The sequence below is a fragment of the Oncorhynchus gorbuscha genome, linkage group LG03 (genome assembly GCF_021184085.1).
Source record: "Oncorhynchus gorbuscha isolate QuinsamMale2020 ecotype Even-year linkage group LG03, OgorEven_v1.0, whole genome shotgun sequence".
NCBI lineage: Eukaryota > Metazoa > Chordata > Actinopteri > Salmoniformes > Salmonidae > Oncorhynchus > Oncorhynchus gorbuscha.
The window spans coordinates 46,763,235-46,872,689 of record NC_060175.1 but is presented as its reverse complement, the minus strand read 5'-3'; the positions used below and the strand labels follow the sequence as shown (position 1 = coordinate 46,872,689).

General features: G+C 43.6%; 4 protein-coding genes and 3 non-coding genes across 12 annotated transcripts; 2 read left to right on the top strand and 5 right to left on the bottom strand.

The window, feature by feature from the left end:
• Window positions 1–45,443: 45,443 nt before the first annotated feature.
• LOC124031439 (inter-alpha-trypsin inhibitor heavy chain H3-like) lies at window positions 45,444–55,263 on the bottom strand. The gene is made up of 22 exons (XM_046342671.1): window positions 55,032–55,263; window positions 53,068–53,097; window positions 52,700–52,723; window positions 52,161–52,315; window positions 51,856–51,960; window positions 51,510–51,672; window positions 51,301–51,411; window positions 51,054–51,182; window positions 50,838–50,954; window positions 50,518–50,686; window positions 50,173–50,298; window positions 49,848–50,029; window positions 49,451–49,636; window positions 49,111–49,250; window positions 48,670–48,830; window positions 48,481–48,507; window positions 48,241–48,306; window positions 47,891–48,004; window positions 47,534–47,735; window positions 47,179–47,351; window positions 46,035–46,146; window positions 45,444–45,946 (listed from the first exon to the last, which is right to left on the bottom strand). The coding sequence occupies exons 1-22, from the start codon at window positions 55,131–55,133 to the stop codon at window positions 45,808–45,810; spliced, it is 2,733 nt and encodes a 910-aa protein (XP_046198627.1). The 5' UTR covers window positions 55,134–55,263; the 3' UTR covers window positions 45,444–45,807.
• A 3,854-nt stretch (window positions 55,264–59,117) lies between these two features.
• Window positions 59,118–61,346, bottom strand: mustn1b (musculoskeletal, embryonic nuclear protein 1b). The gene is made up of 3 exons (XM_046342670.1): window positions 61,199–61,346; window positions 60,847–60,970; window positions 59,118–60,274 (listed from the first exon to the last, which is right to left on the bottom strand). Exons 1-3 carry the CDS (start codon window positions 61,205–61,207, stop codon window positions 60,168–60,170), a joined length of 240 nt encoding a protein of 79 aa, XP_046198626.1. The 5' UTR covers window positions 61,208–61,346; the 3' UTR covers window positions 59,118–60,167.
• Window positions 61,347–61,507: 161 nt separating this feature from the next.
• On the bottom strand, window positions 61,508–86,566 carry LOC124031436 (store-operated calcium entry regulator STIMATE-like). 4 transcript variants are annotated; one of them, XR_006838127.1, is made up of 10 exons: window positions 85,460–86,566; window positions 83,623–83,671; window positions 83,312–83,407; window positions 80,669–80,790; window positions 79,960–80,072; window positions 79,676–79,753; window positions 79,298–79,447; window positions 69,331–69,424; window positions 67,749–69,226; window positions 61,508–62,965 (listed from the first exon to the last, which is right to left on the bottom strand). XR_006838127.1 is itself a non-coding variant. In XM_046342668.1 (10 exons), the coding sequence occupies exons 1-9, from the start codon at window positions 85,659–85,661 to the stop codon at window positions 69,183–69,185; spliced, it is 948 nt and encodes a 315-aa protein (XP_046198624.1). In that variant the 5' UTR covers window positions 85,662–86,566; the 3' UTR covers window positions 67,413–67,879; window positions 69,148–69,182. The 4 variants fall into 4 exon arrangements, 3 of the variants coding, with proteins under 3 accessions (XP_046198624.1, XP_046198623.1, XP_046198625.1); XM_046342668.1 differs by lacking the exon at window positions 61,508–62,965 and having other exon boundaries at window positions 67,413–67,879; window positions 69,148–69,226; XM_046342667.1 differs by lacking the exon at window positions 61,508–62,965 and having other exon boundaries at window positions 67,413–69,226.
• On the top strand, window positions 62,549–62,620 carry trnae-cuc. Its single transcript has one exon. It is a non-coding gene; the product is annotated as a tRNA-Glu (tRNA).
• On the top strand, window positions 69,761–69,832 carry trnae-cuc. The gene has a single exon. It is a non-coding gene; the product is annotated as a tRNA-Glu (tRNA).
• On the bottom strand, window positions 70,496–70,567 carry trnae-cuc. Its single transcript has one exon. It is a non-coding gene; the product is annotated as a tRNA-Glu (tRNA).
• A 134-nt stretch (window positions 86,567–86,700) lies between the features above and the next one.
• On the bottom strand, window positions 86,701–108,579 carry LOC124031435 (scm-like with four MBT domains protein 1). 3 transcript variants are annotated; one of them, XM_046342665.1, is made up of 22 exons: window positions 108,478–108,560; window positions 108,071–108,135; window positions 105,847–105,904; window positions 105,657–105,751; window positions 105,313–105,556; window positions 105,071–105,159; window positions 104,681–104,927; window positions 93,340–93,437; window positions 93,143–93,244; window positions 92,586–92,748; window positions 92,394–92,476; window positions 92,149–92,293; window positions 91,879–91,992; window positions 91,677–91,719; window positions 91,492–91,559; window positions 91,247–91,386; window positions 90,932–91,041; window positions 90,605–90,780; window positions 90,043–90,221; window positions 89,737–89,958; window positions 87,836–87,964; window positions 86,701–87,714 (listed from the first exon to the last, which is right to left on the bottom strand). In XM_046342665.1, exons 3-22 carry the CDS (start codon window positions 105,869–105,871, stop codon window positions 87,574–87,576), a joined length of 2,613 nt encoding a protein of 870 aa, XP_046198621.1. In that variant the 5' UTR covers window positions 105,872–105,904; window positions 108,071–108,135; window positions 108,478–108,560; the 3' UTR covers window positions 86,701–87,573. The 3 variants fall into 3 exon arrangements, with proteins under 3 accessions (XP_046198621.1, XP_046198620.1, XP_046198622.1); XM_046342664.1 differs by lacking the exon at window positions 108,071–108,135 and having other exon boundaries at window positions 108,478–108,579; XM_046342666.1 differs by lacking the exon at window positions 108,071–108,135 and having other exon boundaries at window positions 92,149–92,275; window positions 108,478–108,579.
• Between the last annotated feature and the right edge of the window lie 876 nt (window positions 108,580–109,455).

The window sequence follows — 109,455 nt, the reverse complement described above, 5'->3', positions numbered from 1 at the left end:
GTTGTGTTCCTGTGTGTGTTATGTGTTGTGTTCCTGTGTGTTATGTGTTATGTTCTTGTGTGTGTTATGTGCCTGTGTGTGTTATGTGCCTGTGTGTGTTATGTGCCTGTGTTCCTGTGTGTGTTATGTGTTGTGTTCCTGTGTGTTATGTGTTGTGTTCCTGTGTGTGTTATGTGTTGTGTTCCTGTGTTTTATGTGTTATGTTCTTGTGTGTGTTATGTGCCTGTGTGTGTTATGTGCCTGTGTGTGTTATGTGCCTGTGTTCCTGTGTGTTATGTGTTGTGTTCCTGTGTGTGTTATGTGTTGTGTTCCTGTGTGTGTTATGTGTTGTGTTCCTGTGTGTTATGTGTTGTGTTCCTGTGTGTGTCATGTGCCTGTGTGTGTTATGTATTATGTGCCTGTGTGTGTTATGTGTTATGTGCCTGTGTGTGTTATGTGCCTGTGTTCCTGTGTGTGTTATGTGTTGTGTTCCTGTGTGTTATGTGTTGTGTTCCTGTGTGTGTCATGTGCCTGTGTGTGTTATGTATTATGTGCCTGTGTGTGTTATGTGTTATGTGCCTGTGTGTGTTATGTGTTATGTTCTTGTGTGTGTTATGTGTCATGTTCTTGTGTGTGTTATGTGCCTGTGTGTGTTATGTGTTATGTGCCTGTGTGTGTTATGTGCCTGTGTGTGTTATGTGCCTGTGTGTGTTATGTGCCTGTGCTCCTGTGTGTGTTATGTGTTATGTGCCTGTGTGTGTTATGTGCCTGTGTGTGTTATGTGCCTGTGTGTGTTATGTGTTCTGTTCCTGTGTGTGTTATGTGTTCTGTTCCTGTGTGTGTTATGTGTTATGTGTTGTGTTCCTGTGTGTGTTATGTGTTCTGTTCCTGTGTGTGTTATGTGTTGTGTTCCTGTGTGTGTTATGTGTTGTGTTCCTGTGTGTTATGTGTTGTGTTCCTGTGTGTGTTATGTGTTGTGTTCCTGTGTGTGTTATGTGTTATGTGCCTGTGTTATGTGCCTGTGTGTGTTATGTGCCTGTGTGTGTTATGTGCCTGTGTGTGTTATGTGTTGTGTTCCTGTGTGTGTTATGTGTTATGTGCCTGTGTGTGTTATGTGTTATGTCAAATTTCAAATCAAATGTATTTATATAGCCCTTCGTACATCCGCTGATATCTCAAAGTGCTGTACAGAAACCCAGCCTAAAACCCCAAATAGTAAGCAATGCAGAAGTAGAAGTACGGTGGCTAGGAAAAACTCCCTAGAAAGGCCAAAACCTAGGAAGAAACCTAGAGAGGAACCAGGCTATGAGGGTAGCCTGTGTGTGTTATGTGTTATGTGCCTGTTTGTGTTATGTGTCTCTGTGTGTTATGTGCTATGTGCCTGTGTGTGTTATGTGTTATGTGCCTGTGTGTGTTATGTGTTATGTGCCTGTGTGTGTTATGTGTCTCTGTGTGTTATGTGTTATGTGCCTGTGTGTGTTATGTGTCTCTGTGTCGTTATGTGCTATGTGCCTGTGTGTGTTATGTGCCTGTTTGTGTTATGTGCCTGTGTGTGTTATGTGCTATGTGCCTGTGTGTATTATGTGTCTGTGTGTGTTATGTGTTATGTGCCTGTGTGTGTTATGTGCCTGTGTGTGTTATGTGCATGTGTGTGTTATGTGTTATGTGCCTGTGTGTGTTATGTGTCTGTGTGTGTTATGTGTTATGTGCCTGTGTGTGTTATGTGCCTGTGTGTGTTATGTGCTATGTGCCTGTGTGTGTTATGTGTCTGTGTGTGTTATGTGTTATGTGCCTGTGTGTGTTATGTGTCTGTGTGTGTTATGTGCATGTGTGTGTTATGTGCTATGTGCCTGTGTGTGTTATGTGTCTGTGTGTGTTATGTGCTATGTGCTTGTGTGTGTTATGTGCTATGTGCTTGTGTGTGTTATGTGTTATGTGCCTGTGTGTGTTATGTGCCTGTGTGTGTTATGTGTCTGTGTGTGTTATATGCTATGTGTCTGTGTGTGTTATGTGTTATGTGTCTGTGTGTGTTATGTGTTTTGCGTATTATATAACCTTTACTAATCCCCTACTGACCTCACCTCTGTATCCTGGCGACCCATGAAAACCCCATTGTAACTGTAACATCCACATTGATGATTTACAGTAGCGTCAGAGGCAGCTGAACAAGGCTCTGTAAACTCTGACTGATTGGTGTGGAAGGTTTCCATGTGTGTTTCAGTGAGATGACAAGGATTCAACCGTCTTTGTTCTCTATATACGTTCTGCCACAGGAAGTGACTACTATTGCCACCATACAAGTGTCATAACAAATGTCATCTATTGAACTTCAAGTGCGAACCTTGGCGGAGGAGTGTATCTGATAAGACACATAATAGGGGGTACAATATAAAAAATACAAATAAACTAATTGCAAGTTGCATAACTAACGCAAACATTATTTTCACGGCTCTGATTTCTGTCTCTGCCAGACAGAGAAACAGAGAGAGAGAAACTGAGGCAGAAAGAGAGAGAGAGAGAGAGAGAGAGAGAGAGAGAGAAGGGAGAGAGAGAGCGAAAGAGTGAGGTGGGCGAGAGAACGAATGAGAGAGACAGGTCGAGATAGAGAAGCGACAGTGAATCGGCTGAATGGCGACAGGGACAGAGCAGAGCAGAAAATTGAAGTACATGTAACATGACACAAATGGACAAAAGTATTTAGCTAATGATTTATTATTAAACAGCTCCCCCTGTCCGGCCAAGCCCAGGCCCTATTGTAGACAGATGGAGGAGAAGATTAGGAGCACTCTAATGGTTTTCAGATGGCAGGTGGGCTGGTGGGAGGCCTAAGCCCAGGGTTAATCACTGTTAAGTGATGTGGACAGAAAAGGAGGAGAGGACACCGCCTGTCCAGGACACTGTATCCTGGGGCTTTGGAGGGGCAAGCCCAGGTAAGGCAAGGTAAGGCAGGCCAGGTAGGTAACTCACCTGAGGAAGCAGCTGCCTACCTGCATAGGCTCTGAGGTGAACTCTGTACCCTCTGCAGATATAAGCATTATATCAACCCCCCCCCTCTCTCTACCCTCTATTGTGTCCTCCCCATTCTGCTTTCCAGTTATTTCCCCAGGCAGTTTTGAGTAACATTAGTGATTGGAGGGAGCGAAGGAAGGATTGTGTAAGAGCGCTAGTGAGACAGAAAGGAGATTTATGTAAACCTCTCAGTGAACATACGCAGCACAGTACAATACTGTCATTTATGGTGGATGCAGATTAGAATGCAGTCTAAAGATGAGAGACAGAACAGTTTGTTCTAATGCGGGATTGGGAGACGTAATACAATACTCATATTGATGAAGCAAAGAAAATGACAGAAAGCAGATGTTATTATGTGGTTTATGCTAAGAAAAGAGAAGAGCATAAAATCTGCCATTATTCCCCCCAGAAGCCAGTTCAGTCTGAGGGGATGAGACGTCTGCCTCCTATTGGATGGTATTCCAGCTTCTCTGTCATACATTAGGCTGCTTCCAGAGGAAATCAGACTACATGAAGAAACAGCAACACGGCTCTCATACCATACCATTACGCAGGCCCATGTACGCTTAAACGGCAGTCGGACGACAAACCTGTATTGAAGGCGGTAATTGGAACAGCATTTCCCCGTCTCCCTCCGACATCCCTGCCCCCGTTAGGATGGCCTGTCTCCAAAATCATTCCCAAACATCCCACTATTGAAAATGAAACATGGAAAACGGCAAAACTTTACACAGCACTGACTTCTGATGGGCCATTTCTGCCAGGCCAGCCAACTCCTGGAGACTTCTCCTGGAGACTTCTCCTGGAGACTTCTCCTGGAGTCTTCTCCTGGAGACTTCTCCTGGAGTCTGCATCGTGGTGGGCCATAGTCCCCCTGCAGCATGGAGGATGATACTGTACTGCAGGCTAACAGTCGTTCTAACCCTGTACAGTTGAACAGGGTGCACTCAGGGGCTGAATTCCCTTCTCATCTAGTGGTTGTTGTGTTTCAGAGTGAATTCATAGAAAGAGTCTGGACCACAACATGCAGGGATTTATACTACTGTTGATGGTATACTGTGGTTAACATGAGAGAGACACACAAACACACACAGACACACAGACACACACACACGCAAACCCCATCAAGCCCCTATCTGGCTCATCCCTCTGTCTGCTCCCATAAAATGAAGTCGTAAACAACAGATGAAGTCATCGCAGCAAAGAGGAAGAAAAAGAGAAGAGAGGTCAAGTTGAACTGAAACCCTTAAGTAAATCATCTGCTTGTAGTAAACAGCCGAGGGGTAAATCTATCAGCCAGGCACGTGCGGCTGACAGTATAATAATAAGGTGGAGAAAGCAGGAGCGTGTGGTGAAAACAGATGAAGAGCTCTCCCCTGATAGAGGGAGCCGAGAGAGAGAGAGAGAGAGAGAGAGAGAGAGAGAGAGAGAGAGAGAGAGAGAGAGAGAGAGAGACAGGGAGAGAGACAGGGAGAGAGACAGAGAGTGTGAGAGAGTGAGAGAGACAGACAGAGAGAGAGAGACAGAGTGAGAGAGAGAGAGAGAGAGACAGAGACAGAGACAGAGAGAGACAAGGAGAGAGACAGAGAGTGTGAGAGAGAGCGAGAGAGAGCGAGAGAGAGAGAGAGACAGAGAGAGACAGAGTGAGAGAGAGAGAGAGAGAGACAGAGAGAGACAGAGAGAGACAGGGAGAGAGACAGAGAGTGTGAGAGAGAGAGAGAGAGAGAGAGAGAGAGAGAGAGAGAGAGAGAGAGAGAGAGAGAGAGAGAGAGAGAGAGAGAGAGAGAGAGAGAGAGAGAGACAGACAGACAGAGTGAGAGAGAGAGAGAGAGAGAGAGAGAGAGAGAGAGAGAGAGAGAGAGAGAGAGAGAGAGAGAGAGAGAGAGAGAGAGAGAGAGAGAGAGAGAGAGGAAAAAAAGGGGGAACAGACTGAGTGAGGGATAGAGCATTACAATCACTAACTCTCATATAAGTGGAGTAGATTGTCTCGGTCGGACTAAAGACAGGTGTATTGTAGAGATTGTTCATGATCACTTGGTTGTTGTTCTTTGTCGAACCAGGTTCAGTCCATGACTGACAAGGCAGTCAGGCTGGCCAGCCCTCTCTGTTGTATAATCACCTCATGATGACAAAATGAGGCCAACAACTTTGATGTACAGTTTATGCCTTGATGACCTTTGTGCTCGTGCCTGTGTGTGTGTGTGTGTATGTGCGCGTGCATGTGTGTGCGTTATACACAGTTCCTTTCCCACATGTATAAGCAAGTTCTCAGCCAGCCAGCCAGTCAGTCAGCCAGCCAGCCAGCAGGCTTGATGTCAATCAAGTGGGCTTCTAATTAAAAGCAGCAGGAAGAAGCTGCTAGGGACAGCAATCGTTATCAGCCTCCCATTTTCATATGAATGGCCTTTTTTAATTAAACTGAGCAGCTAATACGTCTCTGTATCCCAACCATGTCGCAGTTTAACAGACAAAGAGCTTCAGAGAAACAACGCAGGCGAGTGGCGGAGGAGAAGACAGAGGGATGAGAGGTAAAGACAGAGGGATGAATAATGAGGAGTAAAAAGCAGGGTGATGAGAGGTAAAGACAGAGGGATGAATAATGAGGAGTAAAAAGCAGGGTGATGAGAGGTAAAGACAGAGGGATGAATAATGAGGAGTAAAAAGCAGGGTGATGAGAGGTAAAGACAGAGGGATGAATAATGAGGAGTAAAAAGCAGGGTGATGAGAGGTAAAGACAGAGGGATGAATAATGAGGAGTAAAAAGCAGGGTGATGAGAGGTAAAGACAGAGGGATGAATAATGAGGAGTAAAAAGCAGGGTGATGAGAGGTAAAGACAGAGGGATGAATAATGAGGAGTAAAAAGCAGGGTGATGAGAGGTAAAGACAGAGGGATGAATAATGAGGAGTAAAAAGCAGGGTGATGAGAGGTAAAGACAGAGGGATGAATAAAGACAGAGGGATGAATAATGAGTAAAAAGCAGGGTAAAAAGCAGGGTGATGAGAGGTAAAGACAGAGGGATGAATAATGAGGAGTAAAAAGCAGGGTGATGAGAGGTAAAGACAGAGGGATGAATAATGAGGAGTAAAAAGCAGGGTGATGAGAGGTAAAGACAGAGGGATGAATAATGAGGAGTAAAAAGCAGGGTGATGAGAGGTAAAGACAGAGGGATGAATAATGAGGAGTAAAAAGCAGGGTGATGAGAGGTAAAGACAGAGGGATGAATAATGAGGAGTAAAAAGCAGGGTGATGAGAGGTAAAGACAGAGGGATGAATAATGAGGAGTAAAAAGCAGGGTGATGAGAGGTAAAGACAGAGGGATGAATAATGAGGAGTAAAAAGCAGGGTGATGCATCGCCTTTGAGCCTGTTGTCTTCCCTTTTGTTCATGTGGGCGCTTCACCAGAAGCTATTATCGTCAACAGCGTTTCATGTCTTCCATAAACCACGAGAGGAATAACATGAAAAGCGAGAAGAGAGGTGGGTTATGAAGCACAGCACATCTCTGCCTCAGATGAAAAGGAAAGGTCCAAAAAGCGTTGGGGCTGGTGTGTTTGTATGTTTGTGTGTGTGTGTGTTTTGTTATGGGGTAATAAAGAAGAACGGCCAGCACAGAGCAACTGGATCGAAACAAAGGTCAAAAACAAAGCCAGGCTGAATGCATTTTCTCTAACCAATGAAGTGAAACAATAACAGACAATAATGAAAAACGTTCATATTCTAGATGACATTTGGAAATATGATGTATGTACAGTACCAGAGGAGTAAAACCATTGTTTATACATTAGAATTTATTGAACAGTTATCGCAGAAATACCATTTGTTATATTTGGGTAACTGAATCATATTAAAGCCCCCATGCAGTCTTTGTAATTGTATTTTTAAATCATCACTGTATGTGTTTTTTTGAATGAAAATAACTCCAACATATATGTTGTCTTTTATTCCCCTGAGCCTCCTTTGACCTTTGAAATGCTCAGTCTGATCATGTGGGTGTTACGCAACAAATTTGAAGACATTTACATACACAGTCCTGATTGGCTGATAGGGTGGTCTATAGTCCAGCCGCTCACCCAGATGAACAGTCAATGGTCTATTATAATCAGATCACATTGTGATGTCATGATGTGGGCCAGTTCCTTTCCCACCTGAACAGGCTAAAATTCCAGGATTTCTATTTCAAACAGCTCTTACACAAAAAGGGCATTATAATAATGTTCACACTTTCGGGGTGTTATTTCGACTTCATAGTGTGGAAATAGCATGAAAAAAAAAAACCCTGAAAAATTACATTTTTAACTGCACTGCCCTTTTCTTACTTCTTCATAAACTTTTGACATCGTGACCCGGAGAAACATTTGCAAACTATAACAATAAATGAACTTGTAATGAGCTAAATAATCGCACATCAAAACGTCGTGCGCTGGTGGAGCACGAACTCTGATGAAAGGGCCCAATGTAGAGATTACATGGCTCATGACTGCCCAAGTTCAAAACACAGAGAAATTGGTTGTGAAGTGAGAAAAAAAGGGACCTTCCAAACGTCTCCCCAGCATTCTTTAAACTTGTGTAATGGATACGCTGCGGGCAACGGGTTGAATTTACCATGCAAAGAATCTCCATTCTGCACGCACCACTTCAAAGGCAGAGGAACGGAGTTTCAGGCAGCCAGTGGGCAGAGGGAGAGGGGGGAACCATCTCGGTGATGCACATTTGTCACCCGGAGTGACAGAAATGGGGGGGGGGGGGGGGGGGTGTTCAAAATGAGAGATGTAGCTGATCTAGGGCAGAGCAGTAGTCGAGTCAACACCGTGGTGTTCCCTCAATCTTCAAAAACAGAGAGAAATCATAATATAGAGAAGAAATGCTGAGAAGTTAAAAAGGAACGAGCTGGTAGGAAGCACATGAAACTCAGAGGAACAGTAGATGTATTTCTCGCTTTCCCTGAGAGAGATGGGAGAGCGGGACATTGTGGTGTGTTCTGTGTTGTAATTCTCTATCGGTCCCAGCTCTTTCAGTGTTGTGTGCATAGATGGTTGCAGGGGCGGACGAGATTACATTAGCAATGACAAAGTGACCCAGACTACACTGTGGCTGGCTATCTAATACATAACACAAAAACAGCAGACCTAAACCACCCAATACAGAGGACAATACGTGGCATCCAACACTTCAAATCGGAACAAATAAAAGGCCAGCTTCTCCCACGAAAAAACACGGTTAGGAAGGGAAGGTGTTCAGTTTGAAATGTACCAACTGTGGAGCCAGCTTGTAATTCAACAAATGGTACTTTTAATTTATTGACCTATCAGTTTCGTTTTTAGCTGAAACACCTATCGCAAGGGCCCTCAAATACAATTACATTCAGCTGTGGGCCAGTTTGTTCTTGAGTGGATAGTCGGGGGGCCGGAACATAATTAGAAATAATTTAGTACACTGCAAATGCAGTTCTATGTCCAATAACAAAAATTACGATTTCATTTATTTTCATTTTATTTGTAAATAAAGAACACTTGGGTGGGGGGACCGCGGGCAGCCTATTGGGGAACCCTGACCTGAGGTATGAAGGGTACAAATTGCAGAGTTAGGTAAAATATAGTATAAACAAAGACTACTGTCCAACATTTTTTATATAAATGTGTTAGTATTTATTTGATAAAAAAATGCCCAATGTAATAAGTTGATTTGTGGTTTTATTTATGGCTAGTTTCTTACATTACCCTCCCCCTTCTTTGCTTCCCCTCACCCCTTCTTTCTCTGGCCTTCTTCCCCTCTCTCCTCCTCTAACCCCCCCCCCATTTTCTCCTCACGAGGCAGTCTCACTCCCATTCTGTTGCCTTATCTGATGGGAGCCCTGCCACTGTTTTCATAAAACACTGTTTTTAAGGGGTTGCATATGTACATTCAAACTAACCTTGCCCAACACACACACACACACACACACACACACACACACACACACACACACACACACACACACACACACACACACACACACACACACACACACACACACACACACACACACACACACACACACACACACACACACACACACGCACACGCACACGCACACGCACGCACACACGCGCACACACACACACACACACACACACACACACACACACACACACACACACACACACACACACACACACACACACACACACACACACACACACACACACACACACACACACACACACACACACACACATGCGCACAAAATCTGTGTTGATATGAACCCGCTAAAAAGCCTGGCGACGGACACGCTGCGGGTTTGTTTAAACAAGGCCTCTCCCTTTTTATAGACCATTTATAAACACAGTCACATACACACAGAGAGACACAGACACACATACTCTCACACAGCGTCACAGATTGTAGTCCAGGGTGTACTTGGTAGTATAAATGAAAGTAAGTCAAATCAACTGTGCAAATAAATCCTACTGATACGGTTCATAATTCTCTTGCCTCGATCCTTAACTGCAATACTCTGGTTGTCTGATTTTGACAATATGCTGAACATTTTCAAATAATTATCCAGCTCAACTTCAACTTCAAAGGATATTTGGAAAGGCAGTTATTTCCAAGCAAACAAATGAAAAAAGACGTATAGCTCAGCCCCCTTCCCTGTCTGTTTTAACCTCTATCTATCCCACCAATTCACTCCATCCTCCTATGCTCTCTCTCCTGTCCCCTTTTATTTCGACCTCTCTGTCACTCCATCCTCCTATGATCTCTCTCCTGTCCCCTTTTATTTCGACCTCTCTGTCACTCCATCCTCCTATGCTCTCTCTCCTGTCCCCTTTTATTTCGACCTCTCTGTCACTCCATCCTCCTATGCTCTCTCTCCTGTCCCCTTTTATTTCGACCTCTCTGTCACTCCATCCTCCTATGATCTCTCTCCTGTCCCCTTTTATTTCGACCTCTCTGTCACTCCATCCTCCTATGCTCTCTCTCCTGTCCCCTTTTATTTCGACCTCTCTGTCACTCCATCCTCCTATGATCTCTCTCCTGTCCCCTTTTATTTCTGTCACTCCACCTCTCTGTCCCTCCATCCTCCTATGCTCTCTCTCCTGTCCCCTTTTATTTCGACCTCTCTGTCACTCCATCCTCCTATGATCTCTCTCCTCCTGTCCCCTGTTTTATTTCGACCTCTCTGTCATCCTCCATCCTCCTATGATCTCTCTCCTGTCCCCTTTTATTTCTGACCTCTCTGTCACTCCATCCTCCTATGATCTCTCTCCTGTCCCCTCCATTTATTTCCCCGACCTCTCTGTCACTCCATCCTCCATCCTCCTATGATCTCTCTCCTGTCCCCTTTTATTTCGATCTCTCTGTCACTCCATCCTCCTATGATCTCTCTCCTGTCCCCTTTTATTTCGACCTCTCTGTCACTCCATTCTCCCCTCTTGCCTCTCGTCCTCTCTTCCGTCTTCCTAGACATAGAGGAGTGATAATAGCTGTGGCAGCGGCCTACACAAACCATTAGTCTTTCCATCGGTCTCGCCTCATTTCCCTCAGTCCCACCACAGACTAGTGTGCCCAATTACAATTCCGGCATTTGTTTTCTCTCAAAATTAGGTTACTTCTGCAAATTTACACTAATTTACTTAACTTACTCAAAACCTCTGGTGCTCGTCATTCAAAAGGCACGTCTGTTTGTTTAACATGGAACCCGAACTCTGCGACTTAAAGCCCCCCCCCCCAACACTGATCACTTGCAGTTCATGTGGGGGACACCAAGCCTGGTTAGGCAAAGGTTTAAGATCATAAACGACTGGGATTGATATGGGAGATATGGGGAGAAGTGGTTTTGATTTATCAAACACAGCAAAAAGCTAAACATGGGGATGTTTTTCCTCCACTTAACACTCACTGTTCTAGACAATGTCAAAATGTATACATGCCATTGCCTGTGTACCCTTAATGAGCGTGGGGGTAGATTCCCAGTGGAGTGCGGCAGTATATTGTATACAGCTATGGGAGGAAGTTGTCAACAGAGACAACCCTTTCACTCTGACCCTTGACATCAGCACTTCCGCGCCACACAGTAGTAGACATTAGTTAGGTTATTCGGCATGCCAGGGGTGTTTCATATGACCCCAGACACATCCCGTTCCAGAAATCGCTATCCCAACCCCCTGTTCACTGTCTCACACTCCTTATTCATATGTAAGTCTCACATACCCGAGCTACCCCCAAACACACCCCATCCCAACCTCAGTGATGTCACATCCTGTCATGTCAGCTTAATGACACACATTGGGCCCATCACGTCATGGCGTGGCTGTTTGATCTCAGTCAGAGCGTTAGAGAGAGCGGTGTCACTAGCTGAGTGGGGTCAGTGATGATTACAGGAGGTGCAGGAGTTTGGAAAACAGCACATCCCTTCTTAGGCCACGCATGACTAACACTCATCAGCAATACAACTAGCTGGGGGAAAATCACCAACACTTCAAAAACGACCCGGTTAGCAGTTCACTGTGGTTTCAAGACAGAAGCCATTTGTCATGCTGTACCCTTGGGGAAAGGATTATTTTCATTGATCACTGGCGCTAGTACAATGTCTTATACCAAAGCATTTACAAACTATGTCATTACAAACCAATTGCTATATAACATGTAAAAGCACATTATTATAATTATAATTTGTATGTACTTTTACCCCCTTTTCTCCCCAATTTCATGACATCCAATTGGTAGTTACAGTCTTGTCTCATCGCTGCAACTCCAGTACGGACTCGGGAGAGGCGAAAGTCAAGAGCCATGCGTCCTCCGAAACACAACCTAAACAATCAACACTACTTCTTGACACAATGTCCACTTAACCAGGAAGCCAGCTGCTCCAATTTGTCGGAGGAAACACCGTGCACCTGGCAACCGTGTCAGCGTGCACTGCCGCCCGGCCCACACAGGAGTCACTAGTGTGCGATGAGACAAGGACATCCCTGCCGGCCAAATCCTCCCCTAACCCGGACGACGCTGGGCCAATTGTGCGTCGCCCCTTTGGTCTCCTGCTCCCGGTCGCGGCCGGCTGCGACAAAGCTTGGACTCGAACCCAGCTAGCCCTGCGATGCAGTCCCTTAGACCACAGCACCAGTCGGGAGGACCTGTAGTTACAGTCTCATCCCATCGCTGCAACTCCCCTACGGATTCAGGAGAGGCAAAGGTCGAGAGCCATGCGTCCCCCGAACACAAGCCAAGCCACACTGCTGACTGACACAAGCGACCGAAGTCAACTTGCAAGCGCCCGGCCCGCCACAAGGAGCCAGTAGAGTGCGAAGGGACAAGGAAATCCCGTCCGGCCAAACCCTCCCCTGACCCGGGGGACGCTGGGCCAATTGTGCGCCGCCTCATGGGTCTCCCAATCACGGACGGCTGTGACACAGGCTGGGACCGAAACCAGTCTGTGGTGACTCCTCAAGCACTGCGATTCAGTGCCTTAGACCGCTGCTCCACTCTGGAGGCCCAACCACACGTTAGTACAGTGAAATCTGTTACAAAGTTGTTATAGTGTAATTACAAGAGTAAAAGCAGATGAAAGCACATGTAAAGGCATGTATCATGCTGAATTGACCAGCAGCTGGTGAACACACAGAGACACAGTGTTGTGTCTGGACCCATTAGGCCCAACTCAGTGGTGAAAAGGTCACCAGAGAGTTCCCACAGTTGGAGTATCTCACTGACATCACTTCTCAAACTACCACAGAACAGGAGGGAGAGTTTAGGGACTTTAGACTAATGGACAATCATTACATAGTACTCTTCTGGTCTCCTCACTCTCATTTGTAGGAGTGTGAGAACGTATACCCTGTGGCCCCCCTCACTGAGAGACGCTTTGATGTCACTGCTCAGCTCATTACCCTGCTACAGCGATATCCTTTTCCCATTTCTCTCCCTTTATTCTCTTTAATTCATCCTCTATTTCAGCCCCCTGCTCTCCCTCTGCTCTGTATCTCTCAATCCGTCTCTCATGGTTGGTGGAGCTCCTCTCCATTAGAAAGAATATGACAGTTTACAGTGTTTCATTTGCATCACCCTGCCACACCTCTCACTGATCCATCCTTCGTTCCCCTGCCGCTATGCAGATAGGGTATACCCGCACTCCAAAGTCCTGTATCGCAGCAAAACCGGTCGACATTCCATCAGTACACCAGTGAAGAAGAGGCCCTGATTCCAAATCAGTGCAGGGGAGCACAAACACACGTCAAGCCTCACTCAACACATCAACACTCTTCTCCTCTACTGTCAGAGCTGTGATTGGAGGCCCACTGAAACCTCCATAACCTCTGCCTGACAGAATATGGGGATGCTCCATTCCATACGGAGAGAGGAATAAAATAAAGGCGTGTGCACGTACAAGCACGTGCGGCAAGTTTGGAGTGGAGAAGACAGTTTGAATGAAGCACATGAGAGTATGTGTCCCTCTTTCCATACATATGTGTGCATTTTCCTTTCTCCCCGTTCCTACTCTCAAATGCCAAGTAAGGTATAATATCGTCAACCATAGCGGCTGTCGATTACTCTGGAGCTTTCACCATTTCTCCGCAGTCTTCCTGTCTCCATGGCTATCCAGTCGGACTCAGGTGCGACAGACTTAGCATGAGAGGTGTGATGGGGTTGAGACCATTGTGAGAATGTGTGTGAGAGAGACAGACAGGACCAAGAAGCTGGGCCAAAGAGAGTGAGTGTCTCTGTACATATTCAAGGGGCAGGGAGGATGGAGGTGTCAACATTGGGTGCCATTCTTCATTTGCATAATTTAATTCCCCATGAGAAACAAAGAGAAGTGAGGAAGGGGAGAGATACGCAAACAAAACCACAAGTGACGAGGGAACAATGATGGTCCTGAAGGGTCATTTGAGGAGCTACATTTCCCCGGATCACTGTTTAATATGGGGCAGGCCAAGTTCCAGAAATAATTTGGCACAGCTCTTGAGTGGTAAACCCCTTCGATAACTGCTTTGACAAGCCAACTATACTTTGGTTAGCAGGTTTCAGAAGAAAGAATACCAGGGCCGGCTCTAGCCTTCTGGGGGCCCCCCTCTTGAAGGTGCAGAAAACATACTTTTTAAAGTGAATTCCCTGCAATTCTACACATTTTGCCTTGACTTGCCATGTTAATTATATCTGACTGAGAGTGACAAACAAAATCAATGGGGTCCCCTGGGAACGTGACCAGTCAGTATCCAGCCATGATTACTACAAGTTTAGATAGCTGGCTAGACTCATTTACCAATCTAAAAATTGTTAGTTGAGATGGCTAATTGAGTGACTGTCAGTGACTGACATAAGAGAAAAATTACTGATGCCAAACCAAATTTCAAACTTACACCTTGTGTATTCTACTATTCTCTCAACAGTAAGTTGAGACCCCGACTGAGTTTTTTTTATTTTGGGGGGGGCTCCTTAGCGGCCTGGGGTCCTAAGCGACTGCTTATGTCGCTTATGCCCGGAGCCGGCCCTGAACAATACCTCTCTTTGTTGTGTGTCCAAATGCCAGAGGTAAGGATAAGACAAGGGCACAGAGAATGATTTAACACCACATGGCCAGGCTCATGGGAAGACAGTTGTGTGGGTGGAGATGGGAAAGGTGGATACCTAGTCAGTTGTACAAGGGAATGCCTTCAACTGAAATGTGTCTTGAGCATTTAACCCAACCCTTCTGAATCAGAGAGGTGCGGGGGGCTGCCATAATCAACATCCACGTCTTCGGCACACGGGGAACAGTGGGTTAACTGCCTTGCTCAGGGGCAGAACAGCAGATGTTTTACCTTGTCGGCTCGGGGATTCAATCTAGCAACCTTTTGGTTACTGGCCCAACGCTCTAACCACTAGGCCACCTGTCACCCCTACATGGGTGTAGGTGTAGGGAGAGAGTAGGGTCTGATGGGGCAGTGGGTGTTTAGATGGGCAGGTGGAGGGAGTGGATGAGGAGCCGGAGAGCCGGGGGTGCCTGTATGCAGGCGGAGATGGATGATGGATGGTGTTGATACAGGAGCGGGCGCCCTGCTTTATCTGGGCAGCAGAAGGCAGGCCTGTCTGTGTGATGGGTGAGCTGTCAGCTCTTTGTTTATGGGGCACGGCCGTATGACTGCTCCTGGATCTCTTAAATATGGCGACATACTAACCTCTCTGCCTCTTTAACACTCATTCATTTAGTAGGTTTTTTTCTCTCAAAACCACACTTCTAATAAATGATATTTGATATGTGTTCTCACGGTGGTCCTCGAGTCGGTGGGACAGCACAAGCATCAGCACTTAACGCTTCTAATAATGTGCAGGTGTGTAGGCCTTTTTTCTGTATTTAAATGGAATCAGGATCTTAAAGACATTTCAGTCCACAGATGGAAGAAGAGCGAGAGATAGAGAGAGTGGAAAATGGAAAGGAGAGAGGAAGATGGAAAGGAGGGAGGAAGATGGAAAGGAGAGAGGAAGATGGAAAGGAGGGAGGAAGATGGAAAGGAGAGAGGAATATGGAAAGGAAGGAGGAAGATGGAAAGAAGAGAGGAAGACAGAAAGAAGAGAGGAAGATGGAAAGAAGAGAGGAAGACATAAAGAAGAGAGGAAGTAGGAAAGGAGGGAGGAAGATGGAAAGGAGAGAGGAAGATGGAAAGGAGAGAGGAAGATGGAAAGAAGAGAGGAAGACGGAAAGAAGAGAGGAAGATTGAAAGAAGAGAGGAAGATGGAAAGAAGAGAGGAAGACAGAAAGAAGAGAGGAAGATTGAAAGAAGAGAGGAAGATGGAAAGAAGAGAGGAAGACAGAAAGAAGAGAGGAAGATTGAAAGAAGAGAGGAAGATGGAAAGAAGAGAGGAAGATTGAAAGAAGAGAGGAAGATGGAAAGAAGAGAGGAAGACGGAAAGAAGAGAGGAAGATTGAAAGAAGAAAGGAAGATGGAAAGATGAGAGGAAGACGGAAAGAAGAGAGGAAGATGGAAAGAAGAGAGGAAGATGGAAAGGAGAGAGGAAGACGGAAAGAAGAGAGGAAGATGGAAAGAAGAGAGGAAGATGGAAAGAAGAGAGGAAGATGGAAAGGAGAGAGGAAGATGGAAAGAAGAGAGGAAGATGGAACGGAGGGAGGAAGACGGAAAGAAGAGAGGAAGATTGAAAGAAGAAAGGAAGACAGAAAGAAGAGAGGAAGATGGAAAGAAGAGAGGAAGACGGAAAGAAGAGAGGAAGATTGAAAGAAGAGAGGAAGATGGAAAGAAGAGAGGAAGATTGAAAGAAGAGAGGAAGATGGAAAGAAGAGAGGAAGACGGAAAGAAGAGAGGAAGATTGAAAGAAGAGAGGAAGATGGAAAGAAGAGAGGAAGACGGAAAGAAGAGAGGAAGATTGAAAGAAGAGAGGAAGATGGAAAGAAGAGAGGAAGACAGAAAGAAGAGAGGAAGATGGAAAGAAGAGAAGAAGACGGAAAGAAGAGAGGAAGATTGAAAGAAGAAAGGAAGATGGAAAGATGAGAGGAAGACGGAAAGAAGAGAGGAAGATGGAAAGAAGAGAGGAAGATGGAAAGGAGAGAGGAAGACAGAAAGAAGAGAGGAAGATGGAAAGAAGAGAGGAAGATGGAAAGGAGAGAGGAAGATGGAAAGAAGAGAGGAAGATGGAACGGAGGGAGGAAGATGGAAAGAAGAGAGGAAGATGGAAAGAAGAGAGGAAGATGGAAAGGAGAGAGGAAGATGGACAGGAGAGAGGAATTTGGGAGCACAACCCAACCGTATCCCAATGTGCTGTACACTTCTAATGAATGAGCCGTTCGTTTATCAGCTGGTGATGCCTCTTTTGAATAATTTCTCTGCTGTTTCCTCTTCTCCTCTATCAGTTCTTCCCGCTCTTATCCTCTAACCACCCTCCTCCCATCCCTCACTCTTTCCAACCACTCAGTTTTACATTTGCTTTATTTCATCATGTTCTGGTTGTAGTGTGATGTTCTCAGTCTGTACCGTGGTATTCAGTCTGTACTGTGGTATTCAGTCTGTACTGTGGTATTCAGTCTGTACCGTGGTATTCAGTCTGTACTGTGGTATTCAGTCTGTACTGTGGTATTCAGTCTGTACCGTGGTATTCAGTCTGTACTGTGGTATTCAGTCTGTACTGTGGTATTCAGTCTGTACCGTGGTATTCAGTCTGTACTGTGGTATTCAGTCTGTACCGTGATATTCAGTCTGTACCGTGGTATTCAGTCTGTACTGTGGTATTCAGTCTGTACCGTGATATTCAGTCTGTACCGTGGTATTCAGTCTGTACTGTGGTATTCAGTCTGTACTGTGGTATTCAGTCTGTACTGTGGTATTCAGTCTGTACCGTGGTATTCAGTCTGTACTGTGGTATTCAGTCTGTACCGTGATATTCAGTCTGTACCGTGGTATTCAGTCTGTACTGTGGTATTCAGTCTGTACTGTGGTATTCAGTCTGTACCGTGGTATTCAGTCTGTACTGTGGTATTCAGTCTGTACTGTGGTATTCAGTCTGTACTGTGGTATTCAGTCTGTACCGTGGTATTCAGTCTGTACTGTGGTATTCAGTCTGTACTGTGGTATTCAGTCTGTACCGTGGTATTCAGTCTGTACTGTGGTATTCAGTCTGTACCGTGGTATTCAGTCTGTACTGTGTGTGTAAAGCCACTAGCATGTCTGATCTTTATCCCTGGTCTGGGTCAGTGCAGTGAGTTTATGTGATCTATGGTCATGAATGTAGTCCTACAACAATACTTATAATATACTTCACCCCGCTCCTCCGTTCCCTCCACTGGCTTCCAGTTGAAGCTCGCATCCGCTACAAGACCATGGTGCTTGCCTACGGAGCTGTGAGGGGAACGGCACCTCAGTACCTCCAGGCTCTGATCAGGCCCTACACCCAAACAAGGGCACTGCGTTCATCCACCTTCATCCACCTCTGGCCTGCTCGCCTCCCTACCACTGAGGAAGTACAGCTCCCGCTCAGCCCAGTCAAAACTGTTCGCTGCTCTGGCCCCCCAATGGTGGAACAAACTCCCTCACGACGCCAGGACAGCGGAGTCAATCACCACCTTCCAGAGACACCTGAAACCCCACCTCTTTAAGGAATACCTAGGATAGGATAAGTATTCCCTCTCACCCCCCCCCCTTTAAGATTTAGATGCACTATTGTAAAGTGACTGTTCCACTGGATGTCATAAGGTGAATGCACCAATTTGTAAGTCGCTCTGGATAAGAGCGTCTGCTAAATGACTTAAATGTAAATGTAATGTAAATGATATCTGAACTGTTTACACTGCACGTACAACAACTCTGTGACAATGCCAGTAAAGATTTGTTTAAGCAACAGCAATACCTGTTCACGAATGGTTTCGTGAAAAACTATTCCATGGGCCTAAAGGACACTGTAATTGTGATCATTAACTTGGTTGGTTGATCCTTATACACTACATTGTACTATATCACAAATCAAATAAAGTAAGTTCTCTCATTGATGCAGGACAACAGAGGTTGCACAAATACAGGCATTTCCTCCTGACTCATCCAAAAACAGATCTAGCCCCAGACTCCTCTCCCTTTGTTAGCGTGATTGATTTGGACCCCTGAAATGTGCCTGTCACATTGATCGATCTGCCCACCTGATTGGGGGTTTATCCCCGCGCCCGCTGCCACCGTGATGAATGTGGGGTAACGGGCACTGACAGAGCTGCAGTTATGGCTTCTTTAATTTACCCTGCGCACCGCGCTGACAGAGACTCATAACAAGGTGGCACGTCACTGTAACGGTCACGTTCAGTCACCCCGTGTCGGAGGGCTGGGGGGTGAGGCAGGATGGAGAAAGAGGATGTTTCCTCTCCTCCCTATGTTATTGAGAGGCTGGGTGTTATCTCTGTCCTCCTGGGCCTAGTGGGGGAGTGTTAAGGCGTCTCCTAGGTTCGGTTTGCTCCTAGCAGAACTCGGCTAGGCGAAGTGAACGTCTGTGCCTTGCATACTCCCTTAAAAGACCTTTGCTTGAATAGTACTGTTTGTCCCTCGAGACACCGTAGCCATGTCCTCATGAATCTGTAACAATAATTCATTTTTTGTACTTTAACTCCCTTTTCTCCCCAATTGGCAGTTACAGTCTTGTCCCATCGCTGCAACTCCCCTACAGCTTCGGGAGAGGTGAAGGTCCTCTGAAACATGACCCTGACAAGCCGCACTGCGTCTTGACACACTGCCTGCCCATCGCTAGAGCGCGAAGGGACAAGGAAATCGCAGTCGGCCAAACCCTCCCCTAACGACCAATTGTATGGGTCTCCCGGTCGGTGGTGACACAGCCTGGGATGAAACCCGGACCTATAGCGACTCCTTGAGCACTGCGATGCAGTGCCTTAGACCACTGCGATGCAGTGCCTTAGACCACTGCAATGCAGTGCCTTAGACCACTGCGCCACTCGGGAGGCCCTACCTGAATCTAATTTTGACATTTGTTTTTCTTCTAGGAGGTCTTAGCAATTTTACATCTAAGATATTTGGTGCAGTATTTCTCAAGCGGAAAAAATGTGTCTGAAAACGAGTTGTCTCTCCTGTTCCTCTACTCGCTCTGTCTCAGGGAAGACATGTCTTTGTGCCCGGGTGTGTGTGAGTTAGAGCTGAATAAATAGGGGTGTCTGGTAATTCTCTGGGAATGTTTGTGTGTGTTGGTGTATGTGGATTATATGCGAGTAGGAATGAATCCTTATATGTGCTGGTATGTGTAGGGGTGTGTGTGTGAGAGTGTATTTACGTGTGTGTGCATCGTGTGTGTGTTGTATGCACACTGCAGTATGTGTGACTTTGTGATAGTCTGCATGTCCATTTATGGAGGTGTCATCTTCTAAGGTGTTATTGTCTAGAGTTTTTTGATCACACGAAGGGCATCGTTCCAGCTGCAAAGTCTCCATACCAGCTGCCCCCACCTCTACGCCCCCTCCGCTCAGTCCGCACCCTGTACACCGCCTCTCTCTGTCATCTCAGCCTATCAATCAAAAATGTATTAAGTCCAGAGTCGGGGCCGATCAAAGGCAGAATTCCTAGGAGGAGGGCAGATAAGGCCTATCTCATTAATAAGTGCTTTACCATCGGAGAGGCCCGCACAGCTCACCACACCCTGCCTGCCTCCCTTTCATATCTAATTATTGGAGTGTCATACCATACACAAAAACACACATGGCCGGCTGCATGTCGTTGGCACGGGGGTACACTAACACATCACTGTGACATGCAGAACATCCACATGTGCAGAGACTGGCACATACAAACAAATGAAATTGGAGGTTCTGGTAAAAGGAAGCATTACACCCCTCCTAAATACGCTGTAGACTGGGAGGAAACGATATTGGAACAGTTTGGATGTTGTGCTGTCAATTGCATCCTACCAAGCTTTAGAATCAAAGAGCTTACAGGCTGGACTGCAGAGCAGATGTCACTATTGTAAGGCAACTTGTGTTGATATACTGTAGATACTACTGGGCATACAGTGTACAAGACATTAGAACATTAATGTGAGATATTGAGAGGAGGAACAACAGGAGGAGTTTAACAGTTAAGAGGGTTTAGCGAGTCGCACGCACGCTCTTAGAAAAAAGGGTTCCAAAAGGGGTTCTTCGGCTGTCCCCATAGGAGAACTCTTTTGGGTTCCATGTACAGTAGAACCCTCTGTGGAAAGGGTTCTGTATGGCACCCAAAAGGGTTCTACCTGGAACAAAAAGGGTTCTACCTGGAACAAAAAGGGTTCTACCTGGAACGAAAAAGGGTTCTTCAAAGAGTTCTCCTATGGGGACAGCTGAAGAACCCTTATTGGTTCTAGAAAGCACCATTTTATGTCCTAAGAGTGTAGAAAGTGATGGACAGAAGACAGAGAATAAATTAATTAGGGGGACCGACCTGGAGAGAGGAGAAATTTAAGAAAAGGGGAAATAGGAGGGAGAGAAAGAGTGATGCATTATTTTTCCTTCTCTGCTCGGTTTTCTGTAATAGTATCTCAGCCAGAAAAGGATGAAAAGGCCATCAACCTTTTTCTCTCTCCCTCTTTCTCTCTCTCCCTCACACTCACTCACTGCGATTTCCATTAATCCCCCCTCCAGAGTCCATCAATTTGACTTTATTGTGAGTGAACCAACATACAGCAATCCCACCGGTACACACTGTAATAACACATTCATGTACTTGATTGATATTCAGGAGGAACACACTAACCTTCTCCACAGAGCTGAAATAACATATTCACATGATGGTTCAACCTCTATTCCTTAATCGTTAAAAGCAGAGCCTTAAGACAAACACAAGCCAGGCAGGATTTAGAAGAACAAAACAGACTAAATAACACAATCCCACACAAAGACACCAAAGCCTGCTTCCCCAACTCATGTCCTCTTTAAAAGAGGCCTTCATCTCTCTGAGCTCCTGTCAGGAAGAGACTTCCTGTAAACGGAGGAAAGGGGGAGCGTCAAAGACTCGGGTCACCATGTTTACAAAGACCACTTTTAATCCAATCTCTGCTTTTAATTCTCTTTTCATGTGCTTAAATGAAATGTAATAAAAACAAATTAATTCATCCTTAAATATTGTTCTACATTTTAATGCGAAGGGATTGGTTAAAAGAAAGAACACATATGCAAATCAATTGTTTTAAGTAACTTTAGAACAGAGCATTACTTTCTGTGGACTTTACAAAACATGTATTTTATTTCATTACAGTTTTTTATGCAAATCCACCAAACAAAACAAAAACATTATAACAAGCATCCAAGCTCAATATTGCAATGTGGCTCCAAAACCAATTACAAACACTCTACCTATCCCAAGAAGACACAGGGGCCCGAAATGATTGACACCCTTGATAAAGATGAGTAATAATATAATTGATTTTGTTAAACAAGTCATTCTTTTTTTTCACAAAAAGGTAGGGGTTAAAATTATTGACACCCCTAAAGATTCTTAGAAATGAAGTAGTCAAAGATTTAGTACTTGGTCAGAAGGTCAAAGACATTCTAACCTACCCTGTTATTGGTAATAGTGAGAGGTTAGCATGTCTTGGGGGTATGACCTTTGGCCCTGTGTAACTTTCTCACTAATCATTATTCACAATTAATTCATGATTATTGTAGTCATTGCATACTAGGAATATAATTTTGACCCCTACCTTTTTAGAGAAAAAGAAACATTACAAAATCTCTTTATCGGAGCAATTGTATTTGCATAAAATAATAATTTCCCATTTTTTGGGCGCATACAATATAGCTCAATATTTGAATGATTTATTCTATACAATCATTATTGCTCATCTTTATCAAGGGAGTCAATAATTGTGGACCCCACTGTAGCGTGCTTCTGAACTTGTTAGTGAATTGAGACACTGCTACTTGTATGATGTACTGTACATCCTGCAATGAGTGACTGACTTTAACAAATAACAATAGCATCTGCTGACAAATCTCCATGCACTTCAAACTCAGAAAATGGACACAGATACCCTCTACTTCTCTCTCTTTCCTTCTCGCTCTCTCTCTGACCTGTAGTTTGTTAGGGTGCATGAGGGTTTGAATAACTGGCTGGTGCCAGGCTGCTCAGCCACAGGGGCTGCGGGAGACGAAGCAGAGGTCGGTGGCGGAGGCGGGGGCAGGGGAAGGAGGGCGATGGAAGGATGGAAGGATGGAGGGATGACAAGACAGAGGGGTAGAAAGCATTGGGCACAGTGGGTCAACCAGACCTCCACCTGACCTTGATCATGGCGTCAGCATTTTCTCCACGAAAAAAAAACAAAGAGCAAAATAATTAAAAATAACTAACAGACATAACACCAAAATAAAAGGAATAGGCTAGATAGCATGGATAACAAACTCATTTCATATAAATCAAATGAATTGCCTTGATAGCATCAAATACAAAAGTTATATTTTTGAGCCTCTGTGATGTAAAACAAAACAAGATATCACTTAGATAAACTGAAATCTCATACAGTGGCTTCGGAAAGTGTTCACACCCATTGCCATTTTCCACATTTTCTCGTGTTACAGCCTGCATTTAAAATGAATTAAATTGAGATGCCTACACACAATACCCCGTAATGTCAAAGTGGAATTACGTTTTTAGACATTTTTACAAATGAATAAAACATGTATAGCTGAAATGTCAATAAGTGTTCAACCCTTTTGTTATGGAAAGCCTCAATAGGAGGAAACATTTGCTTAACAAGTCACATAATAAGCTGCATGGATTCTGTGTGCAATAATAGCAATAATAGCGTTTAACAATGGCGTACCTCATCTCTGTACCCCGCACATACAATTATCTGTAAGGAGCCTCAATCGAGCAGTGAATTCAAAACACAGACTTGCAAAGAAGGGCACCTATTGGTAGATGGGTAAAAAAATTAAAAGCACACATTGAATATCCCTTTGAGCATGGTGACGTTAGTAATTGGGGCGGCAGGGTAGCCTAGTGGTTAGAGAGTTGGACTAGTAACCGGAAGGTTGCAAGTTCAAACCCCGAGCTGACAAGGTACAAATCTGTCGTTCTGCCCCTGAACAGGCAGTTAACCCACTGTTCCCAGGCCGTCATTGAAAATAAGAATTTGTTCTTAAATGACTTGCCTAGTTAAATAAAGGTAAAATAAAAATAAAATTACATTTGAATGGTATATCAATACACTCAGTCACTACAAAGATACAGCTGTCCTTCTTAATTCAGTTGCTGGAGAGGAAGGAAACCGCTCAAGGATTGCACTATGAGGCCAATGGTGAATTGAATTCAAACTGAGTTGAATGGCTGTGAAAAGACAACACTGAGGATGGATCAACAACATAGTTACTCCACAATACTAACCTAAATGACAGAATGAAAAGAATGAAGCCTGTACAGAAGAAAACTATTCCTAAACAGCAAAAACTATGTGGCAAAGAAATGTACTTTATGGCCTGATTACAAAGCGTTATGTTTTGGACAAATCAAACAAATCACTGAGTACCACTCTTCATATTTTTAACCATAGTTGTGGCTGCTTCATGTTATGGTTATGCTTGTCATCGGCAAGGACTAGGGAGTTAAAAAAAGAAAAAAAAGAAACAGAATAGAGCTAAGCACAGTCAAAATCCTAAAGGAAAACCTGGTTCAGTTCGCTTTCCAAGATACACTGGGAGACAAATTCACCTTTCAGCAGGACAATAACCTAAAACACATGGCCAAATATAGAGTATACAAAACATTGACATAGACTAACCAGATAAAATCCAGGTGAAGGCTATTATCCCTTATTGATGTCACTTGTTAAATCCACTTCAATCAGTGTAGATGAAGGGGAGGAGACCAATTAAAGAAGGATTTTTAAGCCTTGAGACAATTGAGACATGGATTGTGTATGTGTGCCATTCAGAGGGTGAATAGGCAAGACAAAATATTTAAGTGCCTTCGAATGGGGCATGGTAGTAGGTGCAGACACACCGGTTTGAGTGTCAAGAACTGCAACGCTGCTTGGTTTTTCACACTCAACAGTTTCCTGTGTTAATCAAGAATGGTCCACCACCAAAAAGACATCCAGCCAACTTTACACAACTGTGGGAAGCATTAGAGTCAACATGGGCCAGCATCAGAGGAGGCTGGTGGGAGGAGGTATAGGAGGATGGGCTCATTGGAATGGCTGGAATGGAATAAATGGAATGGTATCAAACACATGGAAACCACACGCATGACTCCATTCCATTTATTCCATTCTAGCCATTACAATGAGCCCGTCCTCCCATAGCTCCTCCCACTGGCCTCCACTGGCCAGCATCCCTGTGGAACACTTTTGTCACCTTGAAGAGTCCATGCTCCGACGAATTGAGGCTGTTCAGAGGGCAAAAGGGGTGGGTGCAACTCAACATTAGAGTTAATATTAATGTATTGAACACTCAGCGTAGATTTGCCATTTCCTCAGATCTTATGGGACAGTGCCTCTGTATCACAGACCACAGAAATATGTACAGTTAAAAAAGGCTTCTAAAGTTTGTAATTTCCACTTTAAAATGTCAACCCCTATAAACAAATGTCCTCTGGCTGGAGGGGGGCAACTCAATAGTAGGAAGGTGTTCCTAGTGTTTGGTATACTCAGTTGCTCACCAAGACGACGTTGAATGTTCCTGAGTGGCCTAGTTACAGTTTTGACTTAAATCGGCTTGAAAATCTCTGGCAAGACTTGAAAGTGCCTGGGTAGCAACGATCAACAACCAACTTGATAGAGCTTGAAGAATTTGATAAAGATTCATGTGTAAAGATTGTACACTCCAGGTATGCAAAGCTCTTAGAGACTTACCCAGAAAGACTCACAGGTGTGTAAAGCTCTTAGAGACTTACCCAGAAAGACTCACAGGTGTGTAAAGCTCTTAGAGACTTACCCAGAAAGACTCACAGGTGTGTAAAGCTCTTAGAGACTTACCCAGAAAGACTCACAGGTGTGTAAAGCTCTTAGAGACTTACCCAGAAAGACTCACAGGTGTGTAAAGCTCTTAGAGACTTACCCAGAAAGACTCACAGGTGTGTAAAGCTCTTAGAGACTTACCCAGAAAGACTCACAGGTGTGTAAAGCTCTTAGAGACTTACCCAGAAAGACTCACAGGTATGTAAAGCTCTTAGAGACTTACCCAGAAAGACTCACAGGTGTGTAAAGCTCTTAGAGACTTACCCAGAAAGACTCACAGGTATGCAAAGCTCTTAGAGACTTACCCAGAAAGACTCACAGGTGTGTAAAGCTCTTAGAGACTTACCCAGAAAGACTCACAGGTATGTAAAGCTCTTAGAGACTTACCCAGAAAGACTCACAGGTATGTAAAGCTCTTAGAGACTTACCCAGAAAGACTCACAGGTATGTAAAGCTCTTAGAGACTTACCCAGAAAGACTCACAGGTATGTAAAGCTCTTAGAGACTTACCCAGAAAGACTCACAGGTATGTAAAGCTCTTAGAGACTTACCCAGAAAGACTCACAGGTGTGTAAAGCTCTTAGAGACTTACCCAGAAAGACTCACAGGTATGTAAAGCTCTTAGATACTTACCCAGAAAGACTCACAGGTATGCAAAGCTCTTAGATACTTACCCAGAAAGACTCACAGGTGTGTAAAGCTCTTAGAGACTTACCCAGAAAGACTCACAGGTATGCAAAGCTCTTAGATACTTACCCAGAAAGACTCACAGGTGTGTAAAGCTCTTAGAGACTTACCCAGAAAGACTCACAGGTGTGTAAAAGAGACTTCTCACAGGTGTGTAAAGCTCTTAGAGACTTAGAGACTTACCCAGAAAGACTCACAGGTGTGTAAAGCTCTTAGAGACTTACCCAGAAAGACTCACAGGTGTGTAAAGCTCTTAGAGACTTACCCAGAAAGACTCACAGGTGTGTAAAGCTCTTAGAGACTTACCCAGAAAGACTCACAGGTGTGTAAAGCTCTTAGAGACTTACCCAGAAAGACTCACAGGTGTGTAAAGCTCTTAGAGACTTACCCAGAAAGACTCACAGGTGTGTAAAGCTCTTAGAGACTTACCCAGAAAGACTCACAGGTGTGTAAATGCTGCCAAAGAAGATTGTATTGACTTAGGGGTGTGAAAACATATGTAAATGACATATTTCTGTATTTAATTTTCAATACATTTGCAAAAATGTCTAAAAACAAGTTTTCACTAATGGGGTATTGTGTGTAGATGGGTGAGAGAGAAAAAATATTTAATCCATTTTGAACTCAGGCTGTAACACAAAATGTGAAATAAGTCAAATTGTGTGAACACTTTCTGAGCCATGAGCCATGTTCACTGTCTAGTTGTGAGACCTTGCGCTTGTTTAAGCCAGTGTAGTTGTTGAGACCAAGCAGATGAAAGGGAAGTCCCCCCACTGGGATGAGCTCCTTATGGGGCTGAGAGGGCTGGAGGCTGCCTCTCTGGGTGGTTCTTCCTGGACCAAGGGTCTGGTTGTGATTTTATGTTGTGGACTGTAAGCCATGGCAGTCTCCTCTTTTTTTCCCAGGATGCCTTGGGTAATGTGGCCAGGGTGAGGAAGGGGTCATGGGGGCTCCAGTCGGCAGAATGTCCTGAGGGTGAATCCTGCTGCTGGATGGGGGTGGAGGGTTGAGGGGATCCCTCAAGACCTTAACCCCTCCCAAATCAAAACAAACAAACACAGCAGTCCTCTGATGTATTTTAGCCAGGAAAAACTCTATTCACGACACTCATCATCAGGGACACTAAAACATCCCAACCAAAAAGAGTCCAGACCATTTGATCTCACAGTATTTTATTGTCATATACAGTGGGGCAAAAAAGTATTTAGTCAACCACCAATTGTGCAAGTTCTCCCACTTAAAAAGATGAGAAAGGCCTGTAATTTTCATCATAGGTACACTTCAACTATGACAGACAAAATGTGAAAAACAATCCAGAAAATCACTTTGTAGGATTTTTAATGAATTTATTTGCAAATTATGGTGGAAAATAAGTATTTGGTCAATAACAAAAGTTTATCTCAATACTTTGTTATATACCCTTTGTTGGGAATGACAGAGGTCAAACGTTTTCTGTAAGTCTTCACAAAGTTTTCACACACTGTTGCTGGTATTTTGGCCCACTCCTCCATGCAGATCTCCTCTAGAGCAGTGATGTTTTGGGGCTGTTGCTGTGCAACACAGACTTTCAACTCCCTCCAAAGATTTTCTATGTGGTTGAGATCTGGAGACTGACTAGGCCACTCCATGACCTTGAAATGCTTCTTACGAAGCCACTCCTTCGTTGCCCGGGCGGTGTGTTTGGGATCATTGTCATGCTGAAAGACCCAGCCACGTTTCATCTTCAATGCCCTTGCTGATGGAAGGAGGTTTTCACTCAAAATCTCACGATACATGGCCCCATTCATTCTTTCCTTTACACGAATCAGTCGTCCTGGTCCCTTTGCAGAAAAACAGCCCCAAAGCATGATGTTTCCACCCCCATGCTTCACAGTAGGTATGGTGTTCTTTGGATGCAACTCAGCATTCTTTGTCCTCCAAACATGATGAGTTGAGTTTTTACCAAAAAGTTCTATTTTGATTTCATCTGACCATATGACATTCTCCCAATCTTCTTCTGGATCATCCAAATGCACTCTAGCAAACTTCAGACGGGCCTGGACATGTACTGGCTTAAGCAGGGGGACACGTCTGGCACTGCAGGATTTGAGTCCCTGGCGGCGTAGTGTGTTACTGATGGTAGGCTTTGTTACTTTGGTCCCAGCTCTCTGCAGGTCATTCACTAGTTCCCCCGTCTGGTTCTGGGATTTTTGCTCACCGTTCTTGTGATCATTTTGACCCCACGGGGTGAGATCTTGCATGGAGCCCTAGAGATTATCAGTGGTCTTGTATGTCTTCAATTTCCTAATAATTGCTCCCACAGTTGATTTCTTCAAACCAAGCTGCTTACCTATTGCAGATTCAGTCTTCCCAGCCTGGTGCAGGTCTACAATTTTGTTTCTGGTGTCCTTTGACAGCTCTTTGGTCTTGGCCATAGTGGAGTTTGAAGTGTGACTGTTTGAGGTTGTGGACAGGTGTCTTTTATACTGATAACAAGTTCAAACAAGTGCCACTAATACATGTAACGAGTGGAGGACAGAGGAGCCTCTTAAAGAAGAAGTTACACGTCTGTGAGAGCCAGAAATCTTGCTTGTTTGTAGGTGACCAAATACTTATTTTCCACCATAATTTCCAAATAAATTCATTAAAAATCCTAAAATGTGATTTTCTGGATTTTTTTTCTCATTTTGTCAGTCATAGTTGAAGTGTACCTATGATGAAAATTCCAGGCCTCTCTCATCTTTTTAAGTGGGAGAACTTGCACAATTGGTGGCTGACTAAATACTTTTTTGCCCCACTGTAAGCCCTTGGGTTAATTTCGAAAAAGTTAAAAAAAAGTTGAATAACTATACACCTTTATAGGGTTAAGGTTACCAAACAGCAATAAGTTACAGCTCTTGTTTACGGAAGGCAGAGGTCACCACCTGTTGATGTTGCTGTCGGTCTCTTGAACTCTGTGAAGTATTTATTCGTGCTGCAATCTGAGGTGCAGTTAACTCTAATGAACTTATCCTCTGCAGCAGAGGTAACTCTGGGTCTTCCTTTCCTGTGGCGGTACTCATGAGAGGCAGTTTCATCATAGCGCTTGATGGTTTTTGCAACTGAACTTGAAGAAACTTTAAAAGTTGTGATTTTCCGAACTGACTGACCTTCATGTCTTAAAGTAATGATGAATTGTCGTTTCTCTTTGCTTATTTGAGCTGTTCTTGCCATAATATGGACTTAGAATAGGGCTATCTTCTGTATACCACCCCTACTTATTATTATTATTATTATTATTATTACCTTGTCACAGTACAATAGATTGGCTCAAACGCATTAAGAAGGGAAGAAATTCCACAACTTAACTTTTAACAAGGCACACCTGTTAATTGAAATGTATTCCAGGTGACTACCTCATGAAGCTGGTTGAGAGAATACCAAGAGTGTGCAAAACTAGCATCAAAGGAATGTGTGGCTGCTTTGAAGAATCTCAAATATAAAATACATTTAGAATTGTTTAAAATTGTTTGGTTACTACATGATTCCACATGTGTTATTTCATAGTTTTGATGTCTTCATTATTATTCTACAACGTAGAAAATAGTAAAAACAATGAAATACCCTGTAATTAGTGAGTGTGTCCAAACTTTTGACTGGTAAATATATATATATATGTATATATATCTATATTTACATTTACATTTAAGTCATTTAGCAGACGCTCTTATCCAGAGCGACTTACAAATTGTATGTACATGTATATATCTTTCATCACATTCCCAGTGGGTCAGAAGTTTACATACACTCAATTAATATTTGGTAGCATTGCCTTTAATTTGTTTAACTTGGCTCAAACGTAATAAGTTGGGTGAATTTTGGCCCATTCCTCCTGATAGAGCTGGTATAACTAAGTCAGGTTTGTAGGCCTCCTTGCTCGCACATGCTTTTCAGTTCTGCCCACAAATGTTCTATAGGATTGAGGTTAAAGCTTTGTGATGGCAACTCCAATACCTTGACTTTGTTGTCCTTAAGCCGTTTTGCCACAACTTTGGAAATATGCTTGGGGTCATTGTCCATTTGGAAGACCCATTTGCGACCAAGCTTTAACTTCCTGACTGATGTCTTGAGATGTTGCTTCAATATATCCACATAATTTTCCTGTCTCATGATGCCATATATTTTGTGAAGTGCACCAGTCCCTCCTGCAGCAAAACACCCCCACAACATGATGCTGCCACCCCTGTGCTTCATCGTTGGGATAGTGTTCTTCAGCTTGCAAGCCTCTCCCTTTTTCCTCCAAACATAACGATGGTCATTATGGCCAAACAGTTCTATTTTTGTTTCATCAGACCAGAGGACATTTCTCCAAAAAGTACAATCTTCGTCCCCATGTGCAGTTGCAAACCATAGTCTGGCTTTTTTATGGCGGTTTTGGAGCAGTGGCTTCTTCCTTGCTGAGCGGCCTTTCAGGTTATGTTGATATAGGACTCGTTTTTACTGTGGATATAAACACTTTTGTACCTGTTTCCTCCAGCATCTTCACAAGATTGATTTGCACTTTTCGCACCAAAGTACGTTCATCTCTAGGAGACAGAACGCGTCTCCTTCCTGAGCGGTATGCCGACTGTGTGGTCCCATGGTGTTTATACTTGTGTACTATTGTTTGTTCAGATGACTGTGGAAATTTGGAAATTGCCCCCAAGGATGAACCAGAATTGTGGGGGTATACAATTTCTTTCTGAGGTCTTGGCTGATTTCTTTTGATTTTCCCATGATGTCAAGCAAAGAGGCACTGAGTTTGAAGGTAGGCCTTGAAATACATCCACAGGTACACCTCCAATTGACTCAAATGATGTCAATTAGCCTATCAGAAGCTTCTAAAGCCGTGACATCATTTTCTGGAATTTACCAAGCTGTTTAAAGGCACAGTCAACTTAGTGTATGTACACTTCTGACCAACTGGAATTGTGATACAGTGAATTCTAAGTGAAATATTCTGTCTGTAAACAATTGTTGGAAAAATTACTTGTGTCATGCACAAAGAAGATGCCCTTCCCAAAAATATAGTTAGTTAACAAGAAATTTGTGGAGTGGTTGAAAAACGAGTTTTAATGACTCCAACCTAAGTGTATGTAAACTTCCGACTTCAACTGTATATATGACTGAGATAAACAAATAAATAACCAATGTGGCATGAACAGATACCTTCATAAGTCAGAAGAAGTGACCTGTTCTCTGCTGATAACTCCAGTGGGTACATAGAAGCAGCTCACTGATTCTCTAGCCCCTAACACCACACACTCAAGTCGTCCGTCTGTCTGCCTACCCCCAACATCATGTATTTACCCACATTGTCCGTCAACCTGCACTATCTTTTACATTCAATCTATTTTTTCATTTTGTTTGCTTGTTTTCTGCCTTATCACTCCATCTGGAATTCAACTCCCTGATTCTGATAAACATGAGGCCCCACTCTGTCTCTCTTTCTCTCTCCCTCTGTCTGTTTGTCTCTTTCTCTGTCTCTCTGTCTGTTCGTCTCTCTCTCTGTCTATTTGTCTCTCTCTCTGTCTCTCTCTCTCTGTCTATTTGTCTCTCTCTCTCTGTCTCTCTTTCTCTGTGTCTGTTTGTCTCTCTCTCTCTCTTTCTCTGTGTCTATTTGTCTATCTCTCTCTCTCTGTGTCTGTTTGTCTCTCTCTCTCTCTGTGTCTGTTTCTCTCTCTCTCTGTCTGTCCCTCTCTATCCTTCTCTCTCTTGGTCTGTCTATCTCTGTCTATTTGTCTCTCTCTGTCTGTTTGTCTCTCTCTCTGTCTGTTTGTCTCTCTCTGTCTGTTTGTCTCTCTCTCTGTCTGTTTGTCTCTATCTGTTTGTCTCTCTCTCTGTCTGTTTGTCTCTCTCTCTCTGTCTATTTGTCTCTCTCTGTCTGTTTGTCTCTCTCTCTGTCTGTTTGTCTCTCTCTCTGTCTGTTTGTCTCTCTCTCTGTCTGTTTGTCTCTCTTTGTCTGTTTGTCTCTCTCTGTCTGTTTGTCTCTCTCTATCTGTTTGTCTCTCTCTGACTGTTTGTCTCTCTCTCTCTCTGTGTCTGTTTGTCTCTCTCTCTCTCTCTGTCTGTTTGTCTCTCTCTCCCTCCCTCCCTCTCCCTCTCTGTCTGTTTGTCTCTCTCTCTCTCTGTCTCTCTCTATCTGTTTGTCTCTCTCTCTGTCAATTCAATTCAATTCAATTCAAGGGCTTTATTGGCATGGAAAACATGTGTTAACATTGCCAAAGCAAGTGAGGTAGATAATATATAAAGTGAATATATAAAGTGAAATAAACAATAAAAATTAACAGTAAACATTACACATACAGAAGTTTCAAAACAATAAAGACATTACAAATGTCATATTATATATATACAGTGTTTTAACAATGTACAAATGGTTAAAGGACACAAGATAAAATAAATAAGCATAAATATGGGTCTGTCTCTCTCTCTGTCTATTTGTCTCTCTCTCACTCTCTCTCTCTCTCTCTCTCCCTCGGTCTCTGTCTCTCTGTCTCTCTCTCTGTATCTATTTGTCTCTCTTTCTCTCTCTCTGTCTATTTGTCTCTCTCTCATCTCTGTCTCTCTGTCTGTCTCTCTGTCTATTTTTCTCTCTCTCTGTCTGTTTGTCTCTCTCTCTGTCTCTCTCTCTCTCTCTCTCTGTCTATTTGTCTCTCTGTCTGTCTTTCTCTCTGTCTGTTTGTCTCTCCACCCAACTGGGCACAGATGTCATTTCATGTCATCTAGTTTTGATTTACTTTTGGTTGAGCTGTCAACTAACGTGAATTCAATCCATGTCATTGGATTTATGTTAAAAGTTGAGTAGAAAAAAAACAGAATTACCTGACATCGATGACGTTTTGTAAATCCAATCAGTTTTCCACATTGATTCAAAGTCATTACTTTGCACATATATTATTTTTAAATGACGTGGAAACAACGTTGATTCAACCAGTTTCTTCCCCAATGGGTTCTGTTATTTCCTTCCCTTTTTTATTTTGATTTATTTCACCTTTATTTAACCAGGTAGGCCAGTTGAGAACAGGTTCTCATTTACAACTGTGACCTGGCCAAGATAAAGCAAAGCAGTGTGACACAAACAACAGCACAGAGTTACACATGGAATAAACAAACATACAGTCAATAACACAATAGAAAAAAAGAAAGTCTATATACAGTGTGTGCAAATGGTGTGAGGAGGTAAGGCAATAAATAGGCCATAGTAGCGAAGTAATTACAATTTAGCAGATTAACACTGGAGTAATAGATGTGCAGATGATGATGTGCAGATGATCATGTGCAGATGATGATGAGCAGATGATGATGAGCAGATGATGATGTGCAGATGATGATGAGCAGATGAGGATGAGCAGATGAGGATGAGCAGATGAGGATGAGCAGATGATGATGTGCAGATGATGATGTGCAGATGAGGATGAGCAGATGATGATGTGCAGATGATGATGTGCAGATGAGGATGAGCAGATGATGATGTGCAGATGATGATGTGCAGATGAGGATGAGCAGATGAGGATGAGCAGATGATGATGTGCAGATGATGATGTGCAGATGAGGATGAGCAGATGATGATGTGCAGATGATGATGTGCAGATGAGGATGAGCAGATGATGATGTGCAGATGAGGATGAGCAGATGATGATGTGCAGATGAGGATGAGCAGATGATGATGTGCAGATGATGATGAGCAGATGATGATGTGCAGATGATGATGTGCAGATGAGGATGAGCAGATGATGATGTGCAGATGAGGATGAGCAGATGATGATGTGCAGATGAGGATGAGCAGATGATGATGTGCAGATGATGATGAGCAGATGATGATGAGCAGATGATGATGAGCAGATGATGATGAGCAGATGATGATGTGCAGATGAGGATGAGCAGATGATGATGTGCAGATGAGGATGAGCAGATGATGATGTGCAGATGATGATGAGCAGATGATGATGTGCAGATGATGATGAGCAGATGATGATGTGCAGATGATGATGAGCAGATGATGATGTGCAGATGATGATGAGCAGATGATGATGAGCAGATGATGATGTGCAGATGATGATGAGCAGATGATGATGAGCAGATGATGTTGAGCAGATGATGATGAGCAGATGATGATGTGCAAGTAGTGAAACTGGTGTGCAAAAGAGCAGAAAAGTAAATAAAAACAAAATGGGGATGAGATAGGTCGATTGGGAGGGCAATATACAGATGGACTATGTACAGCTGCAACGATCGGTTAGCTGCTCAGAAAGCTTATGGTTAAATGTAGTGAGGGAAACGTACGTAGCCAGATGAGATGGAATTGTGATTTAACACAGGCGTGATAGTAAGGACAGAAGACTTTCGTCATGAGGGGGAAAAAAGAACAAATAAGATAACAGAGAGGTGGAAATATGTACAGCATGTTATCAGAGATGCTAATTGTTTCCACATGAGGATAAGTTAGACTTGAGAATATCCTCCATGATCCCTTGGCTTGTTCCCTGGCCTGTTCATGACTCCAGAGTTAAGCCTCTCTCTGAGGTCAAAAGCAGGTTAAACTTTTCACCTCCTCAGCCTGAACGGAGACACTAAATACCCAGCCCTCTCCACCACATAACATAGAGTACATTACAATACTATGCTAGTCTACACAGCTAAACATACAGTACAATACCACACTAGTCTACACAGCACCACATACAGTACAATACCACACTAGTCTACACAGCACCACATACAGTACATTACAATACTATGCTAGTCTACACAGCTAAACATACAGTACAATACCACACTAGTCTACACAGCACCACATACAGTACATTACAATACCACACTAGTCTACACAGCACCACATACAGTACATTACAATACCACACTAGTCTACACAGCTAAACATACAGTACAATACCACACTAGTCTACACAGCACCACATACAGTACATTACAATACCACACTAGTCTACACAGCACCACATACAGTACATTACAATAACACACTGGTCTACACAGCACCACATACAGTACATTACAATACCACACTAGTCTACACAGCACCACATACAGTACATTACAATACCACACTAGTCTACACAGCATCACATACAGTACATTACAATACCACACTAGTCTACACAGCACCACATACAGTACATTACAATACCACACTAGTCTACACAGCACCACATACAGTACATTACAATACCACACTAGTCTACACAGCATCACATACAGTACAGTACAATACCACACTAGTCTACACAGCATCACATACAGTACATTACAATACCACACTAGTCTACACAGCACCACATACAGTACAATACCACACTAGTCTACACAGCATCACATACAGCACATTACAATACCACACTAGTCTACACAGCACCACATACATTACATTACAATACCACACTAGTCTACACAGCATCACATACAGCACATTACAATACCACACTAGTCTACACAGCATCACATACAGTACAATACCACACTAGTCCACACAGCATCACATACAGTACATTACAATACCACACTGGTCTACACAGCACCACATACAGTACAATACCACACTAGTCCACACAGCATCACATACAGTACAGTACAATACCACACTAGTCTACACAGCACCACATACAGTACATTACAATACCACACTGGTCTAAACAGCACCGCATACAGTACATTACAATACCACACTAGTCTACACAGCACCACATACAGTACAATACCACACTAGTCTACACAGCATCACATACAGCACATTACAATACCACACTAGTCTACACAGCACCACATACAGTACATTACAATACCACACTAGTCCACACAGCATCACATACAGTACATTACAATAACACACTAGTCTACACAGCATCACATACAGTACAATACCACACTAGTCCACACAGCACCACATACAGTACATTTCAATACCACACTAGTCTACACAGCATCACATACAGTACAATACCACACTAGTCCACACAGCATCACATACAGTACATTACAATACCACACTGGTCTACACAGCATCACATACAGTACAATACCACACTAGTCCACACAGCATCACATACAGTACATTACAATACCACACTGGTCTACACAGCACCACATACAGTACAATACCACACTAGTCCACACAGCATCACATACAGTACATTACAATACCACACTAGTCTACACAGCACCACATACAGTACAATACCACACTAGTCTACACAGCATGACATACAGCACATTACAATACCACACTAGTCTACACAGCACCACATACATTACATTACCACACTAGTCTACACAGCATCACATACAGCACATTACAATAGCACACTAGTATACACAGCACCACATACAGTACATTACAATACCACACTGGTCTACACAGCATCACATACAGTACATTACAATACCACACTAGTCCAAACAGCATCACATATAGTACATTACAATACCACACTGGTCTACACAGCACCACATACAGTACAATACCACACTAGTCCACACAGCATCACATACAGTACAGTACAATACCACACTAGTCTACACAGCATCACATACAGTACATTACAATACCACACTAGTCTACACAGCACCCCATACAGTACAGTACAATACCACACTAGTCTACACAGCATCACATTAGAATACCACACTAGTCTACACAGCATCACATTACAATACCACACTAGTCTACACAGCATCACATACAGCACATTACAATACCACACTAGTCCACACAGCATCACATACAGTACAGTACAATACCACACTAGTCTACACAGCACCACATACAGTACATTACAATACCACACTGGTCTACACAGCACCACATACAGTACATTACAATACCACACTAGTCTACACAGCACCACATACAGTACAATACCACACTAGTCTACACAGCATCACATACAGCACATTACAATACCACACTAGTCTACACAGCACCACATACAGTACATTACAATACCACACTAGTCTACACAGCATCACATACAGTACAATACCACACTAGTCCACACAGCATCACATACAGTACAGTACAATACCACACTAGTCTACACAGCACCACATACAGTACAATACCACACTAGTCTACACAGCATCACATACAGCACATTACAATACCACACTAGTCTACACAGCACCACATACATTACATTACAATACCACACTAGTCTACACAGCATCACATACAGTACATTACAATACCACACTAGTCTACACAGCACCACATACAGTACAATACCACACTAGTCTACACAGCATGACATACAGCACATTACAATACCACACTAGTCTACACAGCATCACATACAGCACATTACAATACCACACTAGTCTACACAGCATCACACATACAGTACATTACAATACCACACTAGTCTACACAGCATCACATACAGCACATTACAATACCACACTAGTATACACAGCACCACATACAGTACATTACAATACCACACTGGTCTACACAGCACCACATACAGTACAATACCACACTAGTCTACACAGCATCACATACAGCACATTACAATACCACACTAGTCTACACAGCACCACATACATTACATTACAATACCACACTAGTCTACACAGCATCACATACAGTACATTACAATACCACACTAGTCTACACAGCACCACATACAGTACAATACCACACTAGTCTACACAGCATGACATACAGCACATTACAATACCACACTAGTCTACACAGCATCACATACAGCACATTACAATACCACACTAGTCTACACAGCATCACACATACAGTACATTACAATACCACACTAGTCTACACAGCATCACATACAGCACATTACAATACCACACTAGTATACACAGCACCACATACAGTACATTACAATACCACACTGGTCTACACAGCACCACATACAGTACAATACCACACTAGTCCACACAGCATCACATACAGTACAGTACAATACCACACTAGTCTACACAGCATCACATACAGTACATTACAATACCACACTAGTCTACACAGCACCACATACAGTACAGTACAATACCACACTAGTCTACACAGCATCACATTAGAATACCACACTAGTCTACACAGCATCACATTACAATACCACACTAGTCTACACAGCATCACATACATTACAATACCACACTAGTCTACACAGCATCACATTACAATACCACACTAGTCTACACAGCATCACATACAGCACATTACAATACCACACTAGTCTACACAGCACCACATACAGTACATTACAATACCACACTAGTCTACACAGCACCACATACAGTACAATACCACACTAGTCTACACAGCATCACATACAGCACATTACAATACCACACTAGTCTACACAGCACCACATACATTACATTACAATACCACACTAGTCTACACAGCATCACATACAGCACATTACAATACCACACTAGTCTACACAGCATCACATACAGTACATTACAATACCACACTAGTCTACACAGCATCACATACAGTACAATACCACACTAGTCCACACAGCATCACATACAGTACATTACAATACCACACTGGTCTACACAGCATCACATACAGTACAATACCACACTAGTCCACACAGCATCACATACAGTACATTACAATACCACACTGGTCTACACAGCACCACATACAGTACAATACCACACTAGTCCACACAGCATCACATACAGTACATTACAATACCACACTAGTCTACACAGCACCACATACAGTACAATACCACACTAGTCTACACAGCATGACATACAGCACATTACAATACCACACTAGTCTACACAGCACCACATACATTACATTACCACACTAGTCTACACAGCATCACATACAGCACATTACAATAGCACACTAGTATACACAGCACCACATACAGTACATTACAATACCACACTGGTCTACACAGCATCACATACAGTACATTACAATACCACACTAGTCCAAACAGCATCACATACAGTACATTACAATACCACACTGGTCTACACAGCACCACATACAGTACAATACCACACTAGTCCACACAGCATCACATACAGTACAGTACAATACCACACTAGTCTACACAGCATCACATACAGTACATTACAATACCACACTAGTCTACACAGCACCACATACAGTACAGTACAATACCACACTAGTCTACACAGCATCACATTAGAATACCACACTAGTCTACACAGCATCACATTACAATACCACACTAGTCTACACAGCATCACATACATTACAATACCACACTAGTCTACACAGCATCACATTACAATACCACACTAGTCTACACAGCATCACATTACAATACCACACTAGTCTACACAGCATCACATACAGCACATTACAATACCACACTAGTCCACACAGCATCACATACAGTACAGTACAATACCACACTAGTCTACACAGCACCACATACAGTACATTACAATACCACACTGGTCTACACAGCACCACATACAGTACATTACAATACCACACTAGTCTACACAGCACCACATACAGTACAATACCACACTAGTCTACACAGCATCACATACAGCACATTACAATACCACACTAGTCTACACAGCACCACATACAGTACATTACAATACCACACTAGTCTACACAGCATCACATACAGTACAATACCACACTAGTCCACACAGCATCACATACAGTACAGTACAATACCACACTAGTCTACACAGCACCACATACAGCACAATACCACACTAGTCTACACAGCATCACATACAGCACATTACAATACCACACTAGTCTACACAGCACCACATACATTACATTACAATACCACACTAGTCTACACAGCATCACATACAGTACATTACAATACCACACTAGTCTACACAGCACCACATACAGTACAATACCACACTAGTCTACACAGCATGACATACAGCACATTACAATACCACACTAGTCTACACAGCATCACATACAGCACATTACAATACCACACTAGTCTACACAGCATCACACATACAGTACATTACAATACCACACTAGTCTACACAGCATCACATACAGCACATTACAATACCACACTAGTATACACAGCACCACATACAGTACATTACAATACCACACTGGTCTACACAGCACCACATACAGTACAATACCACACTAGTCCACACAGCATCACATACAGTACAGTACAATACCACACTAGTCTACACAGCATCACATACAGTACATTACAATACCACACTAGTCTACACAGCACCACATACAGTACAGTACAATACCACACTAGTCTACACAGCATCACATTAGAATACCACACTAGTCTACACAGCATCACATTACAATACCACACTAGTCTACACAGCATCACATACATTACAATACCACACTAGTCTACACAGCATCACATTACAATACCACACTAGTCTACACAGCATCACATACAGCACATTACAATACCACACTAGTCTACACAGCACCACATACAGTACATTACAATACCACACTAGTCTACACAGCACCACATACAGTACAATACCACACTAGTCTACACAGCATCACATACAGCACATTACAATACCACACTAGTCTACACAGCACCACATACATTACATTACAATACCACACTAGTCTACACAGCATCACATACAGCACATTACAATACCACACTAGTCTACACAGCATCACATACAGTACATTACAATACCACACTAGTCTACACAGCATCACATACAGCACATTACAATACCACACTAGTCTACACAGCACCACATACAGTACATTACAATACCACACTAGTCTACACAGCACCACATAGAGTACATTACAATACCACACTAGTCTACACTGCATCACACACAGTACATTGCAATACCACACTAGTCTACACAGCATCACATATAGTACATTACAATACCACACTAGTCTACACAGCATCACATACAGTACAATACCACACTAGTCCACACAGCATCACATACAGTACATTACAATACCACACTAGTCTACACAGCATCACGTACAGTACAATACCACACTAGTCCACACAGCATCACATACAGTACATTACAATACCACACTAGTCTACACAGCACCACATACAGTACATTACAGTACCACACTAGTCTAAAGAGCACCACATACAGTACAATACCACACTAGTCTACACAGCATCACATACAGTACATTACAATACCACACTAGTCCTCACAGCATCACATACAGTACATTACAATACCACACTAGTCTAAAGAGCACCACATACAGTACATTGCAATACCACACTAGTCTAAAGTGCACCACATACAGTACAATACCACGCTAGTCTACACAGCATCACATACAGTACATTACAATACCACACTAGTCTAAAGAGCACCACAATGCACTGCGCAGCTCTTCGATATGCTTTTCTGGTTAAATCATTAAATGTCTCCCCTGACACCAAACAACACTGATCTACTCTGGATCATCTAACACTTGACAACACCAAACTACACTGCAATGTCACAATGCTTCAGCCCCATTGTGCTGGGGTCTGTGTGGAGACCCACTGAGGAGGCTGGAGTTTTTGTCTCCTGTAGGGTGATAAGCATTGGGCACCAGGCCCTTGTGGGGGTGTTGTCAGCACCGGTCAGGTGTGTCCAAACACTGCCACCGTCAGACAGACAGGCGGGAAGGCGACAGCAGCCATACACGTGTCATGGCACACTACATACCAAGGGCCTGCATACCGCAGTTCCCACATGCGTATGCACAAAGAGTGCTCAGTCCCGGCATCACGCACCAGCGGCAACAGCAATGTGAAAAATTCTAACGAGGACAAAGGTCGCCATGGGGGAGGGAGGTGGGAGATGAGTCCTGAGAGGTGAGGAAGGGGGTGAGGCAGAGCCGGGAGGTGGGTGGGAGATGAGTCCTGAGAGGTGAGGAAGGGGGTGAGGGAGAGCCGGGAGGTGGGTGGGAGATGAGTCCTGAGAGGTGAGGAAGGGGGTGAGGCAGAGCCGGGAGGCGGGTGGGAGATGAGTCCTGAAGGTGAGGAAGGGGGTGAGGCAGACAGTCAGGGCTCTAAGTTAATATTTTTTGTCCCAATCAGACTGCTTCAATGAGACAGTCAGGGCTCTAAGTTAATATTTTTTGTCCCAATCAGACTGCTTCAATGAGACAGTCAGGGCTCTAAGTTAATATTTTTTTGTCCCAATCAGACTGCTTCAATGAGACAGTCAGGGCTCTAAGTTAATATTTTTTGTCCCAATCAGACTGCTTCAATGAGACAGTCAGGGCTCTAAGTTAATATTTTTTGTCCCAATCAGACTGCTTCAATGAGACAGTCAGGGCTCTAAGTTAATATTTTTGTCCCAATCAGACTGCTTCAATGAGACAGTCAGGGCTCTAAGTTAATATTTTTTGTCCCAATCAGACTGCTTCAATGAGACAGTCAGGGCTCTAAGTTAATATTTTTTGTCCCAATCAGACTGCTTCAATGAGACAGTCAGGGCTCTAAGTTAATATTTTTTGTCCCAATCAGACTGCTTCAATGAGACAGTCAGGGCTCTAAGTTAATATTTTTTGTCCCAATCAGACTGCTTCAATGAGACAGTCAGGGCTCTAAGTTAATATTTTTTGTCCCAATCAGACTGCTTCAATGAGACAGTCAGGGCTCTAAGTTAATATTTTTTGTCCCAATCAGACTGCTTCAATGAGACAGTCAGGGCTCTAAGTTAATATTTTTGGTCCCAATCAGACTGCTTGAATGAGACAGTCAGGGCTCTAAGTTAATATTTTTGTCCCAATCAGACTGCTTGAATGAGACAGTCAGGGCTCTAAGTTAATATGTTTTGTCCCAATCAGACTGCTTGAATGAGACAGTCAGGGCTCTAAGTTAATATTTTTGTCCCAATCAGACTGCTTGAATGAGACAGTCAGGGCTCTAAGTTAATATTTTTTGTCCCAATCAGACTGCTTGAATGAGACAGTCAGGGCTCTAAGTTAATATTTTTTGTCCCAATCAGACTGCTTGAATGAGACAGTCAGGGCTCTAAGTTAATATTTTTTGTCCCAATCAGACTGCTTGAATGAGACAGTCAGGGCTCTAAGTTAATATTTTTTGTCCCAATCAGACTGCTTGAATGAGACAGTCAGGGCTCTAAGTTAATATGTTTTGTTGGTAGCACAACATAAAATCTAGGAGCACCGAAATATATATATTTTTATTTGCTTGAGATATAAACCAGTGTTTCCCAACTCCTCTGGTCCAGACAGTAACGCCCTCCAACGTTGATTTGTCATAGAGTCTGATTCAGCACTGATGTTTAAAAATCAAGAGTATTATTTGAAGTCTTGGAAAGTGAAATGTGTTTTTAAAGTGGGTTTGTTGTGTCCAGTGGTTGATTTTAGTAGTCCAAAATCCAAGTTGCCAATCATTGGCAGTGAGAGGCATTACAGTAATGGGATTATGACAGAGGTAGATAGTGGACTCTTCTTTGTATCAGCCATTATAGCGTCTGTAACAGCACAGACAGGGCAATTGAGGCTCCATTTTATTCTTCATGATTGGCTGATCTTTGCAGATGACCCAGGTGGACATGACTCCAACTGGGTCACCAGGAGAGATCAGCCAATAAAGTTGGAAGTCCAACCCAGTTGATTACATTAAAATGGTGGAAGCCCTCAATGGCGCCATCAATGCTATATCCTTTTGGCCACTAGAGGCCTCTATCATTCTCTATGGATAATGACTGATGACCTGACAGCCCTTGATTAGAAACTACACTACAGTATTGTCACAGGTCTCTGCTGCTCTCCTGTGGTTAAAAAGGACACCTACACTCTGGTTATGGGCTGAGCTATCATAGCTTCAAGCCTTTATAATGTATTTCAGTACTTAATTATCAAGACTCAAGAATGGAGTTGCTCCACTGGTCTTTGACAGACATCTAGGACAAGGGACAGAGAAAGAGAGAGACATTCAGACAAATCACACCAAGACATGCGTGAAAGTTGAAGTTGAGCACATACACTGAGTATACCAAACATTAGGAACACCTTCCTAATATCGAGTTGCAACCCCACCCTTTTGCACTCAGAACAGCCTCAATTCGTCGGGGCATGAACTCTACAAAGTGTCGAAAGCATTCCATAGGGATGCTGGCCCATGTTGACTCCAATGTGTGCAACAGTTGTGTCAAGTTGGTTGGATTTCCTTTTGGTGGTGGACCATTCTTGATACACATAGGAAACTGTTGAGCGTGAAAAACCCAGCAGCGTTGCAGTTCTTGACACAAACCGGTGCACCTGGAACCTACTACCATACTCTGTTCAAAGGCATTTCAATCTTTTGTCTTTCCCATTCACCCCCTGAATGGCACGCATACACAATCCATGGCTCAATTGTCTTCAGGCTTAAAATGCAATAAGGGATCATAGCCTTCACCTGGTCAGCCTATGTCATGGAAAGAGCATGTGTTCTTAATGTTTGTACACTCAGTGTATATCAAGTTTGGATTTGGCCCTCGGAGTACAGTGGGCTGGAGGCCTTCCAAACAATCCCCAACACCTCCCACATCTGGTGTTAATTAATGTCCCTCCTCCATGTGCATGCATACCCCCTAAGACCCCCTTAAGAAAATCCCTCTCAACTCCTGAACTTCCGACATGACTTTGGTCAGCGCTCCTGCCCAGGACCCATTAGGAAACACACCCCAGCCATGTAATCAAAGCCGGGAGACAAAGCACACTGTTACAGTAAAGTTAGTGCACAGATTAACTGCACGCACGCACACACACACACACACAACATTTTACACTCCAAAAAGTGTGTTTCATCATTAAAAATCCTATTTTCCCTAACCCTAAACCTAGCCCTAACTCTTAACCTAACCCCCAAAACCCTAACCCCAAAACATTAGGCTTAAAATGTCATTTGAACAAATTCAGGACCTGAACAATTTTCTTTCTTTCTGACTTTTCCAAAAAGTTATTGTTTTCCTACCATTTCAGGACATTAGGAAAGGAAAACAAGTGCACACACACACACACACACACACACACACACACACACACACACACACACACACACACACACACACACACACACACACACACACACACACACACACACACACACACACACACACACACACACACACACACACACACACACACACACACACACACTCCACGGGGCCTGTCACTATCCTTGTATCCCACTGAATCAAAGGTGTGGTTTCTAAATGACTGTAGAGGACCTACTGTATTAAAACAGAAACACTCTGTCTGGTTTATTAGCTCAGTCACTCTTCAAGCCTTTTAACAGAGACGCCTTATGTGATGCTGTTGGGAAGTGACCTCATATCCGGATGAAGTAACTGGCATGAGCGCCTATGCCTAGTTAAACTGGGCAGAGCAAGAAACACACACATACCAAGGCTGAGGTCAGGTCTGACCAACGCCCCTACGTCAAGCACACAGGGGCGTTGATTTTTAATCACTCTGTATATCTTTCTCTCTCCATGGCCATTCAACATGGGAAAAAATACACGCAAGTTAGGTGGAAGTGGGTCCATTTATTTCAACAGGTTTTGCTCATCACTATCTATATCAATATCTCTAAATGTCCCCTTTCTTGCCACTTATCTTTTAATTAAATGTACTCCAGTCAGATTTTACCTAACGTTATCCACAATTATTCTCATGTCATGATGGTATATCTTTAGCACATAGGGGGTGTTGAATCCATGTGAAATGTGTGACTAATGTACTGTACAGTTTGAGGAGGTTGACTGCTAGTGTACCAGACTCAGACAGTCTTGAAGAGTCCAGACATGATGTAGTCTGTGTGGTTTCCATCGATGAGGCCGTTGCCGTTGCTATGGATGAACCAGCAGGGGATGTTCTCTCCATTCTTCACATCCCAGCGGAAGTCCCTCTGCCAGCCCCTGTGGAAACACAGCAAGGAGGAGAGACAATGATGAGAAAAGTGTGTGTATGTACTGCATGTGTGTGTGTGTGTGTGTAGACATCTACCTAGTCACTGTAAGCTCCTGTCCCTTCACTAGCATGGTGGCATCTGGTTTCTCTGGCACCTCTCCTGGACGCATGTCTTTCACCTCAAACTGCACGCCATGGTAAAACTGACCTGCATGGGGACAATACAGTACATTTTAATTGATCAACCAAACAGACAATTGTCCAATATAATGCAGAGGCCGTAGACGCTGGGGGAGAGGAGGTGGCGGTCCTAAGAGGAGGTGGCTGTCCTACCTAGAAGGCCAGGGACTCTGGGGGAGAGGAGGTGGCGGTCCTAAGAGGAGGTGGCTGTCCTACCTAGAAGGCCAGGGACTCTGGGGGAGAGGAGGTGGCGGTCCTAAGAGGAGGTGGCTGTCCTACCTAGAAGGCCAGGGACTCTGGGGGAGAGGAGGTGGCGGTCCTAAGAGGAGGTGGCTGTCCTACCTAGAAGGCCAGGGACTCTGGGGGAGAGGAGGTGGCTGTCCTACCTAGAAGGCCAGGGACTCTGGGGGAGAGGAGGTGGCGGTCCTAAGAGGAGGTGGCTGTCCTACCTAGAAGGCCAGGGACTCTGGGGGAGAGGTGGCTGTCCTACCTAGAAGGCCAGGGACTCTGGGGGAGAGGAGGTGGCGGTCCTAAGAGGTGGCTGTCCTACCTAGAAGGCCAGGGACTCTGGGGGAGAGGAGGTGGCTGTCCTACCTAGAAGGCCAGGGACTCTGAGGGAGAGGAGGTGGCGGTCCTAAGAGGAGGTGGTTGTCCTACCTAGAAGGCCAGGGACTCTGGGGAAGAGGAGGTGGCGGTCCTAAGAGGAGGTGGCTGTCCTACCTAGAAGGCCAGGGACTCTGGGGGAGAGGAGGTGGCGGTCCTAAGAGGAGGTGGTTGTCCTACCTAGAAGGCCAGGGACTCTGGGGGAGAGGAGGTGGCTGTCCTACCTAGAAGGCCAGGGACTCTGGGGGAGAGGAGGTGGCGGTCCTAAGAGGAGGTGGTTGTCCTACCTAGAAGGCCAGGGACTCTGGGGGAGAGGAGGTGGCGGTCCTAAGAGGAGGTGGTTGTCCTACCTAGAAGGCCAGGGACTCTGGGGAAGAGGAGGTGGCGGTCCTAAGAGGAGGTGGCTGTCCTACCTAGAAGGCCAGGGACTCTGGGGGAGAAGAGATGGCTGTCCTACCTAGAAGGCCGTGGACGCTGGGGGATAAGAGGTGGCTGTCCAGGGTATAGAATCCCAGATAGTCCTGGTGGTAGGGGTGCTGCTTCCACACCTTGTGTAGGATGACCACAAACCGGACCGAGTCCCTGAGGGTGACAGTCAAGCTGCGGTCTTTGGTCACCTGCAGGTCCATACTGTAGGAGGGAGAGAGGCAGAGAGAGGTGGTTTAACCACGATCACAGATTAAACGTTAGATGCCCCTTCAACCTTATGTGGTAGAGGGGTTGCATTACAGATAGAAACTGTGGTCACTAATAACTTATAGGAGTTATATGGAAGCCAGAACGGCAAAATCAGAATGGGTAAGGGTGCTTACTTGGCTCCCTTGAGAGAGGCGGTGTCTGACCAGAAGAGCTTGGCCTGCTTGCCATCCTGGGACACAGTGATGTCATGAGTGGTCACCTCCAGTCTCACCCCCAGCCCCTGGTGAACGATGCCAAAGCGACCAAAGTAGGTGTTCACTTTGCCATCAGGGGCCACTTTCTTATCCCCAATGGTCTGGCCGTTGACCAAAATACCTGCAAGGCAGCATGGGATTGAGGCAAGCTGTTGATATAGATTTCATATGTGTTATTTATTTGATAAAACAAGTGTCATGTTTTGATTTCATGCCTTCAAAAGACGCACTACTGTCAAAGGTTGGTCAAATAATGTCTACTTTCTCCATATTCACCTGCCAGTTGGTCTCTCACTAGGTTGAAGATGGTACCAGGCCTGTCGTCTATGTTGAAGCACAGTGCATCCTTCTGCTCTGGCAACTCAATCATGAAATGAGGGTCTCCATCCACTGCAGAGCCATCAACAGATGGATCCAGTTTTTACATTTGATTTGGTTGAGGCTAAGCCCATCCAAACTTTGGATCACTATATTATTGTCTGTGCGTGACAGCATGGTGGGCATTGAAAATACTAAATATAAATATAACATTTCTGTAGTCATTTTTGGGACAGTTTCACTACATAGAAAATCCTGAAGTAACCCATGTCTGACAAGAGTGTCACTCTGAAAGAAGGGGGACTCACCAAAGTTTGTAGGTGAGATCCTGCTGTGCGTCCAGGCGTTGCTCATCTGCTGGGGTACAAAATGACCTGAAAATCACGGCAAGATGTCAGATGGCAAATACAGTTTTCCACATTCAAAGTGGTAAAATGCATTTGATGGTGTCAGCTTTCCATGTCATAAATCCAGGTGACCCACTATAATGACATAGAGAGCCATTTCGTTGAAGGATCCAGTCATGTCCATTCATGTCAGGTGCTTACCAAATCTCTGGGCTTTCTGCCTTTCATCTGTCAAACAGTAGCAGGAGAAAAACAGTCAGACACACACATTTGACAATCGATGCAAGGATTTCCATAACCACTGAGATAAACATGTCAGATAAGAGACGCCAGATGTACTGGTTGTCTCCCCCTGCCCCTGCCCCTCTCCCAACCCACTGGGTCACATACCCTCGGTCAGCTTGTCGGCGATGAGGGGACCCTCTGGCTCCTCGTCAGTCTCAGGTTTGGTGACCACCATGGAGGTAAGTGGGGTGACGAAGCTGTACTGCAGAGACATCTCCAGAGCCTGGGCAGTGGCATTTCCCTTCTCCTCCGCAGTACCAGTCTCTCTGACAATAGAAACATAGGACGAATGGTGTTATTGCATTAGGTTAGGATTAGAGGTTAGGTTCGGTTTAACTTGGGCTAGGTTTGGTTTAACTTACACCGCAGGGCAGAAAAGAATGGAATATTTACGAACTGAGTTCCTTTAATATACCCAGCTCCATTCATTAGATCCCAAAGCTAAGCTCTCATCCACCAGTGAGTTTTAGGCATTTGAATAATGCTAAGACACAATTCAGTTCATTCACCAGACATCAGTAATAGCAGTTAGCTGATCACACTGACCTCTTGCTTAACAGTTCTTGGATGGTGAGGTAAGCCCAAAGACGCTCAGTGTAGTCCCCAAATATGTACTCCTGCTCAGGGTACAGTATGTCCCACTCCTGGGCACTGGCCTGGCCTTTGACAATAAAGTCCTCCTCAAACTAAAAAAAGAGTGAGGGAGTGAGAGAGAGAGAGAAGAGAAAGAGGTATTAGACACAGAGAAGGAGTGAGAGAGAAGCATTAGTTGGGTTGAGCATTGTCCAATACTTGAGTCGCAATGCCCTTCAGGTGCAAAGAAAATATCATCTTTCTAAGCTTAGTATCCGGGTGGTGTGTTGTGTTGTGCCTGTCTGTTCCTCACCCCATGTGCAAACACCTCCACCAGGAAGTTATCCAGGCTATAGTCAGTGAGCCGGCCAGCTACCACGATCTCTGAGCCGTTGAACAGCTGCTTGTAGTGACTGGTAGTCAGAGAGTTCACCAGGTTGTCAGGGTAACGCAGGTCCACCTCGGAGAGGAGGGGGCTGGCTACTTCCTCATAGAAACCCTGGGACACAAATGCACACGTCACCAAGTCATTTGTCTATTGCAATTTTTGACAGTACATGATTAATAATGCCAAAACGTAGGATCGATAGAAGACCTCGACCTACATAGTTTCGTCTGTCCTGTGACGCTCCTCATAAGTGATATGGTCAAACCAGAAAGACACAGAAAAGTGACTATTGTGAGATTTGGGAGAGAGCCCTGGTCCACACCTGAAGCTGGACTGTGGCATCAGAGCCCTCATAGATCCTTCGGGCCAGTCCCTTGTTCTGTCTAGACATCACATCCAGAAAGGAGTAGTCCACATCATCCCCAAAGCCCAGACAGAACAGAGTCATGTTCCCACCCATAGCAAGAAGGACATTCTCCTGAATCTGTGGTACAGAAGACTCTCCTGTACACAAACACACATGGCATGTACCATGACCTTACTGGCTGGATCTAATATAGAGCAATAAATCAGATGGCTACTTCAACGTTAAAATGGCAATCCCAACCAAATAAGTAAGATCAGAAGGGAAGGCAACCTGTACGCACCGGAGTTGGGCATTCCATCTGTCATTAAGATAACCATAGACACACTCCTCTCCGGGACCTTCTTGTCTCGTGTGCCTTTCATTATCATGTCCACAGCTTTCATCACAGCATCATTTATATTAGTGGCTAAAAGGAGAACACCAAAAATCAATCCAGGTGTAATCAAAAATAAATATTTGATAGACATAATTTTGTAACATAAATGCACCTCACTCAGTTTTATCATACTGCTTGCCCAAGTGTTGTACTGCCATAGTTTTACTACTAATGTCCTAATGACAGAAACATCATTAATGATCTATCTCTGTATGTCACCCTGTTCCCATTAAACACATAATGACTCACTTCCCAAATCAGTTATTCCCTGGATAAATTGTTGGGCTTCAGACACATTTTCCTTGGTGGCCTTGGTAAGAGATTCCTTCCATGTTGAGATGCTAGAGTCAAATAGGACAATGCCGAAGTAGTCGTCCTCAGCCAGGTCATTCAGGATGGCCAGCATAGCTTCCTTTGTCTACGAGGGATCAAAGGCTCTCAGGTCAATCTGAACATGAACGACAAGTACAGCACTGCAACCAAGTGATATGTTTCCTGCATCCTTCTCTCTTTCATCTTCTCTGATCTTTCTTTCTTTCATTCTCTCAGACACGCGGTTTCTCTCTTACCTGCTTCATTTTGATACCGTGCATTGACCCACTCCTATCGATCACAAACACCACATTTTTTGGAACTCGGGGTAAGTCCGAAGGCGCAAAGAAGTGCACAAAGTACCCATTCACTATCTGAAAAATACATACAATGAATATCATTATGACATGAACACCCAGAATTGATGGAATTGACCCCGATACTGATTCTATATTATATTCAACACAGCTGACTTGGATGTCACCGATGGTCTCAGCTCGGTTCACGTCATATTTGATGAAGAAATCCCCGTCAATCAGGGTGCCTTCACAACCCAGGCACTTCCTCTGCTGGTCCAGTGTTGGGCAGAATGAGATGTGTGCCTGAGTGAGTGAGGGCAATACAGTTAAACACAAAACAACACAGACAAATAGCATTCATCTCTTTCGGAGGATATGTTCCACATGCAGTTGTTTCATCGAACAGAACCGCATCATATACCTTTTTGTCGCTGACTGTTTTCTCCACCAGGGGGAGAAGCTCGTTGGAGATGAAGGTTCCATAGGCCTCCAGGAAGGCAATGCCCTGGGGTTCATAGATATCTGCCACAATCTGTCACAGAGACATGAACAGGACTGATGAGACACCGGACTGAGGAGTCAAGATGATGACAAGGTGTTTTGGGGTATAGGGTGTAAACATCTACAGACCTCAAAGTGCTGAACCAGCTGCTTGGGTTTGACCCGGGTCATGATCTCGTATTGGCCCAGTTTACGCTGAAGCAACTCCTCGTGGGTCAAAATGAAGGTGACGTTACTATGGGCCGCGATGTTCACAGACACAGTGAACTTCTCCATCTTCCTCCCTGATGCCCTAGAGTACACAAACACGGGCCCAGTAGGAGGGCAATCACATTTGAAACAAAACACACAAACACAGGCCCAGTAGGAGGGCAATCACATTTGAAACAAAACACAGGCTGTGATGAACGAGAATAGGAGTGCTTGGTGTAATGGAAACACATTTGTACCCTCCTCATTGCCCTGGTCCACTCACTTGACCAGTCCTGCAGTCTGCCCTGTGGAAACAGCTTTCTGATACTGCTTCTTGGCTTTCTCCTTCTCCTTCACCTCGCCCGTGTACGTCTGACCCTCTATCTCCCTGAGATACACAAACACAGTCATTCAAACAGACACACAGAAGCACATATATCTGCATACGTATATCTGCACTCACACGCACATACACACACATACAAACACACACATCACACATAGCGCAGAGTAACAGTCCTATGGATTGGTGTGTTATCATTTCTAGACATAACGTGGCATCTACACATGCCATGGGTGCTGACTGACATGCTGAAGTTGGTGATGAAGGCGGTTTTGGGCAGATCCACCTCGAAGAACACTTCCTGAGAGGAGTTGGCCTTGTTCAGAGCACTGGAGGTTATGACCGTGTGAGCAAAACGAGAAGCGACCTTACAGTCCACCTTTACACTGTACACCTCCACCTGAGAGAGTAAGAGAGAGAGAGGAAGAGAGAGAGAGGATGAGAGACAGGGAGAGAGTGAAAGAAAGAAGAAAAAACAGAAACAGAAGGCTTTTGAAATGTTTGCTTGACTGTCTAATCTGCCTATAAAACATTCACAAACTTTCTCAAAATGTATTTTCCTGTTACAGCTGAATAGTGTGAAGTAAGCTGCATTGACTACAAGATTACTGCCAAAACAAATGATTACCGCTGTACTCTTGTGAAAAACATTAACTCAGTGTTTCCAGTAGAAAGACGAGATGAGTCAATCTGGGTGAGCAAAGGCATGTATTTCTAGTGTTGAATATAGTGGTGGCGATGCATGATCATCACAAATAGAATGTAAATATAGTGTTTTCCTTACCTCCGCATTATCTGTACTTCTTTTCTGTAAAAAAAAGAAATAATAACATTTAGACACAGTATTATAAAAAATATGTTTCTTACAGAGCACACTGTACGACTTAGACATGTTTTACTTTTCAAGTGGCTGAAACTTCTAGGTGCCAATGATACTGTTGTATTTACAGAAATAGAGAGTAGTTTAACCGTGGCAAAGAGCGAAGGATTTCCTCAAATATTTACTCATAATATATATATTAATATATTCATAAGATATCATCAGATGCACCACTGGGTGGTCAAGAGTAGAAGTCTGACGGATTCTGCAACAGATTCCTGTTTTGGATTTGTGTCAGTACGGTTTATGTCGATGCTGAGCTACCGTGATACCTTAAGTAGCCGTGTAGCACCATCAGAGCCCTGGGATACAAAGCACAAGGGAGAAGTTTGAATTTAGGGTCAGAATGTCAAACTAATTAAACACCTCATAGTCTAATTCATTGTAAAGCATATACATATTGGCATGAATGTACACAGACGCATGCACAGACATCCACACCCACATACAGGAAAGCAGACCAGATATGAATCAAAGTAGAGATGTGTTGACAGAAAAGTAGAAACGGAACAGATACACATCAAGTAAACAGAGTAACAGTAGAGTATAGCAGGAGGGGGGAGATGTAGTAACAGTAGATTATAGCAGGAGGGGAGATATGTAGTAACAGTAGATTATAGCAGGAGGGGAGAGATGTAGTAACAGTAGAGTATAGCAGGAGGGGAGAGATGTAGTAACAGTAGAGTATAGCAGGAGGGGAGAGATGTAGTAACAGTAGAGTATAGCAGGAGGGGAGAGATGTAGTAACAGTAGAGTATAGCAGGAGGGGAGAGATGTAGTAACAGTAGAGTATAGCAGGAGGGAGAGATGTAGTAACAGTAGAGTATAGCAGGAGGGGAGAGATGTAGTAACAGTAGAGTATAGCAGGAGGGAGAGATGTAGTAACAGTAGAGTATAGCAGGAGGGGAGATATGTAGTAACAGTAGAGTACAGCAGGAGGGGTGAGATGTAGTAACAGTAGATTATAGCAGGAGGGGAGAGATGTAGTAACAGTAGAGTATAGCAGGAGGGGAGAGATGTAGTAACAGTAGAGTATAGCAGGAGGGGAGATATGTAACAGTAGAGTATAGCAGGAGGGGAGAGATGTAGTAACAGTAGAGTATAGCAGGAGGGGAGATATGTAACAGTAGAGTATAGCAGGAGGGGAGAGATGTAGTAACAGTAGAGTATAGCAGGAGGGGAGAGATGTAGTAACCGTAGATTATAGCAGGAGGGGAGAGATGTAACAGTAGAGTATAGCAGGAGGGGAGATATGTAACAGTAGAGCATAGCAGGAGGGGAGAGATGTAGTAACAGTAGAGTATAGCAGGAGGGGAGAGATGTAGTAACAATAGAGTATAGCAGGAGGGGAGAGATGTAGTAACAGTAGAGTATAGCAGGAGGGGAGAGATGTAGTAACAGTAGAGTATAGCAGGAGGGGAGAGATGTAGTAACAGTAGACTATAGCAGGAGGGGAGAGATGTAGTAACAGTAGAGTATAGCAGGAGGGGAGAGATGTAGTAATAGTAGAGTATAGCAGGAGGGGAGAGATGTAGTAACAGTAGAGTATAGCAGGAGGGGAGAGATGTAGTAACAGTAGAGTATAGCAGGAGGGGAGAGATGTAGTAACAGTAGAGTATAGCAGGGGGGGAGATATGTAACAGTAGAGTATAGCAGGAGGGGAGAGATGTAGTAACAGTAGAGTATAGCAGGAGGGGAGAGATGTAGTAACAGTAGAGTATAGCAGGAGGGGAGAGATGTAGTAACAGTAGAGTATAGCAGGAGGGGAGAGGAGAGATGTAGTAACAGTAGAGTATAGCAGGAGGGGAGAGATGTAGTAACAGTAGAGTATAGCAGGAGGGGAGAGATGTAGTAACAGTAGAGTATAGCAGGAGGGGAGAGATGTAGTAACAGTAGAGTATAGCAGGAGGGGAGAGATGGTACAGTAGAGTAAATACTACAGATGTAGGATCTTAATTTGAGCCATATAGCTTCAGCAGGAAAATAATCCCGCAGCAACAGGAAATGTGAGTTATTATGTGGATTGTAATTCACTGATATTTTTTGTAGGAGTTGATCAATATTTCTTAAGGGAAAATCAAGTCTGACATTTCAAAGTGGAAATGGTAAACTTCCGAAACCTTTTAAAACCTCACAAACAATACAAGTTTAACATGTCTTGCAGTGCAGTAAGTCCTCCTGCAACAGGGGGATCAAATTGAGAACCTGCATCTTTATAGTAACAATGGAAAGTCACCTGTGGTGTGGAATCATCCCGTGAGATAACCAGAGCTCCATGCGACAGAGCCGGGAGAAAGACACATCCCAATAGCAGCAGCACAGTCCACACTCCAGACATGACCAAACTGCAGCTGACCACCGACTTCACTGCTTAGAAAACTCAACCCTTTCCTACCGCCCAGCTCAAAGCAAAAGTGTCAGAGCGTGTGTGTTTGTCTGCTTTTATACTGGCGCAATGACCAGAAGACCTGACCTCAGTGTGGCAGGAGGCCCGAGGTGTGTAGGTCTGTGTTCTTGTATGCCTCTAGGGATTTGTGTCAGCGTGTTTACATATATTTGTTTGTCTGTCCACATAGCCTAATCTCTCTACCTACTGTAGTAAAAAAAAAAAGCAACTGAACATTTGAGGTTTCTTTTTATTCCGACTGCGTGGAATCTGGTAAGCACAAAAAGTAAATAAGTTAGTTTTTGTAAGAGCTGTTATTCAACAAGTATGGACTTAATTCTATCGGTCAATATAATACCAGGCTACTACACCCACTGCTTGTCCAATTTTTGTTAGTTCTGTTGCCAAACCAAGTTTCTGAGAAGGCTCTATCCTAACTGGTCAGTTGAGTGGCCTTTGACCAGAGTAGTTTTTGCCTCTCCACTCTGTGCATATTCCTTTGCATGCCAATGGGCTATTCCCAGAATACATTGCAATTCAGCAAAACTAAAATCAATACACACCGAAGTCCTGTATTCACCACCCATTCCTGTCCTTCTCTTTGGCTCACACATTGCTCCCACTAGTACAGTATTGTATATGTGTTCCTGTTCTCACTCATTACCAGAGAAGTCTGTACATACATGTACAGCAGGTATATGTTCCCTCACTGAGGGTTGATTGCAAAATGCTAAGAAAATTAGTCATTTTGCTGGCTCATGGAGGGTAGAGCTGGAGATACATATATTTGGACCACCATATCAAGGAGGGCTCTGTGTGCCCAATACGGAAGCCTCATTCAGACCAGAGGGGTATACCAATAATCTTGCTAGATGTACTCAAGCTTTTCGGAATTGAGCTAGTTTCAGTTAGTTACACAATCCAGATCAGGCTTCATCCATGTTACGAAGGTAGATATTGATCGTGCACCCGCCACACTTGTAACTGTGTGTGCATGTCGCACATGGCTAATCGAATGCCAAACTCTTCATTGAGACAATGCTGAAACATACATTCCTGGCCGAGTCAGTTCCCCCGTTTTTTATTGATGCTGAAATCAAAATGAAAGAATAACATGCAAATTCATCAAGCTTTGATGTGAAATGGCCTATTAGAAGTGCTGTCTTTCTTCACAAATTGTTAATTTGGTGTGCTTATCAATGCACAAGTCCCTTTTCTCCCCCCACTACTCAGTGGCGTGTATTCATGGGTGCCAAGAGAAACCAGTGTTCCGCAAAAAAACATAAAATAATGTATATTTTGTCTCTCAGTGTTTCATCAATTTCCTTCACTTCGAAAGCATCAGAGTGATCTAAACAGCACCCCTCTGTCTCTCTACGTGTAGGCCATCTATCTGATGATGTCTGGTCCAAACGAGTGTGACGACCCTCCCACTCTGTCTGCCGAATTCTTTCTCTTTGCTCTAGTTTTCCTTAAGGATGTCGGTGGGCAGAGCCAGGAGGGTCATCAGCAAAATGGGACACACCTGGGCCTTGTGTTTTGGGATAAATATACATTTTTCCTATTCATTGAGGAGACTCTCTCCCTGTAGACAGTTTGATTTTGGTTTGTTGTCTTGGGCATCTATACACGCAACCACTCACTTACACACACCATTGTTAATTGTATATACAGTTGAAGTTGGAAGTTTACATACACTTAGGTTGGAGTCATTAAAACTCATTTTTCAACCACTCCACAAATTTCTTGTTAACAAACTATAGTTTTGGCAAGTCGGTTAGGACATCTACTTTGTGCATGACACAAGTAATTTTTTCCAACAATTGTTTCACAAAGATTAATTCACTGTATCACAACTCCAGTGGGTCAGAAGCTTACGTACACTAAATTGACTGTGCCTTTAAACAGCTTGGAAAATCCCAAATAATATCATGGCTTTAGAAGCTTCTGATAGGCTAATTGACGTCAATTGGAGGTGTACCTGTGGATGTATTTCAAGGCCCACCTTCAAACTCAGTGCCTCTTTGCTTGACATCATGGGAAAATCAAGAAATCAGCCAAGACCTCAGAAAACAATTTTTAGACCTCCACAAGTCTGGTTCCTCATTGGGAGCAATTTCCAAATGCCAGAAGGTACCACGTTCATCTGTACAAACAATAGTACGCAGGTATAAACAACATGGGACCACACAGCTGTCATACCGCTCAGGAAGGAGATGCGTTCTGTCTCCTAGAGATGAATGTACTTTGGTGCGAAAAGTGCAAATCAATCTTGTGAAGATGTTGGAGGAAACAGGTACAAAAGTATATATCGACATAACCTGAAAGTCCGCTCAGCAAGGAAGAAGCCACTGCTCCAAAACCACCATAAAAAAGACACACTACGGTTTGCAACTGCATATGGGGACAAAGATTGTAGTTTTTGGAGAAATGTCCTCTGGTCTGATGAAGCAAAAATATGGCCATAATGACCATCATTATGTTTGGAGGAAAAAGGGGGATGTTTGTGGGCTGAAGAACACCATCCCAAACGTGAAGCACAGGGGTGGCAGCATCATGTTATGAGGGTGCATTGCTGCAGGATGGACTGGTGCACTTCATAAAATAGATGGCATCATGAGGCAGGAAAATTATGTGGATATATTGAAGCAACATCTCAGGACATCAGTCAGGAAGTTAAAGCTTGGTCGCAAATGTGTCTTCCAAATGGACAATGACCCCAAGCATACTTCCAAAGTTGTGGCAAAATGGCTTAAGGACAACAAAGTCAAGGTATATTTTCTTTGACTTGCGGCAACTCTTGGTGGTTCTAAATCAATAGTTTAGTGTCAAATAGTTGTTTAAAGGCCAACATTAACTTGACTGACCACTCTGTAGGTCATGTCTGTTACTGTACATGCAATATGCTTTGTGGACTTCACAGGACAGAGGTTGCTCTCCGGTTTTGTGATAAAACAAAGGTGTGGTTTTATTCTGCCACCTTTTTCTTGTCTCTGCCTTTAGGCCTTTTTATCACGGTCGCAAAGCATACGAATTAACAGGTTATAGAGCAAACAACGCAATTATCACAACACAATTGTAATATGGCTATCGATACAATTGTATTAAGTCATACAAAAGTTTCAAATGCATCCTGTCATATTGCATTTCAATACTATAATTTTTTAAAACCCACATTTGATTAATAAAATACTTAAAATGCCCCAAAATATGTTTCAGGAGAATGAAGGGATGATGGCGCACTCTTTGCGGCAATTGCTGGAGGGAACCTAATTTCATTGGTCCTTAACTTACAGCTCAAACATGTCATGATAAATGAAGTTAGCCCTGAGATAGACTGCTCTGGGGAAGGTTAGCTCTGAAGGATTTGTTCCCATATACATTTAGCAGGTTGGCATGTCATGAAACTTGTGCTGGAGGCAGCTCTGCAGAGTGGTCACTAGATGGCACAGTCAGTCATAAATCCTGATTTTAAACCTCATACACACACACACACACACACACACACACACACACACACACACACACACACACACACACACACACACAGCTAACCTTCATGCCTAACCATACATTTTTATGATAGACAATTTTGACTTTGCAGCTGGCCCATCTAGCAGAAATAATTTTGTTCTGCCTCCAGTGTAAGATTCATTACAATAAACATCAACCTGTAGAAATTTGCCTGGCTAAAAGGTGAGCCCCTTTCATGTCACCGGATCGGTTATCCCGAGTTGAACTCAGTGAGCGAACTTTGGTCAGCTCTATCTCCTATGTCTAGATTCAAGCCAGATCCGGCCCGTATGTTTGACACCCCTACTTTTACATGACTTTGTCCACGTGTTTAGATCTAGTTTAGAGCTTGTAGATCTTGTAGTAATGGTGACACTGCAATCTTTTTTAACACTCCAAACAATGGGATACAGAATCAATAAGTAGGGAAGTCATTAATTTGTTTATAAAAACATAAGACAAATATTTCAGCATTTACAATTTGAGCAACTTCATAGTAAGGTCAACACGAACATGAAAAACTAGCTTATTTCCTAATTAAGCTTTCATATTTAGAGAAAATATTTACCATATTTTCGTTACACCCCCAATAACATCTGCAAAATATATGACCAATAAACTTCTATTTGAATGTGTGTATTTTGAAGTAAAGACTACATTTGGCCTTTATATTTGCCAAATTTAATGTTACTACAAAGTAGGCTACAAAGTCTCAAAATAAGTATTTTCAGTCAACCATATATTTCATAGCTTTTGGTAATGGCTCACAGAACTTGTTTTGGTACTAACATCTGTCCCTCTGTTTCTGACCAAGCCGGAAGGTTAATGAAACACATTTTTGTCCTTTGATTACTAGTATAGAATTCTACAGTCTAGTGAAGATAGAATGCGGATTTGGACAGGAAGTGTCACAACTAATATTTTTGAGGAAAGGTTGTTACTGTGGACATGTTTTGAGTATGATTTTACACAAACTTTCTGTGCAAAGCCAACTTCATCAAGGGCTTATGTGATGTATAATTGGTTTCCTTCCTCTCTGTAGGTACTTGGTCACATTCGTTACGCTTAGAACGTTACAGACACGTCATAACATCATCATAACAGGATCAGTCAGCATTGCTGCGTAAGGCAATCATGATAGCACTTTCATTTCTACCTGATAAGTCAACTCTGTGAAACATTTGGTTTTTCATTGTGTGTGCCAATATCACATCCATGATGCTGGAATTTCCCTTCATTCTCAATCAATCATAAACAGTCATCATACAGTAATGAACAAACCCTACTATGAACAACCTGCTCAAAATGAGATGGGCCTATTTCCGTGCTGAAAATGGAAACACGGGTATCAAACCATTCAATAACAAGCAAGGTTTGGCTTCTTCATTGCCGTTTGTCCATTGATGCGTCTGTCCCGTCTCTCCTCTAGACTCTAGCGCAGTGATGAGCGCCAACACTCCACACTGGACGGCTCTACTTGCCAAAGATGCTGGCTCCTGGGGCTTTAGGCTTCTCCAGTACAGTCTCTCCTCCAGACTTCACCCCACTGAACACTGAGGGAGCCACCTTTCCCATACGCTCTGTGGATGGACAGAGACAAGGCTGTGAGCGAAGATAGTGCTTGGCACGCCACACTACCCCAGAAACATGACGCAACATACACACACACACTGACAAATCTATATACTGAAATGTGTCTATAATCTTTAGAAGAAGTGCTGTAGTTGTTGTATTTTATCCTCCTTTCTAGTTATCTTGCCACCAACTATGTATACCCTTGGTATTACGGACTGACTATACAAGATTCAGTCTCTATAGAGGGAGTGGAAACTTTGTCCCTACTTCAATCCGAGCTGGGCTCGGGCCAAATACATGCCAGAGTTCAGAGATAACATTCTAAAAAGTATAACCGAGCTCACGTCTCACTTGACTGTGTAACTTTACTCCCCCTGATATGTTCCCTACACTAGTGTCTACAACTAGTGAAAGTGATTCATTACTTATATTTGACACACAGATAGAAATAAATGTTACGCAAGCGACCGTACTATAGGTACTGAGTCTGTAGAGCCAGAATGGAAACTTACAATAATGCCAGTGTGTAAAACGCTGTTCCGATGACACACTGTGGAGTGGTAAAGCTCCTACTCACCACACTCTACCATGACCTCATAGGTCTTACTCTTGGGCTCGCCCTTTAGCCCCAGTTTGCTGCGGGCTCCTTTCAAGTCCTCCTCCTTCATCACAGGACGCTTCTTCTTCTTCACCTCAACGGGCTATGGAGGGCAGGAGAGAGAATGGAGGTTAAAGACAGGACAAAATCTCACACCTTTCCCTGATCCTACAACACTCCCTCTGATTTGTCTCAATCTTTCTATTCTAAAAGTAAACATTGTGGGATCCTTAACATAGGAAATAATATGGAAATGTGGCTATCATCAAAAACGGTGACAAATAGTTGATACAGTAGGTCAGTACAGTAGGATACAGGGAAGTTGGCTTACCTGAGACATGGTGTGTGGGTTGTGTCTTAATCCCAGAGTTCTGGTCAGTGGAGCTGTGTGCGCGCGTTGGTGTGTATGGACTGATCCTCTGTCCAGTCCATTATATTTATACCCTGAGATCCTCAGGGGCTATTCTCTCTTATTGACCCTGGGAGTGAGTCAGTGGACCCCCACCCTCTTTCTATTCCTCTCTTGCTCTATGACCATTATCAGGGTGTATTATTAGGCCTGACGTGAGTGATTGTGCAGCTGGAACGGGTCTTCCTTCGTTTACGATGTGGTTTCAACGAACAGCTGAGGGAACGAGACAACAAATAGCCCTTTCCCCACAACATTCTGCTGGGAGTGATTCCAAGGAACAGAAATAACTATGGGAAGCCACGCTAGTCCCTAGTAGTCAAGATTCAGCACTCTCACCACTGTGGCCTGGGTTTGATTCCCAGTCAGGGAATGTCCTTTTGGGCCTCATTGAATGCACTTCAGCTCAACTGGCAAAACACATTAGATAGATTCAACATGACATAAAGTAACAGGCCTACACCCAACTGCACAAAAAAAAAAAAAAAATGTTTTTTTGTCATCACATACACCAGACTGGTGCAGTAAAATGTGTTTTACAGGGTCAGTCATAGTATGGCACCCCTGGAGCAAATTAGGGTTAAGTGCCCTGCTCAAAGGCACATTGGCATATTTTTCACTCATTGTTAGCTCAACTATTCAAACCAGCGACCTTCCGGTTACTCTCTAACTGCTAGTCTACAGGCAGAGTTCTTCTTCCATCACATTAAACCGGAGGTCAAAAGTACTAAAAGGTGTAGAGATTTTGCAGACAACACTTGGTCATACAATTTCGACTTGACTCCGAGAGGGGGCAAGACCATACATATCACAGGGAGACTAGCGAGTCAACCTTTCTGTTTGGGAGAAAAGCCAACGCTTGCCTGTCAACATACGCCTGTGTGCAGTCAAATGGCAAGCGAGTCAGGACAGAATGCAAAAAGTGTTTGAGAGCCAGGCTTGTGTGTCAATAATAGTTTGAGTCATTTTAAATGCTAGAAAACTCTGTGTGTAGTGAGGGGTCTATTTGTGGGTACTGAGACATTACTCTCGGAGTCAGTCTACTCTATGGGAAGAAATAGGTCCTCACTCAGTGGTGTACGTCTCACTGCACCTGTTACAGTTTACTGAGGGCCCACTCTGTCATTGTGAAAATGTGTACCCAGTTGGCAGTCTAGAGTATTATGAAGACCTATGATCTCAGAGACTCCTTCCCCTGTCTTATAACTCTCATTGTCCACCTCCTCCATTCCAAGAGACTTATTACTACAAATCCTTCTATGCTCTGGCAGATCCCTGGTGGTCTAGTGGTTAGGATTCGGCGCTCTCACCGCCGCGGCCCGGGTTCGATTCCCGGTCAGGGAACACATGTTTTTTAAACCCTACAGAAAGCGCTCTCTTTTCAGAGACAAAATCTGTTATTTCAGTGTTTTACAAACTTTATTGTAAAATCATTTTTAACGGTAATGTAAGTTAATCATTTGCCAGTCATTTGAGTTTTTACAATAAAATCCCTCTGTTGAACGGAGGACAACCTGCACCACCGTTTACCAAACCCCACAGTCAGTTATTCCTTTGCCTCAGCCAACACAAACAGTTCATCATCACCACATTTACTGTATCACCACTCCTTACTTACAGAAGCATTAAGACAGACACTCGGTGTTGTGTTCCTTGTCACCTAAAGCGAGACCGATTCAACACCTAGACCTGAGGAAGGGGGGTGGGACAAAGTCAAGAACAGAAAAATGCGAGTCCAATTCAAGACCATGAATGTTATTGTCAAATCACCACCATAAGAGTTAAAAATGTCCAGTATTTCTGTGTTCATAATTCAGAATAACATATGGATATTTTAGATATTCATAATAGTGAATAAATGCATGCTGAGGGCAAATAGAGCCACTCTACAAGTTATTACTAACCCAAACACACTGGGGAACAATGGGCTAAGGAAAGAGCGAAGGATTTATAAAATAATTATAAAATTATACTATTTTAAAATTAGGTTCTGATTTAATCATCAGTTTTTGTTGGATGGAAAGGGTTAACAGTTTACAGGGCTGCAGCAGGTGTTATCTATCAAAGAGGATGTTGTTGCTAATTTGTTAGCTTCTCCCATTTCAAGAATAACTTTTCAACAAGAAGTTTCAAATGATCATCATCTGGTGAGTGGAACCTTTCTATTGCAGCGTGCTTGCTGTTAGCCATCAATCAATCAAATGTATTTATAACGCCCTTTTTACATCAGCAGATGTCAAAGTGCTGTACAGACACTCAGGCTAAAACCCCAAAACGCAAGCAATGCAGATGTAGAAAGAAGCACGGAAATAACTCATTTGTGTGGAACACTGTTGCATTCAAAGTGGAACTGACCGCATTCTTTCAACATGAAATCTGTTCATATACACCCCCAGGAAGAATGACACTTTAAAAAATTATTCTGACAAGTGACAAATTAGATATGGTCATTTTCATGGTTTCCTAAATTCTTAGAATGTTTTGGAATTAAGTATTCTAAGGGATTTGTGAAAATAGAGAGTGGGAAAGCGGCCGAGCTGTACAGACACTGCTGTACAAAAGAAAACGAGTAAAAACATTGGTCTTGTCCAGGAACCGGAGTCGACACGGAACGGACCGCTATAGCTAATCAGAGCTACAGTAGACCTTCATACAAACAAGTCATTTGAAACACGTGCCTGCAATCATTCACTTTGAACTGGACTGTGTGTTTACAGGCAGTTGCAACAGCGAGACTTTAAAATCATTATTACGCATTCGTCAAAAAACCCCACAAAAAAACACACCTGACTGGATTTCAGCAAAGATGTCAACACCAGCCTAATCTCGGGAGTTGATAGGATTGAAGTCATAAACAGCTCAATGTTTGAAGCACAGCGACGAGCTGCTGGCAAAATCCACGAAAATGCTGTTTGAATGAATGCTTACAAGCCTGCTGGTGCCTACCACCACTCAGTCAGACTGCTCTATCAAATCATAGATTTAATTTTAACATAATAAACACACAGAAATACGAGTCTTAGGTCATTAATATGGTCGAATCCGGAAACTATCATCTCGAAAACAAGACGTTTATTATTAGTGAAATACGGAACCGTTCCGCATTTTATCTAATGGGTGGCATTCATAAATCTAAATATTCCAGCTACATTACACAACCTTCAATGTTATGTCATAATTAAGTAAAATTCTGGTAAAAGGGCGGCCCAAACTGTTGCATATACACCGACTCTACGTGCAATGAACACAAGAGAAGTGACAATTTCACCTAGTTAATATTGCCTGCTAACCTGAATTTTTTTGTGTGCAAAATATGCAGGTTTAAAAATACACTGCTCAAATAAATAAAGGGAACACTAAAATAACACATCCTAGATCTGAATGAAATATTCTTATTAAATACTTTTTTCTTTACATAGTTGAATGTGCTGACAACAAAATCGCACAAAAATTATCAATGGAAATCAAATTTATCAACCCATAGAGGTCTGGATTTGGAGTCACACTCCAAATTAAAGTGGAAAACCACACTACAGGCAGATCCAACTGATGTAATGTCCTTAAAACAAGTCAAAATGAGGCTCAGTAGTGTGTGTGGCCTCCACGTGCCTGTGTGACCTCCCTACAACGCATGGGCATGCTCCTGATGAGGTGGCTAGTCTCCTGAGGGATCTCCTCCCAGACCTGGACTAAAGCATCCGCCAACTCCTGGATGGAGCGAGACATGATGTCAGGTCTGGGGAACGGGCGGGCCAGTCCATAGAATCAATGCCTTCCTCTTGCAGGAATTGCTGACACACTCCAGCCACATGAGGTCTAGCATCGTCTTGCATTAGGAGGAACCCAGGGCCAACCGCACCAGCATATGGTCTCACAGGGGGTCTGAGGATCTCATCTCGGTACCTAATGGCAGTCAGGCTACCTCTGGCGAGCACAAGGAGGGCTGTGCAGCCCACCAAAGAAATGCCACCCCACACCATGACTGACCCACCGCCAAACCGGTCATGCTGGAGGATGTTGTTCAGAACGTTCTCCACTGCGTCTCCAGACTGTCACATGTGCTCAGTGTGAACCTGCTTTCATCTGTGAAGAGCACAGGGTGCCAGTGGCGAATTTGCCAATCTTGGTGTTCTCTGGCAAATGAAAAACGTCCTGCACGGTCTTGGGCTGTAAGCACAACCCCCACCTGTGGCCGTCGGGCCCTCATGGAATCTGTTTCTGACCGTTTGAGCAGACACATGCACATTTGTGGCCTGCTGGAGGTCATTTTGCAGGGCTCTGGCAGTGCTCCTCCTGCTCCTCCCTGCACAAAGGCGGAGGTAGTAGTCCTGCAGCTGGGTTGTTGCCCTCCTACGGCCTCCTCCACATCTCCTGATGTACTGGCCTGTCTCCTGGTAGCGCCTCCATGCTCTGGACACTACGCTGACAGACACAGCAAACCGTCTTACCACAGCTCGCATTGATGTGCCATCCTGGATCAACTGCACTACCTGAGCCACTTGTGTGGGTTGTAGACTCAGTCTCATGCTACCACTAGAGTGAAAGCACCGCCAGCATTCAAAGTGGCCAAAACATCAGCCAGAAAGCATTGGAACTGAGAAGTGGTCCTCACCTGCAGAACCACTCCTTTATTGGGAGTGTCTTGCTAATTTCCTATAATTTCCACCTGTTGTCTATTCCATTTGCACAACAGCATGTGAAATTTATTGTCAGTGTTGCTTCCTAAGTGGACAGTTTGATTTCACAGAAGTGTAATTGACTTGGAGTTACATTGTATCGTGTTGTTTAAGTGTTCCCTTTATTTTTTTGAGCAGTGTATTTCACAGGGTTTGCGATTGTGTAGGTGGCTTAGTGCATCATTTCTCTGTTGTACTACATAATTGATAAGTCTTATACCTCCACAACACTGATACGCATCAGTAGGGATTAAGTTGTTGAGTATAAGCAATGCCCACTGAAAAGAAAGTGGGATATGGCTTATACCTGCGTATCCCCTCCACTACACCACCGGCCCTTTGTGTTTTACAAATAGTGCACTCTCCTACATGAGTGCGCTGGTATTACGCTTGTTGTCCTTTCAGAATCACAAACATGTTACACACTGAACGCCTATAGGTTCGCCACTGCTCAAACGTCTATAATAGATAAAGGCTGTTAAGATAATGTTGAGAAAGTGTATAGAGCGCATTTGGAAAGTATTCAGACCCCGTGACTATTTTCATAATAAGCAAAAACAGATTTAGACATTTTGCAAATGTATTTAAAATAAATATATAATTTACATAAGTATTCAGACCCTTAACTCAGTACTTTGTTGAAGCACCTTTGGCAGCGATTACAGCCTCGAGTCTTCTTGGGTATGATTCCAGGTTTCCTCCAGATGTGACGCTTGGTATTCATGCCAAAGAGTTCAATCTTGGTTTCAAATCAGAGAATTTTGTTTCGCATGTCAGAGTCATTTAGGTGCATTTTAGCAAACGCCAAGCAGGCTGTCATGAGCCTTTTACTGAGGAATGGCTTCCTTCTGGCCACTACCAAAAAGGCCTGATTGGTGGAGTGCTGCAGAGATAGTTGTCCTTCTGGAAGGTTCTCCCTTCTGGAAGGTTCTCCCATCTCCACAGAGGGACTCTGGAGCTCTGTCAGAGTGACTGTCGGGTTCTTGGTCACCTCCCTGACCAAGGCCCTTCTCCCCTGATTGCTGTTTGGCCAGGCAGCCAACTCTAGGAAGAGACTTGGTGGTTCCAAACTTCTTCCATTTAAGAATGATTGAGGTCACAGTGTTCTTGGGGACCTTCAATGCGGCAGACATGTTTTGGTACCCTTCCCCAGATTTGTGCCTCGACACCATCCTGTCTCGGAACTCTACGGACAATTCCTTGAACCTCATGGCTTGGTTTTGCTCTCACATGCACTATCAACTGTGGGACCTTATATAGACAGGTGTGTGCCTTTCTAAATCATGTCCAATCAATTTCATTTACCACAGGTGGACTCGAATCAAGTCATAGAAACATCTCAAGGTTGATCAATGGAAACAGGATGCACCGGAGCTAAATTTAGAATATCATAGCAAAGGGTCTGAATACTTACCTCAATAAGTTATTTCAGTTTTTATTCAGTATAGATTTGCAAAAATGTCTAAAAAAAATATTTCTGATTTGTCATTATGGGGTAGTGTGTGTAGATTGAGGATTTAAAATAAGGCTGTAGCGTATCAAAATGTGGAAAAAGTCAAGGGGTCTGAATACACTGTATATTTGGCCTGGCGAAGTGGTTTTATGTACTGACTGAATGGAAGTTGATAATTATGTTTTACTTTTACTCTGCTGGTATCGGGAAGAAATTACGAGTCGTCACTATTCTAGACCGAGTCAAGACAGAGTACAAATGTATCTGACACCAAGACACTCAATATGTGGTCTCGAGACCAGTCGAGTACTACAACACTGCACAGACAAACATACAAACATACCCGCACTGCTCTCCACTGTACTGTAGGTTGTACACCGGCCCAAAAGTCACTCCCAGTCTAGAGGTCTGTGCTTCTGTCAAGTTCTCAACATCTGAGCCAAACCAACTGAATGCTACTGCAAGTCTGAAGATCTGAGGCACAAGATGAACATGCACAAACACGGTAAATTCACACAGGCACATTGTCGAAAACAAGGAATGAACAAAACAAATACAAAAACACAAAACAAACAAAGAACATCCTTAGACCAGTGATGGGGGCAAGAGCAGAGAGTTTGAACATTGGTTGTGAGGACACACCCTCAGGTCTCATATCTATTCCGTCTCTGAATTAAGAACACATGGTATAGGTTCAGTCTCATGGTTTTAGTCCAAAATAACTTACTGTAAAAAAAATAAACAGGACACACCAAAGACTAGGAATAAAGAGGTAACAGAAGAGAACAGAAGAGATCCTAGCTAAGTCATACACACACACACACACACACACAGGAGAGAAGGGGCCCGATCCAGGCCTGCAGACCTAAAAGCCTGGCTGTACCGTCAGTGGGATAGGGGTCTCAGTCCCTTAGGTTAAGGTTGGGTGGTGCATGGTTGAGACACACAGAGCCAAGCTGCACTGTCCTGACCCGTCCTCCCTCTGCAGTCATGATATAGGCTTAGGAGTTAGAAATGTGAGTGTTATTATAAAACACTGCATGTTTACAGAGCAAAGCCTCCATAGGAGCATCATCCTAAACTTCCCGCACATGCATGAATGAGAAGTTCACACAGACAGACGCACACCTCCACCAACTCTTATAACAGGCCATTGCAGTCAGCCTAGCTGAGGAAGAGACATACATTTTATATACGGAATCTAAATGAGGAATACAATCACTATTAGATTCGGAAGATAAGTATCAAATGTATTAAAATGTTAAAATGACAGAGGTTTGCAAGGAAGGCAAGGGAAATACCGAGTGCAATCCCAGGTGCCTGTTCTCTCCCTCTACATCCAACAGGGGTCATCTGTTAAACCACAGAAAAAGTAACAACCATTCACAGCTTAACCTGATGCAGTTAATATTATCCGTGGCCTCTTAAGAGTCCGTGTGGAACCACAGTGAAGGGGTGCTAGCAATTATAATGCGTCACCCAGTCCCAAAATACACCAGTGTTAACGGTTTTCCACAATCATAACAATTAATTTCTTCAATGAGTGTCACCACCATAAGTGATAGATCTATGGTGGAATCTCAGACGTGGTTTAGCTGCAGCAAAATACTTTCCCGAGTGTTTCTATTCCCAGTGTAGAGGCTGCAGGAGTCCCATGCAAATGTGTAGTAAAGGCAGTCCAATAGTCCCCATGATCTGCAGTTCTCCATGATCCCACCTCCCTACAGAGGCGCCCTACTCACAAAGAGACCAATGCTAGCCTGCTGTTAAGAGGAATCTAGACGATATGTTCCCAGGAGGCTCCAGTCAGGGCAGGGGGGCCTGGAGAGGGAGAGAGTGGGGAAGTGAAGTGAGGCGAGTGGACACAGGAGAGGGTTAGACCAAGTCAGCCTGGGTAGGCGCAGGTTAAACAGGGATCCCCATACGGTGCTTCTTTTTCTTGACCGTTTTGAGGCCGGTGAGCCGGCGCACATCCTCCTCCTCCGAGTCGTCCATCTCATCGTCAGCCGAGAACAGGATCTGAGAGAGAGAAAGAGAGAGATTGGAAATGAGACCAAAATGAAGTCACACTGCCTGGATGGCTGATATTCAAAGAACACTGCGACATGCGTCAAATGAGTTGAATCCCAGAGTTTAAAATGCTCACAGCAGCCAGCAAATCTCCCATGTCAGAAGAACCACATCATTCTTCATCCATCTGTCTCAGAGGGGTGGAAAGATGGGGGTAGAAGCTGATTGCTTAGGGTAAAAAAAAGTGCTCACCCTGGTGGCAGTCTGGTAAATTACACCTTTTGGAGAGGTGCCTCCCTTTTGTCACACATTCCATCTGCCATAAATTCAGGCTCCACACAGAGCTCCCTGGTGGTCTAGTGGTTAGGATTCGGCGCTCTCACCGCCGCGGCCCGGGTTCGATTCCCGGTCAGGGAACACACGTTTTATTCTTTCCAAGAAGGCCCGACAACCGTAGCCCAGTCACCACAATCATTTTTTATTTACACTAGAGTACCTCTCCTTTTACCCATTCATTCAGATCTTAAAATACACATGCATACAGTGTGCATTGAGAATGCATTCAGACCTAGACTTTTTCCACTTTGTTACATTACAGCCTTAATCTAAAATGTATTCAAATTGGTTTTTGTCCCTCGTCAAACTACAAACAATACCCCGAAATTAAAGTGAAAACGGGTTTAGAAATTGTTGCAAATGTCTTAAAAATAAAACCCGAAATACCTTTTTTAGGTAAGTATCCAGCCCCTTTGCTATGAGACTCGAAATTGAGCTCCGGTGCATCCTGTTCCCAATGATCATCCTTGATATTTCTACAACTTGATTGGAGTCCACCTGTGGTAAATTCAATAGATCGAACATGATTTGGAAAGGCACACATCTGCCTATAAGGGCATTGTGTGAATTGATGAGGGAAACATCTATTTAATCCATTGTAGAATAAGGCTGTACAACAAAATATGGAAAAAGTCAAGGGGTCTGAATACATTCTGAATGCACAGGTAAAATGAGAAGTACTCAAGTGTGTAAATAAAAAGTTGTGCTGACTTGTGTTGGCGGGCAGTCTTTCCAAAAAGCTTGTTCCCTGACCGGGAATCGAACCCGGGCCGCGGCGGTGAGAGCGCCGAATCCTAACCACTAGACCACCAGGGAGGTGTGAAAGTGGAAGGAACAAATGTCAAAGCATCTGGGTGTAGTATAGAGGGTTGCAATCGGGTTGTTTACAGCATTACCAATATGTCAGCATCTGGGTGTAGTATAGCGGGTTGTTTACAGCATTACCAATATGTCAGCATCTGGGTGTAGTATAGAGGGTTGTTTACAGCATTACCAATATGTCAGCATCTGGGTGTAGTATAGAGGGTTGTTTACAGCATTACCAATATGTCAGCAACTGGGTGTAGTATAGAGGGTTGCAATCGGGTTGTTTACAGCATTACCAATATGTCAGCATCTGGGTGTAGTATAGAGGGTTGCAATTGGGTTGTTTACAGCATTACCAATATGTCAGCATCTGGGTGTAGTATAGAGGGTTGTTTACAGCATTACCAATATGTCAGCATCTGGGTGTAGTATAGAGGGTTGTTTACAGCATTACCAATATGTCAGCATCTGGGTGTAGTATAGAGGGTTGTTTACAGCATTACCAATATGTCAGCATCTGGGTGTAGTATAGAGGGTTGTTTACAGCATTACCAATATGTCAGCAACTGGGTGTAGTATAGAGGGTTGTTTACAGCATTACCAATATGTCAGCATCTGGGTGTAGTATAGAGGGTTGCTATCGGGTTGTTTACAGCATAACCAATATGTCAGCATCTGGGTGTAGTATAGAGGGTTGCTATTGGGTTGTTTACAGCATAACCAATATGTCAGCATCTGGGTGTAGTATAGAGGGTTGCTATCGGGTTGTTTACAGCATTACCAATATGTCAGCATCTGGGTGTAGTATAGAGGGTTGCTATCGGGTTGTTTACAGCATTACCAATATGTCAGCATCTGGGTGTAGTATAGAGGGTTGCTATCGGGTTGTTTACAGCATTACCAATATGTCAGCATCTGGGTGTAGTATAGAGGGTTGCTATCGGGTTGTTTACAGCATTACCAATATGTCAGCATCTGGGTGTAGTATAGAGGGTTGCTATCGGGGTTGTTTACAGCATTACCAATATGTCAGCATCTGGGTGTAATATAGAGGGTTGCTAACAGCATAACCAATATGTCAGCATCTGGGTGTAGTATAGAGGGTTGCTATCGGGGTTGTTTACAGCATAACCAATATGTCAGCATCTGGGTGTAGTATAGCGGGTTGTTTACAGCATTACCAATATGTCAGCATCTGGGTGTAGTATAGAGGGTTGTTCACAGCATTACCAATATGTCAGCATCTGGGTGTAGTATAGAGGGTTGTTTACAGCATTACCAATATGTCAGCAACTGGGTGTAGTATAGAGGGTTGCAATCGGGTTGTTTACAGCATTACCAATATGTCAGCATCTGGGTGTAGTATAGAGGGTTGCAATTGGGTTGTTTACAGCATTACCAATATGTCAGCATCTGGGTGTAGTATAGAGGGTTGTTTACAGCATTACCAATATGTCAGCATCTGGGTGTAGTATAGAGGGTTGTTTACAGCATTACCAATATGTCAGCATCTGGGTGTAGTATAGAGGGTTGTTTACAGCATTACCAATATGTCAGCATCTGGGTGTAGTATAGAGGGTTGTTTACAGCATTACCAATATGTCAGCAACTGGGTGTAGTATAGAGGGTTGTTTACAGCATTACCAATATGTCAGCATCTGGGTGTAGTATAGAGGGTTGCTATCGGGTTGTTTACAGCATAACCAATATGTCAGCATCTGGGTGTAGTATAGAGGGTTGCTATTGGGTTGTTTACAGCATAACCAATATGTCAGCATCTGGGTGTAGTATAGAGGGTTGCTATCGGGTTGTTTACAGCATTACCAATATGTCAGCATCTGGGTGTAGTATAGAGGGTTGCTATCGGGTTGTTTACAGCATTACCAATATGTCAGCATCTGGGTGTAGTATAGAGGGTTGCTATCGGGTTGTTTACAGCATTACCAATATGTCAGCATCTGGGTGTAGTATAGAGGGTTGCTATCGGGTTGTTTACAGCATTACCAATATGTCAGCATCTGGGTGTAGTATAGAGGGTTGCTATCGGGTTGTTTACAGCATTACCAATATGTCAGCATCTGGGTGTAGTATAGAGGGTTGCTATCGGGGTTGTTTACAGCATTACCAATATGTCAGCATCTGGGTGTAATATAGAGGGTTGCTAACAGCATAACCAATATGTCAGCATCTGGGTGTAGTATAGAGGGTTGCTATCGGGGTTGTTTACAGCATAACCAATATGTCAGCATCTGGGTGTAGTATAGAGGGTTGCTATCGGGGTTGTTTACAGCATTACCAATGTCAGCATCTGCAACTTCAACAACTAGTTCCAAATCATCACTATAAAACAAGCCTGCTATTTCCCACCACCTATAAGATCACTGCTCTTAATCTCTATGTAGACACTGTTCATTTTTTTTTTTTAGCTTGAGGCAGATTACTAAAGCTATATATGCTCTGTGTACAGGAGGTTCATTTAATAGTGGGTTTGGGCCAAACTGGTGGATTGCAGATGGTTTTTCTGATTGGAGGAAATGTGCAATGTGGTGGCAGTCTGCTACACTACATCCAGATGTCTATGAGAAACTACTCCCATCACACATGCCACGGCCAGTCGTGTGTAGTGCCACAAAGTCTATGTGACGGTAATTCCATAGGACATGCATTCCTAATATTAGATACAGCTCCCTGGTGGTCTAGAAGTAAGGATTCGATGCCCTCACCGCTATATATACACATTCAAGTTATTTAGCAGATGCTATTATCCAGAGCGACTTTAGTCACCCAACAATGTCAATAGTGCTATTAGAGCTGGGTGATATCGACAAAAAGTAATAATATAAATTGACCCATTTTTCTTGATAACAATAAATACAACTAATATACACATACATACATAGTACCAGTCAAAAGTTTGAAAACACCTACTCATTCCAGGGTTATTTATTTATTTGTACTATTTTCTACATTGTAGAATAACAACTATGAAATAACACATGGAATTATGTAGTAACCAAGAAGTGTTAAACAAATCAAATCAAATATTTAGCCAACCGTTGCATTCTCTTAACCAGCTACAAGAGGTAGTCAACTAGAATACATTTCAAATTAACAGGTGTCCCTTGTTAAAAATTTGTGGAATTCCTTTCCTTCTTTTGAGCCAATCAGTTGTATTGTGACAAGGTAGGGTTGGTATACACAAGATAGCCCCATTTGGTAAAAGACCAAGTCCATATTATGGCAAGAACAGCTCAAATAAGCAAAGAGAAACAACAGTCCATAATTATTTTAAGACATGAGTCAGTCAATGCAGATAATTTCACTAACTTTTAAAGTTTATTCAAGTGAAGTCGCAAAAACCATGATGAAAACTGGCTCTCATGAGGACTGCCACAGGAAAGAAAGACCCAGAGTTACCTCTGCTTCAGAGAATACATTCATTAGAGTTAACTGCACCTCAGATTGCAGCCCAAATAAATGCTTCACAGAGTTTCAGTAACAGATAACTCAACATCAACTGTTCAGAGGAGACTGTGAATCAGGCCTTCATGGTTGAATTGCTGAAAAGAAACCACTACTTAAGGACACCAATAAGAAGAGACTTCCTTAGGCCAAGAAACACGAGCAATGGACATTAGGCCAGTAGAAATCTGTCCTTTGGTCTGATGAGTCCATGTGGTTCTGTAGCTCAGTTGGTAGAGCATGGCGCTTGTAACGCCAGGGTAGTGGGTTCGATTCCCGGGACCACCCATACGTACAATGTATGCACACATGACTGTAAGTCGCTTTGGATAAAAGCGTCTGCTAAATGGCATATTATTATTATATTTGAGATTTTTTGCTTCTAACCGCCGTGTCTTTGTGAGATGCAGAGTAAGTGAACGGATGATCTCCACATGTGTGGTTCCCACCATGAAGCATGGAGGAGGTGTGATGGTGCTTTGCTGGTGACACTGTCTGTGATTTATTTAGAATTCAAGGCACACTTAACCAGCATGGCTACCACAGCATTAAGCAGCGATACGCCATCCCATCTGGTATGAGCTTAGTGGGACTATCATTTTTTCCCCCCAACAGGACAATGAGGGCTATTTGACCAAGAATTAAAGTGATGGAATGCTGCATCAGATGACCTGTCCTCCACAATCATCCAACCTCAAACCAATTTAGATGGTTAGGGATGAGTTGGACTGCATAGTGAAGGAAAAGCAGCCAACAAGTGCTCAGCATGTGGGAACTCCTTCAAGACCGTTGGAAAAGCATTCCAGGTGAAGTTGGTTGAGAGAATGCCAAGAGTGTGCAAAGCTGTCATCAAGGCAAAGGGTGACTACTTTGAAGAATCTCATATATATTGATTTCTTTAACACTTTTTTGATTACTACATGATTCCATGTGTTATTTCATAGTTCATGTCTGCACTATTAGTCTAATGTAGAAAATAGTCCAAATAAAGAAAGACCCTTGAATGAGTAGGTGTGTCCAAACTTGACTAGTACTGTATAATTTTTTTATACCTAAAGGGGTCCTCAAATTTGAAATCAAATAGCTAAATGATGCGTGGTATTACTATCTAAAAACAATTCCATATGTTAGCTTAGTAGAACCCAGACTGAATAGTTAAACACATAGATACCTGGACCAACTGTTTTTGACTGACCACATGCTGCGGTTTACTAATTGGTCACTTTATTCCTAGTTATATGTACATATATCCCTCAATTACCTCGGCAGTGGAACCCCTTGTATAAATTGTTACTAATTGTGTTTACTTATTTAAATAGGCAAGTCAGTTAAGAACAAATTCTTATTTACAATGACAGCCTACCAAAAAGGCAAAAGGCCTCCTGAGGGGGCTGGGATGAAATAATAATAATTAAATAACAATATAGGACAAACACACATCACGACAAGAGACAACCACTACATAAAGAGAGACCTAGGACAACGTGTATTATTATGTGTTTGACTATTTTATCGTTTCTAAATGTTGTTTCTCTCTGTATCGTTGGGAAAGGCCTGTAAGTAAGAATTCAATGTTAATCCACACCTTTTGCATCTTTGAAATTGGCTACTAGTGGGAACTTACACATAACTCGCTCTGGATAAGAGCGTCTGCTAAATGACTTAAATGTAAATGTAACGGTCAATAACATTTGATTGGCTTGGAAGAAAAAAACGTATGGATATAACAACCAGATGAATTGGATAAAACAACCAGATGAATTGGATATAACAACCAGATGAATTGGATATAACAACCAGATGAATTGGATATAACAACCAGATGAATTGGATATAACAACCAGATGAATTGGATATAACAACCAGATGAATTGGATATAACAACCAGATGAATTGGATATAACAACCAGATGAATTGGATATAACAACCAGATGAATTGGATATAACAACCAGATGAATTGGATATAACAACCAGATGAATTGGTTAAAACAACCAGATGAATTGGATATAACAACCAGATGAATTGGATATAACAACCAGATGAATTGGATATAACAACCAGATGAATTGGTTAAAACAACCAGATGAATTGGATATAACAACCAGATGAATTGGATATAACAACCAGATGAATTGGATATAACAACCAGATGAATTGGATATAACAACCAGATGAATTGGATAAAACAACCAGATGAATTGGATATAACAACCAGATGAATTGGATAAAACAACCAGATGAATTGGATATAACAACCAGATGAATTGGATATAACAACCAGATGAATTGGATATAACAACCAGATGAATTGGATATAACAACCAGATGAATTGGATATAACAACCAGATGAATTGGATATAACAACCAGATGAATTGGATATAACAACCAGATGAATTGGTTAAAACAACCAGATGAATTGGATATAACAACCAGATGAATTGGATATAACAACCAGATGAATTGGATATAACAACCAGATGAATTGGTTAAAACAACCAGATGAATTGGATATAACAACCAGATGAATTGGATATAACAACCAGATGAATTGGATATAACAACCAGATGAATTGGATATAACAACCAGATGAATTGGATAAAACAACCAGATGAATTGGATATAACAACCAGATGAATTGGATAAAACAACCAGATGAATTGGATATAACAACCAGATGAATTGGATATAACAACCAGATGAATTGGATATAACAACCAGATGAATTGGATATAACAACCAGATGAATTGGTTAAAACAACCAGATGAATTGGTTAAAACAACCAGATGAATTGGATATAACAACCAGATGAATTGGTTAAAACAACCAGATGAATTGGATATAACAACCAGATGAATTGGATATAACAACCAGATGAATTGGATATAACAACCAGATGAATTGGATATAACAACCAGATGAATTGGATATAACAACCAGATGAATTGGATATAACAACCAGATGAATTGGATATAACAACCAGATGAATTGGATATAACAACCAGATGAATTGGATATAACAACCAGATGAATTGGATATAACAACCAGATGAATTGGATATAACAACCAGATGAATTGGATATAACAACCAGATGAATTGGATATAACAACCAGATGAATTGGTTAAAACAACCAGATGAATTGGATATAACAACCAGATGAATTGGATATAACAACCAGATGAATTGGATATAACAACCAGATGAATTGGATATAACAACCAGATGAATTGGATATAACAACCAGATGAATTGGATATAACAACCAGATGAATTGGATATAACAACCAGATGAATTGGATATAACAACCAGATGAATTGGTTAAAACAACCAGATGAATTGGATATAACAACCAGATGAATTGGATATAACAACCAGATGAATTGGATATAACAACCAGATGAATTGGATATAACAACCAGATGAATTGGATATAACAACCAGATGAATTGGATATAACAACCAGATGAATTGGATATAACAACCAGATGAATTGGTTAAAACAACCAGATGAATTGGATATAACAACCAGATGAATTGGATATAACAACCAGATGAATTGGATATAACAACCAGATGAATTGGATATAACAACCAGATGAATTGGATATAACAACCAGATGAATTGGATATAACAACCAGATGAATTGGATATAACAACCAGATGAATTGGATATAACAACCAGATGAATTGGATATAACAACCAGATGAATTGGTTAAAACAACCAGATGAATTGGATATAACAACCAGATGAATTGGATATAACAACCAGATGAATTGGTTAAAACAACCAGATGAATTGGATATAACAACCAGATGAATTGGATATAACAACCAGATGAATTGGATATAACAACCAGATGAATTGGATATAACAACCAGATGAATTGGATATAACAACCAGATGAATTGGATATAACAACCAGATGAATTGGATATAACAACCAGATGAATTGGATATAACAACCAGATGAATTGGATATAACAACCAGATGAATTGGATATAACAACCAGATGAATTGGATATAACAACCAGATGAATTGGATATAACAACCAGATGAATTGGATATAACAACCAGATGAATTGGATATAACAACCAGATGAATTGGTTAAAACAGCAGAATTTGTTTAAGAAAAATATCTATATCCAAAGCTAAGTGGGCTTAATAGGTCCACTTACCCTAACAGTAAGTGTTTAAAAAATAAATAAATAAATCCCCCCGTAATTACATTTAAAATTGTTCCTCAGTCGTATGCTTGTGCTTATCAGGATGCATCTCTCCCTTTAATCTGCGTGGAAAGGGGGAGAGGGAGTGTGAGCTGGAACCCAAAAACAGGGACAGGGTAGATATTTTCATTGCAGGAAGCATGCAAATGCATATTAAATGCTAAACAAATAATTGTTTTGGAACCAAAAAATATGCAGGAAAGTTGTGTAGCCTAATCACCTAATATTACAGACGTAAGCAAATTTGCCTCAATAAGAGGGAAAGTTGGTGTTGGTAATCCTTGCCTAGTTAAATAAAGGTTAAATAAAAATTCTCTAAGTGCTATGGCTGAGTCATGAGTTACCCTCTTGTTAGTGGTGAAACCAATCGCCTAGGTTTCACAATAAACTCAACCTTTGATACCAAAGCAACAACTCTGGACTCTAAAAAAAAAACTCCTAACGGATGAACAGTTTGTTTTTACAGTTTCTGATTCATAAGAATTCCCCCTGCTTGAGGCAGACTGTTAAATGACTTAATGTATGAATGTTTGTGAGTGTGGTGGTTGTCTCTGGTCTGTGGAGGAGATTACAGGCCTGTAAAGTGACTGACCATGGACACCAGGTGGAATGATTTACAGCCCAGAGAGAGGCTCCTGCTGGTGCTGGGCAGAGTTTGTCTACACAGCCAGTGGAGTTCAGGGAGGATGTAGCTTAGCACAGTGGCTACATCAGCCTGAGGCAATGGAGGAGAGCGAGAGGCCACACAGGGTTTGTCTACACTGCCAGTGGAGTTCAGGGAGGAGGTAGCTTAGCAGTGGCTACACCAGCCTGAGGCAATGGAGGAGAACAAGAGGCCACACAGGGTTTGCAAGGAGAGGGATTTTGGGGGTAAGGAGGAGAGGTGGACGAGGCTCAGAATCAAATCAAGGACTCAAATCAAGGAGCTCTTTCCAAAACCAGCTTGTGTGTGTAATGTATGTATGACTGTGTTTTTTACCGTTTTTTTGTCCATGACTTTATAAATGGCCCTGTGTTAGTGGTGGGGTCCAGGTCTTACCTCAGACTCTGAGTCGTCGTGGGAGAGTGCCCGTCTGTAGCGCACCTTACGGTTGCCCCGCACATCCTCCCCCACCTCCCGCTCCTCCAGCTTGGCTTTTGTCCTCCCCTTCTTCATCAGGAAGTTATCTACCACCCAAAACATCAGGGCCTGAGGACAACATATGGTACACAGCCCATTGAGCAAGTACAACACCAGACACACATGACTGAGACAGTTTGATCACACACACCACAAGCCTAACTGGCTAAAATCTGTCAACAAACATAACATCAAATACACATAGTTGTCGCAAACAACAACCTATGAAGTAATACCATTCCATATGATACCATGTTCTTCATAGAGCCTTGCCTCACGGAGGCACTGCACACTTACATTAACGAAGAATGGGACGATGAGCATGACGATGGCCAGCTCCAACTGAGGATTGTTTATGGGGTTCAGGAGAGCCAGCTGTGATACACAGACACACGAATGAGCACAACAAACAAGACAGGAAATACAAACATTAACACAACTAAGTTAAAACAGACAAAGTTTACTTTACTGTTAGAATTCATACACTTCCCACAGGGATAATATAACTGAACTGATACGAAATGGTCTGAACTGAAAAGGTCATAGGTCAGGACCCTACCCAATATGCCCCCCCTACTCACCTTCTTCCACTGCGGGATGAGTAGGACCAGGATGATGAGGACCTTCTCAAACATCATGATGAGGATGTAGAGAGCACACTGGCCCGCCCATGCAGTGCACTGCACAGGCTCTCCTACACACACACACACACACACACACACACACACACACACACACACACACACACACACACACACACACACACACACACACACACACACACACACACACACACACACACACACACACACCTCTTACTATACTTGTGAGGACTTTTTTGGAAACAACAATTGAATCCCACTCCAAATACTGTTTTCCCTAACCCCTAACTCTAAACCTAAACCCAATTCTAACCCAAACCCCAAAGCCTAAAATAGTATTTTACAAGTGAGGACCGGCAAAAAATGTCCCAACTTCTCTGAATATTTGTTGAGTGGTTACATTTCTCCAGGCCCATCTCAGCCTTTTACCAAAACAGAAGCAGGGTGACTGCTTTGTAATTGTTTCAACTGCATATTGTGTCTTTAAATCAAAGAACCAGGGAAAGTTCATTGTAGCAAACATAAACTCTGCCTCAGTTGAACAAGTTAACAGTGGTCCACTGTTTGATCTGGATGACATTGCAGCACTGCAGTGCACGAGGTAGCCTCTGCCCTCTTCTGGACATCTTGTGTACTACAGGGTGAAAGGATCTCATCCACACCAAACACACACTCTCCTGATCCTCACCGTATTCTCCGAAGCGTAGAGCATCCCACTGCCTCCACTCTACAATGGCACTGACAGTCCTCACCCCGGCATAGATAAGCAGCATGCCCAGAGACGCATCCAGGAGGAAGTTTATAAGGTAACTGAGGAAGAGAGAGGAGACATTATCCACTTCAAGGTTGAGGTATTTTTATTTCATTTTTTAATTTCACCTTTATTTAACCAGATAGGCCAGTTGTCATTTACAACTGAGACCTGGCCAAGATAAAGCAAAGCAGTGCGACAAAACAACAGTTACACATGGGATAAACAAACGTAGTCAATAACCCAATAGAAAATCTGTATACAGTGTGTGCAAATGAAGTAAGGAGGTATGACAATAAATAGGCCATAGTGGCGAAGTAATTACAATTTAGAAATTTACACTGGAATGATAGATGTGCAGATGAGGATGTGCAAGTAGAAATACTGGGGTGCAAGAGTAGAAAAAAATTAAAATATGGGGATGAGGTAGGTAGTTGGACGGGCTATTTACAGATGGGCTGTGTACAGCTGCAGCAATCCGTAAGCTGCTCTGACAGCCGATGCTTGAAGTTAGTGAGGGAGATAAGTCTCCAACTTCAGTGATTTTTGCAATTCGTTGGCAGCAGAGAACTGAAAGGAAAGGCAGCCAAAGCAGCTGTTGGCTTTGGGGATGACCAGTGAAATATACATGCTGGAGCGCGTGCTCTGTTTGGGTATTGCTATGGTGACCAGTGAGCTGAGATAAGGCGGAGCTTTACCTAGCAAAGACTTTTCGATGACCTGGAGCCAGTGGGTTTGGCAACGAATATGTAGCAAGGACCAGCCAACGAGAGCATTCATGTCGCAACGTTGGGTAGTATATGGGGCTTTGGTGACAAAACGGATGGCACTGTGATAGACTGCATCCAATTTTCTGAGTAGAGTGTTGGAGGCTATTTTGTAAATGACATCGCCGAAGTCGAGGATCGGCAGGATAGTACGTTTTACGAGGGTATGTTTGGCAGCATGAGTGAAGGAGGCTTTGTTGCGAAATAGGAAGCTAATTATATATTTAACTTTGAATTGGTGATGCTTAATGTGAGTCGAAGGAGAGTTTACAGTCTAACCAGATGCCTAGGTATTTATAGTTGTCCACATATTCTAAGTCAGAACCGTCCAGAGTAGTGATGCTAGGCGGGCGGGCGGGTAGCGATCGGTTGAAGAGCATGCATTTGGTTTTACTAGCATTTAAGAGCAGTTGGAGGCCACAGAAAGTGTTGTATGGCATTGAAGCTTGTTTGGAGGTTCGTTAACACAGTGTCCAAAGAAGGGCCAGATGTATACAGAATGGTGTCATCTGTGTAGAGGTAGATCAAAGAATCACCTGCAGCACGAGCGACATCATGGATTTATACAGAGAAAAGAGTCGGCCCGAGGATTGGACCATGTGGCACCCCCATAGAGACTGCCAGAGGTCCGGACAACAGGCCCTCCGATTTGACACACTGAACTCTAAGAAGTAGTTAGTAAACCAGGCGAGGCAGTCATTAGAGAAACCAAAGCTGTTGAGTCCGCCGATAAGAATACGGTGATTGACAGAGTCGAAAGCCTTGGCCAGGTCGATGAAAATGGCTGCACAGTACTGTTTTTTTAATCCAATGGTAGTTATGATATCATTTAGGACATTGAGAGTGGTTGAGGTTCACCCGTGACCAGCTCGAAAACCGGATTGCATAGTGGAGAAGGTACGGTGGGATTCGAGATGGTCGATGATCTGTTTGTTCACTTGGCTTTCAAAGACTTTAGAAAGGCTGGGCAGGATGGATATAGGTCTGTAACCGTTTGGATCTAGTGTCTCCCCCTTTGAAGAGGGGGATGACCGCGGCCGCTTTCCAATCTTTAAGACTCTCAGACGATACGAAAAAGAGGTTGAACAGACTAGCAATAGGGGTTGCGACAACGGTGGCGGAAAATTTTAGGAAGAGAGGGTCCAGATTGTCTAGCCCAGCTGATTTGTAGGGATCCAGATTCTGCAGCTCTTTCCAGACATCAGCTGTCTGGATTTGGGTGAAGGAGAAGGGGGGGGGGCTAGGGCCAGTAGCTGCAGGGGTAGCAGAGCTGTTGGCCAGGGTTGGGGTAACCAGGTGGAAAGTGTGGCCAGCCGTAGAGAAATGCTTGTTGAAATTCTTGATTATCGTGGATTTATCAGTGGTGACAGTGTTTCCTAGCCTCAGTGCAGTGGGCAGCTGCTCTTATTCTCCATTTACTTTATTACAGTGTCCCAAAGATCTTTGGAGTTAGTGCTGCAGGATGCAAATTTCTGTTTGAAAAAGCTGGCCTTTGCTTTCCTAACTGCCTGTGTATATTGGTTCCTGACTTCCCTGAAAAGTTGCATATCGCGGGAACTGTTCAAAGCTAGTGCAGTGCGCCAGAGGATGTTTTTGTGCTGGTCAAGGGCAGTCAAGTCTGGAGTGAACCAAGGTCTATATCTGTTCTTAGTTCTACATTTTATGAAAGGGGCATGCTTATTTAAGATGCTGAGGAAGGTACTTTTGAAGAAGAGGTAGACAACGTTATAAAGAGACTATCCTACATACAGTCATACGCACAGTTAGACAAACACAATGACTGACGGACACATACAAATATACAGACACTCACAGTGAACAGGGGTCCTCCTCTGTGAGGTCAGACAGGTAGACATTGGCAAAGTGAATAAACAGCATCCCAATGGCTTGTTTGGAGGTGTCCAGGAACCTGAAAGAGTTGACCAGGACAGGAGGATATTTTAAAAACTCTTTGAGCATTCAAGTTGTTTCAAAAGCTGACCATAACATTACAACATGCACCAGTCTTGTGTTTATCTTAGTTGCAATTCAATATTCACATTGTAACTAGGTCATAAGCAATATTGAAGAGGATTAGCTTGAATACACTGGTTGTGAGTGGGTGTGAGATGGCTCCTGTCTTACCAGATCCTCCAGGGCCTTCTCTCATGCTTGGGCTCCCTGAAGCGCTTTACTGTGGACAGGAGACAGACAGAGAGTCACATATAGGACTGCTGCTCTCTTTCTCACGCGGACACAAACTACGGCGGTGGGATGAATCAGTACCTATGTCCTAATTATGTCAAGGAGCAGATTCAATCAGCCTATTCATGTAAATTAATTTAGGACCGCTCAAGTCTGAACTTAAATAGGCTTTACATTTTCATCATCAAGTTTAGTATGATGGTCAACATATCGGCATGAAATGTAAGGGGCCTTTTTCTATGAGTATTGGCCAGTGTGATGGGAAATGCAGTTCAGTGTTCCCTTTTAACTAGGCTACACCTGGCACCATAGCCTAACTAGTAGACTTAAGACTGAACCAAACAATGTTCATTAGGCTACATTCTCTTAACAAGTCAGCTATTGAGATGCCATGTTTACACAAGCTCAGACTATAGAGGAAGGGTGAATGGTAAGAGGAAGTGGCACACTACTGTACTAAAATTGTAGTCAAGCTGATGTTACTGTGCCTATCATTATCATCCAAATCTCACTTGGCCTGTGAGGAGAGGAAAAACTTGAGTTGTTTCTTATGACCTTAAAGAAATATGCCTTTAGCACTGTAATCAAGAGGACCGGCTAGTGCTATGAGTATGTTACACCAGGCATGGTCATATTACATATCACACTGTCCTGACCACGTGACTGGTATATCAGTGACTTGAATCTTTCAGCATGATCACCTGGGTTACCAACCTGGCTATGCAAAAATGGGGATGAGATACTGTAGGTTGGGAGAATGTGTTCAAAGATTTTCCCCTACAGACACAATAGCCTACATGAAAGAAACTGCCCGACTGCTACTCTGGGGTTCAGAGCCCTGTGTGTACGAGAGGCACAAGCCACTGGTTATTTTAAAGTCTAGGCCTACACTTTAATTAATCCCTGTGTGAGCGTGTGTATTCTCCCAATGTGACGTAATGGCTGACAAATAAAGCTCTGGCTGTTCCCAACAATAGTAATCTTGTTTCCATGACCCCCCTTTCTCCTAACATCCATTACACATGATTGATTGCTGGGTGAGAAGTGGTTCAATGCTTTATGACTCAACTGGTCATTAATCTACTGGACATACGCTAATCCTCAATTTGTGTTTCAGCCATGGTACCACTAGACAACAGTCTCCTAGTGTGTGTTAAGTACTTTACTGTGTGCGTGCATGCCTGTGTGTAAAGTATGTGTCTATGTCACCTGTCAAAAGGGGAGCTTGTTTTCCTAGTGTGATGCCCAAACTAATGTTTACAGTGGCATTTTCATATGGTTGTGCTGTAACTTTAGGCTCCTTCATACTACTCTGTTATGTGTTGTGTATGCAACTACTGACACACCCTGCATGTAAGCTGTGGGCTGGGCTGTGACTGATGCAGACTCAGGCCCAGCCAATTCCTGCTTAGAAACCTGCATCAGGTATCTTCGCTGCTCTGAGAGCTGAACGTTCCTCACCTCTTGCTGATGTGACTGATGTTCCTCTTTACCAGGGAAACACTGAATCAAAGGGGAGGACAAACTACATGACCAAAAAGGCACACTAAGGGGATGGGCCAACATAGATGTCTGTTGTGTCCAAAGTAACTCCGTCCAATCCAGTCTTTTGAGACACAGTGAATGCTATGACTGCCAGTGATTCTTGCCAATTCAAAACAGACAGACAATTCAAAACAAGTAGCCTAAGCAGGTTATCCAATTTCAACAATAAGCCTATACTGAACAAACAAGTCAAATTTCCAGCCTGGGTGTGCTTCTGGCTGGCTGTACTCACACATCAGCGTACTGAAGGCCACCATCGCTAGCAGGCCTTGCAGGAAGATGCCGAAAGAGTCCATCAAGGCACCGTTCTCGCAGCCACGGGTGTCCGCATCTGGCGTGGGACTGGCGGACACTGACGTATTGGAAGAGGACATAGCGGCCGGAGCAGCCACGTCCCCGGCTTGAGAAAGGAGACTCACCCCGCTAACCGCCATGGTTGACCAGATAAAAAAATGGGTTGTTGGGGCGATGGCATATAGGTAGATAGCCAAGCAATAACGTCAATTTAAATGTCTCATCCACATAGAATGGGTGTCTTCGTCATCCAGCTAGCAATCGATTAGCTAGTTATGCAGACAATCTCGGGAAAACAGAGAACGATAACTAGACACTAGTAATGGAATATTATCCCTTTTAACCGCGGATCCATATCTTGTCGTTTCCTATGTAGCCAGTGTCAGCAAACAAATGCCATTGTTGATAATATTATTCCAGAAAAGCCATAAAAGGATGATACACATACCATGCGTCAGCATCTTCTTTTGACAAATCAAAACCCATCTTGGGTCCCTACCTAAAGTGAACTAATTAGCTTAGCTAGATACATAGGCAAGCATGGACAAGGATACTTCACGCATATACCACACTTACATGCATGCAGCTACTCAATGTTTTACTAACGGAAACATTAACAAAGTTGCATTTAACATCAGTCGGGTAAAAGATGAGTCATCCCAAGATATGTTCATGTCATTTTAGCTTGCAAATGAAGCTAGCTGATTTAGGCTATTTCTGTACCACTTAACGTTAGCTAGCTATCAAGCGCCTTGAGTAAATACAAATGTGTTGCGCTAATATCGCGTCAGGTACAAACCACCAGTTATCATTTTAGCTAGCCTAACGCTACCAGGGTGAAGCAGGTAGTTGCTAACGCCGGTAATTTAGCTAGGCTAGCTAAATTAGCTACATAGTCTGGTCCAGTCCAAGTAACGTTATTTGCAATTGATCCCTCCTGCATGTATGAAATGCATTATATTGATCTTTTCACGACTCCAGATTTCATTTGAAAAAGCTGTTTATCATAAAATCTATGAATAATGACCAGAGTATCCAGTCCATACGTTGCAGCTAGCTAATTTACCACTTGAATTTCAAGCTACATCCCTTCGGAGTCTGTTCAGACTGCCCACTCATGTTGACAAGACGTGAAGGTTCACGTGCTCGACGAGACACAAATAACGGCATCATGGGAAGTGTAGGAAAGACCGTGAATCTCATGGGGAAGAGATTCAGGCTTTTATTCCATATTCTCTTAAATATCATATTCCACAAACATATACAGTCAAATTAATAAATTGTATCTCCTGTAAAATATATTTGATCTCAGTGGCAGAGCCGGGTAAACGAGAGAAACTAAAAACACAGCAAAGAGTTAGTTGGCTAACGAAAATAAAATACCACACAATACCCAGTAATCTACCGAGGGTTGTAGGAAAAAGGTAAAACTATAAAATGTATCTGATTTCTGCTCCAAAAACACCTCAATCCTAAATGCTTTTACCACAGGCCCTAACGTCTTCAATATGATTCAAATCATTTTCAGAGAAAACAAAAAGGCTGTTTTGAATGAAGGCCTTCACAAATACTTTCAAAGCAAATATGTTTTGTAGAAAATCAAGCTATAACCATTCATCACCCTGTTGTACTAGAATAGCTTTTAAATATGTACACTATACACAAATACACCCTGTTAGATACACTTTGCATACCACAATATAGTACAGTGGTTTATTTGTCTTTTGTGCTTAGAACCTTGCATTGTCCATGCTTGCATGTTGCTCAAATGAAACCAGGAGTCATTTTGAGACGGTGGGTGACAAACCTGAATATGAATATCCATGTGAGATGTCTTTGCCGAGAATAAAGCGGGGTAAACCCCTCTGACCATACAGTAGAAATTGCAAAGAAACAATGCAAGTCTTGAATCATCTGATATCCATGCCTGACTGCTGCTGCTGTTGTGCTGGGCCTGGGTGCAGAGTCCAAAGGATGTCCAGTGGTAGATCAGTTATGGAATCATTTCAGGTTACTGACTATGTAAAGTTTCTCTTATTTTAGAACCCTCAGCTACGTAGCAAATTGCTGGTAGAATGCCAGTTTGACCCTTTCGATATGGTGACACAGCTTTATGGCTGGTCCCAGTTTCAGGTCCATACACTCCTGCACCGTGGGCAGGTTGAGAAGGAGCAGAGCCTGTCCATCAATCTCCTGAAAACACAAGCACGGTCATGGGGTAAGACAACAATGGTCATGGATGTAGGCCACAGTGTACACACAGTTATACAGTAAAGATACTTATCGTGTGTGTGTCTGTGTGTGTAATTATTACCTGATCCAGGAAAATACGAGCCAGAGGAGCACAGTCGGTGGTCCTGATGAAATGCACCACATCAGTCACACTCCACTCCAGGGGACTGGTGTCCAAACACAGCTTCTGGGGAGCCTCACTTCTTGAGCGCTGCAAAGCAACATGCAAGACACAAAGATGCAGTTAATTATGTTTTTTTTAACATGAAAAGGGACAATAAAGTCTGGACAATACAACGTACTGTATATACAGTGCCTTGCAAAAGTGTTCATCCCCCTTGGTGTTTTTCATATTTTGTTGCATTAAAACATGTAATTTAAATGTTTTTTTATTTATTTGGATTTCACAAAATAGTGAAAAAATAACATGTTTGAAAATAATAAAAAAACAGAAAAGTGGTGTGTGTATATGTATTCACCCCCTTTACTATGAAGCCCCTAAATAAGATCTGGTGCAACCAATTACCGTCAGAAGTCACAATTAGTTAATAAAGTCCACCTGTGTGCAATCTAAGTGTCACATGATCCAAGTATATATATACACCTGTTCTGAAAGGCCTCAGAGTCTGCAACCCCACCAAGCAAGTGGCACCACCAAGCAAGTGGCACCACCAAGCAAGTGGCACCACCAAGCAAGTGGCACCACCAAGCAAGTGGCACCACCAAGCAAGTGGCACCACCAAGCAAGTGGCACCACCAAGCAAGTGGCACCACCAAGCAAGTGGCACCACGAAGACCAAGGAGCTCTCCAAACAGGTCAGGGACAAAGTTGTGGAGAAGTACAGATCAGGGTTGGTTTTTTTTTTTAATATCAGAAACTTTGAACATCCCACGGAGCACCATTAAATCCATTACTAACAAACCTGCCAAGAGAGGGCCGCCCACCAAAACTCACAGACCAGGCAAGGAGGGCATTAATCAGAAAGGCAAATACAATACCAGAAATAACCCCGAAGGAGCTGCAAAGCTCCACAGCGGAGATTGGAGTATCTGTCCATAGGAATACTTTAAGCCGTGCATTCCACAGAGCTGGGCTTTACGGAAGAGTGGCCAGAAAAAAGCCATTGATTAAAGAAAAGAATAAGCAAACATGTTTGGTGTTTGCCAAAAGGCATGTGGGAGACTCCCCAAACATATGGAAAGTACTCTGGCCAGATGAGACTAAAATGGCGCAAACCCAACACCTCATCACCCCGAGAGAACACCATCCCCACAGTGATGGTCATGGCAGCATCATGCTGTGGGGATCATTTTCCATCAGCAGGGACTGGGAAACTGGTCAGAATTGAAGGAATGATGGATGGCACTAAATACAGGGAAATCCTTGAGGGAAACCTGTTTCAGTCTTCCAGAGATTTGAGACTGGGATGGAGGTTCACCTTCCAGCAGGACAATGACTCTAAGCATACTGCTAAAGCAACACTCAAGTGGTTTAAGGGGAAACATTTAAATGTCTTGGAATTGCCTAGTCAAAGCCCAGACCTCAATCCAATTGAGAATCTGTGGTTTGACTTAAAGATTGCTGTTCACCAGCGGAACCCATCCAACTTGGAGCTGGAGTAGTTTTGCCTTAAAGGATGGGCAAAAATCCCAGTGGCTAGATGTGCCAAACAATTAGAGACATACCCCAAGAGACTTGCAGCTGTAATTGCTGCAAAAAGGTGGCTCTACAAAGTATTGACTTTGGGGGGGGGTGAAGTTTTATACATTTTATTTCTTGTTCGTTTCACTATTATTTTTTTGATCTTCAAAGTGGTAGGCATGTTGTGTAAAACAAATGATACAAACCCCCCAAAAAGTAATTTTAATTCCAGGTAGTAAGGAAATAAAATAGGAAAAATGCCTACCTAGGGGGGTGAATACTTTAGCAAGCCACTGTATTAACAGTAAACAAACAACAAGTCAAGGCACAGTAGTTTTTACCTTTGGTGAAGGTGGGAGGTTCTCATCATCAGAGTAGGATGGGGAGTGAGGTTTCCTGCGCTTTCGGGTTGGCCGGGGCGTTGCAGGAGGAGAAGGGGACGGGGTGGGTGGCTGTGACTTCCCAATGGAATATTCTGAATCGTCCTGATCATCCTGGAGTTCAGAGCCAGTATCGTCACTCAGAGAGTCCTCATCATCCAGATCCTCCTCCTCTCCACTCCCCTGGGTTAGAGAAAGGGATGGTTCAGTTTAAAGATGTCTGGATATATAGAGATATGTATGTATATGTATATGTGTGTGTGTTACCTGTGGTGAACCGGCAGGTGTGTTGTCCAGTGAAGCTGAGGAGCGTCTCTTCTTATGGACGAAGAGTTGCTTCCTCCTCTTCCTCCTCCTACCTCTCCTCTTCACCCCCCCTTCCAGGTTAGAGTGCCCCCCTGGTGGGCGGCCCACTCGCCTACTCTTCTTCTTACCATAGTAATAAGCTGTAGAAAAAAAATCAATATTACAATCTTTGTCCTCCTGAGCATTATGAATCCAATACTTTACAATCAATATTTTTTATACACATAAAAACAGACACGGGTTCCCTTAGATTTCCCCCCTGCATATCAGCTTGATCTCAATAACACCAGCTATTTTAATACCCGTTTTCACAGATATGCATTAGATCTAGAGTGACTGATTAGGGCAGGGGCTCACCAGAGTACGGCACGTCAAATGTTCTACAGCTTGAGCTCATGTCCCTCTTATAGAATAGTAAGTCAAAAGTATTGTGGAGTGTCTGCATCTAAATATAAACAGTAAAAGCACCCAAAATGAGTACCGGCACCTATTACAGTTCAAGTCAAACACCGGTGACACGTACTGTATTTGGTCTTGGTGAGCACAGAACAGTTCTCTGAGCAGCGCTCCAGAACCATGCGAGGTCCAAACAGGTTTGGGCAACACTCCAGCTTCATGCAGGTCTTTCTACAAAACTCAGCCACGCAGTCTGTTGTACGCACTATCTCCACCGTAGCCCGGTAACTCTTTCCCTTGTACCTGCCGGACAAAAATAGATCCTCAGGTTTGCAACGCTAGGACTGCTTAGCCAGGTCCAGTACACACTTTAATAAAATCAACTCAAGCACAAATAGAAAAGCAGAAAAGTTACAAACGGAATGATGTTAATGACAGAGAATGCATTCCTCACTTGGCTTTGAGCGTCTCTCCATGGCCGTGCCAGCGGTTCTCTTGGTCCAGCTGCAGCTCCCTGAGCACCCGGCTGGGCTTATAGGCAGAGTTGATCAGCAGAGTCAACACCTGGACACGACACAGGGAGACGGAGAGAGACGTGAACGGATTAGCATAGATACTATTCAAAGTGGGAAGTGATCTTCAGGGATAGTACAATTCTGCTCTATTTCTAACCGGTTTCTAAAATAATTGAGTAGTTTACTTTTGAGTATATTGCAATATAGTTATATTGTGTAGTATGGTTTTCCGATCCCACTCGGGTGCTCCTCACCTCTTTGAGCACCAGGACACAGTTGCCAGGGCCGACACACTGGGGCAGCTCAGCGATGCGACCCTTGTTCAGGTAGGGGCCAGAAAAGCAGCGGTGGTTGAAGTAGATCTTAGGACAGCAGTACTTCCCGTTCCCCTGTCCTGTACAAAAAAACATCACACACACAATGTAATAGCTGTGCCTCACCTCAGAAACAATCCTAATGTATTTGTCTGGGATGTCTAGATGAGAAAGAGAACACTCACCAGTCTCTGATTGGCTGGTCATCTGCTGCTTGAGTGCATCAGGTGTTGCGGATTTGGGTGGAGCTCGGCTTTAGGGACAAAGATACAGGTTAGTGGTCAAAGTGCACGGGACTGGAATATTAACCAATCAAAAGTGGACAAACAGCCAATGATAAGAGTCTGTCCTTTCCCATAGGCCTACTTACTGTTTCTCAGGCTGCACCACAGCAATCCTCCTCTGCTTCTCAACTGTAAGACAATGTATAATCAACATGAAAACTACTGAAACTATACACAGTACTGTCAAATATTGTGACTGCAATATTAACAATTCCATGCATATTGTGGCATGGCACCCCTTCAGATGAGAGAGAGGAACACAGAGGGATCCTATTTTGGGACGCCCACCTTCGGGCTTGATGGGGTACAGCAAAGGGTAACCGTTGGTCTCACACCAGCTGACAGGAAAGATGTCCAACGAGTCCACATGAGCTATGAGCTCTGGCATAGCCTGTTTCAGCCCTGGACACACAGGGACACAAATGATTTAATCACACAATTTATTAATGATCTAATATCAATACCATCATTGTGAACAAGCTCACACTTAAATGGTCTAAAAAAACTAAGCTTTAAAAACGCAGGGCCCAGATATGAGGCGTAGCTACGGGTTCTCACCTTCCAGGCCAAGCCAGATATGTTGCCCTTTAACCTTGATTACTGATGCCACATGAATGTGCTCAGGTGAGAGTGGGTTGACCGCTTCCAGTTTCATGGCCTCTTTAAAGCTGTGGTCAGACTGTTCCTGAGACAGACAGAGAGACTTCAGGAGAGAGAGATTATTCATTGCCCCCGTTCATCCATGCTATACACTCATGTTATAACATTCTAGGAGGCCGTTTGTCAGACAGCGCATGACTCACTGTGGGGAAACAGTGTTGTGGTGCTGCCTCGGCCTCACTCTGTTTCAGGTAGTCTGCCCAGTCAAAGTCCTGCCCCTGGTACCCTACACAACCGGAGAGAGAGAACACAATACAATTAGCTTAATGTTTAAAAAAAAAAAGTTGAGCACAGTTTTAAAAGTAGTTCTGTAAATGTTACTAGTGTTTCCCCACCTGGAGGGGGGCTGAGCGGGAGACCGTTCTTCAGGCTCCACTGGGCGGGAAAGATCCCAGGACTGTCCCTGTGACACAGGAAGGACTTCCCACTGCCTTCTGACACCAAATCATCACCACAGAGATTGTCTATCTTTACCAGGAAGTACTGGTCACTGAACACCTGAAGAGAAGAGGTAGGTTATGATATCATACTCATGTTGGCTCTATGCAGTAGTTACCCTACCCTTCCTCCATGACCATATCACACCCAAAGCTAGCCTCATACACAACCATACTGTATCTCACTGACTACCCACTTCCGCATGGAGTGGATAGACTCCCAGAGTTTATATGGGTACTATGTCAGGATTCATCTTTACTCTCCTAGCCCTGAGGTGAACACTGATCTGAGTGGACTGAATAGGCAGCAACGATATGGTGGAAACTGTTGGGTGGAGTACCTTCATCACTGTACTGCCATCATCCAACCCAGTCATTCATTTTGGCCTGGGAAGGACGCATTCAGACAAATCCAGGAGCCTGAGGTGAGAGGGGGACAGTAAAGAGGTTGTTACCTTGGTAACGGTGGCAGGACTGATGCAGAACGGGGATGCAGGGTCAACGGCCTCCAGTTTCATCCCCTCAGTGAAGGAGTGGGCAGCGATGACAGGCCGGTCCTGATGCACGCACACACCACACAGTGATGGCTTATTATATTAATATTGCACAGAGCCTTGTAATGTTAGTAAATAATGCTTGGTAGTGCCATCACCTTATAGAACTCCTCAGAGAGGGCTTCATCATGAGGCTGATCAATCATCCTCTGTCTGACCTCCTCCCACTTCTCTTCTGTGTGCAGGGCGACCAGGGCTGAAACAAGCAAGCACACACACAAATTATCACGTTGAACAGTAAAAACCGCAACCCCCGATTTATTCATAAATTATGTTTGTCATCCTAGCCCTTTGATGCATAAGATCACATATTTGTGATCATTGTTGAGTGGTCCCCGCAGCTTACCATCGCAAATAGCAAGTAGCAACAGAACGCAGGATGCAACCAACATGTCTAAACAGCAACCTAACTGCTAGACTTGTTTGCAATGTACCACATCTCTGGTGAGCACAAGGGAGAAATGTAATATTGTTTAGAAAAGACATGCATGTCAGCTAAGCTAACAGCAGGTAAATTCTTTATGATGGCAGCCATGTTTGTTTATGCTTGACAAGTGAAAACTCCCTAATCCCAGAATGACACTCACTATAAAGACACAAATAAACTAAGTCAAAGTCAAAGATGGCTGCGTCCATTGTCTAAAAAAACATTAACTTTGTTTGGCCACTTTTCAGCATATTCCAAATCTTCGATGTACTTGTTACAGCGTTTGCAAGAACCGGAGTACATGACTTGACAAGTCATTTACAGTGTTTGACAAATCAAATGTTATCAACTCCCAGATCACCACCACCAAATAAAAGCCTCCTGCCTAACCTAACTATAGTGTGAAAGCTAAACAGGGTTGCCAGATTTAGTTAAAACCATTTTAGGATGTGTAATGGGAATTTTAATGTTTGTGCTTTTCTTATAACTCATTTGTGTGTTCTATTCATGTGCTGTTCGATAAGCCAATTTCTGTGTTCATGCAAGTGGCTGGGGGTTAATTTAATTTGTGGGGGATTATGATGCAGGATTTATCAATATACGGGGGGCAAAAACAGGAGACGATTATACGCTAAATTAAAAAGGTAAAGGTAGCAACCTGGAGTAACGATAGTTACAATCGAATTCAGTTGAGTGAACCATCCCTTTACCTTGTTTTGTTATAACATCTTTGGTCAGATAATTACGTGACAACCAGAAAGCTTTATATGATGTCAACAAACATGGCGCCACACATAGCTGGCATTCACTCATCATAATCAGTACAACTTTCCAAAAAGTATTTTACACACCATACACTACATGACCAAAAGTAAGCGGACACCTGCTCATCGAACATCTCATTCCAAAATCATGGGCATTAATATGGAATTGGTCCCCCCTTTGCAGCCTCTACTCTTCTGGGAAGGCTTTCCATTAGATGTTGGAACATTGCTGCGGGGACTTGCTTCCATTCAGCCACAAGAGCATTAGTGAGGTCGAACACAGATGTTGGGCAATAAGGCTTGGCTCGCAGTCGGCGTTCCAATTCATCCCAAAGGTGTTCGATGGGGTTGAGGTCAGGGCCCTGTGCAGCCAGTCAAGTTCTTCCACACCTATCATCTCAATAAACCATTTCTGTATGGACCTCACATTGCCATTCTGAAACAAGAAATGGCCTTCCTCAAACTGTTGCCACAAAGTTGGAAGCACAGAATCGTCTAGAATGTCATTGTATGCTGTAGCGTTAAGACTTCCCTTCACTGGAACTAAGGTGCCTAGCCCAAACCACGAAAAATAGCCCCAGACCATTATTCCTCCTCCACCACATTTTACAGTTGGCACTATGCATTAAGGGCAGGTAGCGTTCTCGGCATCTGCCAAACCCAGATTCATCCGTCGGACTGACAGATGGTGAAGTGAGATTCATCACTCCAGAGAATGTGTTTCCACTGCTCCAGACGCCAATGGCTACGAGCTTTACACCACTCCAGCCAACACTTGGCATTACGCAAGGTGAGCTTAGGCTTGGCCACGGAAACCCATTTAATGAAGCTCCTGACGAACGACAGACTATTTTTTCGCACTACGCGCTTCAGCACTCGGTGGTCCCGTTCTCTGCTGTTGTTGCTCCTAGACGTTTCCACTTCACAATAACAGGACTTACAGTTGACCGGGGCAACAATTTGACAAAGTGATTTGTTAGAAAGGTGTCATCTTATGACGTTGCCATGTTGAAAGTCAATGAGCTCTTTAGGAAGGTCATTCTACTGCCAATGTTTGTGTATGGAGATGCATGGCTATATGCTCGATTTGGTACATCTGTCAGCAACGGGTGTGTTTGCAATAGCCAAATACACTTACTTGAAGGGGTGTCCATATGATTTTATAAATATTGTGTATATGTGTCCATTATAATCTATGCAAGAACCGGAATGCATGATTTGTCAAAAGTACTTGAAAATGTGAATAAAACAGTAAATATATTATGCTCCATACATACAGTTGAAGTCGAAAGTTTGCATACAATTAGGATGGAGTCATTAAAACTTGTTTTTCCACCACTCCACACATTTCTTGTGAACAAACTATAGTTTTGGCAAGTCGGTTAGGACATCTACTTTGTGCATGACACAAGTACTTTTTCCGAAAATTGTTAACAGACATATTTACTTAACTTATAATTCACTGTATCACAATTCCAGTGGATTAGAAGTTTACATACACTAAGTTGACTGTGCCTTTAAACAGCTTGGAAATTTCCAGAAAATTATGTCATGGCTTTAGAAGCTTCTGATAGGCTAATTGACATCATTTGAATCAAAAAGAAATCAGCCAAAGCCTCAGAAAAAGAATTGGAGACCTCCACAAGTCTGGTTCATCCTTGGGACCAATTTCCAAATGCCTGAAGGAACCACGTTCATCTGTACAAACAATAATATGCAAGTATAAACAACATGGGACCACGCAGCCGTCATACCGCTCAGGAAGGAGACACGTTCTGTCTCCAAGAGATACTTTGCAAAAAGTGCAAATCAATCCCAGAACAACAGCAAAGGACCTTGTGTAGATACTGGAGGAAACAGGTACAAAAGTATCTATATCAACAGTAAAACTATTCCTATATCGACATGACCTGAAAGGCCGCTCAGCAACGAAGAAGCCACTTCTCAAAAACGCTATAAAGCCAGACTACGGTTTGCAACTGCACATGGGGACAAAGATCGTACTTTTTGGAGAAATGTCCTCTGGTCTGATGAAACAAAAATATGGCCATAATGACCATCGTTATGATTGGAGCAAAAAGGGGGAGGTTTGGGAGCTGAAGAACACCATCCCAACCGTGAAGCACACCATCCCAACCGTGAAGCACAGGGGTGGCAGCATCATGTTGTGGGAGTGCTTTGCTGAAAGAGGGACTGGTGCACTTCACAAAATAGATGGCATCATGAGGTAGGAAAATTCTGTGGATATATTGAAGCAACATCTCAAGATATCAGTCAGGAAGTTAAAGCTTGGTCGCAAATGGGTCTTCCAAACAGACAAAGACCCCAAGCATACTTCCAAAGTTGTGGCAAAATGGCTTAAGGACAACAAAGTCAATGTATTGGAGTGGCCATCACAAAGTCCTGACCTCAATCCTATAGAAAAGTTGTGGGCAGAACTGAAAAAGCCTGTACGAGCAAGGAGGCCTACAAACCTGACTCAGTTACACCAGCTCTGTCAGGAGGAATGGGCCAAAATTCACCCAACTTATAGTGGTTTGTGGAAGGCTACCCAAAACATTTGACCCAAACAGACAAAGACCCCAAGCATACTTCCAAAGTTGTGGCAAAATGGCTTAAGGACAACAAAGTCAATGTATTGGAGTGGCCATCACAAAGTCCTGACCTCAATCCTATAGAAAAGTTGTGGGCAGAACTGAAAAAGCCTGTACGAGCAAGGAGGCCTACAAACCTGACTCAGTTACACCAGCTCTGTCAGGAGGAATGGGCCAAAATTCACCCAACTTATAGTGGTTTGTGGAAGGCTACCCAAAACATTTGACCCAAGTTAATTTAAAGGCAATGCTACCAAATACTAATTGAGTATGTAATCTTCTGACCCACTGGGAATGTGATGAAATAAATCACTCTCTCTACTATTATTCTGACATTTCACATTCTTAAAATAAAGTGGTGATCCTTACTGACCTAAGAAAGGGAATTTTTATTAGGATTAAATGTCAGGAATTGTGAAAAACTTAGTTTAAATGCATTTGGCTAAGGTGTACAGTCGTGGCCAAAAGTTTTGAGAATGACACAAATATTAATTTTCACAAAGTTTGCTGCTTCAGTGTCTTTAGATATTTTGTCAGACGTTACTTTGGAATACTGAAGTATAATTACAAGAATTTCATAAGTGTCAAAGGCTTTTATTGACAATTACATGAAGTTGATGCAAAGAGTCAATATTTGCAATGTTGACCCTTCTTTTTCAAGACCTCTGCAATTCACCCTGGCATCCTGCCTGATTGGCAGTCCATTCTTGCAGTTGGAGTTTGTCAGAATTTGTGGGTTATTGTTTGTCCACCTGCCTCTTGAGAATTGACCACAAGTACTCAATGGGATTAAGGTCTGGGGAGTTCAGTGGCCATGGACCCAAAATATTGATGTTTTGTTCCCCGAGCCACTTAGTTATCACTTTTGCCTTATGGCAAGGTGCTCCATCATGCTGGAAAAGGCATTGTTCATCACCAAACTGTTCCTGGATGGTTGGTAGAAGTTGCTCTCGGAGGATGTGTTGGTACCATTCTTTATTCATGGCTGTGTTGTTAGGCAAAATTGTGAGTGAGCCCACTCCCTTGGCTGAGAAGCAATCCCACACATGAATGGTCTCAGGATGCTTTACTGTTGGCACGACACAGGACTGATGGTAGCGATCACTTCGTCTTCTCCGGACAAGCTTTTTTCCGGATGCCCCAAACAATCGGAAAGGGGATTCATCAGAGAAAATGACTTTACAGCAATCCAATCCCTGTACCTTTTGCAGAATATCAGTCTGTCCCTGATGTTTTTCCTGGAGAGAAGTGGCTTCTTTGCTGCCCTTCTTGACACCAGGCCATCCTCCAAAAAGGTTTTCGCCTCACTCACTCACACCTGCCTGCTGCCATTCCTGAGCAAGCTCTGTACTGGTGGGTGCCCTGATCCAGCAGCTGAATCAACTTTAGGAGACGGTCCTGGAGCTTGCTGGACTTTCTTGGGCGCCCTGAAGCCTTCTTCACAACAATTGAACCGCTCTCCTTGAAGTTCTTGATGATCCGATAAATGGTTGATTTAGGTGCAATCTTACTGGCAGCAATATCCTTGCCTGTGAAGCCCTTTTTTGTGCAAAGCAATGATGACGGCACATGTGTTATTGTTTGTCCACCTGCCTCTGGTTACCTCATGGTAACCATGGTTGACAGAGGAATAACAATGATTCCAAGCACCACCCTCGTTTGAAGCTTCCAGTCTGTTATTCAAACTCAATCAGCATGACAGAGTGATCTCCAGCCTGGTCCTCGTCAACACTCACACCTGTGTTAACGAGAGAATCACTGATATGATGTCAGCTGGTCCATTTGTGGCAGGGCTGAAATGCAGTAGAAAAGTTTTTTGGGATTCAGTTCATTTGCATGGCAAAGAGGGACTTTTCAATTAATTTCAATTCATCTGATCACTCTTCATAACATTCTGGAGTACATGTAAATTGCAATCATACAAACTGAGGCAGCAGACTTTGAAAATTTATATTTGTGTCATTTCCAAAACTTTGTCACGACTATGTAAACTTCCAACTGTATGTACGGTGTGTTACAGTAGAAATGACATCACAATAAAGAAACTATAATGATAACGTAATAAGGCACTTACTTTGATAGGAACGCACACGTCCAAAGTTTTTATTAGTAAGGAAAACTAATATTAAGGCGATGTGGGCGCCAGCTGGATAATATGCCAGGGGAAAGAAGTTTGTGCTCTGACTAGAGATATGCAAATGTCTGCATATTTGATCTGGGGAAACACTTGGGAAGTGTTTGGGATCTCCTCGAAGAGAGAAGTTTGTCCAGCTCAATAATGTCATGTTTGTCATTTATTATCATGTCTTGTCCCTGTGCTCCCCATTCTGTTCGTTTCCCTCTGCTGGTCTTATTGGGTTCTTTCCCTCTTTCTATCCCTCTCTCTCCCCCTCCCCCTCTCACTCTCTCGCTCTCTCTTCTCTCTGTCGTTCCGTTCCTGCTCCCAGCTGTTCCTATTCCCCTAATCATCATTTAGTCTTCCCACACCTGTTCCCGATCCTTTCCCCTGATTAGAGTCCCTATTTATTCCTTTGTGTTCCGTTCCTGTCCCGTCGGTTCCTTGTTTAGTATTCACCATGCTGTGATTGCGTTTCGCCCTGTCCTGTCGTGTTTTAGCTGTGATTGTGTTTCGCCCTGTCCTGTCGTGTTTTTTGCCTTCATCAGATGCTGCGTGTGAGCAGGTGTCTCTGTCTACTACGGCCTGCGCCTATGCGACCTGCAGTCTGTGGCCGCTTCTCTTGTTATTCCCTCTACAGACTAGAGGATTTCTGTTATTCCCTGTTTGGACTTGAATAAACTCTGTTTCTGTTAAGTCGCTTTTGGGTCCTCTATCACCTGCATGACAGAAGGAACCGACCAAGGAATGGACCCAGCGACTTCAGACGCTCGTTACACTGCCGTCAAGATCCAAGGAGCCATGCTCGGCAGACACGAGCAGGAATTGTCTGCTGCTCGCCATGCCGTGGAGAACCTGGCCGCTCAGGTTTCCGACCTCTCTGGACAGTTCCAGAGTCTACGTCTCGTGCCACCTGTTACTTCCTGGCCTGCCGAGCCTCCAGAACCTAGGGTTAATAACCCACCTTGCTACTCCGGGCAGCCCACTGAGTGCCGCTCCTTTCTCACGCAGTGTGAGATTGTGTTCTCTCTCCAACCCAACACATACTCTAGAGAGAGAGCTCGGGTTGCTTACGTCATTTCACTCCTTACTGGCCGGGCTCGAGAATGGGGCACAGCTATCTGGGAGGCAAGGGCTGATTGCTCTAACAAGTTCCAGAACTTTAAAGAGGAGATGATTCGGGTTTTTGACCGTTCAGTTTTTGGTAGGGAGGCTTCTAGGGCCCTGGCTTCCTTATGCCAAGGTGAACGGTCCATAACGGATTATTCTATTGAGTTTCGCACTCTTGCTGCCTCTAGTGAGTGGAACGAGCCGGCGCTGCTCGCTCGTTTTCTGGAGGGACTCCACGCTGTGGTTAAGGATGAGATTCTCTCCCGGGAGGTTCCTTCAGATGTGGACTCTTTGATTGCTCTCGCCATCCGCATAGAACGACGGGTAGATCTTCGTCACGTGGAAGAGAGCTCGCATCAACGGTGTTTCCCTGCTCCGCATCGCAACCATCTCCCTCCTCTGGCTTTGAGACTGAGCCCATGCAGCTGGGAGGGATTCGCATCTCGACTAAGGAGAGGGAACGGAGGATCACCAACCGCCTGTGCCTCTATTGCGGAGTTGCTGGACATTTTGTTAATTCATGTCCAGTAAGAGGCCAGAGCCCATCAGTAAGCGGAGGGCTACTGGTGAGCGCTACTACTCTGGTCTCTTCATCTAGATCTTGTACTACTATGTCGGTCCATCTACGCTGGACCGGTTCGGGTGCTACATGCAGTGCCTTGATTGACTCTGGGGCTGAGGGTTGTTTCATGGACGAAGCATGGGTTCGGAAACATAACATTCCTTTCAGACCGTTAGACAAGCCTACGCCCATGTTTGCCTTAGATGGTAGTCATCTTCCCAGTATCAAATTTGAGACACTACCTTTAACTCTCACAGTATCTGGTAACCACAGTGAGACTATTTCTTTTTTGATTTTCCGTTCACCGTTTACACCTGTTGTTTTGGGTCATCCCTGGCTAGTATGTCATAATCCTTCTATTAATTGGTCTAGTAATTCTATCCTATCCTGGAACGTTTCTTGTCATGTGAAGTGTTTAATGTCTGCCATCCCTCCCGTTTCTTCTGTCCCTACTTCTCAGGAGGAACCTGGCGATTTGACAGGAGTGCCGGAGGAATATCATGATCTGCGCACGGTCTTCAGTCGGTCCCGAGCCAACTCCCTTCCTCCTCACCGGTCGTATGATTGTAGTATTGATCTCCTTCCGGGGACCACTCCTCCTCGAGGTAGACTATACTCTCTGTCGGCTCCCGAACGTAAGGCTCTCGAGGATTATTTATCTGTGTCTCTTGACGCCGGTACCATAGTGCCTTCTTCTTCTCCGGCCGGGGCGGGGTTCTTTTTGTTAAGAAGAAGGACGGTACTCTGCGCCCCTGCGTGGATTATCGAGGGCTGAATGACATAACGGTTAAGAATCGTTATCCGCTTCCCCTTATGTCATCAGTCTTCGAGATTCTGCAGGGAGCCAGGTGCTTTACTAAGTTGGACCTTCGTAACGCTTACCATCTCGTGCGCATCAGAGAGGGGGACGAGTGGAAAACGGCGTTTAACACTCCGTTAGGGCATTTTGAGTACCGGGTTCTGCCGTTCGGTCTCGCCAATGCGCCAGCTGTTTTTCAGGCATTAGTTAATGATGTTCTGAGAGATATGCTGAACATCTTTGTTTTTGTCTATCTTGACGATATCCTGATTTTTTCTCCGTCACTCGAGATTCATGTTCAGCACGTTCGACGTGTTCTACAGCGCCTTTTAGAGAATTGTCTCTACGTAAAGGCTGAGAAGTGCTCTTTTCATGTCTCCTCCGTTACTTTTCTCGGTTCCGTTATTTCCGCTGAAGGCATTCAGATGGATTCCGCTAAGGTCCAAGCTGTCAGTGATTGGCCCGTTCCAAGGTCACGTGTCGAGTTGCAGCGCTTTTTAGGTTTCGCTAATTTCTATCGGCGTTTCATTCGTAATTTCGGTCAAGTTGCTGCCCCTCTCACAGCTCTTACTTCTGTCAAGACGTGTTTTAAGTGGTCCGGTTCCGCCCAGGGAGCTTTTGATCTTCTAAAAGAACGTTTTACGTCCGCTCCTATCCTCGTTACTCCTGACGTCACTAGACAATTCATTGTCGAGGTTGACGCTTCAGAGGTAGGCGTGGGAGCCATTCTATCCCAGCGCTTCCAGTCTGACGATAAGGTTCATCCTTGCGCTTATTTTTCTCATCGCCTGTCGCCATCTGAGCGCAACTATGATGTGGGTAACCGTGAACTGCTCGCCATCCGCTTAGCCCTAGGCGAATGGCGACAGTGGTTGGAGGGGGCGACCGTTCCTTTTGTCGTTTGGACAGACCATAAGAACCTTGAGTACATCCGTTCTGCCAAACGACTTAATGCCCGTCAAGCTCGTTGGGCGTTGTTTTTCGCTCGTTTCGAGTTTGTGATTTCTTACCGTCCGGGTAGCAAGAACACCAAGCCTGATGCCTTATCCCGTCTGTTTAGTTCTTCAGTGGGCTCACTCTGCCAAGTTAGCTGGTCATCCCGGTGTTCGAGGCACTCTTGCGTCTATTCGCCAGCGCTTTTGGTGGCCGACTCAGGAGCGTGACACGCGCCGTTTCGTGGCTGCTTGTTCGGACTGCGCGCAGACTAAGTCGGGTAACTCTCCTCCTGCCGGTCGTCTCAGACCGCTCCCCATTCCTCCTCGACCATGGTCTCACATCGCCTTAGACTTCATTACCGGTCTGCCTTTGTCTGCGGGGAAGACTGTGAGAGCCGCCAATAAACGCAGGATTAAGAGTCCAAGGTATTGTTGCGGCCAGAGAGTGTGGCTTTCCACTCGCAACCTTCCTCTTACGACAGCTTCTCGTAAGTTGACTCCGCGGTTCATTGGTCCGTTCCGTGTCTCCCAGGTCGTCAATCCTCACGCTGTGCGACTGCTTCTTCCGCGACATCTTCGTCGCGTCCATCCTGTCTTCCATGTCTCCTGTGTTAAGCCCTTTCTTCGCACCCCGTTCGTCTTCCCTCCCCCCTCCCGTCCTTGTCGAGAGCGCACCTATTTACAAGGTACATAAGATCATGGACATGCGTTCTCGGGGACGGGGTCACCAATACTTAGTGGATTGGGAGGGTTACGGTCCTGAGGAGAGGAGTTGGGTTCCGTCTCGGGACGTGCTGGACCGTTCACTCATCGATGATTTCCTCCGTTGCCGCCAGGATTCCTCCTCGAGTGCGCCAGGAGGCGCTCGGTGAGTGGGGGTACTGTCATGTTTGTCATTTATTATCATGTCTTGTCCCTGTGCTCCCCATTCTGTTCGTTTCCCTCTGCTGGTCTTATTGGGTTCTTTCCCTCTTTCTATCCCTCTCTCTCCCCCTCCCACTCTCTCGCTCTCTCTTCTCTCTGTCGTTCCGTTCCTGCTCCCAGCTGTTCCTATTCCCCTAATCATCATTTAGTCTTCCCACACCTGTTCCCGATCCTTTCCCCTGATTAGAGTCCCTATTTATTCCTTTGTGTTCCGTTCCTGTCCCGTCGGTTCCTTGTTTAGTATTCACCATGCTGTGATTGCGTTTCGCCCTGTCCTGTCGTGTTTTAGCTGTGATTGTGTTTCGCCCTGTCCTGTCGTGTTTTTGCCTTCATCAGATGCTGCGTGTGAGCAGGTGTCTCTGTCTACTAGCGACCTGCAGTCTGTGGCCGCTTCTCTTGTTATTCCCCTCTACAGACTAGAGGATTTCTGTTATTCCCTGTTTGGACTTGAATAAACTCTGTTTCTGTTAAGTCGCTTTTGGGTCCTCTATCACCTGCATGACAGAAGGAACCGACCAAGGAATGGACCCAGCGACTTCAGACGCTCGTTACACTGCCGTCAAGATCCAAGGAGCCATGCTCGGCAGACACGAGCAGGAATTGTCTGCTGCTCGCCATGCCGTGGAGAACCTGGCCGCTCAGGTTTCCGACCTCTCTGGACAGTTCCAGAGTCTACGTCTCGTGCCACCTGTTACTTCCTGGCCTGCCGAGCCTCCAGAACCTAGGGTTAATAACCCACCTTGCTACTCCGGGCAGCCCACTGAGTGCCGCTCCTTTCTCACGCAGTGTGAGATTGTGTTCTCTCTCCAACCCAACACATACTCTAGAGAGAGAGCTCGGGTTGCTTACGTCATTTCACTCCTTACTGGCCGGGCTCGAGAATGGGGCACAGCTATCTGGGATTAACAAGGAGGCGGAACACACCTCAATTGAAACTGTTGATGGAAAATAAAACTTGTTTGAAAATAACTTGAAATTGATTAGTTAAAACATAGCCTATAGGTAAATAGCAGGCAGTGTGCCTTGGTTTGAGGACAGTGTGGTTCACTGTCCTGTTGTGTAACAATCCCATTTTGGAACAGTGAGTGCATTCTGACATCACACATATAAAAGAAACGCTGGGGCGACCGTTAGAGATTTGTGGAACACACGTGAAAAGGTTCAAACTGAATTTCCCCAAGGTCTTTTTGAAAAGAGGATCAGCTTACCTAAAGGAGGCCTCAGGGTGCAGCCATGCTCCTTGGCCCAGCCAGGTGGGTGGAGGCGGGGGTGCAAGTAGTAGAGCCAGAGGGTAGAGTGTGTTTCAGGGAGCCCCTCTGTGCCTGCTAGGCGTAGTCTCAGCCTGCCACCCACATTCTCCTCCACCTCAGCACCCCACGCCACCCCAGGGTCAAAACTGTCCTGCAGCTCCACACTGCAGCCTGGAGACATCAGGTCCACTGGGTCCTTACGACGCTGAGGCCACACACACACACACACACACACACACACACACACACACACACACACACACACACACACACACACGGAGTTCAAAACCCTTGCCTATCTGTCATACATTCCCAGTTGTTCCAGTTTATAACTGAGCACCCCCTTACCCCTTCCAGCAGGTTGGCAGGTGCACTGCACTTCTCAGCCAGGGCTTTCTCCAGGATGCCCTCCCAGTCTGGCTGCTTCTCTCTCACACCTGAGGAGGGCGATGGAGATGCACGATTACAGAATATGGAAAGAAACCTCAGAAATGTTTTTAGAAAAAAAAACATTTGAGATTTTACTGTAATAACCCTTGTAAAACAACACCCGTCCAACTGAGTTTCATCCCCAGCCCTAGTTCTCTTACCCTCGGAGGGTCTCATGGGCTTGCCCTGCTGCCGGCTCCAGCCCAGGGGGTGGAGGTCCGCCGTCATGATGTCACACCAGAAGTCAGCGCGGCGGTCATCGTGGTAACCCTCGTAGCGCAGGAGGAGCAGCTGGCCACAGGTGGTGATGATGGTGGCCACCCAGTAGGGTTGGTCAGGCTCTGAACGCACACACACCTCCAGCTTCATACCTGGAGTCAGCCCTGTCTGCAAGCCCTGGTCCACCTGGGGGATGTTGAAATATCTTGCAAGGTGGATTTGGGATCAAGAGTGTGTGAGTATTGTGTGTGGTTATGAGAGGATTGTGAGCGGTCTCAGTACTTACGTGTTTGAAGGCATGGTGGGGCACAGACAAGGTCCCGTTTTCCTCCAGATATTCATCCCAGTTAAAGTCAGACACGTGCTGACTCGAGTCCTCATCTGCAACACACACATACACCAGTTCAGTTCATTTTGTTACGTTAGAAAGCCCTCGTCACCAGTAACAAAGCTGGAGGTCCCATGTAATTACTCACCAGACGCCAATGACTCGTGACTCATGTTAGCTCCTCCCACAGGCCAAGTGTAGAAGCTCTGGGGAAGAAAGGAGAGCTGGATTATTATTTGTGTTTGACAGCCAAAATCAGGAGAGCAAGTAAGAATAGTAGGTGGTTGGTAAAAGTGGTACAGCTGGTGAAAGAGAGATAATTTGTCCAGTGATTACATTTATTTTTGTGAAAGTTGATGTGGATTGCCAAACAAAAGCATAAACAAAGTTTAGTTAGTGTGTGTGTGAGAGAAGTGAAACTGAGAACATTTAGGTAAGGGTTTTGAAAATACAAAATGAGCCTTCTAGCTAAGTTTCTAAAAGCATGAGTGAGGCCTCTTAAAGACACGATAACTTTGAACCAAAGTTGAGCTGTAGGCTTATAGCCAGTCTGTGACAACAAAGCAGATTAAAGAATTGAACACAAAAGAGAAATGGCATTTATATACCGGGCATGAGAGAGCATTGGAATTGACAATAGCTGAGAGGTTTGTGTATAGGATGTAGAAGATAGCTGCTCGGTCACTGCTGCTCCATTCAGCAGGGCTGTCAGGCCCGTCTTTATCAAGTCTGATGTCTCTATTAAAGTAAAGACAGCCATCAGACAGGGTCCTTCTGACCACCGCACGGACACCGCGACCCAGGATCAGCCCATCCTTTCACCCACGACCCTGCCGCCCTCAGAGTACACACACAGAGCTATCCAACCAAGCCCGACTGAATTTTCTGACACACACAGGCAGTGTAAAGGGCCTCATTGTGCTGGAGGTCATACTGACGTCTCACACTAGGGAGGATAAAAAGAGCAGCAGAGCCATTTAGCCATTTGCAAACAGCCAAGCCTCACTGTTGAGGTGTATTCTAATATACCCGGTGATCACAAAAAAAAGTATTCTAACAGTTGTTGATAAAGATGGAAAATGTCAGAAAGTTTATTGTAATATGATATAGACAAGTTAGAATGAAGCTGAGAAGGGAAGGATGAGGGGGTTGATAAAAGATTATTTTATTATGCTGATATTTCTGGGAATTCACAGCTAATTCAGTTAAACAAACTCTCAGTTCATCACCAAAGTGAGCAGGATGAATAACAACTTCCCCTATGGTTTGAAAGAGGCCTGCCCAGTATCCACACACACCACCAGGCTCCCTGTCAGTCTGACTATCTCCACCAATAGATAGACCCAGCAGAAATACACTGACCCGCCCTGAAAGAGAAACTAGAATGCATACACAAAAACAAACATATTTTTAACATGCAGCCGACTGAATCAAGTCCTCTTAGTCACTGGGTGATCACTGGGCAGGAAATGCAAGCAAAATAAATGCATTGATTGAACACACAAGGGTTTGAGAAATGTACTTTAAATGAAAGTGAAGTCTTGACGACAAGGGGTTATGTCAAGAATAAAGTTAGACTGTTGGGAGTATTTTCATCAAGTGTAACACAATTACAATAATAGTAGCCTATTTGTTTATGAATCCTTTCTGTCAGCAATTTGCCTTTACATAGGCTACTTCTTCTTTGAGAGATTGTATTATTTCAGGGTTGCATGTTGCCAATGTCAAGTAGTGGCCTAATGTTAGTGGGGTGTTCGTGAGCCCCTTGCACGTCAGAGGGCAGTGTTGTTGTCCCACTGTTGTTGTTGTCCCAGTGTTGAAACTGTTATTTGAACTGGATTTTTCGTGTAAATGGCCATAGGAAAGCCTGACCATAAATAGCTCCAACTTAATTAACCAATGGCAGAAGTAAATATAAAAAATTTGCGCAAAAAAAACCCCACTTCGCATTGCTATTTCATTGGCAAGTGGAAGAAACAATGTAGCATTTTAGGCTATAGATGCACATCAATTGAAACAATGTTGCAGTTTAATGCCGCAGGTCATTTGAAAAAATGTTGCCGCGATCACTCAAGTTGCATAACTGGGAAGTTGGACCTGGAGAGAAATGGGCAGTTTAGTGCTTAGAGTAGCCTACGTGGAAATATCAATGTGTATAGCATAATTTAGGCCTGATCTGTTAGGCATATTCAATCAACTACAATTGAATTTAAAACAAAATAAAAATGGCAAGGCTATTTGTAAAATAAAATACATCCGCAGACGTCCATCAAGCTTGTGCAACCGTTATTATATAGGAGCGATATCCAACTAAATAAATGGATTAAGTACATTAACAACATTTGTGGGAATTCCGATAGAAGGTTGCTTACCGCAATATGGATATTAATTTGAACGCACGAGCGCCGATGATCCAACTTTCACACTGGAACGTGCACTAAAGAGAAGAACACCGAATGCAATAAAGAACATGTATTTCATAGCCTCTCTGTGTTTATGCCATATAGGTCAGTTCAGAAGCCAACGGCACCGCAGTAGAATGCGGCTGATTCGGCACATGCTAAAAACGCCTGTGACCAAGTCAAGTTACTGAAACGTCATGGCTTGAGCGATAGGCTGTACTAAGCAATACCGGCGCTTGCACTCGACCGAGCCAGAGTCATCTTTTTCAGAGACGGGAAAAAAGACGCAGACAGCACCAAATTACGTTATATCATATTAAGATCTTAATAAACAAAATATTGTATGTGAGTATTTGGTCACAAAATCTGATTCTTACCAGTAAATAGTTTTTCAAGTCGGTTTTAGATGCCGTCTCTTTCCGCCTAGTCGTTCACGACCTCATTCCAATATGGCACAAACTGCCACTGCGCATGTTCTGCCGCCTATATCTACGTTCTAAACCAGAGTCGCTGATATTGTCGGCGTTGAGAATAAAAATATGACTTCCACCTTCAAACACAATAAAAATCTAATATCCAAAAACCAGAATTAACAGATGCAAAGAAACAGAAAACAATGTTTTCTTTAACGTTGTTTAATACTGTTAATAATGTTAATCTTCTTTAACGTTGATTGAGAAAGAACCTTTAGCCTACGTTTGGCAAATTCCCTTATGGATTCAACACTTTGTTAATCGTTGAACTAGAATATGGATTGCATTGGCCTATATAATCGAGCCACTTTCGTTGAATGGCATTTCTTTCTCCACAAAACTGTCAAGGTGATATCGACTTTTGACTGAAACCGCATAAAATAACTCGATGTTGCTTAATTTTGTTCCATTGTTCGGCACATTAATTATCCCCCCGCCCCCAGCTTTTTTTGGGGGGCTGGGCGGTGATAAGGTGTTTATGAAATGTTTGGGTGTAGAGTTTTTTAGAAATATGCTTTCATGGCGAACCCAATGTGTTCTAGATTTGAAAATCGTTATAAAGAGACCCGTTTGTTAAAAGCAGGTTCCCACTAGGCTGTTGACTCTATAGGCTAAAGCTTAATCCCCACAATTACCAATCAATTTGGTAACAACAAAATGTCTGATCTGTCCCACAGTCGTTGAGAATGGAAATGGCATAACTACAATTCAATAAATGTAGCATAACAATAATCCATCCATTCGCTAGAATGAACATGTACGAATGGATTGAACATTAAAACAATAGTTTATTAGCCTATTTCTTTCCAATTTTACAAAATCGATTTGATCTTTCTTAAATATTTTTTTCCCAACAAGAAGTAGCCGCAGATATGATAACCA

Coding starts and splice junctions, on each gene's coding strand:
- LOC124031435 (XM_046342664.1), bottom strand. CDS start 105,871: ATGAGTCACGAGTCATTGGCGTCTG. Junction 105,160..105,312: donor GCCCATGAGACCCTCCGAGG/GTAAGAGAACTA, acceptor CGCCCTCCTCAG/GTGTGAGAGAGAAGCAGCCA. Junction 93,438..104,680: donor CACCCTGAGGCCTCCTTTAG/GTAAGCTGATCC, acceptor TGCTTGTTTCAG/CCCTGGTCGCCCTGCACACA.
- LOC124031436 (XM_046342667.1), bottom strand. CDS start 85,661: ATGGCGGTTAGCGGGGTGAGTCTCCTTTCTCAAGCCGGGGACGTGGCT. Junction 80,073..80,668: donor TCTACGCTTCGGAGAATACG/GTGAGGATCAGG, acceptor GTGTGTGTGTAG/GAGAGCCTGTGCAGTGCACT. Junction 69,227..69,330: donor GGTCAAGAAAAAGAAGCACC/GTATGGGGATCC, acceptor CTCCCTCTCCAG/GCCCCCCTGCCCTGACTGGA.
- mustn1b (XM_046342670.1), bottom strand. Junction 60,275..60,846: donor TGAGGTCATGGTAGAGTGTG/GTGAGTAGGAGC, acceptor GTCCATCCACAG/AGCGTATGGGAAAGGTGGCT.
- LOC124031439 (XM_046342671.1), bottom strand. CDS start 55,133: ATGTCTGGAGTGTGGACTGTGCTGCTGCTATTGGGATGTGTCTTTCTC. Junction 52,724..53,067: donor GTGCTACACGGCTACTTAAG/GTATCACGGTAG, acceptor TTTTTTTTACAG/AAAAGAAGTACAGATAATGC. Junction 48,307..48,480: donor GCAGAAAGCCCAGAGATTTG/GTAAGCACCTGA, acceptor CGTGATTTTCAG/GTCATTTTGTACCCCAGCAG.